General features: G+C 34.9%; 2 protein-coding genes, 1 long non-coding RNA gene and 1 pseudogene across 4 annotated transcripts; 1 reads left to right on the top strand and 3 right to left on the bottom strand.

Annotated features, from left to right (window-relative positions):
• Window positions 1-19,218: 19,218 nt before the first annotated feature.
• Window positions 19,219-85,787, bottom strand: LOC149171869 (cysteine-rich repeat secretory protein 38-like). Of its 2 annotated transcripts, none has more exons than XM_089424151.1 (3): window positions 84,701-85,787; window positions 20,814-20,941; window positions 19,219-19,503 (listed from the first exon to the last, which is right to left on the bottom strand). In XM_089424151.1, the coding sequence occupies exons 1-3, from the start codon at window positions 85,683-85,685 to the stop codon at window positions 19,234-19,236; spliced, it is 1,383 nt and encodes a 460-aa protein (XP_089280277.1). In that variant the 5' UTR covers window positions 85,686-85,787; the 3' UTR covers window positions 19,219-19,233. The 2 variants fall into 2 exon arrangements, with proteins under 2 accessions (XP_089280277.1, XP_089280278.1); XM_089424152.1 differs by lacking the exons at window positions 19,219-19,503; window positions 20,814-20,941 and adding exons at window positions 83,560-84,017; window positions 84,458-84,585 and having other exon boundaries at window positions 84,701-85,777.
• Window positions 85,788-97,049: 11,262 nt separating this feature from the next.
• Window positions 97,050-98,198, bottom strand: LOC149171868 (cysteine-rich repeat secretory protein 38-like; annotated as a pseudogene).
• A 23,285-nt stretch (window positions 98,199-121,483) lies between these two features.
• LOC149171867 (uncharacterized) lies at window positions 121,484-123,210 on the top strand. The gene is made up of 3 exons (XM_089426111.1): window positions 121,484-121,651; window positions 121,814-122,576; window positions 122,726-123,210. Exons 1-3 carry the CDS (start codon window positions 121,484-121,486, stop codon window positions 123,208-123,210), a joined length of 1,416 nt encoding a protein of 471 aa, XP_089282237.1.
• Window positions 123,211-137,290: 14,080 nt separating this feature from the next.
• Window positions 137,291-138,391, bottom strand: LOC149171866 (uncharacterized). Its single transcript, XR_016259585.1, has 3 exons — window positions 138,212-138,391; window positions 137,616-137,721; window positions 137,291-137,516 (listed from the first exon to the last, which is right to left on the bottom strand). It is a non-coding gene; the product is annotated as an uncharacterized LOC149171866 (long non-coding RNA).
• Window positions 138,392-140,623: the final 2,232 nt, after the last annotated feature.

Below are 140,623 nucleotides of genomic sequence, written 5' to 3'. Positions count from 1 at the left end.
TAATGTTTCCATCTTAAATACCATATGTCCATTATCATGTATCATGAAAATACAAAGTTACATATGTCCATTATCATGTATCATGAAAATACAAAGTTACCTTTTGAACAAGCACAAAATGCACTCCAATCCAACTACATGCGGAAGCTTTCAATAACAAGCAACACCCAAGAGTTGTTAATATAAATACCTTCATAGCATTTTCCGAATTTCGGATTTCAGTCTCTTCACCGTTGCAAACAAGCATGCCATGAATACGAGAGCCAACCCCCCCAAACCACCTAAAATTAAAATTATGTGCGTGCTTTTGTGTGAAGACATGGCCTCATGTGCTTTATTAGCTACCCCTGAGTACTGTTAAGTGCAAACGCAGTCGAATTAAAAAAAAGGATATATTGCATAACGGAGTATGCAGCTTTGACTCCAACAACTGAAGCACTGGTCGCAAATTGCCAACAACTGAAGCACTGGTCGACTGTCATGTGTTCTCTCTGCATTGAAGGAGGCGATATATTCTGTTAGGACTTTGGCCATACACAGATATATTAAACCCAGTTTTGTTGGCCCGTTCAGCAAGACGATCAAATACCATGTTCAGGTTTTTCTCAACGTACTGCCTCCTGTATAGTTACTTCCATCGCATTTAGTTTTGTTGGTTCACCTGTCGCTGCGTTGCAAATGTGTCCATTAAAGGTAATGTGGTGATGAAGGTCGAAACAAGAATGATGGAGTAAAAAGCGTAATATTTTGGCCGATCAAGAGAGAGCGGCAGAATCGCTTCCATGAAACTTCATATTTGTTACAACTACGATGGCCATCGGGCACTAGAGAACATGCACAGATGTTCTCCACAGAGCATACCGACGATAGTAAAGAACAATACAACTAGACAGCCCCTATCCACACACCTGCTCGGCAAACACATATCAGTCTCACCCTAAAAGATAAAACTGCTTTAGCTAAGTTATTTATTTGAGTTTATTTTGATAATAGATTTAGTTTAAAATTATTTATTTGAGTTTATTTTCATAATAGATTTAGTTTAAAATTATTTATTTGAGTTTATTTTGATAAAAGATTTAGTTTAATAATTTAGTTTAGTTGAAAAAGTTAAAATGGTTTCGAAAGGAGTTGTGTTAGTGTGATTTTTAGTAGTTGGAAAATTTGAGGTGAAATTTTGATTTGTGTTATTTAAATTGGTTTTTTTATTATATATATGGATTCAATGCTTTGAAAAACTTCAGGCACTTCGATTGTGCAAAGTTTGAGGTGAAATCTTGATTTGTGTTTATTTAAATTGGTTTTTTGACTATATATATGGATTTAGCATATTGAAAAACCCCTAGGGCACTTCGATTGTGTAGAGTTACCAATCAAGGTTGTGATTAGACTGGAACAACTTCCAAAAGGTTTTTGAAATATCTATCAGGAAAAAATGACTCAATCTATGTAGAAGAGTTTTGGTTGATAATCAAAAATCACAAAAGCCTTATTAAGTTAATTACAATTTATAATAATTAACTTCCAACTTTAAGTTTTGATTTTTTGCCAATCTTGTTGTCATTTAATTTATATAATTTGGACTAATTTAATAATTTTACTTAAATTTTTATTACAATTTTTTCTAATAATAAAATAAAATTACAAAATCAACTTCAATAACTTTTTACTTCAATCCTCCAATTTAATAAATTTGTAATAAACAATAAATTTATTAAACTACCACTCAAATAATTTAATAATAATTTTGGATGACCATATTTTAATTACAAATTCAATGAATTTGTAATAAATAATAACCTTATTAAACTACTAGTCAAACAACACCTAGCTTTATCAAACACTTTTTACTTCAATCCTCCAATTTAATAAATTTGTAATAAACAATAAATTTATTAAACTACCACTCAAATAATTTAATAATAATTTTGGATGACCATATTTTAATTACAAATTCAATGAATTTGTAATAAATAATAACCTTATTAAACTACTAGTCAAACAACACCTAGCTTTATCAAACAACTTCTTATCAATCTACTAGTCAAATCTTTAAGTGAACTTATTTCTAGAATCTAAAAAAAGAATAGTAATTTTATTCCATTACCACTCCAACAATTTAATAATTAATAATTGATTAACTTATTTAATCAAACAAAATAATAATTAATATAACCATATAAATTAAAAATATATTAATTAATTAATAACTCATTTTAATTATAATTAAAATTTGGTAAAAGTATTTATTAATACAAAACGAAAAACAAAGGACTTAACTTTGTTTCGTTTCATACTGATCGCATACACACAATCTAAATGCACAAGTTTAATCATCAACAGGGAAAGCCAACTACATAATACAAGGCATCGGAAAAGGCAGGAATGATCTTCAGTAATGGCGGGCAAACATTATGCTCGGAAGTGTACATGGGCGGGCTCGATGTTCATTGGTAGCCACATATACTGACTTTAATATTATTCTTCACCAAACTTCACAATTTATGTACACCTCTAACTTCAACGTCGTCATTTCAAAGCCTATTTCGTCTTATACATTTTCTAAAGTACATTCATCACGTGGATGTATGTACACCGTATTGTGTTAATTTATCTCAGAAGAATATATGGTTATTTGCCACCCTATTGAAAAGAGAAAAGTGGATTACATCCATAAGAAACAAGGGCATCTGCGTAGCGGCAGTCCCTTCCTATAAGAGACTACTTTATCAACATGCAAAAAAACATGTGTTGCAAAAATTTCGGTGTAGGACAGGGAGTTCACGTACCGAGGCATTGTATCTACTTTCAAATGCTACAAACCATTCCCATTTCCTACACGGAGATTAATATAACCCAAGTTGCTAACACCTCAACATTCTTCTCTTAAATCCTTTGAAAGAGACAACTGTAACGCATAAATAGATGGTCCCATACAAATAAATAGAAAACACCACGTCTGAGCTTGTTGGCCCACCATTTTACAAACCTTGATACTGCTGCTGTCATTGATATTATTGCTGCTTCCCCACATGCGTTACAGGTCCGATGTCCTGTCCTTCAGCAGGTGGGTTATGTTCTGGAACTTCTTTTTTTTTTTCAATATTGTTGAATTCTGGTGCTCCTGGTGTTTGGGTAATTTCTTTCGGGCAAACGTGGTTTTGTAAATGCCCCTTGCGTGGTATTGTTGTGTGGTTTTGGTTTAGAGTGGTCAATGGAGACCATATATCCAAAAGTTAATGTCACCTATGTCAACAATGAAGCACACATGCGAGCAAGCAGCTGCACATTTATGCATGCAAAAAAAGGAAGTATACAAGGGGAGGTTGAATGTGGATACAATTTTCTACTATGTTACCAGAAATGAGAAACGGTAAATGGCAACCGAGCGAAAGGGTAAGGTTTTCAAGATAAGAAACAACCTCCCCTTCACACTATGCATATCATGTACGCAAGATATTGTGGCCTCCTGTTACTTATGTTAGTATCTCAATGTGTTATCTTGATTGACACTTCCATGAAATTAGGCCTATCCAACCCTGACAAAAACAGGAAAATAGAAATGTAATAGGTCTGAGGCTTCTGCAGTTGTGTATTCTAAATTATTAAGCTACACATTTTTGAGCCACGAGTTCAAAATTCTTATAGATATTTGATATCTTTGTTGCGGTAGAAACTAACATTTGATGATTTGATATCAAGGTTGCCCAGTAAATGGATGAGTATGCTTGTAGTTTATAGTGTGTTCATATTGAGTAAGGACTGAGTTTCATATTTATGAATCTTTCCCCGTTTTACTCATCTTCTTCATAATGCAACTTAATGAATTAAAATGTCATTTTTTGAGTGTCTATTGCACTCACTTTTCAGAGTGGCCTGAAGGGGACATTTCCATTGGTGGTTGGCCATGTATAGGCTAGTTAGCTTCTCTTTTAAATCTTAGTTTGAAGGCTCAATGTAATGTGATTTGTTTCCTCTGTAACTATGTATAGCATTGTTGTTCAAATATCTAATTTCAATGTGATTTGTTTCCTCTGCAACTATGCGTAGCATTGCTGTCCAGATATCCAAATTCAATCATACCTGTTTTGGAAATAATGTTTGAAGATGTCAGAGCAATTCAATCACGAACTCAACATATTAGGCAAAATCCCATCTGGGCTATTTAATGCTATGTTTGAATTCACAGGTCATGGCAGAAAGATGCATCCACCACTGACAATCCTCTCACGAATGAACAATTGCAGAAAGGCTCTGAGTTAAAACAGAACTGAATGTTTGATAAGAAAATATCTTTGAAGGGAGAATTTTGAATGCCTTATATAAAACTAAGAACATCTTCTGGAGCCTATGAAAAACCTGTAATGGATGCAGAGATGTACCTTTGCAAAGGACACTTGGAGTGCATGCAGAGATGTCACATACAAAGTAGTAATAAATCACCACATTTTACACTATGGGCCCACAAATTTACCATTTGTCTAACTCTTTGGGCCCACTACCCTACAACTTGTCTCGCATGCGATAGCTCAAACTGCAAGATGGACAACTTGTCTTGCCTTCATCTTGGTTGGAATTCTAATTCCTTAACCAACCTCGCTAGAGTGCAAGAATATTGCCATATTCCTCTAGCTTTGATTACAATAATCCACCCCATGCACTTCTGTTATGTCTGCTTTAGATTGTTCCGGTTGAAAATCTGGTGATTAGATCTGTGGGAAGGAAAATTCTTTCATAGTTTTTTTTGTCGATTTAATGAGTTAAAACTATTTATATTAAAACCAGACAGACAAACGATGGTTTGTGTACAGGTCAGGATGTGATGAGCATAACTGCGCCAGTAGGATAGAATGCTTGACGTGTAGTGCTCCATAGAGAGTCGGGTAAGGGATTTAACAAGTTTGTTGCATTATATTTCTCATGCCCTATGTTTTTAATAATATTTTTATGATGAAAGAGGATTCATTACAAACACTACTATATGATGCTTCCAGGAATTGAACGGTAATCGCGGAGAAGTTTCACAGATTGAAGCAGTTACGCAAGCTTTTAAAAGAAGGTATTAGGTTTATGGGGAAATGTATTTGGTGTAGGTTTATGGATAACACAACAGGTTTGTTTAGTAGTTATAATGCACGTAGCCAGGACTCATAAGTAGTGAGAGATTCCTTCTTAAACAGTTCGAAAGTAGCTCCTGGACTCATAAGGATGCATTTCCATGATTGTTTCGTCAGGGTAGGCTTCAATATTCCATTATTACAGTTTTATAAACATATCAACATCCAAAAATTCTACTAGAAATGCAAGTTTCACAGCCTTTCCTAATGCTTTCTGCTTACAACTACATGTGTTCCTCTCTGTCTCTATCCGTCCCGCTTTAGATATATGTGCTTCCGCTTATTGTTATACATTATCAGCATCTACTCCCAATCTGTAACTCATGAGTCATATTCTAACACAATTATATGTTACAGTGTGTTTAAATAATGTTGAAATCATGTGCGCTTTCAAGAATGCGATGGTTCTGTTCTCATAGACTCTACTGCCAACAACAAAATCGAGATTAGAGACCATCTGCCCAAACACTGTCTCCTATGCAGATATCCTAGCATTTGCTGCTAGAGATAGCACAAAGCTAGTAAGCATATCACAAAGTTACAACAAATTTGAGCAATTATTCAATCTATGGTAAAATAGTCATAGTAAAAAGAGAACAAAAACATAAATACCTTTCAGCGCTTCTTCTACAAGTGAGTCTGTAGAAATCCAGTGCTTCTTCTACAGATGAGTCCGTAGCTATGAATCCCTGTGTATTGTACTTGCAGCACAGGCTAGGGCGAGGGCAACAGTAACTGGCCAATGCGTAGAGCAAGGCCTCCAATGGTACCTGGCTTCCCAGGTAAATCTTTCATGGAGAATACCATAGGAGAATGGAGAATGGAGGGTGGGGGAATGAAGAGGAGGCGAGAGCATAGAAGAGGTGACAGGTAGAAGAATGGTGGAATGAAGAGGAGACAGGAGTGTAGAAGAGATGATAGGTGCCCAGAAGAAATGGCAGATGACAGCTCGCTTTCCACTGGAAGTGGAGGCTTAAAAACTTTGCATAAAATAGTTTACCTGCGCAAAACATTTGTTTTGAAAAACTTACGATAAAATAACTTGTCCCAGCTGAAATAACATCGGGGCACGTGAAGCTTGTAATAAGACCTTGAATTCACAAGTTTGGTTATAAGTTTCTTACACCAAAATTTCTAGGGATAAACTTTGGTTAAATTTTGATAGCACACAAATTTTTTTGGTCAAAGGACTGATTAATGTCTGGTCAACGCCGTATCGATCGCTAGAGTCCCTGCATTACCGAAGGCAAGGACTAATAAAGAATAGTTACCGGGATTTTTTTTTTTTTGGAAAGATCAAAATATGCATATTTATGAACCAAATTGGTAACCATTTAATTTAATAAAAATATAGTTATGATATTAACTTTTATGAAGGGAATATGGGATATTATGTTAATATGATTGGGGCAAATTTATATTGCATGAACGAATGTATTAATTTTTGTGGAAAAGATTATGAATTAGCATGCAAGATGTAGTTAGTTTCTTGTGGGAAAGGGAGATGTGTGTTTATGCAAGAAGAATAGCTATTATATTAATGAACAAGTGGTTGCATGCAAGAGATAATTATTGATGTGTTAACTCTATCTTGGAATAGGGCATGTATTTTCATGTACTATAGTTATTGTAAATAGTTCTCTTTTGAAAGAAAATTGTTAAAATGTTGTCGAAATGAACATGTGAATTGCATGCACAAGAATATAATCTATCATGGTAGCTTTCCCTTAAAAGGGGACATGCATTTGTATACATAATAATAATAATAATAATATCCATTGTATTGGAAAAATTACTTAGTTACATTCACAAAGAAAAACTGAGGGGCTAACTTTATTTGGATAAGTTTTATATAGTGGATGGTTACAGTGGCTATCCTTGGGAAAATAAGGTGTGCTTGTGTAAAGGAAATATTAGTTAATGTGGCATTTATTTTATAAACATATTTTAGTGGTTACATGCTTATAACTAGTGCATATGCGGTATTGTTAAAGGAAGAATGTCACGATATTTTTCTTGCATTTCATGAATGTACATGAATAGAGGGTGAAACATCACTAGTATATATTTATGAATTGGTTGGTTAATACTTTATGTAATCATGATATCATTGTATGCTCACGACGACAATGACATGAAAGGATGGTGACTTGTGCAAAGGATAGATTATGTTTAACATGGTGTGAGGTAAAGAATTAATGGTCCATGCAGATGAGTGTGAGCTACAGGATGGTCAACTAACAGAACAACCAAGACACAAAGATATAATGATTGAAGATTTGTGGATAAATGATATCATAATGATTGTAATAGATTTTAGCTAGATATTTTGTATTTAAATGACATTTCCCTATAATATTTTATGATAATGCTTAAGGGATAAACTCCCTTATAAGCCACTGAGTGAAGGGTAAACACTCTCACAAGCATTTAATAATAAATTAAAAGTTTTTTGGTTTTCACCCTATGGGGTTTCCAAGGTATATTGGTGTCTAATGATGTTGTTGCATGTTGTGCTACTTTTATGATGTGGATTCCTTGCATGAGCTTATGTTTATAATATCAAGTATGTGATTAACTAATCTAGTTATAAGAATTATAAAAATGATGCAAGGTTATATCAGAAAGTTTATGTTAATATGCTACAACAATGATTGTTAATGGTTATGTAGCTTAGTATTCCTTTACTAAAGTTACTCTATGTAATGATGAATATTTTATCTAATGGTTAATGAGGAATCTGGAATAGTAATTTGAACAATTGCTCATGGGTAAATATTGTAAAATAAAATTCTAACTCCATGCATTTTCATTCGAGATTACCTGAGGATGAAAAATACATTTATTAAACTACCAATCTTCAATCTTGCAATGTAATAAATCTGTAATGATCAATAAATTTATTAAGCTATCAATCAAACAATTTAATATTTTAGATGATCTGATTATAATTACACATTCATTTCAATAATAGCCTTATTAAACTACAAGCCAAACAATTTTATAATTTTAACTAAACTTATTCCTAAAATTTGAAGAAGAACAATTATTTTATTCCAGTATCCTTCCAACAATCTAATAATTACAAATTCATTTCAAAAATAACCTTATTAAAGTACTAGACAAATAATCTAAGATTATTTTAATTGAGATTCATTTTAAAAAATAACCTTCTAAAATTACTAGTGAAACAATCTAATAATTTTACTTAAATTTATTCCCAAAATAAACAAAATAAAATAAAATTATTCACTATAGATTCAACAATCTGGTAATTAACCTCATAAAAAAAATTCCTACAGTCTCGTGATTAACCTCATAAAAAAGCCTAAATTAAATTAATAGTATGTCAATAAAATTTTAATTAATAAATAAATCATTTTAATTATAATAAAATTGGATAAAGCTATTTATTAATTATTTAAAACTAACATAAAACGAAATCAACCACTCAACCTAAGTCATTGTATACAACTAATATGTTGACATACACGGGCTGCTCTCTGTTTCGCAGCCTCGCAGCGGTCATGCAATATCCTGATTTGGAAAACCATCGCAATCTATCTCACCTAAAGTCGTCCATTTAAAGCCTTTTTCATCTCAATCCTTTTCTGCAAATCACAGACTACCATGTTTCTCATATTGAATTTATGAAGCCACATTCATCACGTGGATGTATGTACACGTTATTCTTTTTACATTGTGATTCACAACCTTAGTACTCTCATTTTGATATTTTCTAAGACATTGTTTGAGAATAATGGAATTTGAGGAGGATTTTAAAATGCCATCGCAGAGCATACTCACATTGTTCAAACTAATCACAAAAGTACGATTTGATTAGCCCATTCGAGGTTTGCCTCAATTATTGAAACTTTGGACTTTCGAGAAATATGCCCTAGTGACTTCAATGATTCCAGAATTGTCTAAATAGTTTCTTTCATTTTGTGATGAAATATTGTGCTTTTAGCTATGCCTAACAAAATGGCATCAAGTTATTGTAATGGATGAAGATTTTCAAAGCAAGAAGTGGTTCTACAAAATTGCTCTTATTTTGCGAAATCAAAGTTCATTACTAGCGAAATATTCCTATGAGAAGTTTCCAATGTTTTTTTGGAGATAGATGTAGAAAAGCTGGGTTAATTTTGATATTTGATGACTTCGCTGCACATGATGTTGCTCGCAGATTTTTTGTCCAAATTTTACAAGGAAATGATGGGAAATGGTTGAAAATTTCACTATCAAATTTATGAAAGTCATTCATGGATTTTTCAAGAAATGTTTTTAAATGATTTTATCATTTTTACCTATTATGATAATTCTTTTAAGGTTCATATGTCTATTTTTTGTATTAATTGCTAATATGATATTTTTATTGAAGTGAGAGAGAATTTGTAGCTTGAAAGAGTTAATGTAACGAGCAAGTCATTGATGGAAATATTCATGAAAGTGGTGTTGATATGCTAAACTTTATAACGCTATTTCAAGCATAGTTACCAAGTTCAAATTCGGATTCGAATACTATACGGTACGGAAATAATTCGATCAAAAAAATTTCAATTCTAATAAAATTCCCTAGTATACCTCAATTTTTTTTTAAAATATATATAAAAAATCCTCCAATATATCAAAATCTACCAAAACGATGCTCTTGTCTCTGAGGTGTAAGAAATCTATTAAGCGTTTTTCTTGAAGATTTAGGCAAAGAGAACGTTGATATTAAATTTGTTTCATGTGTTTTAAATTCTCCCACCATATAATTCCTCTCTCTAGCTGTAAGAAATCCATTGTGTTTTTTTGAAGATTTAGGCAAAGATAACGTCGCTATTAAATCAATTTCGTCTGCTTTAACATCTCCCGCACATATAAATCTGATGCAGCTTAAAATGAATTGATCTTTTACAAATAATTCAGTTGAATCGTACAAACCTAAGAATATTTGATTTTTTTTTACCAATTCGGGTGAATTTGGTAACTATGATTCCAACGACATGGAAGAAATGATAAAGAAGAGAAACCTAATGAAAAATGTGAAATTTCTCTACAATAGATTATGACTTTGAAGATAAAAGTCAAGAGGACAATGTCTCATATGAAGAGCACCATTAGTCACATGCTCCATGGGAGGGAAATTTTGATCAGACAATGATATTAAGGGTAGATTTGTTGAATCATCATTAGATGCATGTTAATATGGATAAGATGTTACAATGGACTTTCAATGGTCAAGGATTTTTTCTACAAAGCCACTTCAATGGTCAAGGATAGTTTCTACAAAGCCACAAGAAGCATGTTGACATGGGATAAAAAAAAATAATGTTAATATTTGAGAGTGGAGATTTCCACAGTTATTCATATTGCGGAAGTCTCAAGCAATGTTAAGATTACCACTTCGCATTAAACTTTCATGTTTTTGATTTCTAGTTTGGAGTACAGTCTAAAGAAGACAATCTCTTCTCGTAACAAGAAACAAAAAGGTATTTCTAATAATAGGAGTGTATGGCATATGTTGGTAAACAAAAAAATCCAGCCATACAATCCTACGTGGATCCTTAACAACAATTTATTTTCACAACCTTAGAATGGAACTATTGTCAATGGATGATGAGAAATATCTTTGGAACATTGCTAATAAGAATATATTTTGAACCATTACTGGGAGAAAGAAGATGTATTGGTTATGTACATGGCTCCATTGCAATTCTACTTATACTTGAGAGTACCCCTTCTCTCCAAGTAGGTTAGGGTAGATAGATTTTGTTTTCTCTTGTAAATAATTTTGTTCTTTTAGTAATATTTCCCTAATAAGAATTTATTGGATTGAGATAATGGTTCGGTATGACTGCTTAGCCCAATGGAGAAGGAAAGTGGTCTGATTTTAGTGTTCTTAGCAACTCATAGGAGGTAATTGGCTCAAATTTGGAGTGGAATGTTGACGTGTTTTCATGTGACACATCAATTATAGCGATATTGGTTCATACTTGAACCTATATCCCTTTATATGAAGACCAAATTTTAAAATCTTGAAAGTGACATATTACCTTTAGTTTTTTATCATGAGTATCTAGCAAGTCCTTTCTAATTTAATCAATTTCAATGGTGCAGTGCTTCTTCACACAAGGTCAATCGAGATGGTTTCTCTTTCTTAAAGAATATTTAAAAAGAAGAAAATTTGTTGTAATCGTCCTCTCATTGGATAGCCCTATGTGATAGTATGATCCAACATTGTATGAAATAAAAAATGGAGATTATATGCTTGAGATATTGTCATTTTGGTCCAACAACCCATGGATTTATACTTACCCAAATCCTCTTCATTATAACTTTTATGGCCTAGAATTGACGATGTATTTACTGTCTTCCACCCACTTTTGACCCTTTTAACCTCCATTTCTACCTCTTTATTACCCTCTTTCATGCATGTTACAATAAATCATGTTGATAAGGGATCCTAAGGTAAACCTTTAGTGTAATGTTGATTATCTATGGTATTTAGTCGTATTAAAAGAAATTAATTATTATGAGGTTGCTAATGAGGGATAGCAAGTACTGCACCTCTCTTTGGAATCTTGCAACTGAGCTCCACTATGGACATGTATGAACACCTTTTACATTTGGTCGTACATGCGGGTTCTCTATGACCTAACTTCGAGATCCTTTCCCCCCTATCGGATCATATTTCTAGTTCATATGGATTACGTAGTTGGTCTGCCACTTCAGCCAACCAAACCTAATGAGATGTGGCCAAAATTCAAGTGCCCTTGTTAAGATATTCTCATCTAGAATGTGATTTTTTAACCCTATATTAACACTTTTTTGCACTAGCGTTCCATATTAGTTGAGATCACCGGACCCCTTAGATCTTACTCAGGATAGGACCTTAAGCAACAGTTTACCATTGTTAACCATGGTTGACAATGGATGATGTTATATTAATGTTACATTAATGCTATAAAAATGTTTACATTAATGGTTGAAGTTGATTGATAGGATTCACCATGATTAACATGGTTGACCATTGTTGGTTAAGGCACACCATAGTTGACCTTAGTTGCCCATGATTGATAATGAGTACCATAGTTGACCATTGTTGCACTATTATAGTAATGTTACAATAATATTGACCATGGTCGACCATTGTCAACATGGTTGATGTTATATTAAATGTTAAAAAAACAGTTACATTAATGGTTGACGGGGTTGATGAGGTTCTTCATTGTTGATAAGGTTGATGAGGTTGAAGTGGGTCGACCATTGTTTGCCAAGGTAGACCATAGGTAACCTCGTTTGAACATGATTGATAATGATTATGATGTTTAACCTAAATTAACCATGATTAGTAATGATAAACAATGATTTCCATGGTTGAGCTCAATTAACCATGATTGACAATGATTACCATTATTGACTAGTGATTAAGGAGAAGATTATGGTTGGCCTTGTTTATCATGGTTGACGAGGTTAATTCAAGTTGAAGAGTGTTGATTGTTGATGAACATGGTTGACTGAGGCTGACCATGGTAAACCATAAATATAACAACTATATGTAACATTAATCTAACAATGTAATAGTACTCTTGATATTGTTACATTATAACATCAATTTTGACCATAGTTGACCATGGTTAATGTTAGATTAATGTTACAAAAATTGTTTCATTAATGGTTGAGGAGGTTTGGCGATATTGACCATTGTTGGTTATCGTTATGGTTAGTGGAAATATTTTGGTTGACCATGGTTGATTATGGTTGGTTATGGTTCAACTTACTTTACCATGGTTAACCTAAGTTGACCATTATCAACCATGGTTGACTACGATTACCATGGTTAATGAGGGATGAAGATGATAGATTATCGTGGAGTAAGTGTGAACATGAATGACCATATTGACAATTTTTGGGCATGGATGCATATGGTTTGAATATGATGTCCATGGTTGACTAGGGTTGGACATGGATGAGCATGGTCACCATGGTTGACCATTGTTAAGCTAGTTTGATCATGCTTGAACTTGGTCAACTAAGGTAGTGCTTGGTGACCATGTATGACCAAGTTTGTGCTTGTTCAACCATTATTCAACTTATGGGGAACAGGTTTAACCATGGTTGTTAATGTTTAACTATAGATGGCTATGGTTGAACATGACTTACCATGGATGGTTATGTTGGATAGGTTGACCATGGGTAAGCATTATTTAAAAAAAGCATGGTTTACCATGTTGTCTATGGATTTTTATGGTTTATAATGAATGAAAATGTTGACCTCTTAAACCATGGTCAAACATGTCTAGCCATGGTTGACTAAGTAAAGTATGTGACAACCATGGTGACCATGGTTGACTACATTTCAGATGTTTTAACGATTGTTGAACTTGTTGTACATGATTGACCATGGTGAGCATGTTTCCCCATCACTGAGCTATCTATATCTATATCTATATCTATATAACAATGTATTTATGTGACATTAATCTAAGAATGTAACATTCATATTGAGCATGGCTGACAATTGTCGGTCATGGTTGACCATTGTTGATATTATAGTAATTTTAAATTTACATCAAGGTTACAAAAATGCTTTAATAGGGTTGAAAAGATTATCCACAATTAAAGAGGATTGAACATTATTGATTGACGAAGCTCATGGTTGACCTTGAATGATTATGGTTTGTTATGATTACCATGTTTGACCAAGGATAAAGATGATAAACCATAATTAACCTTAGTTTATTATGTTTTCTTATGATTGGTTGACCTTTGTTAACCATTTTCAACCATTATTACCATAGTCAACCATGATGAGCCATAGTTGAACATAGTTCACTATATTTGTCCATCTTGATCATGGTTGACCATGGTTGGGCATGTTTACTATGGTTTACCATTGATTTACCATGGTATACCTTGGTCTTCCATGTTCTGTATGGTTGAATATGGATGTCTATAATTGACGATGGATGCCCATTCTTAACCATGTTTCCCCATTGGTGACCATGGTTGGAATATGTTAATCACATTTTGATGTTGGGTTGTGTTCAACTAATTGAAACATAAAACAATGTTTGTCACATTTTGATGTTGGATGCATTTTGTACAATTATGACGTCACAACATGTTGGTCAAATTTTTTTTCAGAATGTGATGTTGGTTTGTTTGTCACGTTAGTTCATTTGTCACAATGTGATGCTCACTTTTTTCTTCAGATTGTCTAAGCATTTATTTTTAGAATAGTTTCACAAAAAAAATTACACAACCACATTACATTGGTAGTTTTGTAATGTCACATTGTGACATTTGATAAGTTGTGGCAATGTCACATTGTTGGACAATTTTTTTGTTAATTTTGTAATTTTACATAGTGATATTTGATAAATCACAATGTGATGTAACATTGTGACAATAGTTGTCACATTCTAATGTTGCTTAAATTTATGTACCATTTTGACGTCATAACATGTTTATTACAATGTGAGGTTGACTTCTTTGTCACATTAGTTCATTTTTCACAATGTGATGGTAACTCTTTTCATCACATTGTCCAAGAATTTATCTTCATAACCGTTTCATACAAGTTTTTTTACACAATTGCATTAGATTATTAGTTTTTTATTGTCACATTACATGTTCATGTCATTTTATTTGCAAAACATATTGTGATGTTAGTTTTGTATTCTGACATTATGATGATGTGTAATGTTCATCAAAATGCAATGTCTATTATTTTTGTTTGTCGCAATGGTGATGTTGATTCGTTTGTCACTACGTCATGCTCATGCTTTTCATCACATTTTACTATCATTTGTTTTCAAAGTAGTTTGACGCCATTTTTTTTTGCACAACCAATTAGGATGTTAGTTTTGTAATGTGATATTTTGTTGATGGTTTTTGTTCATAAAAAACAATGCCTTTTTTGTTGCTTGACACAAAGAGACATAGATTTTTTATCATCACATTGTCCCAACATTTAATATTACTTTCTATTTAGTATAAATATTGTTTAACATTTTCAACATGATAAAAAATGTTAAATGTGTTTATGAGGCATGTTGAATGTTAATTTTAATATTTAATGCTAATATGTTTAAGTCATTATTAACATCATTAACATAAAAAATAATGTTTAACATTATGATCGTGGTTTCATATTCTTTACCATCTTAGTTATGTTAATACTTTTTATCTTCATTATATAATGGTTAATATTTATTTTGGTTCTACTAAATCCCTTTGTTTTCTTATGGATCGAGGCATTGGATCTTTTTTACACTTTTAGATTATTGAGATAATATTAAGAGAGAAAAAAATATTTTCATTTATAAAAAAAAAAAAAAACATTTATTTTAGAAAAAAATGCTTGATGATTTGAAACAATATATCTGACATTAACACTTATTCATATCAATAATTACAATATTATATTTACAATTCCATATAATAATATTAATATTATATTAACATAAATTAATATTAAAAATACAAATATATTATTATTATTATTATTAAATTTAAAAAATAACATAATATAAAAGAGAATATTAATATATTAATAGATCAATATTAATATCAATTTCAATCTTAATATTACTCATTTTCTATTTCAAAACTCATAACCAAGTGTTTATATATATATATATATATATATATATATATATATATAGATATAAACAGTGACCATAATACTAATACTAATATTTATATTCATATTAACATTAATATTAATATAATACCAATATTAACATTAACAATAATACTAATAGTAATAATAATAATATTATTATTATTATTATTATTAATTTAACTAATAATAATATTAACATTTAGAAACCTAATATTAACCCTAATCATATTTCTTCTAAATTTCTCTTTTCAAACTCAATGATTCTAATACCATTATAACCCTATTGTAATTCATCTAATAACTCTAACCTACCTCCCAGGAACAATTGGTGTCAGGAAAGACTAACGATTCACAATTAACATTCTATTAACTAGCAATTGTCCCAAAAGGTACAAAGAGAGGCCGATAGGATTATCAAATTGAAATTGTTGAATTTTTATAGAAGAGTTAATTGGTTTGTGAAAAATCTTGTTTACTTGGACTCGATCATTGTGCAATTACTTTTTTTAGATGTTTTGTTTATATCTATATTACAAGGAACACATTGAATCAAGGATAATTTTAGGGGCGAATGTTCGCCCTTTGACGAAATTAAGGGGTTTTAAATTCTTAGTGGCGAATATTTTGTATCATAGTACATTTTTACAAATCACCTCAAATAGCCCACCTTATTTTAAGGGAGAGGGTAAAAAAGGTAAATTTAGCCCTTGAAATTAGGACTTACAACCTTCCATTCGCCCATTTTCAAGAATAGGTTTTATTTAAGTGAATCCATTTGCCCATTTTCAAGAATAGGTTTTATTTAAGTGAATCCTATGGGCCAAATACCATATTTATAAAAGAGGTATGGTAAATTAATAAAAATATAAATAAATGAGAGGTATGGTAAATAAATAAAACATTTTTTATATTTACTCCATAAGTCACCTTATATACATGTAAGGGTGTAAACAAATAAAAATATAAGTAAAGTGGAGGTATGGTAAATAAATAAAACCTATTTTTATACTTACTCAAAAGGTATGGTAAATAAATAAAAATATAAACAAACTAGAGGTATCGTAGATAAATAAAACCTCTTTTTATATTTAGTCCATAACCCTGGTTCTATTTATGAAGGCTCAAGAAATAGGTTTTATTTAAGTGAATCCTATTGGCCAAATACCATATTTGTAAAAGAGGTATGGTAAATTAATAAAAATATAAATAAATGAGAGGTATGGTAAACAAATAAAACATTTTTTTATATTTACTCCATAAGTTACCTTATAGTTACGAACTCTCAAAAAATGGGTTATATTTAGGTGAAACCTATGGCCAAAATACTATGGGACAAATACCATGGACTAGATTGTTATTAATACCATGAAAAAAACCATTATTAACCCTAATATTAGAATTAATAAAAATAAAAATGGCACATGGTATTGACCCATGGTATTCACCAAAATGGCACATGGTATTGATCCATGGTATTCACCTGGAATGTAGCCTATTTAAATGGGGGAATTAAACCAACATGTAGCCTATGCTAAGATTCACTATGACTTTACAAAGTTTTATTATTTAGTGAAAGACTCGCCAAGATCTTACAAGATTTTATAATTGAGTAAAATATTCGCCATGCCTGGTGAGAGATTCGCCAAAAAATTATATATACATATTATATTATTGATAAAATCGCCTTCCATTTTTCCTATATACCATGGAGATTCGCCCATTTATTATATTTATAAATTTAGGGAGGTTCTTAAAATTTTCCCTGCATTGAATGTCTTATTTCATTTTAGAGTAAGTTAATTACCCAAAATCAAGAGGTTAAGTTAATTACCCCAAATCAAGAAACCTCTATAGATGGCCAAGCATATACGAAGAATACATCTCATTCATATGCAATACCAAATCCATCTTTTCTTTTCTCTGAGTAAAATTTCAAAAGCATGAACACATGCCATTTCATATGCACAATAAACCCAACTTCTGAAATTTCAGTGCTTGGATGCATCCCATTCATCCGTTCGATCAGGTGAGACACATTCAACCGTTGATCTAAACCAGAAAAGGAAACAACGGAAAATCAAGAAAGCACAAAACTCACGAGAAAGGATTCTATGCAGAAAATCAAGAAAGCCCGCCCTTTTTCCTATGGAAAAATCATCAATCCCATGCCTTTCGGCCATGAAACACTATCATTTCCTATTATGGAACTATAAGAACATGTTACGAACATAGGCAACTGTAGTGCCGTGAACAAGCTCGCCCTCCATCAAAGCCTCCTTTAAACACCATACTCCCACATTCAATTCCGCTCAGCAGTTTTCCTGCAATCGACGACACATTGGCTGTAGCCACTGTGTAATAAGAGCCTTTTGTTGTATTTTCTAATTTTTATTTAAAATATAATACTCGCAATTGAAATTCATTAAAAGATTCAACTTAAACCACATTATTAAATGATCTACAGAATATAAATGTGTTTATAAATTCCAAGAAATATAAGGGATATTCCACATAAATTAAAAGCAAGTATTAATTGAAAATGTATAAAGAACTGAATCAAAATATCTACATAAGAGGTTTGAAATTGGGTATTGTTTCAGAATAGTGATAAGTGTGTATTGTTTCAAAATATATGAATTCTCCTTACTGGTCGTTCTCTACATAAAACAAGTTATTCCCAAATTATTGATTGACCTAATTTTTGGTCGATTTGTTGTTTCTTCCTTAATCATCCTCAAGATCAAGTGGCACATTCAGATCAAGAAGAGATCAAGAAGAGCCTCGACAGACAGATTCATATTGTGAGCAAGAGGAGCGCTGAGTCGCGGATTCAGATCAAGAACAAGAGGAGCCTCCTTCACCTCAAGAGCCTTCTTCTTATTTTCGCGTAACGCCCTTTCAAGAAACTGTATAATAAGGTGAGCTTCAATTCTTCCATGTGACAACAAGCGGATATCATTGACAAGAACAACAATAATTTCACCTTTAGATGGGTCATCTTCCCATAAAACCTCGGCACCAACAGTAACTGTATCAGTGCTACTTCTTGTATTTTCTAATTTTTATTTAAAATATAATACTCAAAATTGAAATTCATTGAAACATTCAACTTAAACCACATTATTAAATCATCTACATAATAGAAATGTGTTTATAAATTCCAAGAAATGTAAGGGATATTCCACATAAATTAAAAGCAAATATTAATTGAAAATGTATAAAGAACTGAATCAAAATATCTACATAAGAGTTTTGAAAGTGGGCATTGTTTCAGAATAGTGATAAGTGTGTATTGTTTCAAAATATATGAATTCTCCTAACTGGTCGTTCTCTACATTTAAAACAAGTTATGCCCAAATTATTGATTGACCTAATTTTTGGTCGATTTGTTGTTTCTTCCTTAATCATCCTCAAGATCAAGTGGCACATTCGGATGAGGAAGAGATCAGGAAGAGTCTCGACAGACACATTCGGATTGTGAGCAAGAGGAGTGTTGAGTCACGGATTCAGATCAAGAACAAGAGGAGCCTCCTTCACCTCAAGAGCCTTCTTATTTTTGTGTAACGCCCTTTCAAGAAATTGTATAACAGGGTGAGCTTCAATTCTTCCATGTGACAACAAGCGGATATCGTTGACAAGAACAACAGTAATTTCACCTTTAGATGGGCCATCTTCCCATAAAACCTCGGCACCAACAGTAACTGCAACAATGCTACTTGTAAATTTAGATGATCTATTGAATCTGGTCATATACATAGTCCGGCAGACCTGCAATCAGATCATATGCTTTACTAACAGTTTGTAAAAATAATTTAGACAATTGAGAATAATCCTGAGGATGAATTATACTACATGGTTTGAAATTAATTTACACAAAAATACCATTATGATTTTACCTAAAATATTTCAATTTACATGATTAATCATGTCACAATACAACAAGGAAATACTCTAGAATCCTAATGATAAAAATTAAAAGCAAGATCAAATTCAATGTTTCTAAATATTTTAATCTACTAATAAAATCTTCTTGTTCTTACCTAAAGTAGCATGAACATGTAATTATGATGTCATATTATGCAGAAAATAGAGAATAAAGTCAGGAATAAATTGGTAAAAATATTAGGGAAACTGTTTGATCATTCCATCAAAATAGAGAAGGTCGTTGTTGTAGTTTGATATGATTATTCTGTTTTTCAACTCGACGCGGTATTTAGCACATATGGTTCTTTGCATTTGCAACTGGCCGCGCTGCAAATCTTGTAATTGCGTGGACTCGCATCAAAATCTCACTATCGTTTCCTCGATCTGGTTAATGCCTCTCAAATTCACGCTCTATCGATTCTTCTGCTCAACATAAGAGTAACAAAATAGTATCGCAAGGATAAACCATGCAAACACTCTTTAAAAAAAAAACCATAAATTAAATTCAAAATATAGAAAAACACAATGAAAATAAAACACTATAAAATCCAAAATGCATGGCCATGCAACAAAGAAAATAAACTTGAACAAGAAACAAGGCAAGCCAATGCAATGCAGAGTATTGAAGAAAATGATGAGATGAAAGTGAGAACGCTCTCTGTGAGATGCTTAATACTAATCAATGCTTTCCAAAAGCCATGGAAGAAGAAAAGTGCTTGCCAAAAGCCAGGGAAGAAGAATAGCAACAACAACTGGTAGGGAAAAAGTAGTAAAAATATCTTCAAGAGTGATATAAAAGAATGGGAAAAAGCAGTAAGGCAACTCAACCGATATTTGGAAAAAGCAGTCACACTTCAAATCAATGGTTGAAAGTGTCTCACCTGATCTAACGGTGCAGGGTAAAAGTGTTGACAAAAAGTTGATGCATAGGAAAGGCCTATCGGCCTAATTAAACTATATTTAACATTAAGAATAACATAATCATATAAATTAACATTCTCGCCAAAATCTATTAATTAGACTATATCTAACATTAAGACAAAGACAACTGTGTTCCCGCTCACTGGTGCGATGAGACCATCCTGTATTATTACTATAATTTAAGGTTCTGAACAGTGAAAACTAGTACAAACTTTCCTAGCCTTATATGTTACCTTGTATACAGGACCAAAGCCTTCCTCTCCGAGCTTGTTGTCATCATGAAAGTTATTCGTGGCACCTCGTAATGTTTCCATCTTAAATACCATATGTCCATCAGGATCGGTTGCTGTGTTTTCCTCATCTGTATCATGAAAATACAAAGTTACCTTTTGAACAAGCAAAAAATGCACTCCAATCCAACTAGATGCGGCAGCTTTCAATAACAAGCAATACCCAAGAGTTGTTAATATAAATACCTTCATAGCCATTTCCGAATGTGGTGAACTTCAGTCTCTTCCGAGTTGCAATGCGCATGCCATGAAAACGAGAGCTAAAATTATAATACCTAAAATTATGTGTGTGCTTTTGTGTGAAGACTTGTCCTCATGTGCTTTATTAGCTACCCCCTCAGTACTGTTAAGTGCAAACGCAGTGGAATTAGAAAAAGGATATATTGCATAACGGAGTATACAGCTTTGACTCCAATATTGAATTCCTGCAGCCGTGTCAGAAGTGAACATTTTACTGATTGAGTATGAGAGGCACCTTCTGCAATCAGGAGTAGAGAGATCCCTGGTGCACTGGACCAGACCGTAAATCGTTTGGGACGCCGAATCCAGAGCTGTAGACAAAGCAGATCGTTTTGTTTTGCTTCGCTTGCTGCTTCAATTGACAATTTCTCTAGCAGATTCTGTGCAGTACCTTCAAATTCAGGTGGGGCATGTTAGCTCCATTAAGTTTTGCACAAATTGCTGCCTACAATTATGGGATAAATTGCAGCCTTTCCTTAACTTATGGAAACCAACTGCAGTAGTTTCCTTAAGTTAAGAAAAGAAACTGCAATTACTAAATCTATTATTAGGAGCTACTATAGTGGCCCATCACTTTGATTCGAGTTCTCTGCCTTGATTTGCGGGACATCTAACTCATAGCTTTTAGAAGCTTGATGGAAGCTTAGCTATATGGTCATCTGTTTGGTCCCCAAGCTCCTCTCTCAACCCCCTTCAGTTTTACACCATCTAGCTGAGATAGCAGAGCTTGGAAGTGCCTTTAGAATTCTTGTGTCCTTTTCTTTTTGCTTGGATTGTAGCTGGAGTGCTGAAGAAGAAGCAACCAAGTGGACTGTGGCATTCATCAAAACATCACCAATGGCTGGAGGTAACTCGTATCCCTGGGCATTAAGATTTAATGATTCTTTGAGTTTATTCCGCATGAAGAATCGTTGACATGAAATCTGTAGAATTTCTAACATTTCGTATCAGAGCCCTTTTACCTCTGCCTTGCTGTGTGTTGGCCAAGAAACGAATTCTTATTTTTGGGCATGGCCTATTAAGCATAACAGTCATTTTCAGTATATGCATGTCGTTCTCAGAGGGTTCCGGCCTTGCGCTGTTTAGAAACCCTCAAACTCTAGTCATCTTCAGTCTATGCGCAGAGGGTTCCGGCCTTGCGCTGTTTAGAAACCCTCAAACTCCACGTCCTGCATCCCTTGTCCTGCCCAAAACGTTGGAGAGCAAGAACGACATGCATGAGTTCTGCGTGCTTTTCGACTTGCGTTTTGTTTATGGCCCCTTTTGGGAGGAGTTGAGGGGGCAGAGGGTTGTATGGCTTCATTTTGCTGCTCGAACCCCGGATTCGTGCCTTTCTTTTGTGTACATAAAGTTCTGTTTTTGATTTCAGTGTAATGCTTGCCTCGAAGCTTTGATTATGGCTAAAATGTGGCAATTTTTGGGGCGTAGTTTGAGTTATTATAGCACTGCGTTAATGGCTTTAAATAGCTGCAGTAGTTTAGATCGCTCACTTGTAGCGTGCAAATTTCACTTACAATATTTGCATTTCTATGTATGATACAAAGATCTATTTCATAGTTATCAGGCTTAGCATATAACCTTAATCTGCTTCAAATTGCAATTACTTGATGATATATGATATCTGAGTATATTCAAGTCCCGGCAACGGAATTTTAACGGTTTTGTTACGTTACATTGTGGATATATTCTGGCATTGAAAGATACTCGGATGACCCGGGTTCAGGTCCGAACAACGGAATTTTAGTGTTTTTTAACATTGCGACCCGCGTTCAAGTCCTGGTGACGAAATTTTAGCTTTTTTTTTTTTAACACTCTGGAGATCTGCTGGCCTTTAAATGTTCATGAAACACCTGTAATTAGCAAGACAACGATGCCTGTATAAAATGTCTTATATTGTTTGTTTTTTTTTTTTTTTTGAGCGCTGGCTTAGAGGCCATTTCCTTCCTTTTAATTTCAAATTGCTCCACGGTTATATATATTTCGGTTATAACTTTGGTTATATATATTTTGGTTATATATATTTTTTATTTATATAACTTTATAAACTTAGATATATTTCGGTTATAACTTTGGTTATATATATTTTGGTTATAACTTTGGTTATATATATTTTTTATTTTAGATATATTTCGGTTATAACTTTGGTTATATATATTTTGGTTATAACTTTGGTTATATATATTTTTTATTTTAGATATATTTCGGTTATAACTTTGGTTATATATATTTTGGTTATAACTTTGGTTATATATATTTTGGTTATATAACTTTAGATGATTTTATAAATGTATATTTAAAGTAAATGGAAAGGTCAATATATGACCTGATTCATTCAAGAACATTCATGACATAAAGGCTCTCACCAAAGTCTCGGGTATGAACGTGAAATGTTTGTGAAGTCTATTCTTTTTTATATGAGTCATGTTAAAGGAAATAGTTTATGCATTCTTAAATATTTCAATATTTCAATATTTGAAATGGTTTAGTCTTTTGTTTTGAATATTTCAAATTTGCAGTTTTGTTTGCAAATTGTTTAGAGCCCATTTTGTAATTAATTTAAGAATTAGTCTTAAATAAATTATGGGACAGTTAGACTAAGGAATGTAAATTTGATTTTAATTTTATTTATCTTGTGAGCAAAATAGCTTGTTTGCTGGTCAATTTTTGTTGTTTTATAAACTTAAGGATGGAGCCTGAAGTCAAGCCAGCTAGCCTTCGAACTGCATTTGCTATGCAAGTGCAAAGTAGATCAACGCTGCTTCAGTCAATCTCCGGGTTAAGTTTATAAATTGAACAATCAAATTTGTAGTCATTTTCGGTAATGCTGACTGCTTTAACCTTGATTTTGATTTTGCTGGAAAATTATTACAGTTATATGGAGTTTATGTCATTTTGACTTACTCCTTTCAGTAAACATTATTTTTCTCTCTGGTTAAGTTTTGTTTATGCAACAAAATAATGTCTAGTGATCCATATAATTTTAATTAATTAGAGAATAGCCACAACATCTTTAATTAAATAAAATTATATATTTTGTTTGATAAGATCACATAAAGTTTATTTAGACATTAAATTGTAATTAATTACACTGAATATAATAAATTTTATCCCACAGGAATCTTTATTATATTTATGTAATTAATTAGGATAAAATTTCATAATCTACCCACAGGAGTTATGAATTAATAAGTTTTATCATAAAGTTTTATTGAATCTGTTTGAATTAAAAATTTAGCCCACAGGCAATTTTTATGTCATTTGATTCAATTCTTTTTTAGCATGATTTACACTGAATATAATGAATTTTATCCCACAGGAATCTTTATTATATTTATGTAATTAATTAGGATAAAATTTCATAAACTACCCACAGGAGTTATGAATTTAATAAGTTTTATCATAAAGTTTTATTGAATTTGTTTGAATTAAAAATTTAGCCCACAGGCAATTTTTATGTCATTTGATTCAATTCTTTTTAGCATGATTTACATTGGTAAAACATGAAAGTTTATTAAGCCTCAATTTTAACATAAGCATGTGATTCTTTATTTTGATGCAGCAGTACAACCTGCAAATTTCTCTGAAATTCGTTGTGACATTCCCGAACTTAAGGAAATAATCTCATTTGTTTGTTATGAATCTAATATGGTTAACGTTAATATTAACACATGGTGGATTGATTCTGGATCAACAATTCACATTTCGAATTCCTTGCAAGGTTTGCAAAACCTAAGGAAGCCAGTGGGGAGTGAGCAAAGCATCTTATCAGGAAACAAGATGGGCTCACATGTGGAAGCTATAGGAACATGTTATTTAACTTTAAGTAGTGGGTTTGTTTTGGAATTAGAAAAGACCTTTTATGTTCCAAGTTTTTCTAGAAACTTGATTTCAGTTTCAAGGCTTGTACCTTTCGGATATTCCTTAAACTTTTCAGAAAAATCTTTCAGTCTATTCTATAAATCTGATTATGTTGGGAATGGTATTTTGTCTAACGGTCTTTATTGCATTAATTTACAAAAAATTGCACTTATGATTCAATTCATGTTCACATTGGCACTAAAAGATGTGTTATCAATGAAGATTCCTCTACATTATGGCACCGGAGACTAGGTCATATCTCCATAGATAGAATTAAAAGATTGGTAAATGAAGGAATACTTAATACTCTAGATTTTACTGATTTTGAGACTTGTGTGGACTGCATAAAGGGAAAGCAGACCAACAAGTCAAAGAAAGGTGCCAATAGGAGTTCGGACATATTAGAGATCATACATACTGATATATGTAGTCCAGACATGGACTCGCATGGTCAGAGATACTTCATCACCTTTATAGATGATTACTCATGATATATGTATCTCTACATGCTTCATAAAAAGAGCAAAGCATTAGATGCCTTTAAGATCTTTAAGGCTGAAGTAGAGAAACAATGCGGCAAGCAAATTAAGATCGTGAGATCAGATAGAGATGGAGAATATTATGGTAGATACACAGAAGATGGACAAGAACCTGGTCCATTTTCTAAGTTTCTTCAAGAGCATGGCATTGTTGCCCAATACACCATGCCTGGTTCACCCGACCAGAATGGTGTAGCAGAAAGAAGAAATCGAACATTATTGGACATGGTGCGGAGTATGCTTAGCAGCTCCAATCTTCCTAAATCCTTGTGGACTGAAGCACTTAAGACGACAGTGTATATATTAAACCGAGTTCCAACCAAGGCGGTTCCTAAAACGCCATTTGAATTACTGAAAGGTTGGAAATCGAGTTTGCGACATATGCGTGTTTGGGGATGCCCATCTGAAGTGAGAATTTATAATCCACAAGAGAAGAAGCTGGACCCAAGGACCACTAGTGGGTATTTCATTGGATATGCTGAAAAGTATAAAGGTTACAGATTTTATTGTCCATCTCATAGCACCAGGATTGTGGAATCAAGAAATGCAAAGTTTCTTGAAAATGACTTGATTAGTGGGAGCGATCAAACCAAAAACATAGTTTCTGAGAAGGATCATTCAGAATCTCAACCTTCCACTTCAAGTGATAGATTGGTTATTGTTCATAGCACCCCTCAAGTACAAACTGGTGTTGAACAACCAATTGTTGAAGTTCCACAAGCTGCTGACGATATTCCAGTAGATCAAGGAGTTCAAGAGTTGCAAGGAACCTTTGAACAACAACTTGAACCACATACTTCTCAGGAAGATGATGGTACAACATTAGGAAGATCTACTAGACCTAAGAGATCAGCAATTCCTAATGATTATGTTGTGTATCTACAAGAATCTGACTACAACATTGGAGCCGAAAATGATCCCGAGTCCTTTTCACAAGCCATGAGTTGCAAAGAATCAGAACTATGGTACAATGCCATGAAGGAAGAGATGAATTCCATGAAGAGTAATGAAGTCTGGGATCTTGTTGAGTTGCCTAATGGTGCAAAAGCCATTGGATGTAAATGGGTCTTTAAGACAAAGAAAGACTCATTGGGCAACATTGAGAGATACAAGGCAAGACTTCTTGTTAAGGGATTCACTCAGAAAGAAGGAATCGACTACACGAAGACTTTTTCTCCTATATCTAAGAAAGATTCCTTGCGCATTATTATGGCATTAGTAGCCCATTTTGACTTGGAGTTGCATCAAATGGATGTGAAAACGGCTTTTCTTAATGGAGATTTAGAGGAGGAGGTTTACATGAAACAACCTGAAGGATTCCCCTCTAGTGATGGTGATCAATTGGTTTGCAAGCTCAAGAAGTCATTATATGGTTTAAAACAAGCATCCCGCCAATGGTATTTGAAATTCCATAATGTAATTTCATCTTTTGGTTTTGTAGAAAACATTATGGATCAATGTATATACCTGAAAGTTAGTGGGAGTAAAATTTGTTTTCTTGTTTTATATGTGGATGACCTTTTGCTAGCAACCAATGATAAGGGTTTGCTGCATGAGGTGAAACAATTCCTCTCTAAAAATTTTGACATGAAGGATATGGGTGAGGCATCTTATGTCGTTGGCATTAAGATCCATAGAGACAGATTTCGAGGCATCTTGGGTCTGTCACAGGAAACCTATATTAATAAAATTTTAGAGAGATTTCGGATGAAGGATTGTTAACCAAGTGTAGCTCCCATTGTGAAGGGTGATAGGTTCAATTTGAACCAATGCCCGAAGAATGACTTTGAAAGGGATAAAATGAAGAACATTCCATATGCTTATGTTGTCAGAAGCTTAATGTATGCTCAAGTCTGCACAAGACCTGACATTGCATTTGTTGTGGGAATGTTGGGACGATATCAGAGTGATCCAGGTTTAGACCACTGGAGAGCTGCAAAGAAAGTTATGAGGTACCTTCAAGGAACCAAAGACTACATGCTTATGTATAGACGGACAGACAAATTGGAAGTGATTGGCTACTCAGATTCTGACTTCGCTGGATGTGTTGATTCATGCCAATCAACATCAGGATACATTTTTATGATGGCCGGTGGAGCTGTATCATGGAGGAGTGCCAAGCAAAACTTGATTGCCACTTCCACTATGGAAGCCGAGTTCGTCTCCTGTTTTTAGGCTACTTTACATGGTGTATGGGTTAGGAATTTCATTTCTGGGCTTAGAATTATGGATTCTATATCTAAGCCATTGAGAATATATTGTGATAATTCAGCTGTTGTTTTTATAGCTAAAAATGTGGGAGTCGAAATAAACACATCGACATTAAGTATTTAGCTATAAGGGAACGTGTTAAAGAAAAGAAAGTGGTCATTGAGCACGTTAGCACTGAGTTAATGATCGTTGATCCCTTGACTAAGGGCATGCCACCGTTTAAATTCAAGGATCATGTATTGAATATGGGACTTGGTTCCATTATGAAGTTTTTCATTGTATGGACAATGTTATTTTGATGAAATTCTTAATTATTGTGATGTTTTTTCTCATATTTATGTGCACCTTAAGTTGATTTGAGAAAATTCATTTAAGAAGGACCAAGAATAAACATAAGGTTTATTCATTAAGAAATTGTTGCCACATAAATTATAATAAGAATAAATACATAGTAGTACATGGAAGATAATACTCGTCATTAGAGGACTTATCACCATGATTCATGTATCTATTACTTAATAAAGATTATCAATGGTTTTTGAGACATTAAGTTTGGAAGTATGGACCAAGTGGGAGAATGTTAGCTCCATTAAGTTTTGCACAAATTGCTGCCTACAATTATGGGATTTAAATTGCAGCCTTTCCTTAACTTATGGAAACCAACTGCAGTAGTTTCCTTAAGTTAAGAAAAGAAACTGCAATTACTAAATCTATTATTAGGAGCTACTATAGTGGTCCATCACTTTGATTCGAGTTCTCTGCCTTGATTTGTGGGACATCTAACTCATAGCTTTTAGAAGCTTGATGGAGGCTTAGCTATATGGTCATCTGTTTGGTCCCCAAGCTCCTCTCTCAATCCCCTTCATTTTTACACCATCTAGCTGAGATAACAGAGCTTGGAAGTGCCTTCAGAATTCTTGTGTCCTTTTGTTTTTGCTTGGATTGTAGCTGGAGTGCTGAAGAAGAAGCAACCAAGTGGACTGTGGCCTTCATCAAAACATCACCAATGGCTGGAGGTAACTCGTATCCCTGGGCATTAAGATTTAATGATTCTTTGAGTTTATTCCGCATGAAGAATCATTGTTGAAACTGTAGAATATCTTACAGGACAAAGACAACCGTGTTCCCACTAAAGGTCTCAGCGTAATTAGACCCCAAATCGGTATCCAGTTGTCCGATGAAATTATAGTTTCCATAGCGTAAGAAGCACTGAAAAGGCCAGACACTACCGCCAACGACATTCCCACAAATTTGCCGAATGTTAGTGGTTGCAAATTGCCAACAACTAAAGCACTGGTCCACTGTCATGTCTTCTCTGCATTGGAGGAGGCCATATATTCTATTAGGACTTTGGCCATACACAGATATATTAAACCCAGTTTTGTTGGCCCCTTCAGCATATTTACCTTCAGATTTTTCTCAGACGTACTGCCTTCTGTATAGTTACCGCCGCCGCATTTAGTTGTGGTTCCGTTGCAAATCTGTCCATGAAGTGTAATATTGATCAACGTTGGAAGAAGAATGATGAAGAGAGAGAGCGTGCAGAATCCCTTCCATGAAACTTCATATTTGTTACGACTATGATCGCCATCGGACAGTGGAGAGCCTGCACAGATGTTCTCCACAGAGCGTACCGACAATACTAAAAAAATATTCTGTTGTGCACAATAAGAACAATGCAGCTAGAGAGCCCTTATCCACATACCTGCTTGGCAAACACATATCCTCTCATCCTCTCAATTTTCAATCCCAAGTCACTTTTAAAATTGATAGATAATGAATTACACCTACTAGTGTCAGACTAAAAGACAAAACTGCTTTAGCTAAAATTATTTATTTGAGTTTATTCTGATAATAGATTTAGTTTAATAATTTTGTTTAGTGGGAAAAAGTTAAAATGGTTTTGGAATAGTTAAAACTTTTTAGTAATTTTATTTCAATTTATTTTGATTATAAATTAAAGAATTTTAATTAAATTTTTTTATAAAGGATTATTTTTATTATTTAATTGTGATTAAATTATTAGGTTAATTATAATTTATAATAATTAATTTCTAATATTTATGACATAAATGGATAGCTGAAATAGAGGACTAATATATATAATAGAGACATTGTGGTTGTTCATCAAGACATAAATGGATAGCTGAAATAGAAGACTAATATATATAAGAGAGATGCAATGGCTAATTTCTATATCTCTTGAGAAACATTAGATCAGCTATCCTTTTCGAAATCCTTAATCAAGAACTAACTTTGTTGGCCATTTCCTTTGTGTGTAAGGATAAAATCTCAGAATGCAGGCTTCTTTGATTCATAATTTATACCAAAAATATTTGGGATCAAATCACATATATTTTTATCTAGATTCATTCACGATTTAATTTATATTATTTGAAATAGTTTAATAATTTTACTTAAATTCTTATTACAATTTTTTCTAATAATAAAATAAAAATACAAAATCAACTTTAACTAACATTTTACTCCAATCCTCCAATTTAATAAATTTGTAATAAACAATAGATTTATTAAACTAACAGTCAAACAATCTAATAATTTTGGATGGCCTCATTCCAATTGCAAATTCAATGAATTTATAATAAGCAATAATCTTATTAAACTACTAGTCAAACAACACCTAACTTTATCAAACAACCCTTATCAATCTATTACTCAAATTTTATTAAACTACTAGTCAAACAACACCTAACTTTATCAAACAACCCTTATCAATCTATTACTCAAATTTTAAGTGAGCTTATTTCTAGAATCTAATAATTCAAATTTTAAGTGAGCTTATTTCTAGAATCTAACAATTTTGGATGACCTCATTCCAAATGCAAATTCAATGAATTTATAATAAGCAATAATCTTATTAAACTACTAGTCAAACAACACCTAACTTTATCACACAACCCCTTATCAATCTATTACTCAAATTTTAAGTGAACTTATTTCTAGAATCTAGAAAAAAACAGTAATTTTATTCTAGTAACAATTTAATAATTAATAATTAATTAATCTATCTAATCAAACAAATTAATAATTAGTACATCTATATAAATTAAATGTTTATTAAATATCTACTTAAATTAAAAATATATTAATTAATTTATTAATCATTTTAGTATTTATTAAATATTTACTTAAATTAATAAATATATTAATTAATTAATAAATCATTTCAATTATAATAAAATTCGATAAAAACATTTATTAACACAAAATGAAAAACAAACTATTGACTTAACTTTGTTTCGTTTCATACTGATGGCATACACGGAATCTAAATACACAAACTTAATCATCTACAGTCAAAGGCAGGAATGATCTTCAGTCAAACTCAACTACACAATGCTTGGAAGTGTACATTATTAAATGCATATGTTGACATACATGGGCGGCTCGATGTTCATTGGTAGCCTAGCAGCAGCAGTCATGCCATATCCCGACTTTAATATTATTCTTCACCAAACTTCACAATTTATGTAAACCTCTAACTTCAACGTCGTCCTTTCAAAGCCTATTTCGGACGGGCAGGCACTATAGTAATTGATATGCTTTGTTAGTATCCGTGCAGGCACAAACAGAAAACAAAAATTTCAGAAATTAAAATGGAAAACCTAAAGTTTCAAGTCAAACACTTTTTTTCTGCTTTATTAAATAGTGACACCGCATTTTGTTAGCCAGGCGAATGAGAGACTTTGACCTCTTATTTGGCCTCCTCTTTTCGAGAGGGAGAGGCACATTTTGTTGGCCAGGCCAATGAGAAACTTTGACCTCTTATTTTTCCTCCTCTTTCTGAGAGGGAGAGGCACATGTTGTATTGAATCTTCAAAATTTCTTTGCTTAAAAAACATTATTTCATTCAAATTTTTGTGGATTGAAATAATACTAAGATTGTTTCATGTTTACATTTTGAAATTAAATTTTGTGCTCAACTTCATGTTTACATTTTGAAATTAAATTTTGTGCTCAACTTTACTACTATCTTGACACTTTCCTTTACTACTATCTTGATGCCTAAAGAGGCACCGCCACCGCTTTGCCACTTGGTGATCGAGATTTGTTACACCTCTCGTGTCTTTTCCATCCTTCGCTGTCACTTTGATGTCACACAGCGCCACCAACAGAAGCACCTCCACCGCTTTGCTTTTCCACGTGGTGATCTGGATTTGTTACACCCCTCGTGTCCTTTCCTTTGGTGTCACACAAGGCTCATTTGTTGTCACACAACGCCCACTTTCAAGTAGCGAAACAAGCTTGCAAAAAACCTGCAGAAAAGGCTCTACAACTGCCATTAGATACAAAGAAAAAATTTGTGCGACAAGACTTCCCTTTTCGTATGGCTTTAGGCCTACCATCATGCATCTCATAATTCAATCCACATTGTATCGTATTATAACTTACAGCATTGGATCAGATGGAAGGACTTCAACATAGAGCATAAACCATGAATCTAAAAAAGTGCACGCTAACTTACTGGAGGTGGGGGCATCCCGGAGGCTTCGAGGTTTGCAACTAAAGCGTCTTTGCCACTGTCTGCAACAGAAGCTAGCGTATCCCAATGTTTCAACAAACCCAACTGAAGTGTCTTTGCCACTGTCTGCAACAGAAGCCAAAGTATCCCAATGTTTCAACAAAATCAAGCCAGCGTATCCCAATGTTTCCACAAACGCAGATCCTTGCGGTTGAAGGTAGGCATGCCACACTGTGTTACAAAAGCAAGGCCTTAGTCCCGAGGTTTGGTCAAGCCTTTGAATCACGTCGAAAAATTGAATGATATTCATGAAACGGATAACTTAAGTAGAGGGTCTTTGATGTTGCTGGTACGGAGCCTGCCTTATCGAACACCTTTGTCGTTGCTGGTACAGAGCTTGCATTATCGAACCTGTTTCTAGTCTCAAAAATAACAAGACGAATGGAAGAAAAGACAACTGAAAATTTGTGCCAGATCCCGTGGCAGTCATCACATTATTTGGCTCCACCTGGAATTCAAATAGAAAAATTGAATGATATTCATGAAACGCATAACTTACGTAGAGGGTCTTTGCTGTTGCTAGAAAAATTGAATGATATTCATGAAACGGATAACTTACGTAGAGGGTCTTTGAGAGTCTACAAATGACCTGATATAAATTTAGATATCATCTTTTCTCTACTTTCATCAATAGCTAATTTGGTATACTCATTTACTCTTGTAATTGCTTGCAATATTAACGTGGCCTTGTGTCTATTTCTAGAGTGTACAAATGACCTGATATAAATTTAGAATATATCATCTTTTCTCTACTTTTATCAATAGCTAATTTGGTTTACTCGTTTATTCCTGCAATTGCTTGCAATATTAACGTGGCCTTAAACTGGAAAATGAAAGAGTGATAACCCGGACTTGTCGATAAAAGTGGTAAATTCAAAACATAAAGCCCTAAAATTACCTATTAGCCCGCATTTACTCCATTAAGCGGACCACATAGCCCGTGGTAATTTCTATGGTGACATTGTTGCTAACCTAAATGCATATTCATATCCCCCAATGATACAACCGTGATACCTGTGCATTTCTACTCGATTTATCAACATTTTTGCCTTGGTGTAATTTATCTTATGCCATTTCGCACTTATTAAGATAGTATATTATATTTTGTCATTTCAGGCATTTGAATGAGTTGATTACTTAGAATGGGCATTATTATCCAAAAGCACAATACAATCTATTTGACAATGGTAGGGATTTCTGCTTCGCAGCTCGCCTTGTTCCTTTTTTAATCACACTGCGGTGATTCCCATATTGACTATGTGAAAGTACATGCATCACGTGGATGTATGTACACGGTATTGTTTTTTTCAACGTTGTGATTCACAACTTTCCTCAACTTGCATTTCCATATTCTCTATCAAATTTTACCAATAGATATTTACTAGCAATTTCAATGAGAGTGCAAAGGAACGTTGAAAGCTCGAGAAGCAAAGGTTGAGCATCATTCAATTGTAGATCATGAAAACATATTTGAAACTGAAAAGACTTCCGAAGGCAATGTGATTTCATCTTCTTGAGAAACAAATTTAACCATGGAATTTGTACATTCTAGAGATATTATTTCTCGAGATATTCCAATATAAAATGAAATGGGTGATCACACAGACCTCATAACTTTACTAGTAGATGACAAGTGCTGTGAAAGTTCCATTATAAACTTTAAAAAAAAAATGAAGATAAGCAATGAATTATGGACTGGAATATTATATACTGCCAGTAGAAGAAAAATACAATTTAGAGCTATTACCTGTAATCTACAATCTTTCAAAGAATTCTGTGATATACATTATATATTATTAATCACATGCCAAACTGGAGAGGCAGTGCAAGAATAACCATAACATTAAGAAACTGGAACAAAACTGATTACCCATATTACTTCTACTGAAAATATATAAGAACTGTTAAAATTTGACTTGGAATAGAATGACAAGCTAGAAACCAGAGATTAAGAGGAAGTGGTTAAATAGGGAAAATCAATTAATCCTCTCATACTTTACAATGTCCCTTTACAAAAAAAAGAGGAAACCCTTGCCGCAGAGAATTCAACATTAAACGAAAAAACCAAAGGATTATTCATACATTTATGATATTACAGCACGACCAAAACCTTGAGACCCTAAATCTAAACCCTACTTGCCCTCATGCCATAAGCTAAAGATAGAAACTTGGGTTAGGCTATCGAAGCCCAGGGAAGATTAACCAAGACCTCTGTGTAGAAGCGCTTGCAAAAAAGAAGACACAAGGAGAAACCTTGAGTGAGTCTGTGCCAAGTAAATAAATTAATAGGGTAGCTTCAAGGAAAGAAAACATGAGGATAACTTACCAAGGTCTGGGGTTTCCTTTCTCTGTAACCCTGAGACTTTTCCTTCATTAATCGAGCCAGGGACGCCATTTTCTCGGAGTAGAGAGGCTTGCCGGTTACCTGCATAGGACGCAGCTAGAAATCAGTCAGGAGTAGAAGAGATGCCAAAGATGAACTATAAGCAATAATAATGAACTGAGGAGTTGCAGAATGAATCTACCTATGCCATCAAACGTTTTGAGCTCCATAAGGAGTTGGAAAGATTGCAGAAATAGAAACCCTTGTAGACTTGAAAAGTAGAGGAATTTAACAGTCAAATTCGTGGAACCAAAGAGCCACACCATGACTACGAAAGGTTCAGTGGAGAAATCACACAGTAAATAGTGGAATGATCTACCACGGGAGATGAACTAACACAGAGTTACAGAGCACCATCCAGGAGGTGAACGAGCAGCGAATGACCAAACTGAGTCCAAGGGTATTACTACACGAACCCTAACCACCTACAGGTGAATCCTTGCTGTCGAATCAGTTCTTGGAGAATCCACGGTCATCGGTGTTGTGGGGGAAAGTATCCAACTTGGAATGACCCTAACCCACTCTAAGGGTGACAGTTCCTTAGCAACAGCTGAAAGCAAAGCTATCTAAAGTTTCTTCTTTATGACATGCAAGAGATAAAAGGGATAGATCCACTTACCGATGTCTTGCGCAAATGGTCGATACTATCTCCTTTGTTTGCCGCTTGCTCCCAACTCCAAGTCTTTTCACGGGCCCAGCTACACGAGATCCTGCAAACAAGACAAGAAAAGGAAACTACAAGAAGCATGCATTCATAATCGATCTAAGGATTAGCATAAATCAAAGACGCAAGTAAGACAATTCATCATTGAAACACATGCGAATAGAAGAACCTCAAATGCTTTATTAATATATGGAAGTAAGGTTCAGGCGGTGATACAACCATGCGAGGTCTAATCCCGCATCAACTTCCCGACAGAGAGAAATCTCTTCTTCACCTCCCTCAAGCAATCACCCAATACTCTCAACTGCAAACCAACAGCGATTCTTTGCACTGAATTCCGCCCTCCTAGATCCCATGGGATGAGATCCTTATATAGAGTTTTGGAGTGAAGAGAAGTCAGCTTGATGTGTGACTTGTCGTCCTCTTCAACTCCAGTTGTTCTTCAGTCCTTCACTCAGAGTTTCTGCCTTCCACTTGGAGTTTTAGAAGCTCTTAACTCATCATTAGGCGAATCTTATGATCAAGTGTCTTTTTGGAAGCTTCCTGGACACTGGCACTTTGAGAAAAAGATTCCTCCACATGTCCAAGTACGCCCAACGCAGGTAGCCTTTGTTCTACCTGCTATGCAACGCAGGTAGCCTTTGTTGTACCTGCTATGCAGCGCAGATGCCTAGTGGAGCAGCTGCAATGATCCAAAACTGACCTGTTTTTGAGTGTTTTTCAGTGGAGAACTGATTTGTAGTGCTGTGGTTTGCTGACCTTGTTCCTCTAAGGGTAAGAACAACATGTTTAGCGACTTTGGATCCCTCAGATTATTGACATTTCATGCTCTATGCTGTAAGGCACAAAAATGTCTATAACAGTTGCCCCCTAAAGTATGAGGTCGTTTATCGGGTGAAATGCTTTATTAGGAGGATCCGAAGTTCATTCAATCGCCGGGAGGTGACCTGTAACAAAATACAATACAATACATTATCTTTTCATACTTTCTTTTGATGATCTAGCTGATGCGGGCATTTCCCATGATCAGCTTTATAAATACATTTGATGTACATAAACAGACGATCGTCTGGTAATAGACGGATAATTCTCTGCTTTTAATTATCATCCTTTCAGTAGGATGATCATCTGCTGCACATGTCTATGTTTTTATCTCCTGAATATATATCGCAGCCCGGATGGATGAAACTAGATCCGGGGTCTTCAAACTTGTCCGATCTTCACTTTAGTACAAGTCGATCCATGTGAGAATTTCTTGAAGTCGAACATGAAAAGACATCGCTTGATTACCAGTCAATAATGTAAACTGTTAACAAGCGCGAGAGGAATCACCGATAATGATGATGACCCTCAAGGTACTGCAGCACAATTCACGTGGTGTGAATATAGGATCTGACGTCGAACACCACGCAAAGTCTCCTGGTCGAAGGTCATTAATGCATACCTATCTCCGGGAGTGAGAAACTTGCCATTGAGGCATGCAAGCTTCAAAGTACTGAGGGAGTGTTCCTAGATCAACTTCTTGGATAATGAGCTGATGTCGACAAGAAGTGATCCGTCAAAGGAGGGCCTTAATGAATCCCACATCAGTGACACGGAACGAAGCTAGTGATGATTGGTGAAAACGATCTGTGAAATATGATTCAAGGTGGCGGTCATGGAAGGATGAAAGATGATGTACGGTAGTGGATGGGACCCGGTTGACACTTTCTGAATGACATCTCTTGAACATATAACAACACTGATGAGATGGATCGGTAGCATTACCCCATGTATGGATGGTATGGCGAGACCATGGTGAAGGGACCGGTGAATGATAATAACCCAACCCGATATTTACGAAGGCAAAAGTGTCATGTTCAAGAGCGACTTGCTACCATTAAGCTTTGAGGTTCTTCCCAATTTTTCCCTAGTCATTTCTGACCAGTACCTCTTTATTTTTGTCAAGCTTGAGGAGGATAACATATGCTTGTTCTATAACCTGCCCTTCGGGCAAGCCCATCGCTATGTTTTTAATGAGCCTAGCGATAGGGAAACTCGTTCTCATCCAAAGACAAGTTTGTTGCTATCTAATATTTTTGACGAGCCCAGCGACAAAGACAACTCGGTCCTTTTCATTTTTAGAGAGTCTGAAAAGTGTACATAAAGTAGACTCCAGGGGGTCCTTTTTCGTCATCTAATCCCTTAAGTCCGAAAAAGTATAAAACAATACAAAAGGGATGAATGTTCGATATCTTTATCGAGCCGAACTAGACAAGCGCTCGATCTTTTTGTGCAATAATCCCTCAGGTCCAAAAAGATTAAAATCTAGAGGAGGGATAGCTCTTCCGGTCCTTTTAACGAGCTGGAAGGCCAAAACTCGGCAAACTTTTCATATTTTACGAGTCAGTGAAAAGAGCTCAAAGAAGACTCGTCTTTTGAGGAATGAGTGATAAACAGGGATAGCAGCAGATTCCAGGTACAGGTTGGAATTTTCCAATCACGGCAGTATTACAAGGATGGCTAGGTGAAATCACTCTTCGCAGCTGTTCCTCAAAATAGGTAAACAATCAAGTGGATGTGAATGATCGGCCAAATGACAAGTGGAGGTGATGGTGCACAAACACGACCAAGGCTTTTTATGGCTGATGAATTTACGGTCTCAAATGGTTATTTACCAGTTCATTTTTTCTGAATGAGCTTGAACTCTGGGGGAAAGCCTGCTCACAAGCTTATGTTTATTTTTTAACGAGCATGAATTTCCGCATTAAAACGTCTCGGATCTTGCGTTTATTTTTTAACGAGCATGAACTTTGCCAAAACTGCTCTTTTTTACCAGTCATAAAGTAGGAAGGCCTCTTGGAAGATCCCTATTTTTTAAAGAGCTTCATCTTCCTCCGCTTTGCTCCACACCCTCTCTTTATGCAAGCTGGGTATCGGCTAATCCTACGAGTTTAACGGGTTAGACCTACAGGTTTAAAGGGAGGACCTAAAAAACTAAAAAACAAAATAGCCGCTCGTGCTTGCATTCCAAGAGGTTTGCATGCCCCCAGGTGTAAGTCTAATTTCAAGGTTGCCCCTACTTTTCCGTTAAAAACCTTTGTTTTCAACAGGTGAGGCTTACCTCTTTCAGGTTACCCAAAGATTGTTCTGTTAATTCTTTTAAACAGAAACTTTCTTCGGCGATGTCTATCATTAGGTTATCCAAAGATGGTTACAATTTGTTGCAGCAATAAAATCTCTTTCTTTGGAGGCTGCCCCTACTTATCCTCTAAAACATTTGTTTTAATGGGTGAGGCTTGCCTTTTATCCAAAGATGGTTACTACTTGCTGCCGCAAACGGATCCCCTTCTTTGGCAGAGCCTACCTATTTAGACAAAGGTGAATGACGACGCTCCGCCACACACTTAACTTTAACAAGAGAATCTTAATCTAGAAAAACCCCACTCCCAATTACCCCTTCTGAGAGCCCATCTCTCTCTTTGTCTTCTTGTCCTTCTTCTCCATGAAGATGGATCAGAGGAAGATTCTCAAAGATGAAGGGGGGGATGGGGTACGGACTAGTCATATTCTCCCGCGGAAATTCTACTTTACACCTAAGGTTTTTTCTGCCTCCAGAGTAGACCAGGATGCATGCCCCCTGGGTTCCGGCCTTCCTTTCCCGAATTACTCGCGCTCATCAGGAAGAAGCACCGGAGGTAGAGACCTTTCTTGATCAAATAGACCATTCAGGATAGGTATGTGACTATTTGCGATGCGTGATCCCGGAAATGAAAGTTGGTCTACGAGCTTGACCATTCTTCCTTCGTATGGAAAACAAATTATTCTAAAGAGTGAGGAGACTATTGCTTCCATGCAATATATGTAGTCCCGTCCAAGGAGTAGGTTATAACCCAAGGGTCCTTGGACGACCATCAAATTCATCTTGACGGGCTTCCCTTTCAAGGTAATAGGCACATTAGGTAGAATCCCTAATGGTCGACTGGTTCCCCTGTCAAAACCCGAGAGACGCCTTGTCTCGGGCAAAAGCGCCGGGCGACCCAGTGCTTTCCAAGCAATAGAGGACAGGATACTCACAGACGCCCCTTCATCAATGATAGTTCCAGCCATCACCATTTTGTATTGGACTATAATTCTAAATGGTATACTGGCTGGTAACCAGGGTCTGCCTAGTTGGTTCCAATCAAAGGACGCAACTAGGTTGCTCGGTGGTGGGACCGAATATACGGCCGGATATGATCCTGACGATGCTCCTTCCTGCGATAAAGGAGTGGGCGCATTGCCCAGATGCTCATCAGAATCGGTGTTGACGAAAAGAATATGGACGGTGTCATCCTTATTCTCTTCGGTGGGGGTGTCAACCGAAGATGAATCCTCAGTGACTATGGTATTTGAAGATGAAACTTCTGAAGGGAGAACCGGGTCAACTGCCGTTTCGACCTTTGGACTTTCGTCGAGTCCAGATTCAGTAGGTTCACTTTCAGCAACTGACACTTCAGCTGGCCCTGTGAGAGGGGCAGCTGCATTTTCGACCAACGAAGGACTTGGCGCGAGTTTTTGATATCCAGGAGGAAGTAGCACCGGTGCAACCGGTTGATCTTCCAAAACTCTCTTTGCTTCGTCTAAAAAGGGACAACGGCGAAGGGTGTGATCGCCTTCACACAGTTCGCAGGGGAATCTCATTCCCCTTCGTCGTCTGCGACCTTCACTTTCGTTGGTCGACGGTAAGCATTCAACCTGGTTGTCAGAGGTTGACGCTTCCGAATCGTGCAAACGAGGGGACCAGTCCCTTAGTATCCGGGGAATACTGGGACAATCACGGTGGAGGTGGTTCCCTCTACATATGACACATGGTGATTTGGGCCCGGTCCGTGCTGTGTGTGGGTTTTCGTTAGGTACCTTTTGCTTGCCCCCAGGCGCCTTTGGCTCCTTCTGCTTCTTTTCTTTCTTCTTCTTTTCCTTCTTCTTTTCTATGGGAGCTCCGTTTTTGGCGGCTTGACCTTTCGAAGAAGAAGGATCGGAGGAAGGCTCATAAGAAGTGGAAGGCTGGAGGGTAGCTCTAGATTGGTCTAACTGTTGACTCGACTGTTCAGGAACCGTGGTGGTCTGAACTACAGCGGTTGAGAATAGCCAAACTGGTAGGCCAATCGTCAGTCCTGGAAGCGACAATGTGGCCATGTGGGGCGCACCAACTTCTCCCCAAGAGGAGAAAGGGCTAGGGGTCCCATCATGTGGAATCCCTTTGTTGGTGTGTTCCATGTTCTCAACTTTAAGATCAACGTAGGAATCAGGGGTAATTATGTTCCGTTTAAGATGAATTTTATATGACGACGCTTTTTTAAGACACAACTTGCTTTTTCATGTTTTAAGAGTCGAGAAAAAGCTAAAGATGACTCTAGTCTCCTTCGATGTATTAACGAGCCCGAAGTGACAAATGCTCGGATGGACTTTTTCAGTTATAGAGTTTGAAAAAGGCCAAAAGAAACTACTCTGGAGTTCTAGGCAAGGGTGTGCCAAACCTTTCGCGAAACCACAGAATACGTTTTACGGTACGAGTGGTCGATCTTCGTGAATGCTGTGTTCACTGCATCGCGATCAGTAGGGCGGCCGACATAGCTTCCTATGGATAAAGGCTTTATTCCTATAGAGGTCCCCCAATATACGCGACGGTACGTGGGGGCACAAATCTGTATTAGTGCTATCGTCCCTCAGGAGGAATCACCCACCTTCGTAGAGATCGACAGTCACTATGTTTAACGACGCCGGTTCACGTCTCTACCTAGACCTCTATTGTGTTTCATTATGTTTCAAAGCGTTGTTAGATAAATTCAGTTCTTTTTAGGTTGATCTTGCTTAGCAGTTTGCCTTTATGGATCACCACGTGATGTATGAGACAACTCCTAAATGCAGTCTAAGAATGACAAGCAAGCTTTTTTCAATTCTTTCAACTTATGAAAACCTTAACTACTGAAGGAAAAGAAAGACATCATCTTTTCAAACAGATCATAAAGCACACACTGATGCACTTTTCCTAAATCGACATGCAAACTGTCAAAATGCACATGCACAATGCAAGTATTTCTTTTCTTCTTCCTTAATGTTGATGTATTACAAAAAGAAAGCTATTGTACGATTTCGAATTCAATTTCAAGCGAAACCAAACAAGTTTTGTCCAATAATCAAAAGAACACCTTAAGATTCACTCGTTTCATCACAAGAAATACTGAAAATTCGAACCATATAACGAAAGCAAATGCTCAAGCAGCTATGAACAACAATAAACTAACTCTTAGAATCACGAGGACACTTTCTCACAGGTCTAGATCCAAGAGGTCATAGCAAGACTAGTTCACTTTTGCTATGGGAAACTGTGAATGACAGCAAGAAATACAATAATAACAATCACGGTTTCTTCATAAAACTGAGGCGGAATGAAGGCAAAGAGAAGTGGTTTCAGCTGGGTATACAAGTTGACAACAGGCTGCAAAAACAATACTGAGAACTGGGCAACAGACAGTGAAGAATCCAAGTTGCACAAGGCAAAACTGGATCAGCGCAGGTGCTGTACTGTCAATCTGAGATGCAGCGCAGGTAGCCCCTTCGGGACCTGCGTTGCAGTGTAGGTAGCCTTTGTGGCAGCTGCACTGATGAGACAACTCACGTCTCTCTCAGATTCCGGGTCACAGTTTGCTCAAAAATGAGCGGTTTTTGGCCAAATCAGAGGCTGTCAGTCAAATATACACTAGAGGATGATTAAAGGAAGATGAACACTATCACAAAGAGCTTAAAAGAGTCCTTGTGGATCAGCTCTTCAAATCATAAACATGCCCAGCACTGGGCTAGAGTAGCTGCCCTCTACTTTGCATTCGAAGGACTCGCATGCAGTTCGATTCGGTACTCTTTTGTTTAAGAAATGAATAGCAAGAAAGACAAGCTACCAACAAGACACGATCCCCAGCAGAGTCGCCAGTCTGTTGTGGGGGAAAGTATCCAACTCGGAATGACCCTAACCCACTCTAAGGGTGACAGTTCGTTAGCAACAGCTGAAAGCAAAGCTATCTAAAGTTTCTTCTTTATGACATGCAAGAGATAAAAGGGATAGATCCACTTACCGATGTCTTGCGCAAATGGTCGATCCTATCTCCTTTGTTTTCCGCTTGCTCCCAGCTCCAAGTCTTTTCACGGGCCCAGCTACACGAGATCCTGCAAACAAGACAAGAAAAGGAAACTACAAGAAGCATGCATTCATAATCGATCTAAGGATTAGCATAAATCAAAGACGCAAGTAAGACAATTCATCATTGAAACACATGCGAATAGAAGAACCTCAAATGCTTTATTAATATATGGAAGTAAGGTTCAGGCGGTGATACAACCATGCGAGGTCTAATCCAGCATCACCTTCCCGACGGAGAGAAATCTCTTCTTCACCTCCCTCAAGCAATCACCCAATACTCTCAAATGCAAACCAACATCGATTCTTTGCACTGAATTCCGCCCTCCTAGATCCCATGGGATGAGATCCTTATATAGAGTTTTGGAGTGAAGATAAGTCAGCTTGATGTGTGACTTGTCGTCCTCTTCAACTCCAGTTGTTCTTCAGTCCTTCACTCAGAGTTTCTGCCTTCCACTTGGAGTTTTAGAAGCTCTTAACTCATCATTAGGCGAATCTTATGATCAAGTGTCTTTTTGGAAGCTTCCTGGACACTGGCACTTTGAGAAAAAGATTCCTCCACATGTCCAAGTACGCCCAACACAGGTAGCCTTTGTTCTACCTGCTATGCAACGCAGGTAGCCTTTGTTGTACCTGCTATGCAGCGCAGATGCCTAGTGGAGCAGCTGCAATGATCCAAAACTGACCTGTTTTTGAGTGTTTTTCAGTGGAGAACTGATTTGTAGTGCTGTGGTTTGCTGACCTTGTTCCTCTAAGGGTAAGAACAACATGTTTAGGGACTTTGGATCCCTCAGATTATTGACATTTCATGCTCTATGTTGTAAGGCACAAAAATGTCTATAACAGTCGGATGCCTAGTTGTCCACTGAGGTGTGATACAACTATAAATTGTGACCACTTCTTGAACCTTTGGAGATCATATCTAGAGTGTGGTTAAGGTTTTGGGTCAAGCAATATTAATTAGACAAACTATTTAACCCACCTCAATAATTTTGCATATAAATAACATATAATACTATGGTAAAGCAGGTATTCGACTTGGATTTCATATAGTTTTGTTACATCATGTTCATATTGTTAAGGCCTAGTTGCATAGGCATGTTAAACATCATGGTAGAATCAGTGTAATCGAACCAGGAGGGGACTTTTTTTTTTTGTTATTTATGTAATGTTGTGCTTCTTGCATGTTACAAGTGGTATCAAGGACAGGTTCAAACTATGTGGCCTTAGGAAAGAAAATTATTAATAACAAAATGTTTAAATGCACAGAGAGAGTGGAGCTGAAAGGAATAATATGAGAAGGGGACGAGGAACTACACCACCTAACCCAGAAATGTGGGTTCAGTTGGAGGAAAATAGGAAAATTGAGAATGTTGTGTTACTGGACACTGTGCAAAAGCTACGAGAAGAAATGATGAACTTGCGTGCTGACAATGAGAGACTAAATTTAGGGCAGGAGCGAATCGTGAAAAATCTCTCGAATCGACAGAACATAAGGGATCCCAGTCCTAGTGAAGACAATGTACACAGGGAGGAGACAATGGGAGCACCAGAGAGGTTATGTGTAAACTGAGGAAACTCGAATGAATAATAATGAGGTAGAAACTAGGAATACTTCAGGAGGTCGAGGGACTAAGAAGCTAAGAATTGAATTAAAGGGGGAGTTTAAGAAAATGAAATTGCCATTATTCGATGTTGAAGCAGAAGAAGCTGCGGAGGTTTGGTTGATCAATATGAACCAATACTTCCAAATATATGAATACGAAGATCATTTAAGGGCCCGAATGGATATCTACCAATTGCGAGGCAAAGCCACCCTTTGGTGGGAGGAAATTAAGACAGTTTGAAATGTGGATGAGTAGGGGGTAACCTAGGATACCTTTCAGAAACATTTCAAGGATAAATATTTGATAGAAAGGTTTTACGATGAGAAAGCAAAGGAATTCCATGATTTGCGGTTGAGCCAGCAGTCCATGGATGAATTCATAGCCAAATTTACTTCCCTACCGCGCTACGTTCCATATATACGAGAAGAGAAGGCGAAGGTACAACGCTTTCTAAGTAGTTTACCGGTTCATATGAGAGAACGAATAGAGTTCGATAACCCCAAAATAATGGACAAAACTATTCGGAAGGCCCAGATATGTTATCAGGAGATGCAGCAGAAAGGTGATGGAAATAAGATTTGGACGGGAAAAAGAAGATAGAAGGGATTTGTAAGTAATTTTAAGGGTAACAAATCAGGGGGAATGAAGCCAATTCCCAGGAAACCAGGGGGAGGAAACTTTGGAAGGTATCCATAACGAAACTGGAACCCAGATGAAATAGAAACAACAGAACCTCCCAACAAGGCAAAACTCGGACAACCACCAAAACCGACTATGCAGTGTTAGGGGTGTGGAGAACCCCACTACTACAAGAGTTGTCCTCATCATGCCAGAAATGGAATTATAGCAAGTGTTCATGAGGCTTCCATGGTTGGAGACGTGTCCATAAACATACCCAAGATCAATGCTGCCTTGGAGGATCATCAAGCAAAGTATCAACCCTCTATGGTGGAGTTTGAAGGTAATATAGCTAACCATCCTGTGTCTATTTTGATTGACCGAGGAGAAAGTCTTAGTTATGTTAGTCCTAAAATAGTTGAAAAATGTCAATTGTCAAATATGAAATTTAAAACCCTATGGCTAATGCAGTTAGCTATAGGGGAAAAGTGTAGAGTGACACCAAGGTAGAAAATGTCCCTATAGAAATTGCAGGACAACTTACCAAAGTCAATTTAAATATACTACCCTTGGGTTCTTATGATGTATTAATTGGAATGGATTAGATCGAAGGACATTGGTCCTTAGTAAATTGTAAAGAAAAAACCATCAGTTTCCTCACAAAAGAAGGAAACATATATGAAATATAGGGTATTAAAAGAAATATTAGGTTGCGGTCAGTCAGTGCTAACCAGTTAAATAAATGTGTCAGAAAGGGTTGTCAAATATACACAGTACAGGTTTGATATACCAAATCAAAAGATAAACTGACATCTTTGGAAGATATACCTGGTGTTCAGGAATTTATTGATGTCTTTCCGGAGGACATACTTGGGTTACCTCCAAAAAGAAGCACTGAATTCACCATAGAATTTTTTCCTGGAGCTTCCCGAGTGTCAAAGACACCTTACTATATGAGTATTCCTGAGCTGATTGAACTCAAAATGAAGTTATAGGAATTAATTGATAAGGGGTACATTCGACCAAGTGCATCGCCTTGTGGAGTGCCTGTGTTGTTTGTTAAGAAGAAAGACAAGACACTGAGGCTTTGTATTGACTATAGGCAACTGAACAAGTTGACCATTAAAAACAAATACACGTTACCTCGAATAGATGACCTGTTTGACCAAGTAAAAGCTACTACAATATTCTCTAAAGTTGATCTGCGATCTGGGTATCATCAAATTCGCATTAAGGACGAAGATGTGTGTAAAAAAAACGTTTAGAAAACGTTATGGCCACTATAAGTTTATTTTGCTACCATTTGGGTTGACTAATGCCCCAAAAACCTTTATGAGTTTGATGAATGGGATCTTCCATCCCTACTTGGACAAGTTTGTTTTTATTTCCATTCATGATATTCTAATTTACTCAAGGAATGTAGCAGAACATAAAGGGAATATGAGGATTGTTCTCCAAACCCTAAGGGAGAATCAGCTTTATGCCAAATTCAGCAAATGGGATTTTTTTAAGGAACAGATACAAGATCTGGGGCATGTGATATCTTCCGAAGGTATTGTTGTTGATCCCGAAAAGATTAAAACCTCTTTAGATTGGCATGTTCCTAAAAATGTAGCAGACATTCGGTCCTTTATGGGTTCAGCAGGCTATTATCATCGGTTTATCGAGAGACTTTCTAGGATTGCATACCCCATGACATCCATACAAAAAAGGGAGAAGTTTTAAATGGACAGCAGATTGTTAACTCAGTTTTGTGTAGTTAAAACATTTGTTAACATCCACCCCAACCTTAAAGGTAGCTGATCCAAAAAAGGCTTTACTGTTTGTACAGATGCCTGCCAACAAGGAGTTAGAAGAGTTTTGATGCAGGATGGTAATGTGGTGGCTTATGAGTCAAGGAAGCTCAAAGAACATGAGAAATGATATTCGCCTTATGATCTAGAGCTTACTGTAGTAGTGCATACATTAAGGGTATGGTGTCATGACTTGTTGGGGAATAAATTTCCATAAATGGCAGATCATAGAAGCTTAACTAATTTATTTAAGCAACCCAATCTAAACGCATGCCAAGCTCGATGAACAACATTTCTGAGTGAATTTGAATTCGATATAAGACATCTTAAAGGAAAGAAAAACCGAGCAGCGGATGTTTTAATAAGAAAAGTTCAGCATGTGCGTGAAATTCGATGTCATCGTGTTGAGTTTGACATGATCAAATAGCTCATGGAAGCTGCCCTTAAGGATCTTGAATATCAATTTTTATGGAAACAAATTATGCAATTAAAAGACTTGGAAAAACCAACTGAATATAACGTTGATAATAAAATATTGTTGTACTTTAAAGGAAGGGTGTATGTCCCTATTCAGGTAGGCTTCAAACAAATGTTGTTAGATGAGTTTCACTGCAGTCCTTACACTGCACATCTAGGGTATCAGAACTTATTTTCTGCAATCAAGAAAAGGTATTTCTTGCTCGGAATGAGGAAGGACATCATGTTGTACCTCGAGAAGTGTTTGGAATGCTAACAAGTTAAGGCTGAGAATCAACACCCTGAGTGGAAGTGGGAAATGATTACACTAGACTTCATCACTGGATTTTCACGAACCCGGAAGCAGCATGATTCCATCATGGTTGTAGTGGATAAGTTGAGAAAAGTTGCCCACTTTATTCTTGGTAAGTCCACTTATAACGCTATAGAAATAATAGACATCTTTATGAGGGAAATATTTCGACTGCACGGTATGCCAAAAGTGGTGATATTAGATAGAGATTTAAAATTTACATCTGCATTCTAGAAAGCTCTTTTTACAAGGTTAGGTATGCAGATCCAATTTAGCACCACCTATCATCTGCAGATGGATGGGCGAACGGAGCGGGTCAATAAAGTGTTGGAGGATATGTTGTAGATGTATGTGATGCAACAACCAACCAAATGGGAGGAATATCTCCACTTGGTTGAATTTTCCTATAACAATAATTACCATGAATTGTTAAAGATGAGTCCCTATGAAGTATTGTATGAAAGAAGGTGTAGGACTCTCGCCAGATGGCATAACCCAGAAGATAAAATGATCCTATGACCAGAAATGTTAGCAGAAATGGAGCAAGAAATGAAGACAGTTCGACAAAATTTAAAAGCAACTCAAGACAGACAAAAATTATATGTAGATAAGAAGTGAAGTTTCAAAGAGTACCATGCCGGAGATCATGTTTATGTCCAGGTAAAACCCAAGAAAAGCACCTTGCAGTGGGGTACTAGTGCCAAATTTGCACCCCATTACTGTGGCCCTTTCCACATTTTGGGAAGGGTAGGACTGGTTTCTTATCATCTTTCTCTCCATCATCACATAAAAATACATAATGTGTTTCACGTATCCCTATTAAAGAAATATGTGTATGACCCCAGGCATATTATTAATTAGCAAGATATACAAGCAAGTATGTGTAAATTTGAGATTATATTATACCTCAACTAAGGTGAATAACTAATGGCTATAATGGTGTTTGGTCGGTCGAACTGGACGGGGAGTTTTTTGGTAGAACCCCTGCATATTCTCGATCAGAGAGAAAAAACACTGCGGAAGTGAGTTATCACCCAAGCTAAAGTGCAGTGGAAGCACTTTAGCCCAAAGGAAGCTACTTGGAAAGATGAAAGTATACTAAGACAAGCTTATCCTTCTTTGTTTCATGGGCTACAATAAACACCGAGGACGATGTTTTGCTTGGGGGGAAGATGTAACATCTTCTGGATAGCAGTCAGAACTTTTTTTATTTTCTTTGTTAAGTAAAAAGAGACTCTAGAAAATCCAATGACAGTTTGGATTGATATCTAAATGACGTTAATATTGTTTTCTTATATATATATATATATATATATATATATATATATATATATATATATATATATATATATATATATATATATATATATATATATATCTATATATATATATATATATATATATATATATATATATATATATATATATATATATATATATATATATATATATATATATATATATATATATATAGATATATATATATATATAATGAAATTTTAGAATTCAAGAGGGGAGACCGGAAACGAATTCCAACCTCCAGGTAGTTGGGAACAATTAGAACAATTATACTCTTCTTTCCTAGATATAAAAGAAATCTTAGTGGAAGCAAAGTGGTTTAGTTCGTCTTGGAAAAAAGTGAATAAGGAAGAAACATAGGGAACATCCAAAGCTAGATTAGATCCAGTGGATAACCTTGTTACAAGAGGAATCAGAGGTTGGGAGACTGGACTGTAGTCCTGAGGTCTGTAACTTGATTAAGGAACAACTGCAATGGTTTCCTGCTGATCTTGAGTGGAAGATTGGGGGTAGAAGAGGACGTTATTTCCCTTATTATGGTTGGGTGGAGAAGGTATTGCCCTGCTGAATTCATGGAAATTACAAAGAATCAGTAAGTACCCTAATAAATTTGTACTTTTGCATGGATGAGTATTTAATAAAATTAGGATGGAAAAACTGGTCAATAAATTCTGGAGTTTTATATTTTTCCTGTGATTATAAGCCATAAGTGTTAGGTAGTTTTATATTTTTTCCTGTGATTATAAGCCATAAGTGTTAGGTCAGTTTCTGTAAGATTTGTTTTTCACTCTATAGATGCAAACTGATAGCAATGGGGTACAACTGAGTGATAATGTAAATATTGTCTGAGTAAACATAAGGGAGCAAACATAGGAACATAAAATTAATAAACTTCACAATCATCTGGAACTGTGAATGGAAAGTATTGTTAGATCTAAGAACCATAAAATAAACTGTAAACCTCAGAAAAGAAATACCAGAAGTTCAAAATAGAAAATAAATCAAGAAACATGTATGTTGTAGGTAGGAAAATGTGAGCGACATCAACATCGATGTGTTGGATACACAGTATGGTTGCACTAAATAAATCAGGGTTTGACAAAGTACAAGATCAATGCACATGACGTAATGGAGGGGTTAGGATTGAGCTACCGCTACAGAAGCGGCTCTATCAAATCCCTTTCATGACTGAGTAACAAGTGTTGTGAAAGTTCCATTATAATCTTAAAAAAAGAAGTAAATGAAGATAAACAACGAATTATGGACTAACATATTATATATTGCCAGCAAAAGAAAAATACAATTCATATCTATTACCTGTAATATACAATCTTTCAAATAATTCTGTGATATACATTATATATTGTTAATCACATGCCTAATTGGAGACGAAGGGCAACGATAACCATAACATTCAGAAACTGGAACAAAACTGATTAACCATATCGCTGCTAGTGTAAATATATAGGAATTGTTAAAATTCGACTTGGAATCGAATGACGAGCTAGAAACCAGAGATTAAGCGGAAGTGGTTAAATAGGGAAAATAAATTATCCTCTCATACCTTGCAATGTCCCTTTACAAAAAAATAGGAAACCCTTACCGCGGAGAATTTGGCATTAAACCCAAAAACTAAAGGATTATTCATACATTTCTAATATTACAGCACGACCAAAACTTTAAGACCCTAAATCTAAACCTTGCATGCCCTAGACCATAAGCTAAATATAAGCACCTAGGTTAGGCTATCGAAGCCCGCGGGCCATTAACGAAGGCTTCTGTGTAGAAATGCCTGCAAACAAGAGGACAAAGAGAAACGTTGAGTGAGTCTGTCCCAAGTAAATAAAGTAATAGGGTAGCTTCAAGAAGAGCGAATAGTGTTGGAATGATAATTTCAAACTGCAGATTTTTTCTCTGCGATGCGATCGCAGATCGCATATCGCACTTCCTTTCTTGTCAACCTTCACCGCGTCCTTTAGATTGTATGCGATTGCGATTTCGCGATGCGATCTGATCGCATATCGCAAATCGCATGATTTAAAGGTTATAGAAGCGGTGGCACATCCTTTCTCTTCTTGCGATGCGATGGTGCGATATTGTGATAAGCCATGCATTAAATTCCAGTAGGATATTTTCAGCCGTGTAATTAATGATAGTTACTAGGGTTGGTAAATGTAGGTGAAATTTTAAATTTTATTATTTTTTATTTCACGGAAGTATGGGAAAAGAAACACGTATTGTAAAGATATTTTTTGCATTGTTCAAAAATAAAAAAATGCAAGAGCAGGGACGAGTGTAGAGTATTAGCCAAAATAGACTTCTTTTTCTGCAACGCACAGCAATGCTGAAGATATAATTTTTCTGAGATAGTGGAATCAGATTCTGGAACTGAAGTTTCTATTGTAAATCCCTCTGAGTTGAGGAAGACAAATTTTGTAACAGTTTTTATTACTATTTTATATGATTAAGATCCTGTAGAAAACTAGAGCGTTGTTCTCTGTGCAAATTTCTTTTGTGTTTGAAATCAACAAAAATTTCCATCATGGTATCAGAGCTAGTCTAGGCACTCAGTGAGTCAAAAAAAAAACAAGAGTTTGTTTTTTCACTGTAGGAGCTGTAAGAAGCTTATTGAGCAGATTTTTCCCAGCAGAGAAAGTTTTTGCTTGTTTTTTTTTTGGGTCAGTATCTCTTCTTTATTTACACAGGTTAAGATGGCAGATGCTGGAACTGGTTTGACAAATTCCCAACTGCCACAGTTTAATGGGAAAAATTACAGTTATTGGTCCATAACAATGAAAGCATTGTTTGCTTCTCAAGGAATATGGGAGCTGGTTGAAACAGGCTATGCTGAACCTGCAGATGCAACAGCACTGGCTGCTTTGACAGTAGCAGAAAGAGACCAGTTGAAGAGTGACAGAAAGAAGGATGCCAAAGCCCTCTTTTTCCTCTTCCAATCAGTACATGAAAGTGTTTTTCCACGGATTGCAGCAGCAACAAAATCTAAGGAGGCTTGGGATATTCTCAAAACTACCTATCAAGGAATGGAGAAGGTGAAGACTGCAAAGTTGCAGATGTTGAGGAGAGACTTTGAAACACTCAGCATGAAGGAATCTGATACAATAGATTCATTCTTCACTCAGGTTATTGGGTTGATAACCCAGATAAGATCTCATGGTGAGATTCTTGAAGATAGAAGGATTGTAGAGAAAATCTTGAGAATTTTACCCTCAAGGTTTGAATCTATTGTGGTAGCAATAGAAGAAACAAAAGATCTCTCACAGTTCACGGTAGATGAGCTGAGTGCTTCTCTTTTGTCTCATGAACACAGACTGAGTAGAGGAACAGATTCCTCATTTGAGCAAGCATTCAAGACTCAGATGTTTTTTGGCCAAGGAAGAGGTCGAGGCAGGGCAAATAACAGAGCTCGTGGAAGAAGCCAAAACAGAGGCAAAAATTATCCTGCAAGCACAAGCGGAAGGAGCTGCAATCAGAACCAAGATGAAGGTTCAAGCAAACAACAAGCTCATGGACAAAGGTATGACAAATCCCAAGTCTAATGTCATTATTGTAAGAAATATGGGCACTATGCCAATGAACGTAGGAAAAAGCAAAGTGACATGAATAATAGGCAGAATGCTAATTTTGCAAATGAAGAAGATAAGAACCCAAAGAATGTGCTGTTAACATGTAACATAGCACAAGACAAACAAGAAGATTTTTGGTTCTTAGACTCAGGTTGTAGTAATCACATGACTGGAAATATAGCAATGTTTGCCAATCTGGATGAAAATGTGAAATTTGAGGTAACAACAGGGACTGATGATAAGATAACTGTCAAGGGTAAGGGCAGAGTTAGTATCCGAGCAAAAAATGGAGAACAGATGATTGTGCCAGATGTATACTATGTACCTGGTCTGAAATGTAATCTCTTGAGCATTGGATAGCTCATAAACAAAGGTTACAATGTGTTCTTCAAATATGATTTGTGTACAATCAGAGATATACCTCCAAGTAAGAAGATCATTGCATAGGTGCAGATGACCAACAATAGAATGTTTCCTCTCAAACTCAGGGCAGATTTGAAGGAAGGCAGAACTATTGCGGCTGTAACACAAGAAGTCTTTCAGGAACAAGTGAAAGATGTGAATTGGTTGTGGCATTTGAGATTTGGACATCTCAATTTCGGAGGCTTGAATCTGTTGCACAGAAAGGGAATGGTAAAGGGATTGCCATTAATTGAGAAACCGGACAGCCTTTGTGAAGGCTGCATCTTGGGCAAGCAACACAAAGAAAGCTTTCCAGCAGGAAAGAGTATAAGGGTAAAAGCACCATTGGACATTGTTCACTCCGATGTGTGTGGACCGATGCAAACACCATCATTTGCCGAAAATAAATATGTATTAACTTTCATTGATGATTACACCAGAAAGACATGGGTGTATATGCTGAAACAGAAGAGTGAAGTGTTTGAGAAATTCTGCCACTTCAAAACTCTTGTTGAGAAGCAGTGTGGGCATTATATCAAAGTGCTCAGAACAGATAGAGGAGGAGAGTACATCTCCCAAGACTTTCTGCGTTTTTGCAGAGAGAATGGCATACAAAAGCAGTTCACTGCGAGGTATACACCTCAGCAAAACGGTGTTGCCGAAAGGAAGAATAGGACCATTCTTGACATGGTCAGAAGTATGCTAAAGGCAAAGCACTTGCCACATGAGTATTGGGCAGAAGCTGTCACTTGCGCAGTTTACATCTTGAATAGATGCCCAACTAAAGCTGTCATGAACAAAGTACCAGAAGAAGCATGGAGTGGTCAAAAGCAAACTGTCACTCACATGAGAGTATTCGGTTGTGTGGCATATGCACATGTATCGGATTAGCTAAGAAAGAAGCTTGACAGTAAGGGGGAGAAGTGTGTCTTTATTGGCTATTGTGATGGGTCAAAAGCATACAAACTCTATAATCCATCCACCAAGAAATTAATAGTAAGCAGAGATGTGCAGTTCATTGAAGATGAAGCTTGGGATGGAAGCTTAGAAAAGACAGTGAATGTGAAGACAATTGTGTCTCATGAAGAAGAAGAGGAAGGAACAACAACAAATAATCCTTCCTTGGTGGCTCCTCCTCCACCATAGCAAGTACAACAAACCACACCACAAGCTGGAATTCGAACAGCCTTGAGAAGTCAAGGAAGTGCTTCTCCAAGCACATCACAGGGATCAGTAATACCCTCAAGTTCGGATGGAACTCCTAGCACACCAAGAAGGCCAAGATTCAGAGATCTGAATGAGATTTATGAACAAGGAGAGGTAAGTAACAATACCGGTCTGAATTCATTATTCACTTTTTATTGTCATGTTGATGACCCAGTTCATTTTGAAGATGCTGTAAATGAAGATAAATAGATTGAAGCAATGAATGAAGAAATTGGTGCAATTGAGAAGAGTAAAACATGGGAGTTAGTGGACCTCCCTGAAGGCAAAAATGCCATTGGAGTAAAGTGGGTCTATAAGACCAAAAGCAATGCTGAAGGCAAGATTGACAGGCACAAAGCAAGACTTGTTGTGAAAGGCTACAAGCAGCAACAAGGCAAAGACTATGATGAAACCTTTGCACCAGTAGCAAGGATGGAAACAGTAAAAACACTGTTGTCTATTGCAGCACAACACAAATGGAAGATTTATCAGATGGATGTTAAATCTGCATTCCTGAATGGAGTGTTAAAAGAAGAGGTTTATGTTGAACAACCTCCAGGCTATGAAGTTGAAGGCCAAGAGCATAAAGTTTGCAAACTGAAGAAGGCTCTTTATGGGCTGAAGCAAGCTCCAAGAGCATGGTACAACAGAATAGATGCTTATCTGATTGACAATGGGTTTGATAAGTGCGATGGTGAACCCACACTCTACATAAAGGATAATGACGGTAAGATTCTTATTGTTGTGTTATATTTATATGATTTAATTTTTACTAGCAATGATGCTTCTCTCATTGCTGATTTTAAAGCAGTCATGAAGAGTGAATTTGAAATGACTGACTTGGGCTTCTTAAGATACTTTCTTGGAATTGAAGTAGACCAAAGTGAAAATGGTGTTTTAATTTCTCAATATAAATATGTAGAAGTTGTGTTGAAGAGATTTAACATGCAGAACAGCAAAGCAGCTGTGACTCCAACTGTAATGGGGTTGAAATTGTCCAAAGAAGACAACAGCAAATATTTTGATCCAAAATTGTACAAGAGCATAGTTGGCAGCATTATGTACTTGACTGCAACTAGGCCCGACATTATGTACGCTGTGAGTTTAATTTCCAGATTTATGGAAAGACCGAAAGAGACTCATTGTCAGGCAGCCAAGAGGATTCTAAGGTATGTGAATGGAACGAAGGGGTTTGGTATTTTATACTCCTCTTCTGAAAGTTTCATGTTGACAGGTTACACTGACAGTGATTGGGCTGGAAGTGTTGATGATAGGAAAAGCACATCGGGATATGTGTTTCATATGGGATCGGGAGCCATCTCACGGGCTTCCAAGAAGCAATCAGTTGTGGCTTTGTCAACAGCAGAGGCAGAGTATGTGGCAGCAACAGTAGCAGCATGCCAAGCAATGTGGCTGAGAAGAGTTCTCAAAGATTTGTGTCATGAACAGGAAAAGGGCACAACCATTTACTGTGACAATAACTCTGCAATAGCATTGTCTAAAAATTCTTTTTTTCATAAAAGAACAAAGCACATAGACACCAAATTTTACTTCATACGTGAATTGGTTAACAATGGTGAGATTGTTTTGCAGCACTGCAGAACAGAGGAATAGTTAGCTGACATCTTGACAAAACCATTGACAAAGAAAAGCTTTGATCATTTCAGGAAATGACTGGGTATGCAGAAAAAACCCAGCAGTTAAAATTAAAGGGGAGTGTTGGAATGATAATTTCAAACTGCAAATTTTTTCTCTGCGATGCGATCGCAGATCGCATATCGCACTTCCTTTCTTGTCAACCTTCACCGCGTCCTTTAGATTGTATGCGATTGCGATTTCGCGATGCGATCTGATCGCATATCGCAAATCGCATGATTTAAAGGTTATAGAAGCGGTGGCACATCCTTTCTCTTCTTGCGATGCGATGGTGCGATATTGTGATAAGCCATGCATTAAATTCCAGTAGGATATTTTCAGCCGTGTAATTAATGATAGTTACTAGGGTTGGTAAATGTAGGTGAAATTTTAAATTTTATTATTTTTTATTTCACGGAAGTATGGGAAAATCAACACGTATTGTAAAGATATTTTTGTGTTGTTCAATATAAAAAAAATGCAAGAGCAGAGACGAGTGTAGAGTATTAGCCAAAATAGACTTCTTTTTCTGCAACACACAGCAGTGCTGAAGATATAATTTTTCTGAGATAGTGGAATCAGATTCTGGAACTGAAGTTCCTGTTGTAAATCCCTCTGAGTTGAGGAAGACAAATTCTGTAACAATTTTTATTACTATTTTATATGATTAAAATCCTGTAGAAAACCAGAGCATTGTTCTCTGTGCAAATTTGTTTTGTGTTTGAAATCAACAGAAATTTCCATCAAATAGGAGGAGAACTTACCGAGGTATGGGGGTTTCCTTTCTCTACAACCCTGAGACTTCTCCTTAATTAATCGAGCTAGGATGCAATTTTCTCGAAGCAAAGAGGCTTCCCTGAGGAATGGTACCTGCACAGGACACAACTAGAAATCAGTGAGGAGTAGAAGAGATGCCAAAGCTGAACTGTAAGCAATAATAATGAACTGAGGAGTCGCAGAGTGAATCTTCCTGTGCCATCGAACGTTTTGAGCTCTATCCAGAGTTGGAAAGATTGCAAAAACAAAAAACCTTGCAGACTTGAGCTCCATCTGGAGTTAGACAAATTTTTCACAACTATTTCTTTTCCATCCTCGGTAGTTCTCTGAATGATTTAAACAAAAATAAAATCACAAAAATAAAATCTAATGAAACTTTTGTAAAGTAATTAAGCTTAATTTTCTTCCTGCAATACACTTTTTTTTAGGATACTAATCTACATCCACGCTCACTGGTGCGATGAGACCAGTGTGCATTATTACTATTATATTAAACCCAACCCAGTTTTGCTGGCCACTTGAGCAAGACAATCAAATACCATGTTCAGATTTTACTCAAAAGTAATGCCTCTTGTATAGTTATGACCGTCGCATTTAGTTGTCGATGTGTTGCAAATGTGTCCATGAAAGCTAATGTTGATGAAGGTCGAAACAACAATGATGAAGTAGAAAAGCTTAATATTTCGGTGGATCAAGAGAGAGCATGTAGAATCCCTTCCAACGAACTTCATATTTGTTACAACTACGATTGCCATCAGGCACTTGAGAACCTGCACATAGCATACCGAAAATACTAAAAAACATTATTCTGTTCTGCACAAAAAGAACAATGCAGCTAGAGAGCCCTTATCCACATACCTACTTGGCAAAAATATATTAATTAATTATAAATAATTTTAATTACAATAAATTTCAATACAAATATTCATTAACACAACGAAAAATAAACTATTGGTTAACTTTGCTTCGTTTCATACTGATTGGATACACAAAATCTAAATACAAAAAGCTAATCATCTACAGTCAAAGTCAACTATATAATGCAAGTGATCGTTGATGAACATTATGCTCCCAATTGTACATTATTTATTAACACAAAACAAAATCAACTAATGACTTACTTTGCTTCGTTTCATACACAAACGTAATCATCTACAATACATAATGAGAGTCATTGAGAAGACATGAATCATATAATGCAAGGGGAATATTATGCTCCCAAGTGTACATGATCAAATGCATATCTTGACATAGATGGGCTGCTCGCAACGACAATATCCTGACTTGAAAATTCTTCACCAAACTTCACAATTTATGTAAACCTCTAACATCAACGTCGTCCTTTCAAATCCTATTTCGTCTTATTCCTTTTCTAATCAGACTGTGGTGATTTCCATATTGACTGTGTGAAGGTACATGCCTCACCTCGATGTATGTACAAGTTATTTTAGCTTTTCCAACATTGTGGGTCACAACTTCACTCAAATTTCATTTTCATATTCTTTATGATATTTTAGGAGGAAAATATTTATTATTTGTTAAATTTAGTTTAAAATTGAGAAAATTGTAATTTTTAAGTTGTTGAGTTTGTATAATTTAAATGTTTTATGTTTTAGATAGTAAATTTATTCTTATATTTAAAAATGTAATTTAAACAAGAGCCATGTGGTGGCATGTTATTTCTATACATGATTATAGTTTTTAGTTTATTTAGTTAAAATGTTATGTGTGAAGAAGAAGATGAATTTATAGCTCAAGTTCATATATATAAGAAAAGTTTAGGCCTAACTAATTGCTAAAAACAAAGATAAAATAAGGCCAAATATTTTGAAACTAATTCCAAACTATTCCATTTTAGTTTCTAATTTCAAAGTATTGAATCTTAATTTCTAAGTGTAATTTTATAGATTATTCTTAATTGAAGAAAAACATGACGTTTTGATAATATCATTTTTTTTCAAGCTCATCCTATTTTTATTAGTATTTATTTACATGGAATGGGAAAACAAGTATTTTTTTGCAAGAATTACTTTTAGCTATATTTTTTTGCAAAATGACATTTGTGTCATTGTTTTTTTGGTTTAGTTGTGTACTAATATTTACAATTATTAATTTGATAGATAATTTATTTCTTAAAAAAAATAAGTAAACAGTTAGAGCATTCTGGCATTTGTTTCACTTTGCATCAGATCAAAGAAGAAGAGTAGATAGTAGAAAAGGGTTTTTGTTGGTTATTAGTTTTCAGGAGTTTTATTGTCTTTGTGACAGTCCCACCCAAGGTTCCAGTATGAGATGCATTGTAAAAATAATGTACATATGTTCTAATATTTGGAATAACAAAAGAAAAATGTGTCTAAGTTTGACGACATGGATTGTAGAGCTATGAATGGAGAATTCTTGGTAGGGATAATACAATTTATTATGCAGAGAAGAGACCTGAAATTTGACCATAGGCATTAAAGGCTGAGTGGTCCATGAATTAAAGGGGATGGTTCGTGAAATTAAATGGTATGAGGAAAATATTCAGTCCCATGCTTGTTTGAGATAATACAAGGAGCAAAAGGGAACATAATTTATTGACTGATTGTAAGAGCAAGGATGCAGTAGTAATGGAGGGACAGGAAACATGCTCCAAAAGAAAGAGAGCCATTTAGAAGAGAGGATGTAGATAGAGGGCCAAATTCAGTTTTACTGCAAAAAAAACAAAAGATAAATATTGTATCATTACTATTTCCAATTAATGGGTTATGTTGCATTGTCATTGTAATCGATATGGATAAATAACAAGTGCAATATGTGTTGTTTTTAATATATTTGTGATGCAACTATGAACCAACATTTTCTTGATTTGTATATTAATTATGGTTATGATTATGCATGGAAACATGTGTCCTATGCTTGTATGAAAAAAGAAAATAAGGTATAGTAAACAATAGTAATTACAGAGTGTCTCAAGTTCAGACAGAAGAAGAGTCCCATGACAATTTTTCCTAAATGCTTAATGATATCATAAATAATTCAATAAATGAAGTTAAGGACCTCAACGATTTATTTGAATTGCAAAACAAGATCACTTAGAAGAACTAGTTTCTGAGATTATTTGTATTAATGTACAAATATATAACGGAGACGGTCAGTTTGTACATTAAGATATTTGTTTACAAAATATTGTCCTCACAGGCAAACAATATGTGAAAAATCAAATGAATGTTCTCGGGTCGATTACGTTTTTTTATGGTGCTTCTATAGGCTTTAGTATTTGTTGTGCATGAGTCTCCATTCCCACCACAGGGAGCTTGGAAATGAGGGTCACAAGCCCCTATCAATAGCCAAATGTCCCAGCTACCTATGAGCAGTCTCAAGGAGTTGCTGAGAGAGTTCGTGAGCATTCTAGAATAGTTGGTGTGTGGCAAGTGAGGTGGAAGCCCGATGTAAGGTGGCGCTAGGTTTCTGTCAAGTAAGAGTTGTAGGAGAACCTATGCCACCATGTGAGGAATTCCCTACCCAAAGGCAGAGAAGTGCTGCGAGATAGTAATTCCTTAATATCATATCTTGGCATTAATTTGTTTTCCAACTATGCTTATTTCATAAAATATCATTTCCATACCTATCAAATAGATGTATAAAAATTTTGATCATATTATTTGGCCTCTTCCCGAGGCAAAGAAGCTATATTGGTCTATATTGGCCGTATAATTTTTATATTTTTCATAAATTTTTGGTAACCGAAACTAATGCTAGTATTAGTTTCCTTGCATTAAATGTTTGGTTCTTTTTCGGTTACAAATGGTTTGTTTCTATATGATGTATTTTCAAGTAAGAATCATGCCATAACACATATCGCCAAGTCGCCAGACGCCATAGAACATATCACCAAGTCGCCAGACCACATGGCCATGTGCATGTGAACCTGTAGACAGTTGTAGACAGTTCTTCAAGCGTGACAGATGCAAGTAGGCAAAGGTTATGGTTATCTAATTTGTCATTACCACCAAACCGTATATCATAGTATAGTAGCTCAAACCCTATATAGCAGCCTGCCAAAAGGCCGACTTCATTACATTTATGAAAATTTCTATTTTTGCAGATGTTTGCTGAGATGCTTAAGAGTTCAAAATTGTGCAAAAGCCTAGCTTCATTAGATTTCTGAAGATTGCAGATTATGCTCAAAAGTTCAAAATTGTGCTTGCGGTTACATGTTATAGTCGCAAAAAGTCAAAATTTCTTAGATTGTTGGTCCAAATTCACCTATCTGGATTTAAAAACGTGATGAAACAAGCTAATGGTAAGTATGCTACAATATACAAAACTTGCGAAGCTCAAGGAGCTCATATATTTTGTGAGTTGTAAATAAAATTTTAAATTTCATCAAAGAAAAGCGTAACATTGGTTACTTTACCCGGTTAAGTAGAAGGAGTAGAAGTTGTATGTTTGGAGGGATTCCGAGGACCCTTCCGAAGCGGTGCTCTCATATTGATATTTTCTCTTCCTCTGGATGGCTAGGAAATCTTCGCGTTGTGAAGGAATTTAGGATGACTTATGAGGAAGGTGTATTGGAAACCATAGAGGCGAAGGCAAACTTGGGAATTAAGGAGGCTCATGGACAAAAAGAGATTGTGCGAACTTGAACCTCGTCTACCTCCTACTTCTATTGTGTTCGGAAGCTTGAAGCCTGACCTCGTGCTAGTTGTTGGGCTAATCAACTGTCACTTGGAATAATCACACCCAAGTCTGCTTATAGGGCACAACTCGTTTTCTCCTAGCTTTCGATTCTGGTTTGAAACTCAGCTTCACCTTTTTTCACCTCCCCTAGTTGCTTGATAGGTTCATCACCTGAATTGCACAGTTCACCTTGACACCTATCTATCCCCTAAGTGTGATTAATTGGGTCACTACTCCCATGTCAGTGCAATAAACCAGAGGATTTGAGATTCCTCATTACTTACGAGAGTACAATAGCCGAAGTGGGCTACAAAAAGGTCAAGAATTAATCCCACCTACCCACCAAAACGTGTTGCATAACATCTATACACAGTAGCTAGATTCAATTCGATAAGGTTCTCTACAGGCTTCTTCGTGCTTAGGGTTCGCTCTAGCTACCCTTTAACTCTTGTTAAATCTTTTTTTCTACTGGTACTAGGTTGGTTTTGTTCCCTGTGTACTTGATTAAATGATTTCTCTTGGGATCGCAACATAGATACTAATAAGGCTCTAATGAACCTAACTATGGTTTTTGGTTACAAACCTTCCTTGATAAATGACCTGACATCAAGCGAGGGAGTGACTTCTCATCCATGTTATGAAATCTCTGGACCTTTGCTTCTGTGCTTCCCTCACCTCTCCCACCATCTCGTATTTCCAAAAATATTACTCTTAATGCCAGCCAAAAAGAATTCATACCATCAATTTCGTATAAGAAAGAAGAGAATACTTGATTCGCCTGTATCGAAAGAGATTGGGTGGATTTATTCTTCAACTGCGAAGGACTCAATAGACTCAACTAGACCTGAGCCGGGTACAATGGGAACTGAACGCATAGTTGTGGTCACACCCTCCCGCTCGCACATGAACTAATGAAGTCTAGTCTCATGAGGAAGTGTTGAATAAATCCAAGTAGTTCCAATCTTCGAATCCACATTCCAATGCTAGTTGATGCTGAAGGAGATCCCTATAAGGCAGGTGTTGATGCCAGAGTTGTTGGGCTCAGATAGACTTCGCTTGGTTACTCCGGGTGGTCTCCACATAGTTAATATACTATATGACCATAGACACATTCAATGAAAAGGTCCCTACTATTTTTTTCATATCTGATATTAGCATATCTTCTAGTCTTAATATATTATATGCCATATAGACACATATTAATATATGATCTTGCATATATAATTGTTCCCTGGCCAGATCTAATTCCACTTCCATTGAGAGCTATGCTCAGAGACTCTGATTATTACTCTAGTTGGTATGTAAGGTATTATGGCGCCTACCATGTTATAATATACAATATTGACATAGAGAAGTTTACACCTCCTTGATTTGAATAACCTACTAGTTTTCGTCACTGTTGAGATATCGCCACCATATCTACGTCCTTGTTGTAATTGTCAGAGCCAGACACTTCTTAAACATATGAAACTCTCATGGAGAACGAATACTCACCCCATAGATATGTTATACCCAATCTATACGTTGAAAACCCTACTTCCATTGTTGTGGTAGTACAATCTCTTCTCTAGTTCGAATTGATATATGAGCTCGCATGGAGACATTTTAATAGATGTTTTCATATTTGAGAATGAAAATTGATATCTACGTCCTCACCTAGTCTCCTCCTCCTTGTTTCCAAAGCCCCATAGGATAATACCTAGTAGCTCTAGCTCTACGGAGCATCTGTGCTTAGCTGGAGCCTGCTACTGTATGTAGTAGTGCTGGGACTCTAGTGCGAGTTCAATTTGACCTGGGGACTAGGCTCCTTCTACTACCTGAATACAAATGTTATCCAACCTTTGGCTAAAATGTGGAATGATGAAGCATTTGCACGCCTCCAATAATGGCATGATCACAATAGATCAAACTCAAGAAAACTGGGATGAAATACAACACTTTGAAAATAAAGAATGTTGAATACAACTAGGAGATCTACTCTTCTAGCTGGAGTACCTTCTCAAAAAACATTGCTTAAATGTAAAGCTCCATCACCCACCCATGCTTGAAAATGTAGGCATGAAGTTTAATGGTCCACAGATAGTTTTATCTGTTTATGGCATATTGAACAGGTCATTTGAATTTTAGACTTCATAAGTATAACCATATGAAGCTTTATCCACTAGAAAGCATGGAAAGGCTGCAAAGGCGAGATACACCCTTGGCTTGGCAGGGACTTGTTGCATAGAAACCATCATTGTTCCTTTTCTAATGAGACTGTGGTGATTCCCATATTGTCTGTGTGAAGGTACATGCATCACTAGGATGTATGTACACGTTATTTTATTTTTTTCAACATTGTGGTTCACAACATTACTCAACTTTCATTTTCATATTCTTTATGAGATTTTAGGAGGCATATATTTCTTATTTGTTAAATTTAGTTTAAATTTGAGAAAATTGTAACTTTTAAGTTGCTAAATTTGTATAATTTTAATGTTTTATTTTTTATATAGTAAATATACTTTTACATTTAAAAAGGTAATTTAAATAATGATTTTGAAGGACTTTCCCTTCAAATAAATTTGGAACCAATTTTGTTACAAAAGAGATATTGTTTATAAGTCATCATTTCAATTGCATAAAAAATAGTCTTCATTCTTTGTTTTGCCTTATTATTTAGATATTATATACATAACACTTTACTTGTATCTTATTTCTCACAAAGGATAAAATATGGAATGACCAAGATACTATGTTGTCTTTTCTTTGCTTTACTTTTGTCTATTGTTTAGGATGCACAACTCCAAGGTTGATTGATACACTATAATAACAAAACATGCAACATAGATTGGAGAGTTCATTGGGGAGTTTTACTCATCGTCTTCTTTGACTCGATGTTTGCTTTCCTTAAGCATTTGATAGTTTAGTTTGCATTGTTTTTTTTATTGTTTCAACTGGTTGTGACAATACATTTTAGGTGTCTAGGACAATAAACCATGTTTTTTTACTTTGGGTGTAGGCATTTTTGGTTTTTTTAATTTCTTATCATTATATATATTTCTTTCAGAAAATTGTAAAAAAATAGTTAACCTAGTGTTCCCAATGCCCATGTGTATTGAGGACCTGTTTCTATGCTAGCCTTTAATCCATATTCTGCACCTGTAATCATCCAATAATATTAGTATATAATATATGTATTTGGCCTCCTTTATATTTAGATTTCATTAACAACTCATAAGTGGATAGTGACAATGTCTCATTATTAGATAAGGATAACAACTATATAATTTGTTATTGTCTAAGGAATCATAGTATTAACATTTCTCTCCTCAATCACATATCTGAATAATTGTCCTAATAAGGCAATATGAACTAGTGCATAAACTAGTATTATCTTAATCTTCATTCTAAAACTTTTGAACTAATCTTTGATGAATATACTTCTAGAAAACTATCAATATGGATGTTGAATGGTTCATTTGAAATTAATTTTGAAAAATAGTAGAATTTTTGGAAGTGAATAATTTTGATGTCTGAACATTTCCTTTGTTAATTTGTGAATAAATATGATCGTCATTCTATTTTTACTGAACAAATAGAGTCATTGAGTAACTTTGTAAATTTAGATAGAATTAGATGTTGAAAAATATCCTAATGATAGTTGAAGAGAAATGGGAGTATTCTAGATTCCAGGCCAGCTATTCCCCAATAAAATAATTTGAGGAGATAGATTGTAGTTGCTTAAATTGTAAATATTTTATTGAGCAGGTTGGTTGTTGTGCTCACATTCCTACAAATTGATTAAATTTTGAGTGATAGTATTTCAAAACTTGAATCTTGATTATCATCATTGTATTACCGGTTGTTAGGTGGAAAGTGAGAATTATGAGGAAGGGATCCATTCTTGGACTTCATATTCTTATTTAATAGCTCATTGACAATTGTATTTGATACCATGTATTTGGTGGTTTTGGTTGACCACCAAACATTTTCATAACATGCCCTCTTCCTTGAAGGTGTTGGGTAAATCCAATTTTTCTTTTTCAATGTAATCCTACCCTTTTGAGGTGCAAGAGAGTACCATTCTGATTTAATTTGTGTACTTTCCTTTCTGAAGCTATAAGGGAGTACCATTTGGAGTCAGTTTTAAGTTTAATCTATAAAAATTAGTTGAATTCCGTCTACATTTGTAGTTTCTATATAGAAATATGTCTTTACTTGTGTCTAAACTAGATAGTAATACATATGCAATAAATTGACTTTTGAATTCCATTGTCAATAACTTCTCCAACTATAATGAATTATTTTTCATTTTAGCCTTCTCCTCCTTTTGACATTTATGTGAATGATGGAGATCAAAACACTAATTCTTCATGTAACCAACTTGATGACAATGTTGGTAGATAGTGATGTTGAATTGAAACTAGCAAAGTGGAATCTTCTTAAATGAATCCAACATTATAATAGTGGACTGGTTTGAAATAGTAGGAAATATAAAAGGTAACTTCCTTATCATATCCCAGTTTTTTGTGTTTGTTGTCACATATTTCTTCGTAAGGTTTGATGATGTGATTGGAAAGATCATACTTGATGTTCTTATATGAATTCATTATTTTGTTTTCTAGCTTTAAAAGAAAATTCAAGTTACACCAAAACTGATCTTATAGTTAGGAATCAAAGGTGCTAGCTTATTATGTTGGGGAGTCGATGTGAATCAATATTATATAATTTTCGACAATTATTAAAGCAATCAAACGTATTGAATCACAAAATGATGCATCAATCACATAACATATTCAATACCGGATATTGACATGGAAACCCATAAGGAGAAAACTATAAATTTAGTGGATATTGACATGGAAACCCATAAGGAGAAAACCATAAATATTCTTTTAATTGTCATGTAAATGCAAGCACTATCTTCAATTTACATCAATGTTTGTAGCCAGGAAAATTTAAGAATGAAAAAACTTTTTAAAATGTAGAAACTTGGACAAAACATACTAGTCCCTCATATGTAAACTATAAAATGTTTGGCAATATTTTTGTAAAAATATTCAAATTCTTTTTAAATATTATTTTTGACAATAATAATAATAATTTTTATTAATTAATAACAATAATAATTATAATAAAATAAAATTATAATTTAATTAATATTTATGTTTTTTAAAATATTAATAATGTGAGATTTAGGATGAAGTAAGTGTTCTCATGTTTATTAATAGTTATTTCATTCATATAACTACACTAAAACTTAAATTGTAAACTTCAATTTTTTTATAAACTAAAATTTCAAAACCCTTTTATATCCGAATTTTAATAAAAGTGAAATTTTAAAAATCTCAATTGGAGGGATTTCAAATTTTATAAAACAAAGAAAATGGTACACAGTTATTAAAATTGTGATTTTAGTTTTTTAGTTTTTTTTTTTAATATTTTGAAATTTTAAACTATTAAATCTAGACATATAAATACCTCATATTCTTAAAACCATGAAACTATTTCACGCTTTAAAATTCGTTTTCAACCCAACAATATCATAAAAAATATACCATATTTTTTTTTCTTAAGAAACAAACCAAAAAAGTCATCATAAAAAATAATACCATAATTTTTTTCCTTAAAAAACAAACCAAAAATATCCATTCCAACCACATCTGGGAGCTTTCAATAACAAGCAATACCCCAGAGTTGTTAATATAAATACCTTCATAGCCTTTTCGGAATGTGGCGGACTTCAGTGTCTTCCCAGTTGCGAACGCGCATGTCATGAATACGACAGCCATGCCCCCCACAACACCTAAAATTAAAATTAAAATTAAAATTATTAATTTTAACATTAAAATTAATATTAACAATAACAAATACGTTAGAAACCTAATACTAACCCTAATCATCTTTCTTCCAAACTGCTCTTTTCAGACTTAACGATAATAATACCCTTATAACCCTATTGCAATTTACCTAATAACCCTAACGTGCCCATGAACAATTGTTGTTAGAGTAAAGACTAACCAGTCACAATTAACATTCAAACTGAAATGAGAAAAGAGAAAATGATCAACCAATTCAAATATATTTAAGTTGAAAATTAATGTGAACATTGATTTGCATGACATTTTATACTATTATATATAATCGTTTTAATTTTTTTTGCATGGTTAATATTATTTTGTTTTCATTTCTTTTCTTTACAACAGTATTTTAGTTTTTCCACGGTTTTTAAAAGATTTATCAATTTTATTTTCTTCACAATAGTATTTTAGTTTTTCCACAATGTTATAAGGTTTTTAAAAGATTTATCAATTTTATTAGAAAAAATGTGTGCGGGAGAATATTAATTGATTTAATCTTGTTTTTTAAGAAAAGAAAGAATAATTTAAAAAAAAAAACATTTATTAAAAAAATAAATCATGAAAATTTGAAGTGTGACATTAATATTTATTGTTATAGTATTATATTTACAATTCTTTATAATAATATCAATATTGTATTAATATTAATAATATTATTTTTAATGAAATTAAAAGAGTAATGCAATATAAAAGAGAATATTAATATATTAAGAATATTAATATATTAATAGATTATTAGTAATTTCAATATTAATCTTAATATTAAAATTAACATTATTAAAATTAATGTTAATTATCTGCCGAATTCAAAACTCATAACCAAGCATCTTAATATTAATAATAACACTAACACTAAAACTAGTATTAATATTAATATAAATATTAACATTAACTAATGTTAATGTTAATGCTAAGATTAATTTTAATATTAATATTAACATGTTAATATTAGTATTTAAAATAAACATTAATACCAATATTAATATTAATACTAACATTAACTTTAATATTAACATTAATACTAATATTAACATTAACATTAATATTATTATTAACTTAACTAATACTAATATTAACATTACCAACTACTTTAGTAATCTCCCTTGTCAGATTTTTTGAGGGTGCATCCTCTATACAAAGTTTTTTTGCTTCTTTTGGGCGGGGCAGGGTAGAGGTGCTTTCCCTTTGGGGTATCCTAAGGTTAGCATCTTTGCATCAAGAGGCTCATTCTACAGCATTGTATGACCCGATATGTAAGTATGTCATGTTCTCAAAAAATAATAAAAATAATTTTTGTTAATGCCGGCCAAAACATTCACTTGAATCTTAAATCGCTAATGTGTATAATAGTTATTTTATCATATGCGTGAATTTGAATGGATCATAAATTTACCTTTAACAATTTTCTTTAACACATTAAAGTTCCAAATTAGGTAAAATTTTAAAAATCTTTACTCTTTACTCAAGACAATAAACACGTAAACATAATGTTTGACATTTAAAACTTTTAATCTAATGTCGCCAGTGTCTAAAAATCAATCTAATTATTAGTATGTATAAATACAATATAAATTTAAAATATAAAGAGTTTTAAGAAGAGTAAAAAAAGAGGTATGGTAAATAAATAAATATATTTACTCCAAAGGTATGGTAAATAAGTAAAAGTATAAATAAACTAGAGGTATGGTAAATAAATAAAACCTCTTTTTATATTTACTACCTAAACCTCTTTATATTTACAAAAACTAAAAAAGAGGTTTTATTTAGGTGAAGCCTATGGGCCAAATACCATGGGACAAATAATTATTAATACCATGGGCCCAATACCATATTTATAAAAGAGGTATAGTAAATAAATAAATATAAAAGAGGTATAAAGAGGTAAGATAAATACATAAAAATATATCAAATAGGATTAGAAATCAACATCTAATTATATACCAAGTCTATGGGCCAAATTATTATTAATACCATGCAAAAAAAACATTATTAACCCTAATATTAATATTAAAATATTAATATTGTTAAATCTAATATTCATATTAATATATTACAATATTAATATTAAAAAATGTAATAACTTTGGATTAATACAATATTAAATTTGTTATATTATAATATATATTAATATATCATGATATATATTAACTCTAGATATATATGGGAGGGAAAAGCAAAGACATAGAGTGATAGAGGCGGAGATATAAGGGGAGTGACAAGGCAAAGATGGAGATAAATTGAAGGAGAGTGGAGAGGACAAATGAAGAGAGAGAGGGAGAGGAATGAGAGAGGTAGAGAAGGGTAACAGAGGGAGAGGGAGAGACAAAGATGGAGGGGGGAAGAGAGAAGAAGAGAGGGAGGGAGATAATGAGAGGATTGGAGGGTAGAGAGATAGAGAGAGAGATGGGGGAAGAGAGAGGAAGGTAGGAGAGAAAGGGAGAGAGAGGAGGAGAGAAGGAGGGAAAGAGAGATGGAGTTAGAGGGGGGGAGAGGGGGCGAAGAAGAAAGACATGGAGAGTGAGAAGTGGAGAGAGAGAGGGAGTGACAAGGGAGATATGGAGAGAGAGTGTGTATCTTTAGGGGTGAGATAAAGAGACAAAGAAAGAGAGATAGAGAGAATGGGGGAGAGAAGGAGAAAGAAGGGGAGAGAGGGGGATATAGTAACATAGCTGGAGAGAGAGAGAGAGAGATGATTACAGGGAAAAGATATATATATATATATATATATATATGGGGGAAGAGAGAGGGAGGTAGGAGATAAAGGGAGAGAGATGGGGGAAGATAAAGGGAGGTAGGAGATAAAGGGAGAGAAAGGAAGAACGAGAGATGGGACTTGAGAGAGAGAAGGAGAGTGATGGGTGGAAGCGAGAGGATTGGTGGGAAAATAGAGAGAGAGAGAGAGAGAGAGAGAGAGAGAGAGATGGGGGAAGAGAGAGGGAGGTAGGAGATAAAGGGAGAGAGAGGAAGAACGAGAGACATGAGTTGAGAGAGAGGAGGAGAGTGATGGGCAGGAGAGAGAGGATTGGAGGGAAAATAGAGAGAGAGAGAGAGAGAGAGAGTGAGAGAGAGAGAGAGAGAGAGTTGGGGCAAGAGAGAGGGAGGTAGGAGAGAAATGGAGAGAGAGGAAGTAAAAGAGAGGGAACTTGAGAAAGAGGAGGAGAGAGGGAGGGATAGGGAGATGGAGTTGGAGGGGGAGAGAGGGAGGGAAGAAGAAACACATAGAGAGTGAGAAGGGGAGAGAGGTTGTATATGTTTGGGGGTGAGATAAAGAGAGAAAGAATGAGAGATGGAGAGAATGGGGGAGATAAGGAGAGAGGATAGAGGGAGGGATATAGTAACAGAGTTGGAGAGAGAGAGAGAGAGAGAGAGAGAGAGGGGAGAGAGGAAGGAAGAGAGAGAGGATGTGAGAGAGTGGAGAGAGGGAGGGAAAGAGAGATGGAGTTGGAGGGGGAGAGAGAGGGAGTTAAGAAGAAAGAAATAGAGAGAGAGAGAGAGAGAGGACAATAGGAAGGAAGAGAGATATAAGCAGGGGAGAGGGATAAAAGAGTAAGAGAGGGAGAGAGGGACAGGAGGAGGGAGGGATAGATAAATAGATTGGACAAAGAGAGTGTATGTTTTGGGGGTGATATAAAGAGACAAAGGGAGATAGAGATACATATGCAAAGTGAAGAGAGGGAAGAAGAGAGAGATGGAGAGAGGGAGGGAGGTACAAAGATATTGATAGATATGGAGTGAGAGAGCATGTGTTTTTGGGGGGTTGAGATAGAGATTAAAAAAGGGAGAGATGGAGGGAGATATTGATATAGATGGAGGGGGGAGAGAAGGAAGAATTCTTGTTGCACTAGATGTATTAATTTTAGTATAGATGGTGATTTCTAATCCTATTTGGTTGTTTGCACTAGATCCATTGATTTTAGTGTATATGTTGATTTCTAATGATATTTGATTGCTTGCACTAGATGCATTGATTTCAATGTAGATGATTTCTAATCCTATTTGATTGCTTGCACTCGATGCATTGATTTGCAATAATATTTGATTGCTTGCACTAGATATGTTGATTTCAATTTAGATGATTTCTAATCCTATTTGATTGCTTGCACTAAATGCATTGATTTCAGTGTAGATGGTGATTTATAATCCTATTTGATTGCTTGCATTAAATGCATTAATTTTAGTGTAGATGTTGGTTTATAATCCTATGTGCTTACTTGCACTAGATGCATTGATTTCAGTGTAGGTGTTGGCTTATAATCCTATTTGCTTACTTGCACTAGATACATTGACTTGAGTGTAGATGTTGATTTCTAATCCTATTTGATTGCTCAGATTAGATGCATTGAATTTAGTGTAAATGTTGTTTTCTAATCTTATTTGATTTCTTGCATTAGATGCATTGATTTCAGTGTACATGTTGATTTTTGATTTGATGTAATTGGATGTATGATGGTACATTAATTTTAAAGTGATTGGATTAAGATTGTGCATTGATTTAAGTGTAATCACAAAGAATTATTGACAATGTACATTGATTTTTGTGTTATAGTAATTCAACCTATTAATATTGGAGAGAAAGAGAGACAAGGTATGATGTTTACTACAATAGCTCAAGATAAAGATTTAAATGGTTTACGATTTAACCTTTCCTTTTCATATAATCAATATGAAAACATGACAATCGATATGAAAAGATGACGAAAGTAACAAGGATGAGAATAAGAATAGTAGAAGAAAATAGTTTGAGACTAATCAAAATGCATACTATTTTTAATTGACTATATTCTTATTATTCACATTTTCTATCATTGAACACTATTACATTGTTACTTGACATTTAAAATTTGTATTTCATCATTTTTCATCATTAAAGTTATTAACAATATTTATCATCTCAACAAATCGAGGTAACTAAGAAAATTTAAAATTAAAATGACCAAATTAAGATGACACATATTTAGCATATTTAAAATGACTATATTAATATTAAATTAATTTACATATTATTCATAAAATTAATCATATGTTTGGTAGATTTTCTTTGGCTGCACATGACTGAAACTAGCCTAGATCCATCTTAACTCAGGATCTATTAAGCATTGTTATATACCTAGGGGAGATAATATGGGGTACCAAGGGAGGTACCCAAGGTAATAATGTAATAATGGGATGGGCCATAGTAATAAATAAGGTGGTTAACCCATATCATGTAAGGGACCACAAGTAGTTAACAATAATGTAATGGGCCCATGGTATTAGTTGATGGTATGAGAGAACCATGGTAATGACCCATGGTATTGTATGTATGAGGCCTATATAGAGGCTAGAGACTCGACATGGAGAGACATTGAAGTATTATTGTATGAACAGGCATATGGCCTGTGGAGTGTTCTCCTTCCTTAAGGAGTGAATGTATGGTGTTGCCCTACCTTAAGGTTTTCATTAATAAAGAAGCATTTATCTATATTTGATCTTGTTATTCTTGGGTTATTTCTATTCTTATATATCTTTTGGATCAGGTCTACAACAATTGGTATCAGAGCACTTTCTTGGGCACAAAAGTGGAGAATTTGTTTTTTTTTTTTTTTTGCAGAGTTTTGGGGGCAGCGACTTTGCAGGTCAGATATGTAAATTTTGGTGCAAGGTCTATAAAATATAATTACAGATCTGGATTCTTTGTGCAAAAATAGTCGAATTCAAAAAAAAAATCAGTTGAATCGGAGTCCGGATGAAGGAGATATCACTGATCTAAAAATCAGTGGGGTTGCAGACAATTTTTAGGGTAGCGATTTTGCGGCACAGATCTAGACGTCCTGGTACAAGATCTGCAAAATCTAATTGCAGATCTGGATTCTTTGGGGAAAAATACCCAATTTCAAAAAAAAAATCAGTCGAATCGGAGTCCGGATGAGGGAGATATCGCTGATTTAAAATCAGCTCTTTTTTCACAAATTTTGGTGACGGCAGGAGAGTAGCAGTACAGATCTGAAATTTCAAGTGCCTGGATCAAGATTTCTACTACATGGGCAGATGCAGAATGATTGTTCCATTTATAAAAACAGGTTATAATAGAGATTCTGAGCAATATTGACGAAACTGTGACAATTTCAAATTTTCACCAAAGTAAGTGAATTTTTTTCCCCTCTTCATGGAAACTTTTACTGGAAAAGATGATAGCTCTACTATTGAAGAATTCATACAAAACCTAAAGAAAATATTTGAGGAGACATGGAAGTTTATGGTATCACTTTTTTTGCAAGAAGAGGCCGCCATATGGTGGAACTCACTGGGCCATATAGCCTTGTCCAAATTCTCGAATGAAGAAATGGAAAAACTCCTTATGGAAAAATGGTCTCAGACTAGAAAACAAGATAAGGGGAAACATGTGGGGTTATTTCCTACTGGTATATCTTTATTGCAGGTTCATGGATTGATTCAGAAGGAGAAGATCATTGTTTCTATAAATCCTAGTTGCAATCATAATTTCCTCAATGTTAATTTGGCAAACAAATTGCAAGTTCTAGCTAAACAAATTAAAAATACACAGGTTGATGATGAGGATGTTCAAGTGTACAAGGATTTGAAGATTTTTATTGATAAATATGTGTTGCATGGTGATTTTTATGCTTTAGATATGGATAATATGGATGTTGTTTTTGGATATCATTGGATGGAATCCGTGGGTACTATTAATATTAATGTGCAGAAGAAATTCCTGAAGCTCTGGTATAAAAAGAAGAAAATTACATTACATGATGTTTCCATCAATAAGCAGGTAGAGCACATGGAGGCTGAAGCAGAAGATGTTCTAGGGAATGACATATCAGACGATGAGCAGTTGATGGTCGACAATCAAACTCAAACAGAGGCTGAAGCAGAACATGTTACAGGTACTGACACATCTGATGAGGGTTCAGTGGTTGAAATCATATTGGAAAAGAAGACACCACAACAGGCACCACAGCAGGGTGAATTAAAGAAAAAGACATAGTGGGTTAAAACTTCAACATATCATCACCCACATCACCCCGCAAGACAACCATCAAGATGGAAACCAAGTAGTCACATGACGCATAGCGAGGAGAGAAGATCCACCCACTACACATCAACACAGAAGAGTTGCCACGGTCAACTTCCATCTCAAGCGAGCGAGGCACCAGCGAGATCGAGGGTTCACCTTTCTCTTAGATGGCTAGATGCATGTCCATGGTATCAGTGGACTACTCTTTTGAGTAGATCTTATTATTTGTGTTCTTCCCATGTTTCGGGGACGAAACATGCTTAGGGGGGTGGAATGTTATATACCTAGGGGGGATAATATGGGGTACCAAGGGAGGTACCCAAGGTAATAATGTAATAATGGGATGGGCCATAGTAATAAATAAGGTGGTTAACCCATATCATGTAAGGGACCACAAGTAGTTAACAATAATGTAATGGGCCCATGGTATTAGTTGATGATATGAGGGAACCATGGTAATGACCCATGGTATTGTATGTATGAGGCCTATATAGAGGCTAGAGACTCCACATGGAGAGACAGTGAAGTATTATTGTATGAACAGGCATATGGCTTGTGGAGTGTTCTCCTTCCTTAAGGAGTGAATGTATGGTGTTGCCCTACCTTAAGGGTTTCATTAATAAAGAAGCATTTATCTATATTTGATCTTGTTATTCTTGGGTTATTTCTATTCTTATATATCTTTTGGATCAGATCTACAACAAGCACCGAGAGGGATCAAATCTCTCGAGGTGCAAACCTTTCCTCAAGCTTTGCACTCAAAAAATATGTTTGCGCCTTGAGAGATTTTATCCCTCTCGGCGCTTGATACATCCGAAGTTAAGATGGATCTAGGCTAGTAGCTTTCCATTGAGAATATTATTATTGTCAAGGACTCCAAATCTGTCATAAACTGGATTAAGGGTTGTTCCTCCTTGAATGTTCCTTTATTCCACTAGTTTTAGTAGGTTCTGCATCTGAGGGATTCTTTCGTCCATATATCTTTTTCCCATGTCTATCGGGAACCAGATTTTGTGGCTGACTATCTTTCAAAGCGCGGTGTTTCCTTGGCGCCAGGTTTTTTTCATCTCATCTTCCTCATCAACAGCGTGGTCCATTCATCTGGTGTCTTCCCTACCCTTTGATTGGTTTTGGTTTTTTTGCCTCTCATCTTTCACTTCCTAGATATGTCTTTCAATTTGTTGGTCTTGGGCCATTATGACAGTGGTTTTTGCCTTCTTTTGGTATCCACGAGGGTTGTATTACATGCTTTCGGCGGAGTAATGTCTTGTTTCACGTTTTGTTACATTTTGGGCCCTCATTCCTGGGTGGTATCTTCTCAGTCTGTTTGGTTTTGTTCTGGGTTCCAAGTTATTTTGACTTATGTAATTACTTTTATTTAATGAAAGTTGATAGTTTTTTTGCCTAAAAAACCTAATATTAACCCTAACCATCCTTTTCCAAACTCCTTATTCTCTAATTTAGTGACCCTAATAACCCTATTGTGATTTACCTATAACTCTATTGTGCTTCCTAAGAACTACTATTGTCACATAAAAGACTAACATGTCACCATTAACATTTAAACCAAAATGAGAAAGTGATCAACCAAATCAAATATACTTAACTTGAACGTTGATGTGAACATTGGTTAGCATGGCATTTTATACCATCATATATAAGCATTTTAAAGGTTTTTTTTTCATGCTTAACACTATTTATTTTGACATCTTTTCATAGATAATAGTTGTTATAGTTCATTTAACAGAGTCACGGGTATCTTAGTTTTCCCACAATGTTAGAAAGTTTTTAATTTACCAAGTGTCTTAGAAAAGTTTGTGCTTAAGAAAGTTAATTGTTTTGATTCTACATTGTCTTCTTCAACATTGTAAATAAAAATACTCCATTCTATTCAAATTCAAAAGTGATTGCAATTCTCTATAAAATTCCATTACTATCTATCAAATATTCAATAATTAACTTCATATATTTACAATTCTATATAATAAAATTACTAATATTATTAAAAGCAATATCACAATTATATATCCTCATGAATTTTTTTGTCTTTTCTTTGTGAAATAAAATATTAAATTTATGACCCTTAATATTATTATAAAAAAATTAAAATAAGATAATTTTTTTATATATCTTAATTTTTCCAATCAAAATTATTTTTACAACACTAAGAATACAAAGAACAAAATTAATATATTCAACATTAAAGTCAATGTACTGCATGAAATTAATTGTTAAACTAACCCAACAGATAATAATCAAGACAACTAAATTTATAAAATTCCCCCAAAAAAATTTAAAAGAATTTCTTTAAATGCACTAAGCCCTTAATAATATCAAATATTACTTTATCAATTTTGCTAATTTAATTATATAATACTTTTATCACTAAAATCATAATAACTCTTTACTTGATATTAAAATATAAATCTAACATTCCAAAATATATTAAAAACATTTTTTTAGAATTTCTCTAGTTAATTTTGTTGTATATATTTTTAAAAATCATATGTTTAAATCTTTTAATTTGAAAATATCTAGTTCCTCAAGGTTTTTCAGGATGCTAAATTTATTTTGTACATTCGAAAGTATATTTTAAACAACAGAAAATCACAATGTTGCTAGAATATATCTAACATTAATAATAACATAATCATATAAATTAAATGAAATAGTTGATAAATACAATTAAGAATTAAAAAAAAAACTTACACATAAATTAACAAAAAAATATCATATATATGAATTAAATTTATATATGTTTAAAGAAGATGCAACAAGATTCTTAACCTTGGAAATTCACCATACTTAAAATTTCTTGTTCACATGAAATTTTTTAATTAATTAATTTAATTAAATAATAAAAAAAGATAACTATATTTGAGATATATCTTGATAAATCTCAATGTTTAATATAAAAATATGCTAAAGATATTTCATCAAAATTAAATTTCTACCATCCACTTAATAACTATTATTAATTAAATTAAAATTATAGAAATTTTATTTTAAAATAAACAATTTCAAGTCCATAGACATAATTAAAAAACTCATTAATCTATAAGTTTTCAATATCAACTGAACCAGATTGAGATACTAAAAATATTTCAAAATACAATAAACAGAAGCGAAATTAATTCTTATATATAGAATTCCATAATCTTCTTCAAATCTACAATTCTACATTAAAAAAAAATCTCAAAATAAAAAATAAAAACATTATAACATGTTGGAATATTAATTCCAACTGCTGTGCAGCAGCAGCTATTTTACTTTATTCATTTGTCTTTATCCGGCGCCCCACATTTTTTTTCCCGATCTGTTAAAATCACCGCTATTACCATCTTTTCACTCTTTAATTAATTTTCTGTTGCCTAAATGAAGAAGATCAGATCCAGCGCCACACCGTTACTTTTCAGCAAGCGTATTAATGAGCAGACGGATAAAAGAGATAAGAACCAGCCTCGAGCCGTAACAACATTTATCAGTCTTGGGTTTCAGCACAACCGACTCAAGAAACACAGCAAGAAATCAAATCTGTTAATTATGAACAGCAGATATTTCATCAGCAAGTTAAGGCGGTGAAGAACCTTTCCCGCACTAAAAATAGAAACAGAAACAGAATTAAAAGATATATGAGAAAGATAGAGAGCGGATGAGAGCACGCAGCAGCGTGAAGAAAAATATTTCCAGAACAGTGAAATGCACAGAAGTGCAGATTTGTAAGTTTTTTTTGTATTGCACAGCAGTGCTGAAATTTTCTGAGATAAATGTTTTCTGGAACTGAAGTGTTCCTGTTGTAATCTGTTAGGAAGATCCCTCTACGTGAGGAAGACTTAGTTTTATACGTTGGTTTACTTTCATAAATAGAAATTCCTTTCTGTGCGTTTCTGTTTCACCAAAAGTTATTTCGTCAAAAATTTTAGTTGCTGAAACAGCTCGTAACTCAAAAAATACTTGACGTCAAAATTTCCTGTTGCTGAAACACCGTTGCTGAAACACCTGTTTCAGCAACTGAAAAAAACTGTGTTGCTGAAACACCGTTGCTGAAACACCTGTTTCAGCAACTGAAAAAAAAAAATTGTGTTGCTGAAACACCGTTTCCAGCAAACGAATTTTTCTGTTTTTCTAAGTTAAAAACAGAGTATTTTCCTGTGTCAAAACTAGAATGTTATTTTGATCAGTTTGTGATCCTGAGGCAAAGTAGAGCATTATTTTATGCTCGGTTTTGTGTTTTTGAATTATCAGAAAACAGAGTATTACTCTCTGTTCATATTTTTGTTGTTTCGGAATTTATCAGAAAATTCTGAACAGTGGAAACAGAGGATTTTTCCACTGTATTCTGTTTGGAATAACCAGAAATTCCCGTCATGGTATCAGAGCTTGTTCAGGCTCTTTGAAGACATCAAAGAAGCTGAAAGAAGATTTGTTGCTGCAGCAAATTATCCAGCAGAGTGAAAACGCTGTCAAGGTATTTTTCAGATTAGTTTTTTTTTGTGTAGCTGCTGAAGACAATTAAGTGATTTTTTTTACAGTCAAGTATTGCAAGAATGGCCAGTACCAGCGTGGGTATGTTTAATACCCAGCTCCCACAGTTCAATGGGAAAAATTATGACTACTGGGCAATAACCATGAGAGCCGTGTTTGTCTCACATGATTTATGGGAACTTGTTGAATATGGATTTGAAGAGCCAGCAGATGAAGAAGAGTTTATTAGATTAACTCAGGCAGAGAAAGAGTTGTTGAAGAGCAATAAGAAGAAGGACTCAAAAGCCCTTGTATTTTTATATCAAGCAGTGCATGAGAGTGTGTTTCCGAGGATAGCAGCAGCCAAGACATCCAGAGAAGCATGGCAAACTCTCAAGACAACCTATCAAGGCATGGAGAAAGTGAAGACAGCAAAACTACAGTTGCTGAGGAAAGATTTTGAGAACCTGCGTATGAAGGAGTCAGACAATATTGACTCATTCTTCACACAAGTAATTGGTTTGGTCACACAGATAAGGTCTCATGGAGAAACTCTTGAAGAAAGGAGGATTGTGGAGAAACTATTGAGGTGCCTACCCTCAAAGTTTGATGTGATTGTCACCACCATAGAAGAGACAAAGGATCTCTCAAAATTTTCAGTTGATGAACTTCATGCATCACTGATAACTCATGAGCAGAGGTTGAGTAGAAATGAAAACTCACCTCTAGAGAAAGCCTTCAAAACCCAGATGTCATTTGGTAGAGGAAGAGGTCAAGGCAGAGGAAACAAGAGAGGAAGAGGCAGAAGCCAATACAGAGGCGGAAGAAACAGTCCAGCAAACGTTCAAGGAAGAGGCAGCAACCCAAATCAGAACCAAGGCCATGGCAGCAGTCAGCAAAGTGGACAACATCATGCTCAAGGACAAAGGTATGAAAAATCCAATGTCCAATGTTATTATTGTAAAAAATATGGGCACTATGCAAATGAATGTAGGAAAAAGCAGCATGATATGAGTAATAGATCTAGTGCAAATATCACTAGAGAAAATATCAGTCAAGATAATGTGTTGTTAGTTTGTAATATGGCTGAAACAAGCAGTGAGGATATATGGTTTCTAGACTCTGGTTGCAGCAACCATATGACAGGAAACATAGCCCTGTTTTCTGCTTTAGATGAGAATGTGCAGTCACAAGTCACACTTGGGACTGATAGTAAAATTTCTGTTATGGGAAAAGGAGAAGTTAAGATATTTACAAAGAAAGGTGAAAAGAAAACCATAGCAGATGTTTATTATGTTCCTGGAATGAAGTGTAATCTCTTGAGTATTGGGCAGCTTATTCAGAAGGGTTACAATGTCTTCTTTGAGAATGATGTATGCACTATCATGGACAGATTACCTAGCAAACGTTGTATTGCTGAAGTGAAGATGACAAGGAACAGGATGTTCCCTCTCAGAATAAGGGCAGATTTGAAAAATAAAGAAGTAGTTGCAGCAGTGACACAAGAGGCTCTCCAAAGCGTACCAAAGGATGAAAATTGGTTGTGGCATTTGAGATTTGGACATCTCAACTTTGGAGGTCTTAATTTGTTGAGTAGAAAAGGAATGGTAAGAGGATTACCACTGATAGAAAAGCCAGACAGCCTTTGTGAAGGTTGTATATTGGGGAAACAACACGGAGAAAGTTTTCCAACAGGAAAAAGCATAAGGGCAAAAGCACCCTTAGAAATTGTCCACTCAGATTTATGTGGACCGATGCAAGCTCCATCACTTGCAGGTAACCAATATTTTCTAACATTTATTGATGACTTTACCAGAAAGACTTGGGTTTATTTTCTGAAGAATAAGAGTGAAGTGTTTGAAAAATTTCAAAATTTCAAAGCACTTGTAGAAAATCAAAGTGGACTGCGTATCAAGGTTTTGAGAACTGACAGAGGAGGTGAGTATATCTCCAAAGAATTTTTACGTTTTTGCAGGGAAAATGGAATTCATAAGCAATTTACAGCAAGGTACACCCCGCAGCAAAATGGAGTTGCTGAAAGGAAAAACAGAACAATCATGGATATGGCAAGGAGCATGTTGAAGGCAAAGCATTTGCCAAATGATTATTGGGCTGAAGCTGTACACTGTGCAGTATATATTTTAAATAGATGTCCTACAAAAGTAGTGATGAACAAAGTGCCAGAAGAAGCATGGAGTGGGAGAAAGCAAGGAGTCACCCACATGAAAGTTTTTGGTTGTGTGGCTTATGCACACATTCCAGATCATCTAAGGAAGAAATTGGACAGCAAAGGGGAGAAATGTATTTTCATTGGATACAGTGAAGAATCCAAAGCTTACAGGTTGTATATCCCATCCACCAAGAAGTTTTTTGTGAGCAGAGATGTTCAATTTATTGAAGAGGAAGCTTGGGATGGAAGCATAGAGAAAACAGTTAATGTTAAAAACTGTTTGTCTCATGATGATGATGATGAAGAATTGGCTGAAACACATCCCCAAACAGCAGCGCCAACAACAGAACAGCAAGAGACACCCTTGAGGAGAAATGAGAGTGCTTCTCCAAGCACACCACAAGGAGGAAATTCAAGTGCATCTACAAGCACTTGCACACCGAATGAAAGAGGTAAGAAATTCAGAAGTTTGAGTGATATTTATGAAGAAGGAATGAATTCTTTGTTTGCTTTGTATTGTCATATTGATGACCCTGTTCATTTCGAAGATGCAATTAAAGATAAGAAATGGATAAAAGCTATGAATGAGGAGATGAATGCCATAGAAAGAAATAAGACATGGGATTTAGTTGAGCTACCAAAAGGTAAAGAAGTCATTGGAGTTAAATGGGTCTACAAGACCAAGAGTAATGCTGAAGGCAAGATAGAAAGGCATAAGGCAAGACTTGTTGTCAAGGGATACAAGCAGCAATATGGGAGAGATTATGAGGAGACTTTTTCACCGGTTGCAAGAATGGAAACAGTAAGAACAGTGTTGTCCATAGCAGCACAAAACAAATGGAAAGTTTACCAAATGGACGTGAAATCAGCATTCTTGAATGGAGTATTAAAGGAAGAGGTCTACATTGAACAACCTCTAGGCTATGAGAAGAAAGGCCAAGAGCACAAAGTCTGCAGATTGAAGAAAGCTCTTTATGGGCTGAAGCAAGCACCAAGAGCGTGGTACAGTAGGATAGATTCCTATCTACTGGAGAATGGATTTGAGAAGTGTGAGGGAGAACCCACTGTTTACATCAAAGAAAAAGATTGTAAAATTTTAATTGTTGTGTTATATGTTGATGATGTGATTTTTACAGGAAATGATGACTACCTCATTGAAAATTTCAAATCAGTTATGAAAGAAGAATTTGAGATGACTGACATGGGTTTGCTGAGATACTTCTTAGGAATAGAAGTAGATCAAAATAAAAATGGAATTTTTATTTCACAGGCAAAATATGTAAATGAAGTTTTGAGCAGATTTAACATGCAGGACAGCAAGGCAGCAATCACTCCCACAGTGATGGGATTAAAACTCAGCAAAGAGGACAACAGCAAAGATTTTGACCCTAGTGTGTACAAGAGCATAGTTGGCAGCCTCATGTATTTGACTGCAACTAGGCCAGACATAATGTATGCTGTTAGTTTAATTTCCAGATTCATGGAGAAGCCAAAAGAAACACATTGGCAGGCAGCAAAGAGAATTCTGAGGTATGTTAAAGGTACAAAAAGGTATGGCATATTTTATACTGTTTCAGAATGTTCAGATTTAGTTGGATATACAGATAGTGATTGGGCTGGAAGTGTAGATGACCGGAAAAGCACATCTGGTTACATTTTTCACATAGGTTCAGGAGCCATTTCATGGGCTTCGAAGAAACAGCCAATTGTGGCATTATCTACAGCAGAAGCAGAGTATGTGGCAGCTACAGCAGCAGCATGTCAAGCGGTTTGGATGAGGAGAATGTTGAGAAGTCTATGCCAGGAGCAGGCAACATCAACAGTTATTTTTTGTGACAATAGCTCAGCTATTGCATTATCCAAGAACTCTGTATTCCACAAGAGAACAAAACACATAGACACAAAGTTTCACTACATCAGAGAATTGGTGAACAATGGAGAAATCATTTTACAACATTGCAGGACTCAGGAACAGGTTGCAGATATTCTAACAAAGCCATTGGATCAGAAAAGTTTTGAGTTTTTAAGGAAACTTCTGGGTATGACTGATAACCCAGCAGTTGAAATTAAAAGGGGAGTGTTGGAATATTAATTCCAACTGCTGTGCAGCAGCAACTATTTTACTTTATTCATTTGTCTTTATCCGGCGCCCCACATTTTTTTTCCCGATCTGTTAAAATCACCGCTATTACCATCTTTTCACTCTTTAATTAATTTTGTGTTGCCTAAATGAAGAAGATCAGATCCAACGCCACACCGTTACTTTTCAGCAAGCGTATTAATGAGCAGACGGCTAAAAGAGATAAGAACCAGCCTCGAGCCGTAACAACATTTATCAGTCTTGGGTTTCAGCACAACCGACTCAAGAAATACAGCAAGAAATCAAATCTGTTAATTATGAACAACAGATATTTCATCAGCAAGTTAAGGCGGTGAAGAACCTTTCCCGCACTATAAATAGAAACAGAAACAGAATTAAAAGATATATGAGAAAGATAGAGAGCGGATGAGAGCACGCAGCAGCGTGAAGAAAAATATTTCCAGAACAGTGAAATGCACAGAAGTGCAGATTTGTAAGTTTTTTTTGTATTGCACAGCAGTGTTGAAATTTTCTGAGATAAATGTTTTCTGGAACTGAAGTGTTCCTGTTGTAATCTGTTAGGAAGATCCCTATACGTGAGGAAGACTTAGTTTTATGTGTTGGTTTACTTTCATAAATAGAAATTCCTTTCTGTGCGTTTCTGTTTCACCAAAAGTTATTTCGTCAAAATTTTTAGTTGCTGAAACAGCTCGTAACTCAAAAAATACTTGACGTCAAAATTTCCTGTTGCTGAAACACCGTTGCTGAAACACCTGTTTCAGCAACTGAAAAAAACTGTGTTGCTGAAACACCGTTGCTGAAACACCTGTTTCAGCAACTGAAAAAAAAAAACTGTGTTGCTGAAACACCGTTTCCAGCAAACGAATTTTTCTGTTTTTCTGAGTTAAAAACAGAGTATTTTCCTGTGTCAAAACTAGAATGTTATTTTGATCAGTTTGTGATCCTGAGGCAAAGTAGAGCATTATTTTATGCTCGGTTTTGTGTTTTTGAATTATCAGAAAACAGAGTATTACTCTCTGTTCATATTTTTGTTGTTTCGGAATTTATCAGAAAATTATGAACAGTGGAAACAGAGGATTTTTCCACTGTATTCTGTTTGGAATAACCAGAAATTCCCTTCATAACAAAGTGGTACAGGAAGAATAAAAGCTTCAGTAACTAATTCTTATATATTAATAAATATATTAAATAAAACTTCGATGTCTTGATATTTTACAAACTGACTTACGGACCTTACATTTAAGCTCTTTTGTTTCAATGCTATAATATATATTAAAACATTAACTGAAACCTTTCTCTTATTTGTACTGCAGATTTTGCATCACCTGGGTACCAAATCACCCATGGAAGCAGTGGTGTTAGATGCTGGAGTGTGAGACTATGACACAGGAGAAGTCACAAAGGCAGGCTTTGTCGGATCCTGTAACTCAGGGAATCAGTTGAAAGCATATTCAAACAGACCGTGTACACAAAAGTTGGGATTCTGCCTGTGTACACAAAAGACCAATCTATGCAATTCAGCGCTTGTTTCTCATCTCACATTTCAAGCTAATCCCACTATGATGTTGTAACGCTTCTGCCCATCATGCCGGCTACGTTGGTTTGCGTCTGCATATGTGCATGACAATAATTATAAGTTTTCTTGATAAATTAATGGAAGTTAGTCACCGAATAAGATTTTATCAAGGCTCTTATTGGGGAGGTACTCTTAAACGAGCAACCTCTCTAATCCCTCTGCATACCAGCCGCTATTATGTTGAATTTTGAATACAAGTTTAACTTCATTTAGAAATTCCTTCCTTCCATGGATGTGAAGGACATTTTATTCACAACTATTTCTTTTACATCCTGATTTAAACAAAAAAAAAAGCTAATGCAACTTTTGTAAAGTAATTAAGCTTAATTTGCTTCCCGCAATACACTCGTTTTGAGGCTACTAATCTACATCCAACGCTCACTGGTGCGATGAGACCAGCCTGTATTATTACTATAATTTAAGGTTCTGAACAATGAAAACTAGTACAAACTTTCTTAGCCTCATATGTTACCTTGTATGCAGGACCAAAGCCTTCCTCTCCGAGCTTGTTGTCATCATGAAAGTTATCCGTGTTACCTCGTAATGTTTCCATCTTAAATACCATATGTCCATCAGGATTGGTGGCTGTGTTTTCCTCATCTGTATCATGAAAATACAAAGTTACCTTTTGAACAAGCAAAAATTGCACTCCAATCCAACTACATGCCGAAGCTTTCAATAACAAGCAATACCCAAGAGTTGTTAATATAAATACCTTCATAGCCTTTTCCGAGTGTGGCGGATTTCAGTCTCTTCCCAGTTGCAAACAAGCATGCCATGAGTACCAGAGCCAACCCCCCCACAACACCTAAAATTAAAACTGTGTGTGTGCCTTTGTGTGAAGACTTGGCCTCATCTGCTTTATTAGCTACCCCCTGCGTACTGTTCAGTGCAAACGTGGCCGAATTAAAAAAAGGATATATTCCATAACGGAGTATGCAGCTTTGACTCCAATACTGAATTCCTGCAGCCGTGTCAGAAGTGAACATTTTACTGATTGAGTATGACAGGCACCTTCTGCAATCACGAGTAGAGAGATCTCTGGTGCACTGAACCAGACCGTAAATCGTTTGGGACGCCGAATCCAGAGCTGTAGACAAAGCAGAGCGTTTCGTTTCGCTTGCTGCTTCAATTGACAATTTCTCTAACAGATTCTGTGCAGTACCTTCAAAGTCAGGCGGGACAAACACAACCGAGTTTCCGAAGGCCTCAGCGTAATTAGACCCCAAATCTGTATCCAGTTGTCTGATGAAATTATAGTTTCCATAGCGTAAGAAGCACTGAAAAGGCCAGATACTACCATTAACGACAGTCCCACAGTCTTGTCGAATGTTAGTGGTTGCAAATTGCCAACAACTGAAGCACTGGTCGGCTGTCATGTCTTCTCTGCATTGGAGGAGGCCATATATTCTGTTAGGACTTTGGCCATACACAGATATATTAAACCCAGTTTTGTTGCCCCCTTCAGCAAGACGATGGAAAACTATGTTCAGATTTTTCTCAAACGTACTGCCTTCTGTATAGTTACCGCCGCCGCATTTAGTTGTGGTTCCGTTGCAAATCTGTCCATGAAGTGTAATATTGATGAACGTTGGAAGAAGAATAATTAAGTAGAATAGCGTAATACTTTGGCCCATCCAGCGAGACCGTGCAGAATCCCTTCCATGGAAATACATCTTCGTTACAACTCTGATCGTCATCGAACAGTGGAGAGCCTGCACAGATGTTCTCCACAGAGCATACCGACAATTCTAAAAAAAATTGTTGTGTTGTGCACAATAAGAACAATGCAGCTAGAGAGCCCTTATCCACATACCTGCTTGGCAAACACATATCCACTCAATTTTCAATTCAAAGTCACTTTTAAAAATGATAGATTATGAATTACACCTACTAGTCTCAGACTAAAAGACAAAACTGCTTTAGCTAAAATTATTTATTTGAGTTTATTCTGATAATAGATTTAGTTTAATAATTTTGTTTAGTGGGAAAAAGTTAAAATGGTTTTGAAATAGTTAAAAAAATTTAGTAATTTTAGTTCAATTTGTTTTGGTTATAAATTAAAGAATTTTAATTAAATTTTTTATAAAGGTTTATTTTTATTATTTAATTGTGATAAAATTATTAGGTTAATTATAATTTATAATAATTAATTTCTAGGATATACATGGATAGTTGAAATAGAGGACTAATATATATAATAGAGACATTGTGGAAGCCCCAAGAGTTAGCTCAATCTCTCAAATCAAGTGTCTCACCAATGGGAGGTCACAGGGTCAATTACCGAAAGCTCTTGGGGTCAGGTCAGTAAATAGGGGGTGTTGATGCCCTTCGGGTGGCGTCCACTCAGTGTTGAACAACCCTGGATGTAGTGGCTACCCACTGATGCCCTTCGGGTGGATGTAGTGGCTACCCATTGATGCCCTTCGGGTGGCATCCACTCACTGTTGAACAACCCTGGATGTAGGTGGCATCCACTCAGTGTTGAACAACCCTGGATGTAGCGGCTACCCACTGACCGGGGTATCTGTGAACCAGAAGTGAAAAAAAAAAAATAGAGACATTGTGGTTTAATCATCAAGACATAAATGGATCGCTGATCAGCTATACTTTTCGAAATCCTTAATCGCGAACTAACTTTGTTGGCCATTTCCTTTGTGTGTCAAGATAAAATCACAGAATGCAGGCTTCTTTGATTCACAATTTATACCAAAAATATTTGGGATCAAATCACATATATTTTTATCTAGATTCATTCACCATTTAATTTATATTATTTGAAATAGTTTAATAATTTTACTTGAATTTTTATTACAATTTTTCTAGTAATAAAATAAAATTACAAAATCAACTTTAACTAACTTTTTATTCCAATCCTTCAATTTAATAAATTTGTAATATACAATAAATTTATTAAACTAAAAGTCAAACAATCTAATAATTTTGGATGACCTCATTCCAATTGCAAATTCAATGAATTTATAACAAGCAATAATCTTATTAAACTACTAGTCAAACAACACCTAACTTTATCAAACAACCCCTTATCAATCTATTACTCAAATTTTAGATGAGCTTATTTCTAGAATCTAATAATTTTGGATGACCTCATTCCAAATGCAAATTCAATGAATTTATAATAAGCAATAATCTTATTAAACTACTAGTCAAACAACACCTAACTTTATCACACAACCCCTTATTAATTTATTATTCGAATTTTACATGAACTTATTTCTAGAATCTAGAAAAAAAACAGTGATTTTATTCCAGTAACAATCTAATAATTAATAATTGATTAATCTATCTAATCAAACAAATTAATAATTAGTACATCTATATAAATTAAATATTAAATATTTATTAAATATCTATTTAAATTAAAAGTATATTAATTAATTAATAAATCATTTGATTATTTATTAAATATCTACTTAAATTGAAAATATATTAATTAATTAATAAATCATTTTAATTATAATAAAATTTGATAAAAACATTTATTAACACAAAACGAAAAACAAACTATTGGCTTAACTTTGTTTCGTTTCATACTGATCGCATACACAAAATCTAATTGCACAAACTTAATCATATACAGTCAAAGGCAACTACATAACATTAGGCATCGGAAAGGGAGGAATTGCCTGGACGGACAAAAGTGGTTGGAATCTGTGCAAAAAAATTTCAAAAATTCTTGTAGAGGCAGTGTTTGAATCATGTTTTTGATGGTGGAAATGAATTCAGCACCATCAAAAACATCTAGGACACCTAAAATTTTGAAATTTAACAACTATAACTTGGATTTACAAAAACCCTTGCCGGATTTTCTCTAAATATGACCGGAATTTCCATAACTTTCCGGGCAACTCCTCCGCCTCGTTACACTACGCGTAATATTATTCTTCACCAAACTTCACAATTTATATAAACTTCTAACTTCAACGTTGTCCTTTCAAAGCCTATTTCGTCGGCCCAAAGGGCAGGTAGGCACTATAGTAATGGATATGCTTTGTTATCAGTGCAGTCAATGTCCTAACATGGAAAGATATAAAAGGGATATCCCAGGTTCGGGTAAAGGATATTTACCTAAAGCTGATAACCTTTGGAGGTGCCATCCCCAGCTCTACTTTTCCATTAACTTTCTGGAAATCTGGTTGCCTGTCCAAATCTATTTTTTTCTCGTGGCTGGTATTCCACAATAAAAACTTGTCTTGGGAAAACTTAAAAAAGAGGGGCTGGCAAGGCCCGGGTCTTTGCCCAATATGCAGAGCTGGGGAAGAAACAAACTGTCATATGTTCCTTCTCTGTCAGAAATCACAGCAGTTATGGCAAGCTCTGGAAATTCATTATGGTTTCCCTCATGTTTCTTTCACATCTATTCAAGAGGCTTTTATATGGTGGAGCACGCAAAAGGAATCTTGGAGGCCAATTTTCATCATCACCTTATGGTGCATATGGAGATGGAGAAACAACAATATTTTCAAAGAATGTAAGGAGCCTTTTATGGGAATCGTCCAAAGCATATCTTCTCTTTTTGAATCCATACCTGAAAAGCCTCCAAAGGAAAAGAGATCAAATCCAAACATGGATGATCTATGTAGTGACAAGTTCCCGAGAGCGTTCTTTGATGGAGCGGCTCAAAATTATTCATGTGGCTGTGGAATTCACATGATCTTGGATGAAAATACTCAGTATTTTATTTCATGGAATGGAGGAAAAGGATCCAGCTGCAAAGCGGAGGCGATGGCTCTTGCGAGGCTCCTCTCCTTCTGTATTTTCTTTAACATCCAGTCTGTCTCAATATTTGGGGATTCCAAAGTAATGGTGGATTTTGTTATGGGAAAAATCCATTTTAGCAACCCTCACCTTGCAGGTTGGATGAACAGGATAGTCTTTCTATGGGAAAGGATGGAAGGATGTTCCATACAACACATTTACAGGTTACAGAATAGAAAGGCAGACAGTTTATCAAAGGAAGGCCTATTAACGTCTCCAAGTATATGGCATATGAAGGTTATTTCAGATAAGCAGGTGTTCTCTATCACAGATTTTTCCTTACCGGATGCTTTCTGAGGATATCAGGTTCTTTTTGTTTATGTCTCTTTTTGTCCATGTTGTCCCCATTATGATTTTGTCTCTCGCCTTTTTTGGAATTTCCATACAGCGATGTTTCCTCCATGGAGGATCTCAGCATTCCAATGTTTGTATGTTTTTCAAAATATTATCTCTGCGACTTTCTATTACAGAGACATGGTTGTCAATTTAGATGATCACCAGTTTTATGTTTATTTGGGGATTATAACTTCTTTCCTCTTTCTCTTTTTCAGTCTGTAACGGATTGCCCACCAGTCCGGTTTTAGCTCATATGCAGTTTTCCATCTGGCGAATGTATTTCTGATCATTATATTCCTTATATAATATAATTTTTCTTTTTCGTTTCTGAAAAAGACTAACACATCACAATTAACATTCAAACTGAAATGAGAAAATATCAACCAATTCAAATATATTTAAGTTTATTTATGTTGAACATTAATGTGAACATTGGTTTGCATGGCATTTTATATTATTATATATAATCGTTTTAAAGGTTTTTGTTTGCATGGTTAACCTTATTTTGTTTCATTTTTTCACAATATTGCATTTAGCATAGTCATGTATATTTAAGTTTTTCTATAATATAATAAGATTTTAAAAAATTTTACAATTTTTTTTTTAGAAAAATGTGTACTTGAAAATATTAATTACTTTAATGTTATTTAAAAAAAAAAATTTAAAAAAAAACTATTTATTAAAAAACAATCATGAAAGTTTGAATTGTGATATTAACATCTATTCATAACAATAGTTATAGTATTATATTTACAATTCTTTTTAATAATATCAATGTTGTGTTAGCATTATATTAATATTAATAATATTATTTATAATAAAATTGAAAGAGTAGTGCAGTATAAAACAAAATATTAATAGATTAATAGATTATTAGTAATTTCAATGTTAATATTAATATTAAGATTAAGATTAATATTAATCATTTTTCGAGTTCAAAACTCATAACCAAGCGTCTTAATATTAATATTAAGACTAACACCAAAACTAGTATTTATATTAATATAAACATTAACATTAACTAATGTTAATGTTAATGCCAATATTAATTTTAATATTAATATTAACATTAACATTAATACCAATATTAATATTAATATTAACATTAACACTAATACTAATATTAACACAATCATTAATATTATTATTAACTTAACTAATATTAATACTAACATTACCAACTACTTTAGTAATCTCCACTGTCAGATTTTTTTGACAGTGCATCCTCCCGGGGTGTATGTTGGTGTGGCACCTTTATTGTAATCGATCAACACAGAGCTTTTTGCTTCTTTTGGTCGAGAGGCTCTGGTCACAGTCGCATGATAGAGGTTCTTTCCCTTTGGGGTGTCCTAAGGTTCACATCTTAGCTTTCCATTGAGGACATTATTATTGTCAGGGATTCCAAATCCGTCGTAGATTGGGTTAATGGTTGTTCCTCCTTGAATGTTCCTTTATTCCACTAGTTTCAGTAGGCTCTGAATTTGAGGGATTCTTTCGTCCATATATATTTTTCCCATGTCTATCAGGAACAAGATTTTGTGGTTGAGTATCTTTCAAGGCACAGTGTTTCCTCAGCGCCAAGAATTTTTCATCTCAGCTTCCTCGTCAACAATGTGGTCCATTCATCTGGTGTCTTACCTAACCTATGATTGGTTTTGGTTTTTTTGCCTCTCATCTTTCGCTTCCCAGGTATGTCTTTCATTTTACTGGTCTTGGGCCATTATGATTGTGGTTTTTTCCTTCTTTTGCTATCCACAAGGGTTGTGTTACATGCTTTTGGCGGAGTCATGTTTTGGTTCACATTTTGTTACATTTTGGGCCCTCATTCGTGTGGTGGTATCTTTTCAATCTATTTGGTTTTGTTCTGGGTTTCAAATTCTTTTGACTTATGTAATAATGTAATGACTTTTATTTAATGAAAGTTGTTAGTTTTTTTGCCTGAAAAACCTAATATTAACCCTAACCATCCCTTTTCCAAACTATTTTTTCTCTAACTTAGCCACCCTAATAACCCTATTGTGATTTACGTATAACCCTACTCTCCTTCCTAGGAACTAATATTGTCACAAAAAAGACTAACAAGTCACAATCAACATTCAAACCAAAAGGAGAAAATGATCAACCAAATCAAATATACTTAAATTGAACATTGATGTGAACATTTGTTAGCATGGCATTTTATACCATCATATATAACCATTTATAAAGGTTTATGTGCATGCTTAACACTACTTTTTTTTACATTTTCTAATAGATAATAGTTATTATAGTTCATTTAACAGAATCATGGGTATCTTAGTTTTCCCACAATATGAGAAGGTTTCTAATATACCAAAGTTCAGAAAGTTAATTTCTTTGATTCTACATCGTCTTTTTCTAACATTACAAATAAAAATACTCTATTCTAATCACATTCAAACATGATTGTCTCACCAATATTTTCTCCTCTGAGCTTAGTCTGTTAGAATCTCTCTGGTTCTCTCCTCTTTGGAACCATATGAGCACTCCATGCTCTAGGCTGCTGCAATCGTCTCACCTTCTTCTGCCGCTACCTACACGACAAGAATAAGACCATAAACTCTCCAACATTCAATATAACTGTACCTCCTCCTTTTGTTCGCAAACTCCTTCTTGCAAGAAATATTTTCCCTTCTCTGATACCAAAATTGATGACAGCTAAGCCGCTTTTACGCAGCAAAGATGCATATTAACATAATTAGTATGTGGACATGTGGGTTATGGGCCCACGTGTACATCAGAAGCATTTTAATAAGTGGCCTTCACATTAAACCCGGAAGCAAACAAACAATGGAATCATGATAAAACCCAACCTACAACGTCGGTCCCACTCTGAACGCATAAGGCCAAAATCCAAATATAATTCAACCCGCTTTGATAACACATCGGGTCCGCCCGAAATGTTAACCTGCGCGCACTTTCCTGCGCGATTACCATCCAATCAATCAACTATCGAACGGTCCAGATTGCCAGAACTCAACGAGGTTTTAAGCCCGTTGAATAAACCCTCATAGCCACGCAATGACAGTAGATCTTCTCCCATCGGATGGCTGCGATGGCTCCTCTAGATTCCTCTGTACTTCGATAGTATCTGTCAATATAGTTGATCTGACGGTTTCGATTGAAACAAATCCCTACTTCGCTTTTGATGGAATTCACGTTATAACACAGCTTAACTCTGCCATACTTTGAAAACACTCACATTACTCCATACAACGCTCATTCTAAGATATCGTATTATCATTGGATCACCATCGATCCTTACAGTGATCGATGGTCAATCAATAAACCTGTAACATTGCACACATCTAATTTATAGGTCAACAATACATAGATACACGAAAATCCACATAACACGTATATTTCATATATATACAGAATCGATTACAGGCTAAGGCATCTCAGCCTTAGTCACAAATTCCCCTGCGGCTACATTTTATCCTATCTCTCTTTACTACTATCACAACACGCAGTTACACAATTTATAGAAATATCTACAGAATCATGGATCATTCTAGATCCATGATCTTCTCCTAAGATCTCTCAAACCAACCCATAAATCTCTCGTTATGCATACATGGCAGATAATTACATTAATCAAGCCTTCTAAAGACTTATCAATTCCATCAATTTAGCTCTGTTTTAACAGAATTTGCCCAGTTTACGAAGATTGTCCAAGTGCCCTCTTTCACAGCTTTGGATTCCGATTTTGATGAAGGGTGCTCGGATGCTCTTGCATCAGACTCCCGAAGTACAAAAATTTATGACCTCCTAGTCATATGCTTCTCCTTCATCCCTTAGCAATTCTACCCACATCCTCTATGGAATTTCCTTTATGATCCTCCTGTGAGCTGTAACAAAACCTCTGCAGTAACAAGTCCTCCTTGCTACACATGCCTCACCAAGCTTTTCTCCTCTGAGCTTAGTCTGTTAGCATTTCTCTGGTTGTCTCCTCTTTGGAAACATATTAGCACTCCATGCTCTAGGCTGCTGCAATCGTCTCACCTTCTTCTGCTGCTACCTGCATGATAAGAATAAGACCATAAACTCTCCAACATTCAATATAATTGTACCTCCTCCTTTTGTTCGCAAACTCCTTCTTGCAAGAAATATTTTCCCTGCTCTGATACCAAAATTGATGACAGCTAAGCCACTTTTACGCAGCAAAGCTGCATCATTACATAATTAGTACGTGGACCTGTGGGTTATGGGCCCATGTATATGTCGGGAGCATTTTAATAGGCGACCTTCACATTAAACCCGGAAGTAAACAAACAACGAAATCACGATAAAACCTGACCTACAACGCCGGTCCCACTTTGAACACATAGGGCCTGAATCCAAATAAAATTTAACCCGCTTTGATAACACATCGGGTCCGCCTGAAATTTTAACCTGCACGAACTTTCCCGCGCGAGTATCGTCTAATCAATCAACCATCGAACGGTCCTGATTGTCGGAACTCAACGAGGTTTTAAGCCCGTTGAATAAACCCTCATCGCGTCCATTTTCAGAATTAACGGTCGCGCTTGTTCGCACGCGATATGCGTCTGATCTCGTTTAAACGGATGGTCTTATCTTTCCGAACTTTAAATTCGTTTTAATGATTTTCTCAGGTCTGGTTTCGGAATTAAACCTCAACACCTGTAGCCACGCGATGACCGTAGATCTTCTCCCATCGGACGACTGCGATGGCTCCTATAGATTCCTCTATACTTCGATAATATCCTTCGATCTAGCTCATCTGACGGTTTCGATTGAAACGAATCCCTCGTTCGCTTTTGATGGAATTCGCGTTATAACACAACTTAACTTTGCCATACTCTGAAAACACTCACATTACTCCATACAACGCTCATTCTAAGATATCATATTATCATTGGATCGCCATTGATCCTTATAGTGATCGATGGTCGATCAATAAACCTGTAACATTGCACACATCTAATCTATAGGTCAACAATACACAGATACACGAAAATCCACATAACACATATATTTCATATATATACAGAATCGATTACAGGCTAAGGCATCTCAGCCTTAGTCACAAATTCCCCTGCGGCTACATTGTATCCTATCTCTCTTTACTACTATCACGACACACAGTTACACAATTTATAGAAATAACTACAGAATCATGGATCATTATAGATCCGTGATCTTCTCCTAAAATCAACCCCTAAGTCTCTCATTATGCATACATGGCAGATAATTACATTAATCAAGCCTTCTAAAGACTTATCAATTCCATCAATTTAGCTCTGTTTTAACAAAATTTAATATTATTATAAAAAAATATAAATAAGACAATTTTTTTTATATATCCTAATTTTTCTAATCAAAATTATTTTTACAGCACTAAGAATACAAAGAACAAAATTAATATATTCAATATTAAAGCCAATGCACTGGCATGAAATTAATTGTTAAACTAACCCAACAAATAATCAAGATAACTAAATTTATAAAATGACCCCAAAAAAATTTGAAGGAATTTCTTTAAATGCACTACGCCCTTAAAAATATCAAATATTACTTTATCAGTTTTGCTAACTTAATTATATAATACTTTTATCACTAAAATCATAATAACTCTTTACTTGATATTAAAATATAAACCTAACATCCCAAAATATATTAACTTAACTTTATCGTGTAGTTTAATTAATAGAAAAAAACGTTTATTTAGAATTTCTTTAATCAATTTTGTTGTATATATTTTTAAAAATCATATGTTTAAATCGTTTAATTTGCAAACATCTAATTCCTCAAGGTTTTTGAGGATGCTAAATCCATTTTATATATTCAAAAGTATATTTTAAACAATAGAAAATCACAATGTTGCTAGAAATGGTATTGTGAGATTCTAGCCAAAATCTATTATTAGACCATGTCTAACATTAAGAATATTATAGTTATATAAATTAAATGGTTGATAAATGCAATTAAAAATTAAAAACAAAACCTACATATAAATTAACAAACAAAAAAATCATATAAATCAATTTTATATAACTTTATTTTAAATTATCATTATTATTAATTATAAAATAATAAAAATAATTAATATATGAATTAAACTTATATACATTTAAAAAACATGTAACCAGATTTTTAACTGTGAAGATTCACCACACTTAAAAAAATTTAACTTGTAAAGAGGCATTGTTAAGCTACTATATACCAATATCATGGCTTACTAATAACACATGCCCAGCCCACGCGGCTTTGGATTGACGGTGAATGGGTGCACTGTTAAGGCACTCCTTGGGCTTTGGATTGATGGTGAATGAGTGCACTGTTAAGGCACTCCTTAAATTCCCCGTGGGTGCTTACCTACCAAAAAAATAACACATGCCCACAAAACATTAACTCATTTTTATATAGCACATGTTCACATGATATTATTTAGTTAATTAATTTAATTAAAAAGTAAAAAAAAAGATAACTATATTTGAGATATATCTTGATAAATCTCAATCTTTAATATAAGAATACACTAGAAATATTTCATCAAGGTTAAATTTTTACAATCCACCTAATAACTATGGTTAATTAAATTAAAATTGTGAAAGCCTTATTCTAAGATAAGTCCAGGTCCATAAACATAATAAAAAACCTCATTAATCCAGAGGTTTTCAATATGTGGCCGAACTAGATATAGATTCTAAAAATAATCCAAAATACAATATACAAGAGCGAAATTAATTCTTATATATGAAATTCCAAAATCTTCTCAAAATTTAGAATTCTACATTAAAAAAATCTCAAAATAAAAACATTTTGTCAAAATGATACAGTAAGAATAAAAACTTCAGTGACTATTTCTTATATATTAATAAATATATTAAATAAAACTTCGATGTCTTTATATTTTACAAACTGACTTACGGACCTTACTTTTAAGCTCTTTTGTTTCATTGCTCTAATAGAGATTAAAACATTAACTGAAAGCTTTCTCTTATTTGTACTGCAGATTTTGCATTACCTGGCTACCAAATCACCCATGGAAACAGTGGTGTTAGATGCTGGAGTGTGAGACTATGACACAGGAGAAGTAACTCAAGGAATCAGTTGAGATTCTGCCTGTGTACACAAAAGACCAATCTATGCAATTCAGCGCTTGTTTCTCATCTCACATTTCAAAAAGGGCCACGAGCTAATCCTACTATGATGTTGTTTCTCATCTCACATTTCAAAAAGGGCCACGAGCTAATCCTACTATGATGTTGTAACGCTTCTGCCCATCAAGCCGGCTACGTTTGTTTGCGTATGACAAGAATTATAAGTTTCCTTGATAAATTAATGGAAGTCAGTCACCGAATAAGATTTTATGAAGGCTCTTATTGGGGAGGTACTCTTAAACGACCAACCTTTCTAATCCCTCTGCATACCAGCCGCTATTATGTTGACTTTTGAATACAAGTTTAACTTCATTTAGAAATTCCTTCCTTCCATGGATGTGAAGGACAGTTTTTTCACAACTATTTCTTTTCCATCCTCGGTAGTTCCTTGAATGATTTAAACAAAAAAAATCTAATAAAACTTTTGTAAAGTAATTAAGCTTAATTTGCTTCCGGCAATACAGTCGTTTTGAGGTTACTAATCTACATCCAACGCTCACTGGTGCGATGAGACCATAATTTAAGGCTCTGAACAGTGAAAACTAGTACAAACTTTCTTAGCCTTATATGTTACCTTGTACACAGAACCAAAGCCTTCCTCTCCGAGCTTGTTGTCATCATGAAAGTTATTCGTGGCACCTCGTAATGTTTCCATCTTAAATACCATATGTCCATCAGGATCGGTTGCTGTGTTTTCCTCATCTGTATCATGAAAATACAAAGTTACCTTCTGAACAAGCACAAAATGCACTCCAATCCAACTACATGCGGAAGCTTTCAATAACAAGCAACACCCAAGAGTTGTTAATATAAATACCTTCATAGCATTTTCCGAATGTCGGATTTCAGTCTCTTCACAGTTGCAAACAAGCATGCCATGAATACGAGAGCCAACCCCCCCACAACACCTAAAATTAAAATTATGTGCGTGCTTTTGTGTGAAGACATGGCCTCATGTGCTTTATTAGCTACCCCCTGAGTACTGTTAAGTGCAAACGCAGTCGAATTAAAAAAAGGATATATTGCATAACGGAGTATGCAGCTTTGACTCCAATATTGAATTCCTGCAGCCGTGTCAGAAGTGAACATTTTACTGATTGAGTATGAGAGGCACCTTCTGCAATCACGAGTAGAGAGATCTCTACTGGACCAGACCGTAAATCGTTTGGGACGCCGAATCCGGAGCTGTAGACAAAGCAGATCGTTTCGGTTCGCTTGCTGCTTCAATTGACAATTTCTCTAACAGATTCTGTGCAGCACCTTCAAAGTCAGGTGGGACAAACACAACCGTGCTCCCGCTGAAGGTCTCAGCGTAACTAAACCCCAAATCTGTATCCAGTTGTCCGATGAAATTATAGTTTCCATAGAGTAAGAAGCACTGGAAAGGCCAGATACTACCGCCAACGGCATTCCCACAAATTTGTCGAATGTTAGTGGTTGCAAATTGCCAACAACTGAAGCACTGGTCGACTGTCATGTCTTCTCTCTGCATTGAAGGAGGCGATATATTCTGTTAGGACTTTGGCCATACACAGATATATTAAACCCAGTTTTGTTGGCCCCTTCAGCAAGACGATCAAATACCATGTTCAGGTTTTTCTCAAACGTACTGCCTCCTGTATAGTTACTGCCATCGCATTTAGTTGTTGGTTCACCTGTCGCTGCGTTGCAAATGTGTCCATTAAAGGTAATGTTGATGAAGGTCGAAACAAGAATGATGGAGTAGAAAAGCGTAATATTTTGGCCGATCAAGAGAGAGCGTGCAGAATCCCTTCCATGAAACTTCATATTTGTTACAACTACGATGGCCATCGGGCACTGGAGAACCTGCACAGATGTTCTCCACAGAGCATACCGACGATACTAAAGAAAATTATTCTGTTCTGTGCAGGCTATTAATCAATAAGAACAATACAACTAGACAGCCCCTATCCACACACCTGCTCGGCAAACACATATCAGTCTCACCCTAAAAGATAAAACTGCTTTAGCTAAGTTATTTATTTGAGTTTATTTTGATAATAGATTTAGTTTAAAATTATTTATTTGAGTTTATTTTGATAATAGATTTAGTTTAAAATTATTTATTTGAGTTTATTTTGATAATAGATTTAGTTTAATAATTTAGTTTAGTTGAAAAAGTTAAAATGGTTTTGAAAGGAGTTGTGTTAGTGTGATTTTTAGGAGTTGGAAAATTTGAGGTGAAATCTTGATTTGTGTTATTTAAATTGGTTTTTTTATTATATATATGGATTCAATGCTTTGAAAAACCTCAGGGCACTTCGATTGTGCAAAGTTTGAGGTGAAATCTTGATTTGTGTTTATTTAAATTGGTTTTTTGACTATATATATGGATTCAGCATATTGAAAAACCCCTAGGGCACTTCGATTGTGCAGAGTTACCAATCAAGGTTGTGATTAGACTGGAACAACTTCCAAAAGGTTTTTGAAATATCTATCAGGAAAAAATGACTCAATCTATCTAGAAGAGTTTTGCTTGATAATCAAAAATCACAAAAGCCTTATTAAGTTAATTACAATTTATAATAATTAACTTCCAACTTTAAGTTTTGATTTTTTGCCAATCTTGTTGTCATTTAATTTATATAATTTGGACTAGTTTAATAATTTTACTTAAATTTTTATTACAATTTTTTCTAATAATAAAATAAAATTACAAAATCAACTTCAATAACTTTTTACTTCAATCCTCCAATTTAATAAATTTGTAATAAACAATAAATTTATTAAACTACCACTCAAATAATTTAATAATAATTTTGGATGACCACATTTTATTTACAAATTCAATAAATTTGTAATAAATAATAACCTTATTAAACTACTAGTCAAACAACACCTAGCTTTATCAAACAACTTCTTATCAATCTACTAGTCAAATCTTTACCTGAACTTATTTCTAGAATCTAAAAAAAGAGTAGTAATTTTATTCCATTACCGCTCCAACAATTTAATAATTGATTAACTTATTTAATCAAACAAAATAATAATTAATATAACCATATAAATTAAAAATATATTAATTAATTAATAACTCATTTTAATTATAATTAAAATTTGATAAAAGTATTTATTAATACAAAACGAAAAACAAAGGACTTAACTTTGTTTCGTTTCATACTGATCGCATACACACAATCTAAATGCACAAGTTTAATCATCAACAGGGAAAGCCAACTACATAATACAAGGCATCGGAAAAGGCAGGAATGATCTTCAGTAATGGCGGGCAAACATTATGCTCGGAAGTGTACATCATTAAATGCATATGTTGACATGCATGGGCGGCTCGATGTTCATTGGTAGCCACATATACTGACTTTAATATTATTCTTCACCAAACTTCACAATTTATGTACACCTCTAACTTCAACGTCGTCCTTTCAAAGCCTATTTCGTCTTATTCATTTTCTAAAGTACATTCATCACGTGGATGTATGTACACCGTATTGTGTTAATTTATCTCAGAAAGAATATATGGTTATTTGCCACCATGTTGAAAAGAGAAAAGTGGATTACATTCATAAGAAACAAGGGCATAAGGGCATCTGCGTAGCGGCAGTCCCTGCCTATAAGAGACTACTTTATCAACAAGCAAAAAAACATGTGTTGCAAAAATTCTGGTGTAGGACAGGGAGTTCAGGTACCCACACACTGTATCTACTTTCAAATGCTACAAACCATTCCCATTTCCCACATGGAGATTAATATAGCCCAAGTTGCTAATACCTCAACATTCTTCTCTTAAATCTTTTGAAAGAGATAACTGTAACGCATAAATAGATGGTCTCATACAAAATAAATAGAAATCACCACGTCTTAGCTTGTTGGCCCACCATTTTACAAACCTTGATACTGCTGTTGTCATTGATATTATTGCTGCTTCCCCACATGCGTTACAGGTTCGATGTCCTGTCCTTCCAGCAGGTGGGTTATGTTCTGGAACTTCTTTTCTTTTTTCAATATTGTTGAATTCTGGTGCTCCTGGTGTTTGGGTAATTTCTTTTGGGCAAACGTGGTTTTGTAAATGCCCCTTGCGTGGTATTGTTGTGTGGTTTTGGTTTAGAGTGGTCAATGGAGACCATATATCCAAAAGTTAATGTCACCTATGTCAACAATGAAGCACACATGCGAGCAAGCAGCTGCACATTTATGCATGCAAAAAAAGGAAGTATACAAGGGGAGGTTGAATGTGGATACAATTTTCTACTATGTTACCAGAAATGAGAAACGGTAAATGGCAACCGAGCGAAAGGGGTAAGGTTTTCAAGATAAGAAACAACCTCCCCTTCACACTATGCATATCATGTACGCAAGATATTGTGGCCTCCTGTTACTTATGTTAGTATCTCAATGTGTTATCTTGATTGACGCTTCCATGAAATTAAGCCTATCCAACCCTGACAAAAACAGGAAAATAGAAATCTAATAGGTCTGAGGCTTCTGCAGTTGTGTATTCTAAATTATTAAGCTACACATTTTTGAGCCACGAGTTCAAAATTCTTATAGATATTTGATATCTTTGTTGCGGTAGAAACTAACATCTGATGATTTGATATCAAGGTTGCCCAGTAAATGGATGAGTATGCTTGTAGTTTACAGTGTGTTCATATTGAGTAAGGACTGAGTTTCATATTTATGAATCTTTCCTTGTTTTAATCATCTTCTTCATAATGCAACTTAATGAATTAAAATGCCATTTTTTGAGTGTCTATTGCACTCACTTTTCAGAGTGGTCTGAAGGGCACATTTCCAGTGGTGGTTGGCCATGTATAGGCTAGTTAGCTTCTCTTTTAAATCTTAGTTTTGAGCCCACCTCAACGAAGGCTCAATGTAATGTGATTTGTTTCCTCTGTAACTATGTATAGCATTGTTGTTCAAATATCTAATTTCAATGTGATTTGTTTCCTCTGCAACTATGCGTAGCATTGCTGTCCAGATATCTAAATTCAATCATACCTGTTGTGGAAATAATGTTTGCAGATGTCAGAGCAATTCAATCAGGAACTCAACATATCAGGCAAAATCCCATCTGGGCTATTTAATGCTATGTTTGAATTCACAGGGTCATGGCAGAAAGATGCATCCACCACTGACAATCCTCTCACGAATGAACAATTGCAGAAAGGCTCTGAGTTAAAACAAAACTGAATGTTTGATAAGAAAATATCTTTGAAGGGAGCATTTTGAATGCCTTATATAAAACTAAGAACATCTTCTGGAGCCTATGCAAAACCTGTAATGGATGTAGAGATGTACCTTTGCAAAGGACACTTGGAGTGCATGCAAAGATGTCACATACAAAGTAGTAATAAATCACCACGTTTTACACTGTGGGCCCACAAATTTACCATTTGTCTAACTCTTTGGGCCCACTACCCTACAACTTGTCTCGCATGCGATAGCTCAAACTACAAGATGGACAACTTGTCTTGCCTTCATCTTGGTTGGAATTCTAATTCCTTAACCAACCTCGCTAGAGTGCAAGAATATTGTCATATTCCTCTAGCTTTGATTACAATAATCCACCCCATTCACTTCTGTTATGTCTGCTTTAGATTGTTCCGGTTGAAAATCTGGTGATTGGATCTGTGGGAAGGAAAATTCTTTCATAGTTTTTTTTGTCGATTTAATGAGTTAAAATTATTTATATTAAAACCAGACAGACAAACGATGGTTTGTGTACAGGTCAGGATGTGATGAGCATAACTGCGCCAGTAGGATAGAATGCTTGACGTGCAGTGCTCCATAGAGAGTCGGGTAAGGGATTTAACAAGTTTGTTGCATTATATTTCTCATGCCCTATGTTTTTAATAATCTTTTTATGATGAAAGAGGATTCATTACAAACACTACTGTATGATGCTTCCAGGAATTGAATGGTAATCGTGGAGAAGTTTCACAGATTGAAGCAGTTACGCAAGCTTTTAAAAGAAGGTATTAGGTTTATGGGGAAATGTATTTGGTGTAGGTTTATGGACAACACAACAGGTTTGTTTAGTAGTTATAATGCACGTAGCCAGGACTCATAAGTAGTGAGAGATGCCTTCTTAAACAGTTCAAAAGTAGCTCCTGGACTCATAAGGATGCATTTCCATGATTGTTTCGTCATGGTAGGCTTCAATATTCCATTATTACATTTTTATAAACATATCGACATCCAAAAATTCTACTAAAAATGCATGTTTTCACAGCCTTTCCTAATGCTTTCTGCTTACAACTACATGTGTTCCTCTCTGTCTCTATCCCTGCCACTTTAGATATATGTGCTTCTGCTTATCGTTATACATTATCAGCATCTACTCCTAATCTGTAACTCATGAGTCATATTCTAACGCAATTATATGTTACAGTGTGTTTGAATAATGTTGAAATCATGTGCGCTTTGAGGGATGCGATGGTTCTGTTCTCATAGACTCTACTGCCAACAACAAACTCGAGATTAGAGACCATCTACCCAAACACTGTTTCCTATGCAGATATCCTAGCATTTGCTGCTAGAGATAGCACAAAGCTAGTAAGCATATCACAAAGTTACAACAAATTTGAGCAATTATTCAATCTATGGTAAAATAGTCATAGTAAAAAGAGAACAAAAACAGAAATACCTTTCAGCGCTTCTTCTACAAGTGAGTCTGTAGAAATCCAGTGCTTCTTCTACAGATGACTTCGTAGCTATGAATCCCTGTGTATTGTACTTGCAGCACAGGCCAGGTCGAGGGCAACAGTAACTGGCCAATGCGTAGAGCAAGGCCTCCAATGGTACCTGGATTCCCAGGTAAATCTTTCATGGAGAATACCATAGGAGAATGGAGAATGGAGGGTGGGGGAATGAAGAGGAGGCGAGAGCATAGAAGAGGTGACAGGTAGAAGAATGGTGGAATGAAGAGGAGACAGGAGTGTAGAAGAGATGACAGGTGCCTAGAAGAAATGGCAGATGACAGCTCGCTTTCCACTGGAAGTGGAGGCTTAAAAACTTTGCATAAAATAGTTTACCTGCGCAAAACATTTGTTTTGAAAAACTTACGATAAAATAACTTGTCCCGGCTGAAATAACATCGGGGCACGTGAAGCTTGTAATAAGACCTTGAATTCACAAGTTTGGTTATAAGTTTCTTACACCGAAATTTCCAGGGATAAACTTTGGTTAAATTTTGATAGCGCACAAATTTTTTTGGTCAAAGGACCGATTAATGTCTGGTCAACGCCGTATCGATCGCTAGAGTCCCTGCATTGCCGAAGGCAGGGACTAATAAAGAATAGTTACCGGGATTTTATTTTTTTTGGAAAGATCAAAATATGCATATTTATGAACCAAATTGGTAACCATTTAATTTAATAAAAATATAGTTATGATATTAACTTTTATGAAGGGAATATGGGATATTATGTTAATATGATTGGGGCAAATTTATATTGCATGAAAGAATGTATTAATTTTTGTGGAAAAGATTATGAAGTAGCATGCAAGATGTAGTTAGATTCTTGTGGGAAAGGGAGATGTGTGTTTATGCAAGAAGAATAGCTATTATATTAATGAACAAGTGGTTGCATGCAAGAGATAATTATTGATGTGTTAACTCTATCTTGGAATAGGGCATGTATTTTCATGTACTATAGTTATTGTAAATAGTTCTCTTTTGAAAGAAAATTGTTAAAATGTTGTCGAAATGAACATGCGAATTGCATGCACAAGAATATAATCTATCATGGTAGCTTTCCCTTAAAAGGGGACATGCATTTGTATACATAATAATAATAATAATAATATCCATTGTATTGGAAAATGTACTTAGTTACATTCACAAAGAAAAACTGAGGGGCTAACTTTATTTGGATAAGTTTTATATAGTGGATGTTTACAGTGGCTATCCTTGGGAAAATAAGATGTGCTTGTGTAAAGGAAGTATTAGTTAATGTGGCATTTATTTTATAAACATATTTTAGTGTTTACATGCTTATAACTAGTGCATATGCAGTATTGTTAAAGGAAGAATGTCACGATATTTTTCTTGCATTTCATGAATGTACATGAATAGAGGGTGAAACATCACTAGTATATATTTATGAATTGGTTGGTTAATACTTTATGTAATCATGATATCATTGTATGCTCACGACGACAATGACATGAAAGGATGGTAACTTGTGCAAAGGATAGATTATGTTTAACATGGTGTGAGGTAAATAACTAATTGTCCATGCAGATGAGTGTGAGCTACAGGATGGCCAACTAACGGAACAACCAAGCCACAAAGATATAATTATTGAAGATTTGTGGATAAATGATATCATGATGATTGTAATAGATTTTAGCTAGATATTTTGTATTTAAATGACATTTCCCTATAAGATTTTATGATAATGCTTAAGGGATAAACTCCCTTATAAGCCACTGAGTGAAGGGTAAACACTCTCACAAGCATTTAATAATAAATTAAAAGTTTTTTGGTTTTCACCCTATGGGGTTTCCAAGGTATATTGGTGTCTAATGATGTTGTTGCATGTTGTGCTACTTTTATGATGTGAATTCCTTGCGTGAGCTTATGTTTATAATATCAAGTATGTGATTAACTAATCTAGTTATAAGAATTAAAAAATGATGCAAGGTTATATCAGAAAGTTTATGTTAATATGCTACAACAATGATTGTTAATTGTTATGTAGCTTAGTATTCCTTTACTAAAGTTACTCTATGTAATGATGAATATTTTATCTAATGGTTAATGAGGAATCTGGAATAGTAATTTGAACAATTGCTCATGGGTAAATATTGTAAAATAAAATTCTAACTCCATGCATTTTCATGCGAGGTAACTCCATGCATTTTCATTCGAGGTTACCTGAGGATGTTACACATGAAAAATACATTTATTAAACTACCAATCTTCAATCTTGCAATGTAATAAATCTGTAATGATCAATAAATTTATTAAGCTATCAATCAAACAATTTAATAATTTTAGATGATCTGATTCTAATTACACATTCATTTCAATAATAACCTTATTAAACTACAAGCCAAACAATTTTATAATTTTAACTAAACTTATTCCTAAAATTTGAAGAACAATAATTTTATTCCAATATCCTTCCAACAATCTAATAATTACAAATTCATTTCAAAAATAACCTTATTAAAGTACTAGAAAAATAATCTAAGATTATTTTAATTGAGATTCATTTTAAAAAGTAACCTTATTAAATTACTAGTGAAACAATCTAATAATTTTACTTAAATTTATTCCCAAAATAAACAAAATAAAATAAAATTATTCACTATAGATTCAACAATCTGGTAATTAACCTCATAAAAAAATTCCTGCAGTCTCGTAATTAACCTCATAAAAAAACCTAAATTAAATTAAAAGTATGTCAATAAAATCTTAATTAATAAATAAATCATTTTAATTATAATAAAAGTGGATAAAGCTATTTATTAATAATTTAAAACTAACATAAAACGAAATCAACCACTCAACCTAAGTCATTGTATACAACTAATATGTTGACATACACGGGCTGCTCTCTGTTTCGCAGCCTCGCAGCGGTCATGCAATATCCTGATTTGGAAAACCATCGCAATCTATCTCACCTAAAGTCGTCCATTTAAAGCCTTTTTCATCTCAATCCTTTTCTGCAAATCACAGACTACCATGTTTCTCATATTGAATTTATGAAGCCACATTCATCACGTGGATGTATGTACACGTTATTCTTTCTACATTGTGATTCACAACCTTAGTACTCTCATTTTGATATTTTCTAAGACATTGTTTGAGAATAATGGAATTTGAGGAGGATTTTAAAATGCCATCACAGAGCATACTCACATTGTTCAAACTAATCACAAAAGTACGATTTGATTAGCCCATTCGAGGTTTGCCTCAATTATTGAAACTTTGGACTTTCGAGAAATATGCCCTAGTGACTTCAATGATTCCAGAATTGTCTAAATAGTTTCTTTCATTTTGTGATGAAACATTGTGCTTTTAGCTATGCCTAACAAAATGGCATCAAGTTATGGTAATGGATGAAGATTTTCAAAGCAAGAAGTGGTTCTACAAAATTGCTCTTATTTTGCGAAATCAAAGTTCATTACTAGCGAAATATTCCTATGAGAAGTTTCCAATGTTTTTTTTGGAGATAGATGTAGAAAAGCATGGGGTTAATTTTGATATTTTATGACTTTGCTGCACATGATGTTGCTCGCAGATTTTTTGTCCAAATTTTACAAGGAAATGATGGGAAATGGTTGAAAATTTCACTATCAAATTTATGAAAGTCATTCATGGATTTTTCAAGAAATGTTTTTAAATGATTTTATCATTTTTACCTATTATGATAATTCTTTTAAGGTTCATATGTCTATTTTTTGTATTAATTGCTAATATGACATTTTATTGAAGTGAGAGAGAATTTGTAGCTTGAAAGAGTTAATGTAACGAGCAAGTCATTGATGGAAATATTCATGAAAGTGGTGTTGATATGCTAAACTTTATAACGCTATTTCAAGCATAGTTACCAAGTTCAAATTCGGATTCGAATACTATACGGTACGGAAATAATTCGATCAAAAATTTTTCAATTCTAATAAAATTCCCTAGTATACCTCAATTTTTTTTTAAAATATATATAAAAAATCCTCCAATATATCAAAATCTACCAAAACGATGCTCTTGTCTCTGAGGTGTAAGAAATCTATTAAGCGTTTTTCTTGAAGATTTAGGCAAAGAGAACGTTGATATTAAATTTGTTTCATGTGTTTTAAATTCTCCCACCAAATAATTCCTCTCTCTAGCTGTAAGAAATCCATTGTGGTTTTTTGAAGATTTAGGCAAAGATAACGTCGCTATTAAATCAATTTCGTCTGCTTTAACATCTCCCGCACATATAAATCTGATGCAGCTTAAAATGAATTGATCTTTTACAAATAATTCAGTTGAATCGTACAAACCTAAGAATATTTGATTTTTTTTTACCAATTCGGGTGAATTTGGTAACTATGATTCCTACGACATGGAAGAAATAATAAAGAAGAGAAACCTAATGAAAAATGTGAAATTTCTCTACAATAGATTATGACTTTGAAGATAAAAGTCAAGAGGACAATGTCTCATATGAAGAGCACCATTAGTCACATGCTCCATGGGAGGGAAATTTTGATCAGACAATGATATTAAGGGTAGATTTGTTGAATCATCATTAGATGCATGTTAATATGGATAAGATGTTACAATGGACTTTCAATGGTCAAGGATAGTTTCTACAAAGCCACTTCAATGTTCAAGGATAGTTTCTACAAAGCCACAAGAAGCATGTTGACATGGGATAAAAAAAAATAATGTTAATATTTGAGAGTGGAGATTTCCACAGTTATTCATATTGCGGAAGTCTCAAGCAATGTTAAGATTACCACTTCACATTAAACTTTCATGTTTTTGATTTCTAGTTTGGAGTACAGTCTAAAGAAGACAATCTCTTCTCGTAACAAGAAACAAAAAGGTATTTCTAATAATAGGAGTGTATGGCATATGTTGGTAAACAAAAAAATCCAGCCATACAATCCTACGTGGATCCTTAACAACAATTTATTTTCACAACCTTAGAATGGAACTATTGTCAATGGATGATGAGAAATATCTTTGGAACATTGCTAATAAGAATATATTTTGAACCATTACTGGGAGAAAGAAGATGTATTGGTTATGTACATGGCTCCATTGCAATTCTACTTATACTTGAGAGTACCCCTTCTCTCCAAGTAGGTTAGGGTAGATAGATTTTGTTTTCTCTTGTAAATAATTTTGTTCTTTTAGTAATATTTCCCTAATAAGAATTTATTGGATTGAGATAATGGTTCGGTATGACTGCTTAGCCCAATGGAGAAGGAAAGTGGTCTGATTTTAGTGTTCTTAGCAACTCATAGGAGGTAATTGGCTCAAATTTGGAGTGGAATGTTGACGTGTTTTCATGTGACACATCAATTATAGCGATATTGGTTCATACTTGAACCTATATCCCTTTATATGAAGACCAAATTTTAAAATCTTGAAAGTGACATATTACCTTTAGTTTTTTATCATGAGTATCTAGCAAGTCCTTTCTAATTTAATCAATTTCAATGGTGCAGTGCTTCTTCACACAAGGTCAATCGAGATGGTTTCTCTTTCTTAAAGAATATTTAAAAAGAAGGAAATTTGTTGTAATCGTCCTCTCATTGGATAGCCCTATGTGATAGTATGATCCAACATTGTATGAAATAAAAAATGGAGATTATATGCTTGAGATATTGTCATTTTGGTCCAAGAACCCATGGATTTATACTTACCCAAATCGTCTTCATTATAACTTTTATGGCCTAGAATTGACGATGTATTTACTGTCTTCCACCCACTTTTGACCCTTTTAACCCCCATTTCTACCCCTTTATTACACTCTTTCATGCATGTTACAATAAATCATGTTGATAAGGGATCCTAAGGTAAAATTTTAGTGTAATTTTGATTATCTATAGTATTTAGACGTATTAAAAGAAATTAATTATTATGAGGTTGCTAATGAGGGTTAGAAAGTACTGCACCTCTCTTTGGAATCTTGCAACTGAGCTCCACTATGGACATGTATGAACACCTTTTACATTTGGTTGTACATGCGGGTTCTCTACGACCTAACTTCGAGATCCTTTCCCCCCTATCGGATCCTATTTGTAGTTCATATGGAGTACGTAGTTGGTCTACCACTTCAGCCAGCCAAACCTAATGAGATGTGGCCAAAATTCGAGTGCCCTTGTTAAGATATTCTCATCTAGAATGTGATTTTTTAACCCTATATTGACACTTTTTTGCACTAGCGTTCCATATTAGTTGAGATCACCGGACCCCTTAGATCTTAATCAGGATAGGACCTTAAGCAACAGTTTACCATTGTTAACCATGGTTGACAATGGATGATGTTATATTAATGTTACATTAATGCTATAAAAATGTTTACATTAATGGTTGAAGTTGATTTATAGGATTCACCATGATTAACATGGTTGACCATTGTTGGTTAAGGCACACCATAGTTGACCTTAGTTGCCCATGATTGATAATGAGTACCATAGTTGAGCATTGTTGCACTATTATAGTAATGTTACAATAATATTGACCATGGTCGACCATTGTCAACATGGTTGATGTTATATTAATGTTAAAAAAACGATTACATTAATGGTTGACGGGGTTGACGAGGTTCTTCATTGTTGATAAGGTTGATGAGGTTGAAGTGGGTCGACCATTGTTGGCCAAGGTAGACCATAGGTAACCTCGTTTGAACATGATTGATAATGATTATGATGTTTAACCTCAATTAACCACGATTAGTAATGATTAACAATGATTTCCATGGTTGAGCTCAATTAACCATGATTGACAATGATTACCATTATTGACTAGTGATTAAGGAGAATATTATGGTTGGCCTTGTTTATCATGGTTGACGAGGTTAATTGAAGTTGAAGAGTGTTGATTGTTGATGAACATGGTTGACTGAGGTTGACCATGGTAAACCATAAATATAACAACGATATGTAACATTAATCTAACAATGTAATAGTATTGTTGATTTTGTTACATTATTACATCAATTTTGACCATAGTTGACCATGGTTAATGTTAGATTAATGTTACAAAAATTGTTTCATTAATGGTTGAGGAGGTTTGAAGAGATTGACCATTGTTGGTTATCGTTATGGTTAGTGGAAATATTTTGGTTGACCATGGTTGATTATGGTTGGTTATGGTTCAAATTACTTTACCATGGTTAACCTAAGTTGACCATTGTCAACCATGGTTGACTACGATTACCATGGTTAATGAGGGATGAAGATGATAGATTATCGTGGAGTAAGTGCGAACATGAATGACCATATTGACAATTTTCGGGCATGGATGCATATGGTTTGAATATGATGTCCATGGTTGACTAGGGTTGGACATGGATGATCATGGTCACCATGGTTGACCATTGTTAAGCTAGTTTTATCATGCTTGAACTTGGTCAACTAAGGTAGTGCTTGGTGACCATGTATGAGCAAGTTTGTGCTTGTTCAACCATTATTCAACTTATGGGGAACATGTTTGACCATGGTTGTTAATGTTTAACTATAGATGACTATGGTTGACAATGTGGGCTATGGTTGAACATGACTTACCATGGATGGTTATGTTGGATAGGTTGACCATGGGTAAGCATTATTTAAAAAAAGCATGGTTTACCATGTTGTCTATGGATTTTTATGGTTTATAATGAATGAAAATGTTGACCTCTTAAACCATGGTCAAACATGTCTAGCCATGGTTGACTAAGTAAAGTATGTGACAACCATGGTGACCATGGTTGACTACATTTCAGATGATTTAACCATGGTTGAACTTGTTGTACATGATTGACCCTGGTAAGCATGTTTCCCCATCACTGAGCTTATTTGACAATGGTTGACTGTGGTCACATATTCTTTATAGTGAGTGGACATGGTTGTCAATGTATGACTATAAATTAATATTGTTAATCATTTTTTTACAATGGTTAAACATGGTCAACCATATATATATAACAATGTATTTATGTGACATTAATCTAAGAATGTAACGTTCATATTGAGCATGGCTGACAATTGGGGTCATGGTTGAACATTGTTGATATTATAGTAATTTTAATACTACATCAAGGTTACAAAAATGGTTACATTAATGGTTTAATAGGGTTGAAAAGATTATCCACAATTAAAGAGGATTGAACATTATTGATTGACGAAGCTCATGGTTGACCTTGAATGATTATGGTTTGTTATGATTACCATGTTTGACCAAGGATAAAGATGATAAATCATAACTAACCTTAGTTTATTATGTTTTCTTATGATTGGTTGACCTTTGTTAACCATTTTCAACCATTATTACCATAGTCAACCATGATGAGCCATAGTTGAACATAGTTCACTATATTTGTCCATCTTGATTATGGTTGACCATGGTTGGGCATGTTTACTATGGTTTACCATTGATTTACCATGGTATACCTTGGTCTTCCATGTTCTCTATGGTTGAATATGGATGTCTATAATTGATGATGGATGCCCATGCTTAACCATGTTTCCCCATTGGTGACCATGGTTGGAATATGTTAATCACATTTTGATGTTGGGTTGTGTTCAACTAATTGAAACATCAAACAATGTTTGTCACATTTTGATGTTGGATGCATTTTGTACCATTATGACGTCACAACATGTTGGTCAAAATTTTTGTCAGAATGTGATGTTGGTTTGTTTGTCACGTTAGTTCATTTGTCACAATGTGATGCTCACTTTTTTCTTCAGATTGTCTAAGCATTTATTTTTAGAATAGTTTCACAAAAAAAAATTACATAACCACATTACACTGGTAGTTTTGTAATGTCACATTGTGACATTTGATAAGTTGTGGCAATGTCACATTGTTGGACAATTTTTTTGTTAATTTTGTAATTTTACATAGTGATGTTTGATAAATCGCAATGTGATGTAACATTGTGACAATAGTTGTCACATTTTGATGTTGCATAAATTTATGTACCATTTTGACGTCATAACATGTTTATTACAATGTGAGGTTGACTTCTTTGTCACATTAGTTCATTTTTCACAATGTGATGGTAACTCTTTTCATCACATTGTCCAAGAATTTATCTTCATAACCGTTTCATACAAGTTTTTTTACACAACTGCATTACATTATTAGTTTTTTATTGTCACATTACATGTTCATGTCATTTTATTTGCAAAACCACATTGTGATGTTAGTTTTGTAATGTGACATTATGATGATGTGTAATGTTCATCAAAATGAAATGTCTATTATTTTTGTTTGTCGCAATGGTGATGTTGATTCGTTTGTCACTACGTCATGCTCATGCTTTTCATCACATTTTACTATCATTTGTTTTCAAAGTAGTTTGACGCCATTTTTTTTTGCACAACCACATTGGGATGTTAGTTTTGTAATGTGATATTTTGTTGATGGTTTTTGTTCATAAAAAACAATGCCTTTTTTGTTGCTTGACACAAAGAGACATAGATTTTTTATCATCACATTGTCCCAACATTTAATATTACTTTCTATTTAGTATAAATATTGTTTAACATTTTCAACATGATAAATAATGTTAAATGTGTTTATGAGGCATGATGAATGTTAATTTTAATATTTAATGCTAATATGTTTAAGTCATTATTAACATCATTAACATAGAAAATAATGTTTAACATTATGATCGTGGTTTCATATTCTTTACCATCTTAATTATGTTAATACTTTTTATATTCATTATATAATGGTTAATATTTATTTTGGTTCTACGAAATCACTTTGTTTTCTTATGGATCAAGGCATTGGATAGTTTTTACACTTGTAGATTATTGAGATAATATTAAGAGAGAAAAAAATATTGTCATTTATAATTAAAAAAAAAGAAAACATTTATTTTAGAGAAAAATGCATGATGATTTGAAACAATATATCTGACATTAACACTTATTCATATCAATAATTACAATATTATATTTACAATTCCATATAATAATATTAATATTATATTAACATAAATTAATATTAAAAATACAAATATATTATTAATATTATTATTATTATTAAATTTAAAAAATAACATAATATAAAAGAGAATATTAATATATTAATAGATCAATATTAATATCAATTTCAATCTTAATATTACTCATTTTCTATTTCAAAACTCATAACCAAGTATATATATATATATATATATATATATATATATATATATATATATATATATATATATATATAAACAGTAACCATAATACTAATACTAATATTTATATTCATATTAACATTAATATAATACTAATATTAACATTAACAATAATAGTAATAGTAATATTATTATTATTATTATTATTATTATTATTATTAATTTAACTAATAATAATATTAACATTTTGAAACCTAATATTAACCCTAATCATATTTCTTCTAAATTTCTCTTTTCAAACTCAATGATTCTAATACCATTATAACCCTATTGCAATTCATCTAATAACTCTAACCTACCTCCGAGGAACAACTGGTGTCAGGAAAGACTAACGATTCACAATTAACATTCTATTAATTAGACTATATCTAACATTAAGAATAACATAATCATATAAATTAACATTCTGGCCAAAATCTATTAATTAGACTATATCTAACATTAAGACAAAGACAACCGTGTTCCCGCTCACTGGTGCGATGAGACCATCCTATATTATTACTATAATTTAAGGTTCTGAACAGTGAAAACTAGTACAAACTTTCCTGGCCTTATATGTTACCTTGTATACAGGACCAAAGCCTTCCTCTCCGAGCTTGTTGTCATCATGAAATTTATTCGTGGCACCTCGTAATGTTTCCTATTAGAAAACTAATAAACTTAAACAGCGATTCTACATGCGGAAAGAACTGAAAAGAATCACTGAAACTTAATGCCCAGGGATACGAATTACCTCCAGCCATTGGTGAAACTGTTGATGCAATTTCCTTCTAAAACACCACGCTCCAGCTGTGCATACAAAAAGGAAAGAAGACAACTAATCTAAAGGCACTTCCAAGCTCTGCTATCTCAGCTAGATGGTGTAGAACTGAAGGGGATTGAGATATGAGCTTGGGGACCAAACAGATGAACATATAGCTAAGCTTCCATCAAGCTTCTAAAAGCTATGTGTTAGAAAAACCACAAATCAAGGTAGAGATCAGATCAAAGTAATTGACCACTTTAGTAGCTCCCAATTATAAATTTAGTAATTGCAGTTGATTTTCTTAACTTAAGGAAACTACTGCAGTTGGTTTCCATATGTTAAGAAAAGCTGCAATTCCATAAATCAAGGTAGCTTTTGTGTAAAATCAATGGAGCTTAACATTCTCCCACTTGGTCCATACTTCCAAACTTAATGTCTCAACTTAAAAACCATTGATAATCTGTATTAAGTAATAGATACATGAATCATGGCGATAAGTCCTCTAATGACGAGTATTATCTTCCATGTATTACTATGCATTTATTCTTATTATAATTTATGTGGCAACAACTTCTTAATGAATAAACCTTATGTTTATTCTTGGTCCTTCTTAAATGAATTTTCTCAAATCAACTTAAGGTGCACATAAATATGAGAAAAAACATCACAATAATTAAGAATTTCATTAACATTGTCCATACAATGAAAAACTGCATAATGGAACCAAGTCCCATATTCAATACATGATCCTTTAATTTAAACGGTGGCATGCCCTTAGTCAAAGGATCAACGACCATTAACTCAGTGCTGACGTGCTCAATGACCACTTTATTTTCTTTAACACGTTCCCTTATAGCTAAATACTTAATGTCGATGTGTTTATTTCGACTCCCACTTTTTTAGCCATAAAACCAGCAGCTGAATTATCACAATATATTCTCAATGGCTTAGATATAGAATCCATAATTCTAAGCCCAGAAATGAAATTCTTAAGCCATACACCATGTAAATTAGCCTCAAAACAGGAGAGGAACTCGGCTTCCATAGTGGAAGTGGCAATCAAGGTCTACTTGGCAAATGTATCCTGATGTTGATTTGCGTGAATCAACACATTCAGCAAAGTCAGAATCCGAGTAGCCAGTTACCTCCAAGTTGTCCATCCATCTATACATAAGCATGTAGTCTTTGGTCCCTTGAAGGTACCTCATTACTTTCTTTCCAGCTCTCCAGTGGTCTAAACCTCGATCACTCTGATATTGTCCCAACAAATGCGATGTCAGGTCTTGGAGCATACATTAGGAATTGCTAATCTCTTAGGTCTAGTAGATATTCTTAATGTTGTACCATCATCTTCCTGAGAAGTATGTGGTTCAACTCGTTGTTCAAAAGTTCTTGGAAACTCTTGAACTCCTTGATCTACTGGAATATCGTCAGCATCTTGTGGAACTTCAACAATTGGTTATTCAACACCAGTTTGTACTTGAGGGGTGCTATGAACAATAACCAATCTTTCACTTGAAGTGGAAGGTTGAGATTCTGAATGATCTTTCTCAGAAACTATGTTTCTGGTTTGATCTCTCCCACTGATCAAGTCATTTTCAAGAAACTTTGCATTTCTTGATTCCACAATCCTAGTGCTGTGAGATGGACAATAAAATCCGTAAGTATGTATGATTTCTAATATGTCTGAACTCCTATTGGCACCTTTCTTTGACTTGTTGGTCTTCTTTCCCTTTATGCAGTCCACACAAGTCTCAAGATCAGTAAAATCTAGAGTATTAAGTATTCCTTCATTTACGAATCTTTTAATTCTATCTATGGAGATATGACCTAGTCTCCGGTGCCATAATTTAGAGGAATCTTCATTAATAACACATCTTTTAGTGCCAGTGTGAACATGCGTTGAATCATATGTGACTTTGTTTTGTAAATTAATGCAGTAAAGACCATTAGACAAAATACCATTCCCAACATAATCAGATTTATAGAATAGACTGAAAGATTATTCTGAAAAGTTTAAGGAATATCCAAAAGGTACAAGCCTTGAAACTAAAATCAAGTTTCTAGAAAAACTTGGAACGTAAAAGGTCTTTTCTAACTCCAAAACAAAGCCACTACTTAAAGTTAATAAACATGTTCTTATAGCTTCCACATGCGAGCCCATCTTGTTTCCTGATAAGATGCTTTGCTCACTTCCCACTGGCTTCCTTAGGTTTTGCAAACCTTGCAAGGAATTCGAAATGTGAATTGTTGATCCAGAATCAATCCACCATGTGTTAATATTAACGTTAACCATATTAGATTCATAACAAACAAACAAGATTACTTCCTCAAGTTCGGGAATGTCAGAACGAATTTCAGAGAAATTTGCAGGTTGTACTACTGCATCAAAATAAAGAATCACATGCTTATGTTGAGGCTTAATAAAATTTCATGTTCTACCAATGTAAAACATGGTAAAATGAATTGAATCAAATGACATGAAAATTGCCTGTGGGCTAAATTTTCAATTCAAGCAGATTCAATAAAACTTTATGAACTTTCACGTTTTACCAATGTAAAACATGCTAAAAAGAATTGAATCAAATGACATGAAAATTTCCTGTGGGCTAAATTTTCAATTCAAGCAGATTCAATAAAACTTTATGAACTTTCACGTTTTACCAATGTAAAACATGCTAAAAAGAATTGAATCAAATGACATAAAAATTGCCTGTGGGCTAAATTTTTAATTCAAACAGATTCAATAAAACTTTATGATAAAACTTATTAATTCATAACTCCTGTGGGTAGGTTATGAAATTTTATCCTAATTAATCACATAAATATAATAAAAATTCCTGTGGGATAAAATTGATTATATTCAGTGTAATTAATTACAATTTAATGTCTAAATAATCTTTATGTGATCTTGCCAATCAATATATAATTTTATTTAATTAAAGATGCTGTGGCTATTCTATAATTAATTAAAATCATATGGATCACTAGACATTATTTTGTTGCATAAACAAAACTTAACCAGAGAGAAAAATAATGTTTACTGAAAGGAGTAAGTCAAAATGACATTTTAATAAACTCCATAAAACTGTAATAATTTTCGAGCAAAATCAAAAGCAGTCAGCATTACCGAAAATGACTACAAATTGATTGTTCAATTTATAAACTTAACCCGGAGATTGACTGAATCAACTTTGATATACTTTGCATTTGCATAGAAAATGCAATTCGAAGACTAGCTGGCTTGACTTAAGGCTCCGTCCTTAGGTTTATAAAACAACAAAATAGACCAGCAAAAAAGCTATTTTGCTCACAAGATCTGAACCATGATTTATATCAACAACAACCTTTATTCACACACAAATATTGTTCCTTCAATCCATAAAAAAGGAAAAATATTTACTGATTTGTTGTGATATTATTTAAATGAAAATAATATAAATGAATAAATTATTTTCTATGATCAATTAATGAATTTGCTTGAAAATGAATATAATGTGGTTTAACTTTCCGATTCTAAAATGGATAATGTCCCATTTCATTTTCAAGAATCTAATCCAACTGATCATTCAATTCATTCAGATGGGCTGCATATAATCAAGCATATAACGCTTCATTGTCAAACATCAGCTGATGCATCAGACACTAGCAAACATGTGCAATAGTGATTGGAAGATGCACGTCTTGGACAAAATAATGAGAAAGCGCTTAAAGTCAATCAGCAGTGAAATCGCCATGAGCAACGTTGCTGCTGAGTGCATATAAACCTAACACATTATATGTGTATACATCTACACATATAAGCTACAAACATGAGAAAATACAAGAGAAAACCAACGTTGCATGATACAAAACGAAGCAGAAGCAAACACAAATGAGGCAGCTACTACTCCAACATGTGCAACATGCACAGCCGAAAAATAGTTCGACACTTCCTTGATCTAACTGTCCCATAATTTATTTAAGACTAATTCTTAAATTAATTACAAAATGGGCTCTAAACAATTTGCAAACAAAACTGCAAATTTGAAATATATTTATATAAAATTTCATGTGAGCCTCCATAATTAAAAAAAATTGAACCAATATGGATTTCAACCTATTTTCATTACATTGGATATTCATTAGTAAATGAACTAATGTTCATTTCAGTATTATGGGAATTATTTGCAAGCAAATCCAATTAATAACAATTTATAAATTTACATTCATAGTTACATATTACCTTCATCCAATCCCAAGTTGGATAAAAATACAAAATTCTCATTCAGATTTAATAAAACCCCTAAAATTAAGCCATTGCACTTTATAAATGTGCGATGTGCCCACGAGAATGGGAGTCCACCCGGGAGAGTGGGAGTGCGATGTGCCCACGAGAATGGGAGTGGGCTTTACCAGCAAGCATCGATGTGACTGCCTGTATTGAAAAGACAGGTCCAGTAATGGAAAGCCCATCGATAGGGTGATGAGAAGCTTCCACCGAAGAGATCCTATAAAGCACTGAACCCTTATCCATCCAGGCAAAAACTAGCATACAAAACAAGCTTTCGCCATTCTAGGCGTCTACATTACCAAGCCAGTACAGAAATATTCGAAGGTAAAATATGCTCAAGTACGATTCGATTTTCAATGAATCTAAATAAAGCTAAATACAGGACAACTCCACCGAAAAAATAAAGACTTCTTATGCTCTGGATCATGTCGATTTGGTAGGTAAATGGTGCCAATTTTGCATTTCTGGATGGTTTTGTTTGCATTCATTTTCAGAATATTAAATGCAAGAAATCAACCCGAGATTGACAATGAACTACCGTGTTCACATTTACAAATAAAAACGTAAAACAAAAAATACTTTCATCAAATATTTAGCGTTGGGAAATTTCAGAATACCCCATCGATGAATTCACTTCCTTGCAACTAAATCCATAGCTTCTTCCCAGGCCAATTTAACTACCCTGAGGCTCCAGACCTCGGCAGAGAAAACCCCTTTCCGACACTGAAAATGGCCTGGCTTTGGGTTGGCAAATGCACAGAGATCAAGACAGAGCATGCAAAAAGGCCACAAATGACTCCTAGGCTTCACATGGATAACCGACCAGCGTAAAGATGGCAGAGTTGACGACAGAAATGTATGGGCCATGAGAGAAGGAAATTTTTAATTCGTCTTGCTTTTCATCTTCACTGATTTATAAGGCGAGAGCCAGAGAACGACTTCGTTGATTGCAAGTGGATAAGCTGAAATTACTCTCAGAAAATAAACCAAAAATAACACCACTCACATCTAAAAAACTTCACGAATACCATGCGTAATCCAATCATATAATACACTAATGGCCGCCACCAATAAAATCGAGAAACTGAAAATATAGCAAGCCCTATCGAAATTTCGATCGAGAAACTAAATAACGAACCGAAAAGTGTGAAGCAAAAACAGGGTACTCTTTGAATTCATTATTTATAAGTAAATCTCACACCAAGACAGAGGTAAAATTTCGCTCTGATACCAACTGTTAGAAAACTAATAAACTTAAACAACGATTCTACATGCGGAAAGAACTGAAAAGAATCACTGAAACTTAATGCCCAGGGATACGAATTACCTCCAGCCATTAGTGAAACTGTTGATGCAATTTCCTTCCAGCTGTGCATGCAAAAAGGAAAGAAGACAACTAATCTGAAGGCAATTCCAAGCTCTGCTATCTCAGCTAGATGGTGTAGAACTGAAGGGGATTGAGATATGAGCTTGGGGACCAAACAGATGAACATATAGCTAAGCTTCCATCAAGCTTCTAAAAGCTATGTGTTAGAAAAACCACAAATCAAGGTAGAGATCAGATCAAAGTAATGGACCACTTTAGTAGCTCCCAATTATAAATTTAGTAATTGCAGTTGATTTTCTTAACTTAAGGAAACTACTGCAGTTGGTTTCCATAAGTTAAGAAAAGCTTCAATTCCATAAATCAAGGTAGCTTTTGTGTAAAATCAATGGAACTTAACATTTCCATCTTAAATACCATATGTCCATCAGGATCGGTTGCTGTGTTTTCCTCATCTGTATCATGAAAATACAAAGTTACATTTTGAACAAGCAAAAAATGCACTCCAATCCAACTACATGCGGCAGCTTTCAATAACAAGCAATACCCAAGAGTTGTTAATATAAATACCTTCATAGCCTTTTCCAAATGTGGCGGACTTCAGTCTCTTCCTAGTTGCAACGCGCATGCCATGAAAACGAGAGCTAAAATTATAATACCTAAAATTATGTGTGTGCTTTTGTGTGAAGACTTGTCCTCATGTGCTTTATTAGCTACCCCCTGAGTACTGTTAACTGCAAACGCAGTGGAATTAAAGAAAGGATATATTGCATAATGGAGTATGCAGCTTTGACTCCAATATTGAATTCCTGCAGCCGTGTCAGAAGTGAACATTTTACTGATTGAGTATGAGAGGCACCTTCTGCAATCAGGAGTAGAGAGATCCCTGGTGCACTGGACCAGGCCGTAAATCGTTTGGGACGCCGAATCCAGAGCTGTAGACAAAGCAGATCGTTTTGTTTCGCTTCGCTTGCTGCTTCAATTGACAATTTCTCTAGCAGATTCTGTGCAGTACCTTCAAAGTCAGGTGGGACAAAGACAACCGTGTTCCCGCTGAAGGTCTCAGCGTAATTAGACCCCAAATCGGTATCCAGTTGTCCGATGAAATTATAGTTTCCATAGCGTAAGAAGCACTGAAAAGGCCAGACACTACCGCCAACGGCATTCCCACAAATTTGCCGAATGTTAGTGGTTGCAAATTGCCAACAACTAAAGCACTGGTCGACTGTCATGTCTTCTCTGCATTGGAGGAGGCCATATATTCTGTTAGGACTTTGGCCATACACAGATATATTAAACCCAGTTTTGTTGGCCCCTTCAGCATATTTACCTTCAGATTTTTCTCAGACGTACTGCCTTCTGTATAGTTACCGCCACCGCATTTAGTTGTGGTTCTGTTGCAAATCTGTCCACGAACTGTAATATTGATCAACGTTCGAAGAAGAATGATGAAGAGAGAGAGCGTGCAGAATCCCTTCCATGAAACTTCATATTTGTTACGACTATGATCGCCATCGGACAGTGGAGAGCCTGCACAGATGTTCTCCACAGAGCATACCGACAATACTTAAAAAAATTATTCTGTTGTGCACAATAAGAACAATGCAGCTAGAGAACCCTTATCCACATACCTGCTTGGCAAACACATATCCTCTCAATTTTCAATCCTAAGTCACTTTTAAAATTGATAGATAATGAATTACACCTACTCGTGTCAGACTAAAACACAAAACTGCTTTAGCTAAAATTATTTATTTGAGTTTATTCTGATAATAGATTTAGTTTAATAATTTTGTTTAGTGGGAAAAAGTTAAAATGGTTTTGGAATAGCTAAAACTTTTTAGTAATTGTATTTCAATTTATTTTGATTATAAATTAAAGAACTTTAATTAAATTTTTTTATAAAAGTTTATTTTTATTATTTAATTGTGATTAAATTATTAGGTTAATTTTAATTTGTAATAATTAATTTTTAACATTTAAGACATAAATGGATAGCTGAAATAGAGGATTAATGTGTGACTGCTTTTTCCAAATATCGGTTGAGCTTTTTCCCATTTGATGTCATACAACGGGAAGCTTCTGATGCAGAGCGATCTGGACGTGGTGGCTGCTAAACTGAACTCGCATTTGCATGACCTAGATCTTTTGATAAAAAGCGGGGTATTGAGATACTCAAATGCAATAGTGCTTTCGATCCGTGGATGGGGCACTAGGCGAGAAGATGTGGTATTTTTAGGCCAATAGGCCTTTCCTAAGCATCAACAATTGTCAACACTTTTACCCTCCTCCGTTCGATCAAGTGAGACACTTTCAACCGTTGACATTGATTTTGAAGTGTGACTGCTTTTTCCAAATATCGGTTGAGCTTTTTCCCATTTGATGTCATAGAGCGGGAAGTTTCTGATGCAGAGCGATTTGGACGTGGTGGCCGCTAAACTGAACTTGCATTTGCATGACCTGAATCTTTTGATAAAGAGAGGGGTATTGAGATACTCAAATGCAATAGTGCCTTCGATGCCCGGACGGGGTGCTGGGCGAGAAGATGTGGTATTTTTTATCAAGGATCTCTTTGCTACACTCCAGATTGGCAACGCAGATTTCAAACGAAAGGCTTTGGAATCTCTGGTTCAGCTCTTGGGCACGGATGATAAAAATGCAGTTCTTGTGGCCAGGGAAGGCGATATTGGCTACTTGGTGCATTTGTTGGATTCGAATATAGCTATTATTCGAGAGCTTGTGGCCATGGTTGTGTCTGTTCTTTCTTTGACCAATGGGTGCAAGCATATCCTCATTGTGGAGGGTGCTTTACGTCCATTGGTTTGGCTCCTGGAATTTGGGAGCTCGTTGTGTAAAGAAAAGTTTGCGGCGGCCATTGGAGGGCTGATGAGCATTGCAGAAAATGCTTGGGGAATTGCGGCTTATGGTGGGGTTTCAATTCTGATTCATATTTGCAAATCAGGAACCCCGGCTGGACAAGCCATGGCTGCAGGGGCGCTGAGGAATGTGGCCGCTGTGGAAGAGATAAGGAGAACGATGGCGGAAGAAGAGGCGATTATTGTTTTGCTCAATCTGGTTTCTTCTGGTATGCCGCCTGCGCAAGAAAATGCAATAGAGTGCCTGCATGAAATGGCTTCCCAAGATGAGAAAATGTGTCAGTTGATTGCCAAAGAAGGCGGAATTCAAATCTTGTTACGTCTTTTAGAAGAACCCACTATGCCCAAATCGTAGGAGCTCGTCATCAGAGTGATAAATAGTCTTTCTGCTTCTGTCAGCACTGCTAAGGCTTGGTTTCTTCTTCAGGGTTTCTGAAGCAGTTGGCTTCTATTCTGAAAAATGGGCATTCGACTGTCCAGCAATTGGCTACTTCCTCTATCTGCAATCTTTCATTCAACAATGAAACAAAGAAGGCATTGGGTGAAGCAGGGTGTATTCCCCCTCTGGTGAAGCTGTTGGAAGCCAAGCCAAGGACATCTCAGGAGGCGGCTACTCAGGCACTTTCTGCATTGCTTGTTGTGAAAACCAACAGGAAGGAATTCATCAAGGATGACAAGAGCGTGGCCCGTCTGGTGCAATTGCTGGATCCCAGAAACCAAACTCTGGCTAAAAAGTTCCCCCTTTCTACACTATTGGCTCTTTCAACCAGCAAAACTTCCAGAAAAAAGATTGCCACAGCTGGACCATGTCAACATTTGCAAAAGCTCACAGAGATGGAGGTTGCAGGTGCCAAGAAGATTCTTCAAAGACTCACAGGAAGCCAGCTCTGCAACATCTTCAGCAGGAGATGAAGGGAATAACTGATCCAACATATACTCTTGATCCAGGTGCCAGCCATTTTGTTGCTTGTGCATATTCTGGTATGGGTTGACATAGTTGGGAGAGGAATGCAATCCTCCGAACTCATATCATATATATTGCCAAAATATTATACCTGATATGATTGGATGGGTAGCTAATTCAGTAGTTAACACATTTTTTCCCAACGTGATAAGAATTATGCTTCAGTGTGTTTAGTAGTTCTAGCATATCTGTGCAATCACTTGAAAGATCAAATAATCTGTACAAGGTTTTCAGACCAATTTTGTTCATAGTATCAGTTGTGGCTACAAGGGGTGTATTGTGTCTCGGATTCCTCTTTTATCGATATTGAAATAAACAATACAATGTACTAATTTAATCTGATTTGTCAAGCGCAAATGTCGTGCCTGTGTTTCTTTGTATTGTTCCTGTCCATGGTTTTTGGACCAATTTTGTTCATAGTATCAGTGGTACTGGTGACTACATAAGCTTTATTGTCTCAGATGCTTCTTTACCTATACTGAAATAAACTATATAATGTATTAATTTAATCTGATTCCTCAAAGCACCAATGTAGTGACTATGCTGTTTCTTTCATGGTTCTATTTCCAAACACACAGCGAGAATAGACTCTCTATTGTTCATCATCCACTGTGTATACACCAAGAATCAGGATTCACTAACAGGTTAAGGTATAAATTAAGAGTATTTTGGCATTGAATTGCATATTTATCATTAACATATTTAGACCTACATTCTGCAGTGACAGGCCACAATAACAGCGCATTATGTTGTATTTCACTAGTTAAAAGAAATGTGGCATTTTCATTCAGTCTGTTATATCATCCAAGCTTTTTATCTTTCATTAAATTAAGGAAATTTTATATAGATCTGAAAACACAATCGAACATCTTTTTAGTTGAATAGGAACCTAAATAATTACATACACTGATACGTAAATAACAAAATATAAAGAGTAGGTTTGATCCTATGCATGCAATGGCATAAATATCTATCTTTACTTATATCTATTTACACTGGAACAACCCTTTCTGATAATCTAAGTGTTTAATAACTTTGGTTTCAAATTTACAGAATGACTTTTTGTTTCTGTTTTTATGATCAAGTGGATTTTATAATTTGCAGTTCACTACTTGGCAAATTGATTGAAGTTGATAGACGATGTTTTTGATATAGGACAAGAGAAACACAGAGCTATAACTCTCTACTTTTTAGGTACCTATGTTTGACTCTAGACTTGGGAAACATAGAGGACTGTTTGTTTACTAGGCACTTGTGTTTTTCATTGTCACTAGGGAAGCCTGCACTGCCTACCTACGTGTGTCAGAGAGGTTTTAGCTTTTTCGAACATAGGCTTTGTTCAGAGCATTTTTAATGTGGCATTGTTAAATCTATTTTGAGGTGTAATAATGGTATTTCACAGAGATGAGAAACTTTTTCAATTTACTCTCCAAGCCAGCGAAGCTCAGAGCTTTAATGAAAATTGATGCTTATAATATCATCATCCACCTTCTTGTTACCTCTTTGTTACGATGTATGATGTTTCATAATGGCCTAGTGAATATATGCTTGGCCATCTATAGAGGTTTCTTGATTTTGGGTAATTAACTTACTCTAAAATGAAATAAGACATTCAATGTGTTCCTTGTAATATAAATATAAACAAAACATCTAAAGAAAAGTAATTGCACAATGATCCAGTCCAAAAAATAAGGTTTTCCACAAACCAATTAACTCTTCTAGAAAAATTCAACAATACCAATTTAATAATCCTATTGGCCTCTCTTTGTACCTTTTGGGACTTTTGCTAGTTTATATTATTTGAAATAGTTTAATAATTTTACTTAAATTTTTATTACAATTTTTTCTAATAATAAAATAAAATTACAAAATCAACTTTAACAAACATTTTACTCCATTCCTCCAATTTAATAAATTTGTAATAAACAATAAATTTATTAAACTAACAGTGAAACAATCTAATAATTTTTTATGGCCTCATTCCAATTGCAAATTCAATGAATTTACAATAAGCAATAATCTTATTAAACTACTAGTCAAACAACACTTAACTTTATCAAACAACCCTTATCAATCTATTACTCAAATTTTAAGTGAGCTTATTTCTAGAATCTAACAATTTTGGATGACCTCATTCCAAATGCAAATTCAATGAATTTATAATAAGCAATAATCTTATTAAACTACTAGTCAAACAACACCTAACTTTATCACACAACCCCTTATCAATCTATTAATCAAATTTTACGTGAACTTATTTCTAGAATCTAGAAAAAAAAAAGGTAATTTTATTCTAGTAACAATTTAATAATTAATAATTAATTAATCTATCTAATCAAACAAATTAATTAATAATTAATTAATCTATCTAATCAAACAAATTAATAATCAATACATCTATATAAACTAAATATTTATTAAATATCTACTTAAATTAAAAATATATTAATTAATTAATTAATTAATCATTTTATTATTTATTAAATATTTACTAAATTAAAAATATATTAATTAATTAATAAATCATTTTAATTATAATAAAATTCGATAAAAACATTTATTAACACAAAACGAAAAACAAACTATTGACTTAACTTTGTTTCGTTTCATACTGATCGCATACACAGAATCTAAATACACAAACTTAATCATCTACAGTCAAAGGCAACTACATAATATTAGGCATCGGAAAAGGCAGGAATGATCTTCAGTCAAACTCAACTACACAATGCAAGTCATCATGGCGGGCAAACATTATGCTCGGAAGTGTACATCATTAAATGCATATGTTGACATACATGGGCGGCTCGATGTTCATTGGGAGCCTAGCAGCAGCAGTCATGCCAAACTTCACAATTTATGTAAACCTCTAACTTCAACGTCGTCCTTTCAAAGCCTATTTCGGACGGGCAAAAGAAATTTGAGGTTAAATCTTGATTTGTTGCAGTTAAAATGGTTGTTTAACTGCATATTTGGATTCCGCACCCTCCAAAACCCCTGGGACGCTTTCATTGTGCAGAAACTAGCTATCAAACTTGCGATTCCAATAAATTCATGCCGGATTTCAACCGGAAAAACCCGCCGGAAAGACTTTCAAAAAGTCGCATTATAGACAACTACCTATAGTAATTGGTATGCTTTGTTAGTATCCGTGCAGGCACAAACAGAAAAAAAAAATTTCTGAAATTAAAATGGAAAACCTAAAGTTTCAAGTCAAACACTTTTTTTCTTCTTTATTAAATAGTGACACCGCATTTTGTTGGCCAAGCCAATGAGAGACTTTGATCTCTTATTTGGCCTCCTCTTTTCGAGAGGGGGAGGCACATTTTGTTGGCCAGGCCAATGAGGGACTTTGACCTCTTAGTTTTCCTCCTCTTTTCGAGAGGGAGAGGCTTTTCCTCCTCTTTTCGAGAGGGATAGGCACATGCTGTATTGAATCTTCAAAATTTCATTGCTTAAAAAACATTATTTCATTCAAATTTTGGTGGATTGAAATAATACTAAGATTGTTTCATGTTTACATTTTGAAATTAAATTTTGTGCCCAAAATATTTGCCGCTATTACGACTATCTTGACAACTCACCTCTCGTGTCCTTTCCTTTACTACTATCTTGACACTTTCCTTTACTACTATCTTGACACCTAAAGAGGCACCGCCACCGCTTTACCACTTGGTGATCTAGATTTGTTACACCTCTCGTGTCTTTTCCATCCTTTGCTGTCACTTTGATGTCACACAGCGCCACCAACAGAGGCACCTCCACCGCTTTGCTTTGCCACGTGGTGATCTGGATTTGTTACACCTCTTGTGTCCTTTCCTTTGCTGTCACACAAGGCTCATTTGTTGTCACACAACGCCCACTTTCAAGTAGCGAAACAAGCGTGCAAAAAACCTGCAGAAAAGGCTCTACAACTGCCATTAGATACAAAGAAAAAATTTGTGCGACAAGACTTCCCTTTTCGTATGGCTTTAGGCCTGCCATCATGCATCTCATAATTCAATCCACATTGTATCGTATTATAACTTACAACATTGGATCAGATGGAAGGACTTCAACCTAGAGCATAAACCATGACTCTAAAAAAGTTCACGCTAACTTACTAGAGGTGGGGGCATCCCAGAGGCTTCGAGGTTTGCAACTAAAGCGTCTTTGCCACTGTCTGCAACAGAAGCTAGCGTATCCCAATGTTTCAACAAAATCAAGCCAGCGTATCCCAATGTTTCCATAAATGCAGATCCTTGCAGTTGAAGGTAGGCATGCCACACTGTGTTACAAAAGCAGGGCCTTAGTCCCGAGGTTTGGGCAAGCCTTTGAATCACATAGAAAAATTGAATGATATTCATGAAACGGATAACTTAAGTAGAGGGTCTTTGATGTTGCTGGTATGGAGCCTGCCTTATCGAACACCTTTGTCATTGCTGGTACGGAGCTTGCATTATCGAACCTGTTTCTAGTCTCAAAAATAACAAGATGAATGGAAGAAAAGACAATTGAAAATTTGTGCCAGATCCCGTGGCAGTCATCATATTATTTGGCTCCACCTGGAATTCAAATAGAAAAATAGAATGATATTCATGAAACGCATAACTTACGTAGAGGGTCTTTGCCGTTGCTAGAAAACTTGAATGATATTCATGAAACGGATAACTTACGTAGAGGGTCTTTGAGAGTCTACAAATGACCTGGTATAAATTTAGAATATATCATCTTTTCTCTACTTTCATCAATAGCTAATTTGGTATACTCGTTTACTCCTGCAATTGCTTGCAATATTAACGTGGCCTTGTGTCTATTTCTAGAGTGTACAAATGACCTGATATAAATTTAGAATATATCATATTTTCTCTACTTTCATCAATAGCTAATTTGGTATACTGGTTTACTCCTGCAATTGCTTGCAATATTAACGTGGCCTTAAACTGGAAAATGAAAGAGTGATAACCTGGTCTTGTAGATAAAAGTGGTAAATTCAAAACACAAAATCCCTAAAATTACCTATTAGCCCGCATTTACTCCATTAAGCGAACCACATAGCCCGTGGTAATTTCTATGGTGACATTGTTGCTAACCTAAATGCATATTCATATCCCTATGATACAACGGTGATACCTGTGCATTTCTACTCCTTGATTTATCAGCATTTTTGCCTTGGTGTAATTTATCTTATGCCATTTCGCACTTACTAAGATAGTATATTATATTTTTTCATTTCAGGCATTTTGAATGAGTTGATTACTTAGAATTGGCATTATTATCCAAAAGCACAATACAATCTATTTGACACTGGTAGGGACTTCTGCTTCGCAGCTCGCCTTGTTCCTTTTCTAATCAGACTGCGGTGATTCCCATATTGACTATGTGAAAGTACATGCATCACGTGGATGTATGTACACAGTATTTTTTTTTCAACGTGTATGTATGTACACGGTATTGTCTTTTTAACGTTGTGATTCACAACTTTCCTCAACTTCCATTTCCATATTCTCTATCAAATTTTACCAATAGATATTTACTAGCAATTTCAATGAGAGTGCAAAGGAATGGTGAAAGCTCGAGAAGCAAAGGTTGAGCATCATTAAATTGTAGATCATGAAAACATATTTGAAACTGAAAAGACTTCCGAAAGCAATGTGATTTCATCTTGTTAAACAAATTTAACCATGGAATTTGTACATTCTAGAGATATTATTTCTCGAGATATGCCAATATAAAATGAAATGGGTGATCACACAGATCTCATAACTTTACTAGTAGATGAAAAGTGCTGTGAAAGTTCCATTATAAACTTAAAAAAAAAAATGAAGATAAACCATGAATTATGGACTGGAATATTATATACCGCCAGTAGAAGAAAAATACAATTTAGAGCTATTACCTGTAATCTACAATCTTTCAAATAATTTTGTGATATACATTATATATTATTAATCACATGCCAAACTAGAAAGGCAGTGCAAGAATAACCATAACATAAAGAAACTGGAACAAAACTGATTACCCATATTACTGCTACTGAAAATATATAAGAACTGTTAAAATTTGACTTGGAATAGAATGACAAGCTAGAAACCAGAGATTAAGCGGAAGTGGTTAAATATGGAAAATCAATTAATCCTCTCATACTTTACAATGTCCCTTTACAAAAGAAAGAGGAAACCCTTGCCGCGGAGAATTCAACATTAAACGAAAAAACCAAAGGATTATTCATACATTTCTGATATTACAGCACGACCAAAACCTTGAGACCCTAAATCTAAATTAATAGGGTAGCTTCAAGGAAAGAAAACATTAGGATAACTTACCAAGGTCTGGGGTTTCCTTTCTCTGTAACCATGAGCCTTTTCCTTCATTAATCGAGCCAGGGACGCCATTTTCTTGGAGTAGAGAGGCTTGCCGGTTACCTGCACAGGACGCAGCTAGAAATTAGTCAGGAGTAGAAGAGATGCCAAAGATGAACTATAAGCAATAATAATGAACTGAGGAGTTGCAGAATGAATCTAGCTATGCCATCAAACGTTTTGAGCTCCATAAGGAGTTGGAAAGATTGCAGAAAGAGAAACACTCGTAGACTTGAAAAGTAGAGGAATTTAAAAGTCGAATTCGTGGAACCAAAGAGCCACACCATGACTAGGAAAGGTTCAGTTGAGAAATCACACAGTAAAGAGTGGAATGATCTACCACGGGAGATGAACTAACAGATAGTTACATAGCACCATCCAGGAGGTGAACGAGCAGTGAATGACCAAACTAAGTCCAAGGGTATTACTGCACGAACCCTAACCACCTACAGGTGAATCCTTGTCGTCGAATCAGTTCTTGGAGAATCCACGGTCGTCGAATGCCTAGTTGTCCACTGAGGTGTGATACAACTATAAATTGTGACCACTTCTTGAACCTTCAGAGATCATATCTAGAGTGTGGTTAAGGTTTTGGGTCAAACAATATTAATTAGACAAACTGTTTAACCCACCTCAATAATTTTGCATATAAATAACATATAATACTATGGTAAAGCAAGTATTCGACTTGGATTTCATATAGTTTTGTTACATCATGTTCATATAGTTAAGGTCTAGTTGCACATGCATGTTAAACATCATGGTAGAATCAGTGTAATCGAACCAGGAGGGGACTTTTTTTTGGTTATTTATGTAATGTTGTGCTTCTTGCATGTTACAATTGGTATCAAGGAAAGGTTCAAACTATGTGGCCTTAGGAAAGAAAATTATTAATAACAAAATGTTTAAATTCACAGAGAGAGTGGAGCTGAAAGGAATAATATGAGAAGGGGACGAGGAACTACACCACCTAACCTAGAAATGTGGGTTCAGTTGGAGGAAAATAGGAAAATTGAGAATGTTGTGTTACTGGACACTGTGGAAAAGCTACGAGAAGAAATGATGAACTTGCGCGCTGACAATGAGAGACTAAACTTAGGGCAGGAGCGAATCGTGAAAAATCTCTCGGACCGACAGAACATAAGGGATCCTAGTCCTGGTGAAGACAATGTACACAGGGAGGAGACAATGGGAGCACTAGAGAGGTTATGTGGAAACTGAGGAAACTCGAATGAATAATAATGAGGTAGAATCTAGGAATACTTCAGGAGGTCGAGGGACTAAGAAGCTAAGAATTGAATTAAAGGGGGAGTTTAAGAAAATAAAATCGCCATTATTCGATGGTGAAGCAGAAGAAGTTGCAGAGGTTTGGTTGATCAATATGAACCAATACTTCGAGATATATGAATACGATGATCATTTAAGGGCCCGAATGGATATCTACCAATTGCGAGGCAAAGCCACCCTTTGGTGGGAGGAAATTAAGACAGTTTGAAATGTGGATGAGCAGGGGGTAACCTAGGATACCTTTCAGAAACATTTCAAGGATAAATATTTGACAGAAAGGTTTTACGATGAGAAAGCAAAGGAATTCCATGATTTGCGGTTGAGCCAGTAGTCCATGGATGAATTCATAGCCAAATTTACTTCCCTACCGCGTTACGTTCCATATATACGAGAAGAGAAGGTGAAGGTACGACGCTTTATAAGTAGTTTATTGGTTCATATGAAAGAACGAATAGAGTTCGATAACGCCAAAATAATGGACGAAAATATTTGGAAGGCCCATATATGTTATCAGGAGATGCAGCAGAAAGGTGATGGAAATAAGAGTTGGACGAGAAACAGAGGATAGAAGGGATTTGTAAGTAATTTTAAGGGTAACAAATCAGGGGGAATGAAGCCAATGCCCAGGGAACCAGGGGGAGGAAACTTTGGAAGGTATCCATAACGAAATGGAACCCAGATGAAATAGAAACAACAGAAACTACCAACAAGGCAAAACTCGAACAACCACCAAAACCGCCTATGCAGTGTTAGGGGTGTGGAGAACCCCACTACTACAAGAGTTATCCTCATCGTGCCAGAAATGGAATTATAGCAAGTGTTCACGAGGCTTCCACGGTTGGATAAGTGTCCGTAAACATACCCAAGATCAATGCTGCCTTGGAGGATAATCAAGCAAAGTATCAACCCTCTATGGTGGAGTTTGAAGGTAATATAACTAACCATCCTGTGTCTATTTTGATTGATCGAGGAGAAATTCTTAGTTATGTTAGTCCTAAAATAGTTGAAAAATGTCAATTGTCAAATATGAAATTTAAAACCCTATGGCTAATGCAGTTAGCTACATGGGAAAAGCGTAGAGTGACACCCAAGGTAGAAAATGTCCCTATAGAAATTGCAGGACAACTTACCAAAGTAAATTTAAATATACTACCCTTGGGTTCTTATGATGTATTAATTGGAATAGATTAGATGGAAGGACATTGGTCCTTAGTAAATTGTAAAGAAAAAACCATCAATTTCCTCACAAAAGAAGGAAACAAATAGGAAATATAGGGTATTAAAAGAAATATCAGGTTGCGGTTAGTCACCACTAACCAGTTAAAGAAATGTGTCAGAAAGGGTTGTCAAATATACACAGTACAAGTTGGATATACCAACTCAAAAGATAAACTGACATCTTTGGAAGATATACCTGGTGTTCAAGAATTTATTGATGTCTTTCCGGAGGACATACCTGGGTTACCTCCAAAAAGAAGCATTGAATTCACCATAGAACTTATTCCTGGAGCTTCCCGAGTGTCAAAGACACCTTACTATATGAGTATTCCTGAGCTGACTGAACTCAAAATGAAGTTATAGGAATTAATTGATAAGGGGTACATTTGACCAAGTGCATCGCCTTGTGGAGTGCCTGTGTTGTTTGTTAAGAAGAAAGACAAGACACTGAGGCTTTGTATTGACTGTAGGCAACTGAACAAGTTGACCATTAAAAACAAATACCCGTTACCTCGAATAGATGACCTGTTTGACCAAGTCAAAGGTACCACAATATTCTCTAAAATTGATCTGCGATCGGGGTATCATCAAATTCGCATTAAGGACGAAGATGTGTGTAAAAAAATGTTTAGAACATGTTATGGCCATTATGAGTTTATTGTGTTACCATTTGGGTTGACTAATGCCCCGAAAACCTTTATGAGTTTGATGAATGGGATCTTCCATCCCTACTTGGAAAAGTTTGTTTTAATTTTCATTCATGATATTCTAATTTACTCAAGGAATGTAGCAGAACATAAAGGGAATATGAGGATTGTTCTCCAAACCCTAAGGGAGAATCAGCTTTATGCCAAATTTAGCAAATGGGATTTTTTTAAGTAATAGATACAAGATCTGGGGCATGTGATATCTTCGGAAGGTATTGTTGTTGATCCCAAAAAGATTAAAACCTCTTTAGATTGGCATGTTCCTAAAAATGTATGATCCAGATTTAAGCAGGAACGCAATAGATTACAGAGATAGCCATAAATACAGAGATGCGATAACCATAAAAACATAGATGCAGCGGAAATAATACTTCATTTCATTAATGGAGAATACTGAAATGTGCTTACAAATAGAAATAACCCAGCTAGGGCGATGGTAGCTTATCTCTGAGAAGAGATGTGTCGGCTACATGCCTCTGAACTATTTCGAAGTGTCTTTACAATGAGGCTCGAAGGCCTATTTATTATTGAGAAACAATGGAAAACCCTTCACATTACAAAACCTAACCCTAGAAGATGAAACGCCAAATTGTGGGCCCCGTTTTGGGGTGAGTTGGACAGCCAACTTCCCGGGGTCGCGAATTGGTCGTATTATCTCCGTTTGACGGGCAAGATAGCCCGTTGGAAAGATCTCTCCGAGGACTACGACGGAAAAGATGATTTTTATCAGAAAAATTGCTGGCAGTGGATTTCCCAAAAAAACATCGTTTAGGGCCTCAAAACGGCTCCGGAAGTTTAGGACCCGAAAAACTGCTAAAAATAGTAAATTGTGCTATAATTAAGGAAACTGAAAAACTGAAAGAGACAGTTGTGGGGGTCCAAATGGGATAGGTGGGTGGCCACCAACGTCCACCTAGATCAATGTAGCAGACATTCGGTCCTTTATGGGTTCAGCAAGCTATTATCATTGGTTTATCGAGAGACTTTCTAGGATTGCATACCCCATGACATCCATACAAAAAAAAGGGAGAAGTTTTAAATGGACAGTAGATTGTTAACTCAATTTTGTGTAGTTAAAACATTTGTTAACATCCACCCCAACCTTAAAGGTAGCTGATCCAAAAAATGCTTTATTGTTTGTACGAATGCCTGCCAACAAGGAGTTAGAAGAGTTTTGATGCAGGATGGTAATGTGGTGGCTTATGAGTCAAGGAAGCTCAAAGAACATGAGCAATGATATTCGCCTTATGATCTAGAGCTTACTGTAGTAGTGCATGCATTAAGGGTATGGTGTCATGACTTGTTGGGGAATAAATTTCCATAAATGGCAGATCATAGAAGCTTACCTAATTTATTTAAGCAACCCAATCTAAATGCATGCCAAGCTCGATGAATAACATTTCTGAGTGAATTTGAATTCGATATAAGACATCTTAAAGGAAAGAAAAACCGAGTAGCGGATGTTTTAAGAAGAAAAGTTCAGCATGTGCGTGAAATTCGATGTCATCGTGTTGAGTTTGACATGATCAAATAGCTCATGGAAGCCGCCCTTAAGGATCTTGAATATAAATTTTTATGGCAGCAAATTATGCAATTAAAAGACTTGGAAAAACCAACTGAATATAACGTTGATAATAAAATATTGTTGAACTTTAAAGGAAGGGTGTATGTTCCTAATCAGGTAGGCTTCAAACAAATGTTGTTAGATGAGTTTCACTGCAGTCCTTACACTACACATCTAGGGTATCAGAACTTATTTTCTGCAATCAAGAAAAGATATTTCTTGCCTGGAATGAGGAAGGACATCATGTTGTACCTCGAGAAGCGTTTGGAATGCTAACAAGTTAAGGCTGAGAATCAACACCCTGAGTGGAAGTGGGAGATGATTACACTAGACTTCATCACTGGATTTTCACGAACCTGGAAGCAGCATGATTCCATCATGGTTGTAGTGGATAAGTTGAGAAAAGTTGCCCACTTTATTCTTGTTAAGTCCACTTATAAGGCTATAGAAATAACATACATCTTTATGAGGGAAATCTTTCAACTGCACGGTATGCCAAAAGTGGTGATATTAGATAGAGATGTAAAATTTACATCTACATTCTAGAAAGTTCTTTTTTCAAGGTTAGGTATGCAGATCCAATTTAGCACCACCTATCATCTGCAGATGGATGGGCGAACGGAGCGGGTCAATCAAGTGTTGGAGGATATGTTGCAGATGTATGTGATGCAACAACCAACCAAATGGGAGGAATATCTCCACTTGGTTGAATTTTCCTATAACAATAATTACCATGAATTGTTAAAGATGAGTCCCTATGAAGTATTGTATGAAATAAGGTGTAGGACTCTTGCCAGATGGGATAACCCAGAAGACAAAATGATACTATGACCAGAAATGTTAGCAGAAATGGAGCAAGAATTGAAGACAGTTTGACAAATTTAAAAGAAACTCAAGACATACAAAAATTATATGCAGATAAGAAACGAAGTTTCAAAGAGTACCATGTCGGAGATCATGTTTATGTCTAGGTAAAACCCAAGAAAATCACCTTGCAGTGGGGTACTAGTGCCAAATTAGCACCCCATTACTGTGGCCCTTTCCACGTTTTGGGAAGGGTAGGATTGGTTTCTTATCATCTTTCTCTCCATCATCACATAAAAATACATAATGTGTTTCACGTATCCCTATTAAAGAAATATGTGTATGACCCCAGGCATATTATTAATTAGCAAGATATACAAGTATGTGTAAATTTGAGATCATATTATACCTCAACTAAGGTGAATAACTAATGGCTATAATGGTGTTTGGTAGGTCGAACTGAACGGGGATTTTTTTGGTAGAACCCCTGCATATTCTCGATCAGAGAGAAAAAACACTGCAGAAGTGAGTTATCACCCAAGCTAAAGTGCAGTGGAAGCACTTTAGCCCAAAGGAAGCTACTTGGGAAGATGAAAGTATACTAAGACAAGCTTATCCTTCGTTGTTTCATGGGCTACAATAAACACCGAGGACGATGTTTTGCTTGGGGGGAAGACGTAACATCTTTTGGATAGCAGTGAGAACTTTTTTTATTTTCTTTGCTAAGTAAAAAGAGACTCTAGAAAATCCAATGACAGTTTGGATTGATATCTAAATGACATTAATATTGTTTTCTTATATATATATAATTTTGGAATTCAAGAAGGGAGACCGGAAACGAATTCCAACCTCCAGGTAGTTGGGAACAATTAGAACAATTATACTCTTCTTTCCTAGATATAAAATAATCTTAGTGGAAGCAAAGGGGTTCAGTTCATCTTGGAAAAAAGTGAATAAGGAAGAAACATAAGGAACATCTAGAGCTAGATTAGATCCAGTGGATAACCTTGTTACAAGAGGAATCAGAGGTTGGGAGACTGGACTGTAGTCCTGAGGTCTGCAACTTGATTAAGGAACAACTGCAATGGTTTCCTACTAATCTTGAGTGGAAGATTGGGGGTAGAAGAGGACGTTATTTCCCTTATTATGGTTGGGTGGAGAAGGTATTGCCCTGCTGAATTCATGGAAATTACAAAGAATCGGTAAGTACCCTAATAAATTTTTACTTTTGCATGGATGAGTATTTAATAAAATTAGGATGGAAAAACTGGTCAATAAATTCTGGAGTTTTATATTTTTTCTTGTGATTATAAGCCATAAGTGTTAGGTGAGTTTCTGTAAGATTTGTTTTTCACTCTATAGATGCAAACTAATAGCAATGGGGTACAACCGAGTGATAATGTAAATATTGTCTGAGTAAACATAAGGGAGCAAACATAGGAACATAAAATTAATAAACTTCACAATCATCTGGAACTGTGAATGGAAAGTATTGTTAGATCTAAGAACCATAAAATAAACTGTAAACCTCATAAAAGAAATACCAGAAGTTCAAAGTAGAAAATAAATCAAGAAACAGGTATGTTGTAGGTAGGAAAACGTGAGCGACATCGATGTGTTGGATACACAGTATGGTTGCACTAAATAAATCAGGGTTTGACAAAGTACAAGATCAATGCACATGACTGTAATGGAGGGGTTAGGATTGAGCTACCGCTACAGAAGCGGCTCTATCAAATCCCCTTCATGACTGAATAACAAGTGTTGTGAAAGTTCCATTATAATCTTAAAAAAAGAAGTAAATGAAGATAAACAACGAATTATGGACTAACATATTATATATTGCCAACAAAAGAAAAATACAATTCAGATCTATTACCTGTAATATACAATCTTTCAAATAATTCTGTGATATACAATATATATTGTTAATCACGTGCCTAATTGGAGACGAAGGGCAACGATAATCATAACATTCATAAACTAGAACAAAACTGATTATATATGGGAATTGTTAAATTTCGACTTGGAATCGAATGAGGAGCTAGAAACCAGAGATTAAGCGGAAGTGGTTAAATAGGGAAAATAAATTATCCTCTCATACCTTGCAATGTCCCTTTACAAAAAAAATAGGAAACCCTTACCGCGGAGAATTTGGCATTAAACCCAAAAACTAAAGGATTATTCATACATTTCTGATATTACAGCACGACCAAAACCTTAAGACCCTAAATCTAAACCTTGCATGCCCTAGACCATAAGCTAAATATAGGCACCTGGGTTAGGCTATCGAAGCCCGGGGGCCATTAACGAAGGCCTCTGTGTAGAAATGCCTGCAAACAAGAGGACAAGGAGAAACGTTGAGTGAGTCTGTCCCAAGTAAATAAAGTAATAGGGTAGCTTCAAGAAAAGCGAACAGGAGGAGAACTTACTGAGGTATGGGGGTTTCCTTTCTCTACAACCCTGAGACTTCTCCTTAATTAATCGAGCTAGGACGCCATTTTCTCGAAGCAAAGAGGCTTGCTTGAGGAATGGTACCTGCACAGGACATAACTAGAAATTAGTGAGGAGTAGAAGAGATGCCAAAGCTGAACTGTAAGCAATAATAATGAACCGAGGAGTTGCAGAGTGAATCTTCCTGTGCCATCGAACGTTTTGAGTTGCAGAGTGAATCTTCCAGAGTTGGAAAGATTGCAAAAACAAAAAACCTTGCAGACTTGAGCTCAATCTGGAGTTAGACAATTTTTTCACAACTATTTCTTTTCCATCCTCGGTAGTTCTCTGAATGATTTAAACAAAAATAAAATCGAATGAAACTTTTGTAAGGTAATTAAGCTTAGTTTTCTTCCTGCAATACACTTTTTTTTAGGATACTAATCTACATCCAACGCTCACTGGTGCGATGAGACCAGTGTGCATTATTACTATTATATTAAACCCAACCCAGTTTTGTTGGCCCCTTGAGCAAGACGATCAAATACCATGTTCAGATTTTACTCAAAAGTAATGCCTCTTGTATAGTTACTACCGTCGCATTTAGTTGTCGATGTGTTGCAAATGTGTCCATGAAAGCTAATGTTGATGAAGGTCGAAACAAGAATGATGAAGTAGAAAAGCGTAATATTTCGGCGGATCAAGAGAGAGCGTGCAGAATCCCTTCCAACGAACTTCATATTTGTTACAACTACGATTGCCATCAAGCACTGGAGAACCTACACAATAAGAACAATGCAGCTAGAGAGCCCTTATCCACATACCTACTTGGAAAAAATATATTAATTAATTATAAATAATTTTAATTACAATAAATTTCAATACAAATATTCATTAACACGAGGAAAAATAAACTATTGGTTAACTTTGCTTCGTTTCATACTGATTGGATACACAGAATCTAAATACAAAAAGCTAATCATCTACCGTCAAAGTCACCTATATAATGCAAGTGATCGCTGATGAACATTATGCTCCCAATTGTACATTATTTATTAACACAGAACAAAATCAACTAATGACTTACTTTGTTTCGTTTCATACACAAACCTAATCATCTACAATACATAATGAAAGTGATTGAGAAGACATGAATCATATAATGCAAGGGGAATATTATGCTCCCAAGTGTACATGATCAAATGCATATCTTGACATAGATGCGCTGCTCGCAACGACAATATCCCGACTTGAAAATTCTTCACCAAACTTCACAATTTATGTAAACCTCTAACATCAACGTCGTCCTTTCAAATCCTATTTCATCTTATTCCTTTTCTAATCAGACTGGTGATTTCCATATTGACTGTGTGAAGGTACATGCCTCACCTCGATGTATGTACACGTTATTTTAGCTTTTCCAACATTGTGGGTCACAACTTCACTCAAATTTCATTTTCATATTCTTTTGTGATATTTTGGGAGGAAAATATTTATTATTTGTTAAATTTAGTTTAAAATTGAGAAAATTGTAATTTTTAAGTTGTTTAGTTTGTATAATTTAAATGTTTTATGTTTTAGATAGTAACATGTGGTGGCATGTTATTTCTATACATGATTCGTGTGCAGATAGTTTTTAGTTTATTTAGTTAAAATGTTATGTGTGAAGAAGAAGATGAATTTATAGCTCAAGTTCATATATATAAGAAAAGTTTAGGCCTAACTAATTGCTAAAAACAAAGATAAAATAAGGCCAAATATTTTGAAACTAATTCCAAACTATTCCATTTTAGTTTCTAATTTCAAAGTATTGAATCTTAATTTCTAAGTGTAATTTTATAGATTATTCTTAATTCAAGAAAAACATGACGTTTTGATAATATCATTTTTTTTCAAGCTCATCCTATTTTTATTGGTATTTATTTACATGGAATGGGAAAACAAGTCTTTTTTTGCAAGAATTACTTTTAGCTATCTTTTTGCAAAATGACATTTGTGTCGTTGTTTTTTTTGTTTAGTTGTGTACTAATATTTACAATTATTAATTTGATAGATAATTTATTTCTTAAAACAAATAAGTAAACATTTAGATAGTAGAAAAGGGTTTTTGTTGGTTATTAGTTTTCAGGAGTTTTATTGTCTATGTGACAGTCCCACCAAGGTTCCAGTATGAGATGCATTGTAAAAATAATGTACATATGTTCTAATATTTGGAATAACAAAAGAAAAATGTGTCTAAGTTTGACGGCATGGATTGTAGAGCTATGAATGGAGAATTCTTGGTAGGGATAATACAATTTATTATGAAGAGAAGAGACCTGAAATTTGACCATAGGCATTAAACGCTGAGTGGTCCATGAATTAAAAGGGATGGTACGTGAAATTAAATGGTATGAGGAAAATATTCAGTCCCATGCTTGTTTGAGATAATACAAGGAGCAAAAGGGAACATAATTTATTGACTGATTGCAAGAGCAAGGATGCAGTAGTAATGGAGGGACAGGAAACATGCTCCAAAAGAAAGAGAACCATTTAGAAGAGAGAATGTAGATAGAGGGCCAAATTCAATTTTACTGCAAAAAAAAAAAAAGATAGATATTGTATCATTACTATTTCCAATTAATGGGTTATGTTGCATTGTCATTGTAATCGATATAGATAAATAGCAAGTGCAATATGTGTTGTTTTTAATATATTTGTGATGCAACTATGAACCGAAATTTTCTTGAATTGTATATTAATTCTGGTTATGATTATGCATGGAAACATGTGTCCTATGTTTGTATGAAAAAGGAAAATAAGGTATAGTAAACAATAGTAATTACAGAGTGTCTCAAGTTCAGACTGAAGAAGAGTCCCATGACAATTTTTCCTAAATGCTTAATGATATCATAAATAATTCAATAAATGAAGTTAAGGACCTCAACGATTTATTCGAATTGCAAAACAAGATCAATTAGAAGAACTGGTTTATGAGATTATTTGTATTAATGTACAAATATATAAC

The sequence above is a fragment of the Pinus tabuliformis genome, chromosome 4_2 (assembly GCF_031772625.1).
Source record: "Pinus tabuliformis cultivar Carrire ecotype Pingquan chromosome 4_2, CPIR1, whole genome shotgun sequence".
NCBI classification, from domain to species: Eukaryota; Viridiplantae; Streptophyta; class Pinopsida; order Pinales; family Pinaceae; genus Pinus; species Pinus tabuliformis.
Note: the sequence above shows the minus strand (reverse complement) of the source record. Positions and strands in the feature narration are given on the sequence as shown.

Coding starts and splice junctions, on each gene's coding strand:
- LOC149171869 (XM_089424151.1), bottom strand. CDS start 85,685: ATGACGATCAGAGTTGTAACGAAGATGTATTTCCATGGAAGGGATTCT. Junction 20,942..84,700: donor ACTCGGAAAAGGCTATGAAG/GTATTTATATTA, acceptor TTCATGATACAG/ATGAGGAAAACACAGCAACC. Junction 19,504..20,813: donor GCTTTGGTCCTGTATACAAG/GTAACATATAAG, acceptor ATCTGATTGCAG/GTCTGCCGGACTATGTATAT.
- LOC149171867 (XM_089426111.1), top strand. CDS start 121,484: ATGTCATACAACGGGAAGCTTCTGATGCAGAGCGATCTGGACGTGGTG. Junction 121,652..121,813: donor GCACTAGGCGAGAAGATGTG/GTATTTTTAGGC, acceptor TTGATGTCATAG/AGCGGGAAGTTTCTGATGCA. Junction 122,577..122,725: donor TTCCCAAGATGAGAAAATGT/GTCAGTTGATTG, acceptor TTTCTTCTTCAG/GGTTTCTGAAGCAGTTGGCT.